At 48.0% G+C, this 144,179-nt stretch overlaps 2 protein-coding genes across 3 annotated transcripts; one reads left to right on the forward strand and one right to left on the reverse strand.

Annotated features, from left to right (window-relative positions):
- The first annotated feature begins 27,416 nt into the window (after window positions 1-27,416).
- Window positions 27,417-71,078, forward strand: LOC149360943 (myeloid leukemia factor-like). The gene is made up of 6 exons (XM_089572551.1): window positions 27,417-27,643; window positions 57,714-57,858; window positions 58,757-58,885; window positions 61,737-61,896; window positions 62,496-62,646; window positions 69,781-71,078. Exons 1-6 carry the CDS (start codon window positions 27,591-27,593, stop codon window positions 69,908-69,910), a joined length of 768 nt encoding a protein of 255 aa, XP_089428677.1. The 5' UTR covers window positions 27,417-27,590; the 3' UTR covers window positions 69,911-71,078.
- Window positions 71,079-88,987: 17,909 nt separating this feature from the next.
- LOC149360944 (uncharacterized) lies at window positions 88,988-96,567 on the reverse strand. 2 transcript variants are annotated; one of them, XM_089572552.1, is made up of 4 exons: window positions 96,318-96,567; window positions 91,482-91,593; window positions 90,893-90,986; window positions 88,988-90,232 (listed from the first exon to the last, which is right to left on the reverse strand). In XM_089572552.1, exon 4 carries the CDS (start codon window positions 89,843-89,845, stop codon window positions 89,081-89,083), a length of 765 nt encoding a protein of 254 aa, XP_089428678.1. In that variant the 5' UTR covers window positions 89,846-90,232; window positions 90,893-90,986; window positions 91,482-91,593; window positions 96,318-96,567; the 3' UTR covers window positions 88,988-89,080. The 2 variants fall into 2 exon arrangements, with proteins under 2 accessions (XP_089428678.1, XP_089428679.1); XM_089572553.1 differs by lacking the exon at window positions 96,318-96,567 and adding an exon at window positions 92,518-96,261.
- Window positions 96,568-144,179: the final 47,612 nt, after the last annotated feature.

Below are 144,179 nucleotides of genomic sequence, written 5' to 3' on the forward strand. Positions count from 1 at the left end.
AATTTGATATTCGCACACCCCTACTAATATCTTGAGTACATGAAAAAAAAAGACATACTATACAGAGCCTCTAATTTGTAATTTCCAAAGAGCGCTACGGTTTATCTTGTAACTTCATTTAGAAGTTCTTCATTTCACATCCTTCATTTCAAATTTACAGCTAATTTGCTTACCAACGTCAGGTAATAGGGTAACTCCATGATGAAACATGCTACTGAACTACGCATAAATATACAATTTTACAATATACAACTGAACACTATATTTCGTATCGAGGGAAATCTAGGGAATTTTTGTTGCAAATTGGGGGAGAAACGGTTCTGGAGGTTGGCAGCACTGGGCCATTCCCATTCGCGGTGGCAAGTTGGGTCCCATGCGTTCGTCGCGCAGCGCGCGTGGCGTGGTTCCTGCGCGGCTCCGCGGTGACTGCAGTAATGCGACTGGACTGGAAATAGAGAGTACATAGCTCTTTCACTCGCGGCAGTAATGTTCTGGTAGTTTTCAGCGTATTTTATGCATGATGTACTCGCTCCGACTGTACGGCAACCGAAAAGTTATGAAGAACTGCTGTGCTTTCTATCCACCGGCAACACTGAAAATGGACAGCGGTTGTTTGGTCTTCTCCGATAGTGATAACTTAAACTCTGTTAGGGTCGCCAAGATCCATAGACTTATGCTGCTTTTGTTGCTTTGATCGTAAGGACTGTTCACAGGGCCCCAAGTTTGTCGTGTGTGCAAGCAGCGCGGAGGATGACCTCCCAAATGTAATATTTTTTTTTTGTAGTCAACAACCACTTTTGCAAGATTCTTGGGGTGCTTTTGTCTTATTACTGCACCGTATGTGAAAAATTTCGCGTAGTAATGGCAAATTTCTCTTCCAAGTGGACCGTTACCGCACTGCTCTGGAGTGAAAAGCTTAGGACACGTATGGAACTAAAGGGTCATATTCTCTGAACTGCATTGCCTTAGTGGTGAGTACTGAGTAGTGATAGAGAATAAGTCAGATGGTTGCGTTTCCCTCTGGATGTGTTGACTACACGTAGATTGACTATGCGATGCGACGACCTCTTCCTAGTTTGTAGTGGCTTAGTAGCTTTATTCGAGGGGAAATTTAAGTACACAATGTATTTTTTCCTTTCAAAACATGAAAAAAAAAACATAAAAAGCAGCTGATTCACAGATGGACCTCACAAAATCAGCCCCTGGTAAAACTTATTTTGAATCCCATTGTCACCACCAGGCTAAACTAACAAAGAGGAGTCGGAGCAATACAGGCCGCCTTACTCGCTTCCGCGGGACCGTCTGCTCAGGTTGCCAGGAGACGCTGGCTTCCGGCCTCACTCGATGGTCGCCGTGCAGTGCAATAGACATCCCATTAAGGCTTGGCTTGGCTTATGGGCTTTAATGTCCCAAACTGACTCAGGCTATGTGGGACGTCGTAGGGGAGGGCTCCGGAAATTTCGACCACCTGGGGTTCTTCAACGTGCACTGACATCGCACAGTACACGAGCCTCTAGAATTTCGCCTCCATCGAATTTCTACCACCGCGGCAGGGATCGAACCCGCGTCTTTCGGGTCAGCAGCCGAGCACCATAACCACTGAGTCACCGCGGCGGCTAGATATCCCATTAAGGAATATGCCTGGGCTACTTGGAAAACCACGTTTCAGGTAAAGCTCGGAGGAAGACGCGGACTAGTGAACACGACCGACATGCTTTCATTTCTGCTGCTTCATCAAAAGAGAAAAAAAAAAGTAATCTATAGGACATGGTTCCCAAGAAACACACGGGGCGAATTTTCTCATGTGGCTGTGACGGCAGTGAAAAGAGCCTTTTTCCCCAGTTATAGTTTCTTTGAAAGCGATACGAAAAGGAAGTAAAATGCACCGTTACCGGGGACAAAAGCCACCTTTCGTTGGCCGTGCAGCCACGACTTCTTTGCTTACTGACGCACAGAGGATAGGTTTGGCGACAGGATATTCGTAGTGAGCTGGAGCAAACACGTGGAGAGAGCGGAACGGCCTTCGTGGCGTTAAGAAAGTGAAAAAAACTCCGCGACGAGAACTTCACATACTCGCTTACTCGCCAGAGCGCCTAAATAACACGGCCGTCTTACTGGAGAATGTCTTTGTCTTGAGGTTGTGAAGAAGGCGCTCGGCAAGTTTTGGTGCGGCCCTGCACGTTTTAACACTCGCCTTTCAGCTTTCCTGGCCTGCGTCATCGGCGCAAGTGCTTCCGGTCGGGTGGACAACACATGCGACTTCTGACAGCGTGGCGCAGAAGGTGCGATGTTTACCGGGGCGGCTGTAATGGGGAGAAGAAAGGCGGCGGAGAACTCACGGAACATGCAAAACCAAGGCAGAAACAGGCAGTTTCGCCCATCGGGCCACGGCCCTTTGCTTGAAGTCAGCTTTTGATGCATGTGTGATGCAGCAGTCAGAGATCAAGCTACGAGGGACTTTTGTGTTCCCGGGTGTTCTTGCCCACACTTTTAAGAGGCACCGACTATTTCGCTTTGCTCGTGACAGCGCGCGCAGAAAACAAGTGGCAATCGCAGGTCAAACAAGACGCCTGGATCAACAGTTAAGTCTAAAGTATGCGAGTTAAGGCTCGCGAAACGCTTCCTTTCCAGAACGATTTCTTCTGGTGACGGAGGTACATTGAACAACTTAACTTTGCATCCTCCTAATTATTGAAATTAGCAGCCATAAAAGGCGCCTTCTCGCATTTATTTCATGGCGAACGAGACGGTGTTTAATGGCTGTCTCTGGCGAATATGCAACTGCAGCTGGGCGCCGCCGCGGTGGCTCAGTGGTTACGGCGCTTGGCTGCTGGCCCGAAAGACGCGGGTTCGATCCCGGCCGCGGCGGTCGAATTTCGATGGAGGAGAAATTCTAGAGGCCCGTGTACTGTGCGATGTCAGTGCACGTTAAAGAACCCCAGGTGGTCGAAATTTCCGGAGCACTTCACTACAGCGTCCCTCATAGCCTGAGTCCCTTTGGGACGTTAGACCCCAATAAACCAAACCAAACCAAGCAACTGCAGCTGGAAATAAGTAATCCTGATTGTTGGAAAAGTAATCGAAAAGTAGAGTGTCCGGGTCAGACTACTGCACTGGAATGTGCTACGCACGTTATAAGAATACTATTATGAAGGAACACAGCGCAAAAGAAGCGGGACAGAAGACAACCAACACACATGAGCCCACCGACTGTTCACAAGGCACCGACTTTCTCGGAAGATTAGCTGCGAAAGGTGGTATACTTTAGAGTAACTAACTCCGATTCACTGTTTGAGCAATCTCTGGTTCCACCTTTTCTTGGTAGTACACCAAATTTCCTGAATTCCACGTTGGATATGTTTGCGTTAACGTGTTTAAGGCATCATCAAGGAAAGGTGTGAAAGAACTGTCAGCATTAGAGGGGCAATAGCAAATACCAATGAGGATGTGTGGGTGTGTAGAGATGCAGCGAAGCCAAATAATTTCCAGTTGTGACGAGATGTTGACAAGTGAACAATTCAGAACTCGGTTAGCGGCGATACCCCTACCGCGCCAATTATCAGGTCTATTGTTCTGGAATACGTCGAAATCTGAGACGGTGGATCTAAAAACTAATAGCCAGAAAACCAAAGTAATGTTCAACAGCCTCGGAGGGGAGCAGCGGTTCACTATCGTTAGCTATAGTTGCAGTGTTAAGGGAATACGTCTACTTAGGGCAGGTAGTAAACCGCAGGTCCGGATCACAAGATTGAAATAACTAGAAGAATAACAATGAGATAGAGCACACACTGGCAAGTTCTTTGATATCATGAAAGGTAGTTTACCAATATCCCTCAAAAGAAATCCCAGCGATGCCGCGCACGACTACAAGTTGTCCATGTCGTGTGTGTAAGGCCTTATTATGCGCGCTAAATGGCACTTCATGTTCCCAGTCTCAGTGTTTATTTGCTACTGTCCGGGTTTATTTTTTGAAACTCTCCTTTTTGTTTTAAAATATTAAGTGTAAGAGGGCCAGATGCTCGAAGGTCCGTATATAGTGTCTGCATAGTCTCAGAAGTCTCAGAAGGGAACAGCAGTTTACGATAGGTAGCTAGGCTCTGGAAGTAAAGATCTATACTTAGTGCAAAAAGTGATGGAGATCCGAACCACGAGTGTGAAATAATTAGAATAGTAATGGGGTGGAGCGCGTTTGGCAGGTGCTCTCATATAAGTCTCCAAGTATCCCTTCATAACAGTTGTATCGTATCGGTAGTCATCTATGGGACAGAAAAGTGGAGGCTAACAAAGAAGGCCCCACTTAAACTGAGGAAAGGGTAACAGACTGGATACCAAGAGAAGGGAAGCGTAGCAAGGAGCGGCAGAAAGTTAGGTGCGTGTTTCCGATTGCAAACTTTGTGGGCATAGGATGATCGCAGCTGGCCGAGGACCGGATTAATTGGGGAGATGTGGAAGAGGCCTTTGCCCGGCAGTGGGCGTAGTCCAGATTATTATTATTAATATTATTATTATTATTATTATTAAGTTCATAAGTGAGAGCCTTGTGCGTTTGAAGCATTCTTTGTCCCCTGCACCTCATGGCATTCCAGCCGCCATAATAAAAGCCTTCAGTAGCATCTTCGTCACCGTGTTAACAACAATATATAATAGCTGTTTGAAAAAATCTGCCTTTCCCCGCGTCTGGAAAACGGCACATGTTTTTCCTGTCTTCCAAAGAGGAAGCAAACCTGGTGTTTCGAACTATCGCCTGTTGGGTCACCCAGGCTTCGGATCCCACCGCTGGCAACCAGTTATCATGAGTCGGGTAGCGTGACCAGTTGTTACGTCTCCCTGGGGGCTCGTCCGAGATGATGAAACGGTCTGAAGCTTCGAAGGTTGGGGATACGAAAACAAGCAGGTTTAATGGCACTTTTTTAAGACACTTATTTACATAAAGAAAGGCAGAAATGCAAAGAAACAAAAATTAAGAGTTCAAAGCGTCGAGCGACTGCATGAGCCCCTGTTACCCAAGGCCCAGAGCGTTCGTTCTCCCTTAGGGCGCTGGTTAAATAGCCTAAGGCTCCACCCCTTCACCAGGTGGCATTTCAACACGACGCACAGGTAGGCACAACACAACACAGCAAATGAAGACACCTGTTGCAGAGTCCGCACGTGGGAACTGGCGAGGAGGAAACGTAAGTCTGCAGCTCTTCCGCACTGCGGTGCAACACTACCGCGAACAGCACGTGTCTATCGAACACAGGTGTGGCATGATGGCGCCGCGGCCGCAGCTGCGCTGGCTCCCTCGGAATCGTTCCGGGTCCTCTCAGACGAGGTGAATCCTTTCTTCCCTTGTCGTCCGTCCATCGTCGGTCGCTTCTAGAAGTGAAGGTCGTTCACGCCGAGCCGAGTGTGGGAAGAGCTTCATCGGCCACTTCCCAGAAAGTCACACTTTTCGGTGGGGTCATCGTGGGGTCAAAAGACCTTTCGAAATTTCCGCTGTTGAATCCGCCACCGTTATCATCGCGGGTCTCAAGTTGGGTCGTAACACGCCCCATTTCTGTCCTCTGTGCATTCTGTAAGCTTTTTGAATTAGCTTTGCAAAAAGTAGTTTCCTTCCACCTCATACTTGTCATCGTACTTAATCAGCGTAGTTTCATAACGGGTCGTTCTACTACAACTAACCTTGTCACGCTCATGACGTATACCTCAGCTGAAGTCCTTCAGAGGGGTCAGGTTGACGCTGTGTACTGTGATCTGAGCAAAGCTTTCGACGTTGTTACCCACACATTATTTCTCGAAAAGTTTCTGCTCTCTGGCATGGAAGTTTCACTTGTAGCCCTCCTACGCAGCTGTCTCCTTGATCGGCCCTGCTTTGTCAATATTAATGCACAGAACTCATTTGTTTACAATGCAACCAGAGGAGTTCCTCAGGGCTCCGTATTAGACCCGCTTCTCTTTTCTGTTTTTATTAATGACGTTCCCTCCGCGATAAAGAACTCCTTGTTTCTCCTTTATGCTTACGCTATAAAAACATTCGGGGCAACACATTCTTTTCTAGACTGCTCGTCCCTGCAATCGGACATATCGGCCTTCTCTAATTGGTGCTGGATTGGATTGGATTGGAAAACGTTTATTGTCAGCACTGAGCCATAGTGGGCATTATACTAGGTGGCTTCGAGCCCATGGCTCTTGGCGACCTCGTGAGCCCACTCAGTGGCCCGGACTTGCGTCAACGGGTCTGAGCTGGCCAGTATAGCCTCCCACCGCTCTAGAGAAGGGACTGGTAGTAGGTCCGCCGGTGGCGGCGCCTTTTTGCAGCTCCATAAAATGTGGTCATATCCGGCTATCTCGCCGCATTGTTTGCAAGTAGCGTTGTATTGTGTTGGATACATGTGTGCTAGTCTCGACGGGCTAAAGAAGGCTCGCGTCTGGAGCCGACGCCACGTTACCTCCTGGCTTTTGTCGAGCTTTTTGTCTGGTGGCGGATAGATCCTCCTTTCCAGTTTAAACTGATTGATGTATTCGTGAAATGATATGAATGCATCTCTCATGAAATTTGGGGACTCAACCCGGCTCACTGCTCGGCTGACATAACCTCGAGCTATACTGTGAGCCAACTCGTTTCCCCTGTTCCCCGAGTGTGCCGGCACCCATATTAGTTCCACCTCTCTTTGGTCCCAGTCTTTATGCCTTAATATTCGTTCTGCCTCCTGGGAGATCATACCCCGCGCAAAATTGTTGATAGCCACCTTGGAGTCGCTAATTATGGTGACTGCTTTGGTGCTGGCCATTGCCATGGCGATAGCCGCCTCCTCCACTGCCCCTGAGTTTTTTGTTTTGACCGAACCGGCCGTTAATGTTTCACCCGAGTCGTTCGCGGCCACGACCACAAAGGAGTCGCCTCGTATTCGGCCGCGTCTACATAGGTTGTGTATTCCGAGCCTTCGAGCTTGGCTTCAAGGGCCTTTGCTCTGGCTCTCCTCCTGCCTTCGTGAAAAGCAGGGTGCATGTTTTTTGGAAGTGGTTTAATAGTGAGTGATTTTCTAACTTTGGTCTGTAATTTTGCCTGCGCATTTCTTTCCGGAATTCTATCATGTAATCCTAGGTTGCTCAGGATCTTTCTCCCCGGGGGTGAGGTTGCAAGCCTCCTTAATTGCGCAAATATATGTGCCTCGCATAGTTCCGTGGTGGTGTTGTAGATCCCCAGTTTAAGAAGTCTTTCCGTAGGAGTGCAGTGGGGCAGCCCCAATGCTGCTTTATATGCCTGCCTTATGATCCCATCTATTTTGTTCTGTTCCGCCAGCCCCAGCTTGAGGTAGGGAACGGCGTAAACTATTCTGCTTATCACGAAAGCCTGAACCATTCGGCAGAGATCTTTCTCTTTGACTCCCCGTCTTTTGTTAGCTATTCGCCTTATGAGCCTGGTTGTCATGTTAATTGTGGACTTAAGCCTGTTTATTGTCTCTGTGTTCTTTCTATTGTCCTGTATTATAAGTCCTAGGACCCTGATTTTGTCAACTCTGGCTACCGGAGTCTCATTTACCAGTACGTGAATGTCTCCTGCGTTGGTATCGCGTTTGCTAGCCCCCCGGATCACCAGAAGTTCGGATTTGCTTGGCGAGCATTTTAGTCCTGCCCATTCCGCGTAATGCTGGAAGAATTTGCTCACTCTCGATTCTCAAAAAACCAAGGTTGTCTCATTTAAGCGTCAAACACACAGCCTTCTCCACTCTTATTCTGCGAATTGTATGAATGTTGTCCAGGGTTGATGAATTTAATTACCCCGGCGCACTTTTCGACCGCACCCCAAGCTTCTCCTCTCATACCAAACGCATTCCTCTACGGGCTATGCGCACACTCAGTTTCATATGCAGGCTTTCGAGAGAGCTCCGAGCCACGCTTCCTTTCTTAGAGTTCTGCTGGTCCATATGCTCGCCGCTTTTGATGTATGCGTTTGTTGTTTGGAGTGGCACTTGCAAGTCGAACTGTGACAAAATGGACAGAGTTCGGCTCAAGTTCTTACTCCTATTTCAATCTCAGTTTTCTTGCACAACTTCCAGCTCTCGTTCCAGACGCCTTCTCTTAACTGCCGTCGTGCGAGGGCAGATATAATTTTCTTGTATAAACTTCTTCACGGCCACATTCTATGCCCGATCACCACGAAAGATCCACGAAAGACGTACCACGAAAGATCTTGCTACGTTTCTGCAATTCTACACTCATACTGCCCTCTTGACAGAATGCAAAAGTTGTCTAATTCTTTTTGTCCTCACCTTGATATATTCGAAAACTGTCTCTTGTTTATATTTGATGTCCATGGAGTTCCATTTTGCGAAGTCCTTTTTTTTTTCGCATATAATTTCCCCTTTCAAGCACATTGTTTTTGCTTCGCCTGTGCATTTCCACCTGTTTCATTTCTTCTACTTAATAATTTTTCACTTCTGTTTGTGCCGCCGCGGTGGCTCAGCGGTTATGGTGCTCGGCTGCTGACCCGAAAGACGCGGGTTCGATCCCGGCCGCGGCGGCTGGAATTTCTTTGGAGGAGAAATTCTAGAGGCCCGTGTGCTGTGCGATGTCAGTGCACGTTAAAGAACCCCAGGTGGTCTAAATTTCCGGAGCCCTCCACTACGGCGTCTCTCATAGCCTTAGTCGCTTTGGGACGTTAAACCCCATAAACCAACCAACTTCTGTTTGTTTTCATCACTATTTTTACTTCAAAACCGTGTACTGGCGTCTGACTGTAACGTGTTCACTGATTGTATTTCTTTATTCTATTAATTGTATATCTAGCTTCTAGTTTAGGGTTTACATTCGTTCATATTTGGATTGGTTTATTCTTCATTGTATTTCGCTGTATATATTAGGCCACCATTCTCAAAGGTTGTTCTTTGTTTTCATTCCTTTTGTTTGTTTGTTTGTTTGTTTGTTTGTTTGTTTGTTTGTTTGTTTGTTTGTTTGTTTGTTTGTTTGTTTGTTTGTTTGTTTGTTTGTTTGTTTGTTTGTTTGTTTGTTTGTTTGTTTGTTTGTTTGTTTGTTTGTTTGTTTGTTTGTTTGTTTGTTTGTTTGTTTGAAATACCTTACAGGCCCATTGGGCATTGTGCAAGGGGGGCGAAAAATTCTATACGGTACATTAATAACCATAGGAAACAAAAGGGGAAACATAGGATCATGACAAAAAATAAATCAACAATACGATGCATTAATAACAATGAAACAAAAGGGAAACATACAGTCATGATAAACAATATGTCAAAAAAATAGAGAAGTAAAAACAAGGCGGAAACAACAACAGCAAAAAGAAATACGCGACACAAATTAAGCACAACAATAAAGGATTATGTACTCGCGGAACGTTGTAACAATGAGTAATATAACGTGATTAAGGCAAACACGGGAACGTAATAGGCAAACATAAGTAAGAAAATATCAAGAAGGCACGTCAGTAGCAGCAAAGTAAAGTACAGAAAATAAGAAATAAAGAAAGATTTCAACGGAGGCGTGCTAAATGACGGTTTCAGTGAAATGTGCGATGAGCTGAGTATGGAAAGAATCGAGATTAGATACGGAAGCGATGTTGTCTGGTAGATCATTCCATAATCTGATGGCTCGTGGTAGTGCAGCTGAATTGAAAGCGTATGTATCACCATATATCCTTGCGAAACTGAGCTGATTATGTAATCTTTTCGACGTGCGGGATGGGATATCGAGGCGAAATGAACTAGTTCTATTAGAGATGCACATATTTGTGAAATAGTGTTAGGAGAGCGATGTCGCGGCGTTTGCTTAATGATTGTAGAGCAAGATCGGTTTTAATCTGAGTGACGCTTGAACGGTAGTTATAGTTTCGTGAAATAATTGAGGCTGGTCTTGTAGGAGGCTGCTCACCCGCCCAACGGGTGGTGGGCAACCTGCCCAGGTGTGCGTGTGTATGTGTGTATATACCGGGTGTTTCAGCGAGCACTTTCGAGAATCTTCAAAAATAGACTTTTCGGGCTAAAAATATGGCTTTTGCGGCATAGTATAACCAGTGTTGTTTCATCAATGGCCGCTCCGGGTAGCATCAGAGGGCGCTGCGTGCAAGAGGAGCGCCGAGCAGACAGCTGGATGAACCGCCTCCGCAAGACATTGTCGCCACTGCCGTAACTGCACGCCCAGGTTCCGCCACACAATTGTCCTGCAAAAATTACCAACCAAGCTTAGCAGGGTTTTTGAAGCATACTGCATAAAAAAAAAGAAAACGACCGTTGCCTAAGCAGCACTTTACTATCCTTATCCAAGAAATAATTCAACTATCTAGATGCTAACTTGTGTCACGCGCGCCCACGTGCCTGTATAGTGTGATGGTGCCTGCTGTCTATCAGGTGTGATTACGAATCTTGTATAAATGTGGTTTTCCTTGTAGCAAACCTTAGTTGAAGTTCCGCGTCTTGTCCTGTGCTTTCCTCTCTTCGTCCCTCGTCGTTTTGCGCGGTTGCAATGTGCACTCCATTGCCAACCACCAACTAGCCCGCCTTCGCCTGTTACAGCCGCTAGTTCTTCGGACCCTGAAGGCGCGCAACAGTAAATTGTGTTGCTTTAGCTCCCACACGCTTCAGTGAACGTATTAAACGGATTCTGCGCATGAATAAAGGATCTGGTTCCCTATGAATGAGGCCGTCGTCGCGGAAAATATATACAGCTTTTGTCAAAAGTTTGGAGCCCAGGATGTTTGCTTCTGAGCCACACTGTGTTCATTTTGGGTGGAAAAAACAGCGCGAAAGGGACGGAAGACAAAGATGAAGGAAACTACACGGACGAGCGCTGACTCACAACTATTTTTTATTCAGAAAAAACAGACATTTATAGTTAAAAAGTCACATGACATGACGTCACTCGCGCACATGCCCAGAATACAACAGTCTAAGAACTACATCATGAGTCAAGATTAAAACCTTACAACGCGATTTCAGAACACTGTGATTAACCGAAAAAACACGAGACAGCCAGAAACAAAAAAACAAACGCACTAAAAAAAACACACAAATCACGTGTTGTCAAGAAATGCGACCTCTTTATCTACCATCAATAAGGAAGGCTGACTGACGCATTCATCCCGTCTTTTCCGAATATGATATGCCTCAATGAGCTCCCTTGTCATCTTATCTCTATGGCGGAATAAAATACGTGTGTGCGCGACTAAAGGTCTGCATACTTTCTTATTTTCATTCTTGCCAGCTTTGCAGTGCTCTTTTAGTTTGAATCTGATAGTGAACGAAGATGCTCCCTAAGTCGAATATTTATACATCGGCCGGTCTGTCCTATATATACTTTTTTACATGAAAGAGGAAGTTCATACACAACTGAACATGCGCATTCTACACACCTTGATCTATGGGAAACCAAACAACGAAATGGGCTAATTCTTGATATGTTGTCATGGCGGTTCCCTATCATGCGACAAAGCCCCCCCAACTTGTGTGGCGCAGAAAACACCACATTCACGTCAAATCTGCCCGCCACCAAATCCTGATAGGGAACCTCCATAACAACATATCAAGAATTAGCCCATTTCGTTGTTTGGTTTCTTATAGATCAAGGTGTGTAGAGTGCGCATGTTCAGTTGTGTATGAACTTCCTCTTTCATGTAAAAAAGTATATATAGGACAGACCGGCCGATGTATAAATATTCGACTTAGGGAGCATCTTCGTTCACTATCAGATTCAAATTATTCGCATCTAAAAGAGCCCTGCAAAGCTTGCAAGAATGAAAATAAGAAAGTATGCAGACCTTTAGTCGCGCACACACGTATTTTATTCCGCCATAGAGATAAGATGACAAGGGAGCTCATTGAGGCATATCATATTCGGAAAAGACGGGATGAATGCGTCAGTCAGCCTTCCTTATTGATGGTCGATAAAGAGGTCGCATTTCTTGACAACACGTGATTTGTGTGTTTTTTTTAGTGCGTTTGTTTTTTGTTTCTGGCTGTCTCGTGTTTTTTCGGTTAATCACAGTGTTCTGAAATCGCGTTGTAAGGTTTTAATCTTGACTCATGATATAGTTCTTAGACTGTTGTATTCTGGGCATGTGCGGGAGTGACGTCAGGTCGTGTGACTTTTTAACTATAAATGCCTGTTTTTTTTTCTGAATAAAAAATAGTTGTGCGTCAGCGCTCATCCGCGTAGTTTCCTTCATCTTTGTCTTCCGTCCCTTTCGCGCTGTTTTTTCCACCCAAAATGAACGTATACCAACTCGCCCAACTTTCCATTCTACCACACTGTGATTCGTAATGCATCTCCACCGCTCCCAATTTCCTGAAGGTAAAATGATTTCCGGTCCTGTCTTCTCCAATGGGTAGGACTACCACGAATGCTACAGGAGTCCCACTGCGAGGCTTAGAATCAAGCCCCCTGGGCTCTAAACTTTTGACAAAGACTGTACAAGCGGCAAGACACTTATACAGCCAATGTAAGATGCAGATCTCCGATGAACTGGCAAGCAACGGTAAGAACTTTTCCCAACGTTTTGGGTACTCTATTTCTTGCTCGTTAACGGGAGATTCAATGACAAATGTCTAGCGTATTTATATCATCACATACATAGATTTACATTGTCGGATAAGCCGGTTTATGCGGGCTGGACTGAAGTCCTCCATGGACGCTCGCGTGGACTTTTGCAGTGGAGGGTGTTTTAGGCTAGGCTAGCGTACTTTGTTTGCGCCACATGCAGACAGAGGTACGCGAAGATTGCTTGGAGACATAAACTATACCAGGGGCTGTTGAATAATCTCAACGAAAAAACGTAGCGTTGAAACAGAACACAGAAAGATGAGGACAGGACGGTGCTGCATACTTGTTGAATACTTGGCTTGAATACTTGTTGGCTGTCGAATATTTTATTTCAATGTGAGTGGATACATATGAACAGGCAGTTGCATACAAAACGAAACAGATCATCGAGAGCTCATACAAATGCACGAAACCACACAGCGCAAGACCTCAGTAAGCAGGAGAATAAACAATTCTTGACTTAAGTGAACATAATTAAATGGTTATAACATATTGTACCAACATATCAAAGACGACAGAATCATATAAAAATGTCACGGATGAACTACAAGACATGATGTTGGGCTAATCGGTTCATAGTGATTGCCAAAAAAACTGCGCGAAGACGAAGGGACAAGAATCCCATCTCTTTCCTGATAGAGATAAGGAAGGCGAGCTGACACAGTCGTCGCCCTTTTTGGAGATGAAGTAAGCCTCAGTAACCTCTCTTTTGTGTTTTGTTTTTGCCTTAGCAAGAATACCCGCCGCGGTGGCTCAGTGGTAAGGCGCTCGGCTGCCGAGCCGGACTACCCGGGTTCGAACTCGACCGCGGCGGCCGCGTTTCAATGGCGGCGAAACTCAAGAGGCGCCCGTGTGCTGTGCGATGTGGGTGCACGTTAAAGATCCCCAGGTGGTCGAAATCTCCACTACGGCACCTCTTTCTCTCTTTCTTCTTTCACTCCCGCGTTCCTCCCTTACGGCGCGGTTCAGGTGTCCGCCGACATATGTGAGACAGATACATGCGCCATTTCCTTTCCTCAAAAACCAATTTACCTTAGCAAGAAATTTTGTTTTCTCCAAATAAGGAAAACAATTTCTACTGTCGCAGCTCTGACAGTGCAGGGAGTACTGCCCGGGCCGGTGCGTAGGGATCGCCTGTGCTTCAGAGCACGCTCTTTAAAACAACAGCCAGATTGTTCTAAGTAGAACCGTGAGCATGAAAGAGGTATTTCGTAGATAACTTCAGAAAAGCATTTAGTGAACCTGCTCTAATGGTTCTTCTTGCAAGTGGTGGCTTCCTTTTTTTCTTCTAGCCAGCAAAGGACGCACTTTTTTCAGTTCGGAGAGCGGCGAAAAAACGACGCTGATCCAATACTTTTCAGCAACCTTCTCGATATTGTGGGAAAGACAATGAAAATACGGCATGACAAATGCTGGCTTGGATTCCGAGCGTGGTCCTTTTTTAGTTGAAGCTTTTAGCCTTAAGCAGGCTTTCGCAGGTGCTGAGAATTAGTTGATGTGGGTAGCCAGTAGAAAGAAGGCGCTCAACTTGACATTGAAAACTGGTTGACATGATGTGGGCACGGGACTTCTTTAGGGCGGAGAGACAGCTAAGCATGATGATGCCACGTTTCACTATCTTGGAATGAGCACTCGTGTGAGGCAGCAAACTTTTTCGACCTTGGGCTATACGACCAACAAACGTGGTCATCGGTAAAGTGCAAGTTTAGGTCTAAAAACTGGATGTGGTCGTCCCTTTTTCAGTTCATGAGTAAAAAGCAAACCTTGCCCCTCAGAGGAGAAGTTGTTAAGAATGTTGGTGACAGCACCGCCAAGGTCATAGTTAAAAGACTTGTCTAAAATCACTGGAAAGTCATCGTCATAACGAAACACACGTAATGCAGGGTGCTTTAAAAGCTCTTGGTCTAAGCGTCTGTCTAAAAAAAACCATAAAAATGTCGCACAGCACAGGAGCAACCGTGGAACCAATGCGAATTCCAGACTTTTGAACACAAAATCGTCCATCGTAAAAGGTGGCTGTGGAACGCCGGTAAAATTGCAAGAGCTCTAAAAAATGCTCTGTACTAACGCAAGCCGTATTATGGAAAGCTATCTCGTCATGCTCTTCAGTGCTTTCCCTGACAGCTTTATACAAACCTTCTTGCAGCATTGAACAAAAAAGGTCCTCTACATCAACAGAGAAGGCTGCAGAAGCGGAAGGCATTCCCTGTTCCAAAGCCAGCACCAGGCCTTTAGGAGCTGCAGATGAGGTTCCCGGCTCTTTCTTCGGCAGTGCCACTGGCCTCGTGCGAGCAACGCCGACTTCAGCGCATGGAACTCTGAGGCCCACATCGACAGTTATCGGCACGCCTGCGCACGAGCTGCGTCTGGATAAGCTGTGACGTCAACGCATTTGCATCTATAAAACGTGGCGGCTGACCGGACGACTTTTTAAAAGGCAGCTGTGGCGTGAGCAGCACGGACAGCACTCCCACTTACCTGGCTATCCCGGCTCTTTCTTGTGCAGGTTGGTGCTTTGAAAATTATGACATAACCGCTCGTTCTGTACTTTAAAGCTGTCACGCCACTGCTCCCATTTTTGCATGTAACTGTGTGCAATCATGCCAAATAAGGATTTGCTAAGTGCGTTTGAAGGTCTAAAGAATGAAATTAAAGGTGACTTGAAAGCTTTCAAAGAATCCCTTCAGCGTGGCATCCGCTCGGAACTCAGAGACATAAAAAGCAGCCTAAACTTCATAAGCGAGAAGTACGACGAAATGAAAGATGACCTTAAGAAATCGCTTGATCAAAATGAGCACCTGCGAAAGAAGAATGAAGCATTACAAGAGTGATGTGACTGGCTAACAACTCAGACTAAAATTTGCGAGGCACGCTTGGTGCAATGTGAACAATATTCAAGAAATGCTAACTTAGAAATCAAAGGTATACCCGTTGAACCGGAGGAGGATCTAGCCGAAATCATGGGAAAAATCGGTAACGTCATTGGCGAAGAAATCTCGGCCTGGGAGCTTGATGCAGGCCATCGCGTTCCTGTGTATGGAAACCCTTCTGCATTTAATTTTGTTGCCCAGTTCGTGCTCCGCAAAAAACGCGATGCTGTCCTTCTAAAAGCGAGAAGCTATAAGAACCTTTCTTGTAAAGAACTTGGGTTCAAGGAAAAGACAGAGGTGTATATTAATGAGCATTTTGTGCCCTGATCGCAAGCGTTTGCTAGCCCTGGCAATGACAAAGAAAAGTGAGGCAGGATGGAAATTTGTCTGGGCCCGTGGAGGTCAAATCAACGCACGGAAAATGGGAAAGAGCAAAGTGCTAAAGATTATGACCGCTGAGGACGTGAACAAAATGACCTAAGTCAGTGCACTAAATCGATGGCTCCTCTTGAAAATGGACAACTATCATTTGCTTGCTCCGGTAGCCTTAAACAAGGTTGCCGAGGAACCAAGTCTGAAGATTTTCCATTTGAATTGCCGTTCTGTGAACAACAAGAACGATGAAATACAGACACTTTTCGACTCTTCTAAATTTTCCTTTGAAGTCGTAATGTGCACAGAAACCTGGTATCACGAAGAATCGAACTATTTAATGTTAGAGGGCTACACGCATTTTAACCTGAATAGACCTGACCGCAAAGGTGGTGGCGTTTCAATCCAAGTTTTGAATACTCGCACAGTTACAGAGGTAAAGCAGTTCACTTTATCTACTGCCGACTATGTAATCCAAACTGTTGAGCATAATCGCGAAGTATACAGTGTATTATATCGCCCCCCAGACGGTAGTTTCGAGAAATGCCTTGATATGCTTGAAAGCCTTTTTGATTATGTGTCCACCAATCGACAATCACTGGTTTTAGCGGGCGACGTGAGCGTTGACATGCAAAGCATCTCGACCAGACAAACAGAAATTATGTCCCTTTTTGATGCTTACGGGCTTTCGAACCATATCAATACTCCCACTCGCATAACCTGCTCTACATCTTCCTCTCTAGATATCATCGCTACTAACTCGGAAATTTCCAATGCAAAGGCTGGCACACTTCTACCAGACATAAGTGACCACATTGCAACTTTGGCTTTCATCCCTGCTGCTAGGTCCAATTCTGCCCTACGAACAGTTTGCAATAGCTATCAGCGCATAGATATGATAACCGTGGAACGCTTCCGAGCGGATATGTGTGCAGCTAGATGGGATGATGTGATCCCCTCAAAAGATGCGAATGACGCATACAGCATCCTGGTTGACAAATAAAGGCTGTGTACGATAAATGCTTCTTGGTTCATCGTCCTCGCAAAGAAAAAGCTAAAAAGCCCTGGTTAACGCAATCACAAAAATGAACAAGGGAGGGGAAAACCTCAGGTTGCTTGAGCCAACGTTTCGACAAGGGGACTTGTCTTCGTCGGGGCAAAGCGTTCATCACGCAAGACCTACTGCACAAAATAAAGGTTAAAGAAAAGCTCTTTGCACAGTTTATTAAATCCCGTGACCCGTCAAAGCTAGAGAAATACAGAAAATACCGCAATTCTCTAACCGAGAGCTCAAATCCGCAAAGTTTAATTACTACAAAAGCACTTTCTCATCCATGTCTGGCAAAAATTTTAGTGCGAAATGGTGCCAACTTAATAAACAATTAAACCGAAATCCTAAATCTCCTGTCACCTCAGTAATGAAAGACGACATCGTCAATACCGAAGACAATCTCTCAAATGCATTTAATGGACATTTTTCGAGCATCACAAAAACACTGCTCTCTTCCACTGCACCGAATCCCGGTTACGCTTCGCGAACACCAACTGTTTCCAAGTCTATATTCCTTTTCCCCACAACTGAAGCTGAAGTCGTAACAGTTTTTAGTAACCTAAAATGTAGCAGTGCAGAGGACAAAGATGGATTCCGCATAAAACCTTTTAAGTTTATTCTTGACTTACTTGATACACCGTTAAATCAAATTTATAACATTGCTCTCGCTACAGGGATCTTTCCGACAGAAATGCAAGTCGAAAAAGTTATTGCCATTCATAAAGGAAGCGACACATCAGATTTATCAAATTACCGGCCCATCTCGATCGTGCCTGAGTTATCGAAGGGTTTAGAAAAAGTTACGTGTTCCAGAATAACCAAATTTTTAGATAAGCATGGTGTCCTATCTGACCAACAGTTTGGTTTTAGACTTAAAAAATCGACAGAGACAGCTTTCATTAAAAAAGAGAACTAATAATTAAAGGCTTTGAGAAATGCCTGGTCCTTGGCATTTATGTCGATTTTTCAAAAGCATTCGACTTGCTTAACCATAATCTGCTGCTGCAAAATCTGGAACACTACGGAATTAGGGGAGTCACTTTGTCTCTGCTCAAATCATACTTAGCTCATCGCAGACAAATGGGTTCTCACAATAACAAGTTATCGAGCCTTGAGCCACTTCTCTCTGGTGTTCCCCAGGGCAGCATAATGGGGCGCTTATTATTCCTTGTTTACATCAATGACATCTTTTTTACCCTTGGCGTTGACCTTGTGGGTTTTGCTGACGATATTACAGCACTGTTGTCGGGTAGCACAGAAGCCGAATTATTTTCGCGAGCCAATAAGTTTCTGGAGTATCTTCACGAGTGGTCAAGGAATAATCATCTGAAAGTTAATTCTGAAAAAGCGAAGGCCGTCTTATTCCGAACAAGAAACAGAACTGTTCACACCAATTTCACCCTATCACTAGGAGGCAAAACAATTGCAATCGTGCAAAACATAAAATGCTTAGGAGTTATCTTCACAGAGTGTCTCACCTGGGACGAACAGGTCAATGATGTTCGGAAACAACTGAATCGCTTCAACGGTCTTATTTGCCAACATAGGGACACACTTCCGTCTCGAGTAAAGGTCCTAATTTATCAAGCATTCTTTTTCCCATCACTGACTTACTGTCTCAAAGTTTGGGGTACGACGACCCAGCACAACATATCCCAACTAATAACAGTACAAAAGCGGGCAATTAGACTAATAGCAAACGTATCGTGGCAGACTCACACGCATCCATACTTCATTAAATTTGGAATCCTAAAGATCACTTCTTTGTTTCCTTTCAGATTGCTATCAATGTACTAAACTGCGGTTTTTACTAACAATGAAACCACTCTCAAGCTTCTAAAAATGTATCGTCATTAATGTATCGCCATTCAACCGTCTATGATACCCACTCTCATTTTCCTTGGTCACTGTCTTTTTGTCGGACCAAATACGGTATGCAATCATTATCTTTTATTCTGCCATAATACCTGAACATTTTAGAAAATAACAACATATCGCTAAGAAACATCACAGTGAAGAGCCTAAAAACCATTTTGTACCTTTTTGAAGACGTTTAACTGGAACTTCGTTCTGAACTGTGAGTAAAACTTTAACACGGGTGAATTCTGCTTATGTTGTACACTTGGATGATGTGATGTTTTTGGTTTTGAGTATTTATGACGCTTTTTGTTGTGATTGTGATGCTGATGTTCAAATGCCACTGTAAATATCCCATTCATGTTGATACTTCAGTTCTTTTTCGACTGCCTCACCTGTAGCTGTCTTGCAAACAAACAACTGCGTCAATGCATTGCCTCAGCAGTGTGGCCGTAGGGTGCCTCTCAAGATGCATTGAAGCAGCTTTTTTTCCCTGCGCCCTCTCTCTCCCAGTGATACCTGTACCACTAAGAGCGACAAATAAACTTCAACCTCAGGTACGGATCATGTTCCAAAACCTGGTCGAGGTGGCGTTTTAAGTACGAGCTTACAGCACACTGCGAGCTGCCTCTCTCGGAAACATTGCAGCTTGCGTGTCTTGCCAATGAAGAAAATTTCCAGGGAATCTCTGTCGGCTTTTGAGACACAGTTTGCGACAACGTCCTTATCATCTTCTTCAGCAGCCTGACAGCCAATGTTTGCTGGATCTTAGCGCGGAAATCAACAGGTTTGAAATTCTTGAGAACTGTTTCTCGGGCCTTCAAATATGCCTCGCGGCCTGACAACGAAGCACCCCTCATTGTCAGCTTCCACTATAGACAGTCCGTTCTCCCTCGGAGGCGTCCGAGCCGACGCGTCGCACCGTGGCAAGAAGCTCCGAACGGCCAGTCGCAGTTTCAAAGCAGAACTTCGGCCCTTTTTTTAGCGCTTCCTTTACAGCCCCCGGGAGGTTGACGTTTCCCAGGACTGCGACAGTACTTATTTATTTATTTATTTATTTATTTATTTATTTATTTATTTATTTATTTATTTATTTATTTATTTATTTATTTATTTCATATACCCTCAGGGCCATTGGCATTAGAGAGGGGAGTGGTTACAGGTGAAAAAGAATATAACAATACAATAAACGATATGGGGCTATTTCAAAGAAGTTACAGATGTGTCTAATCATACAATGTTAGCTAAGGCGTTCTTGAAAAGTTGGTAATCTTTGATGGTTGCTGTTGGTGCGGGAAGGTGATTCCACTCTGCTGCTGTTCGAGGTAAAAACGCCTGAAAGAAAGCGTTAGTTCTGCAAAATGGGACACCGACTTTGTAGGCATGACCTAATCTTGATGATAGGTGATGCGGGGAAGAGAGTAATTCACTGCGCAGGTGTGGATGATGAAAGATCTTATGGAATAGGCAGATACGAAACATTTTTGCGACGTGAAGCTAAGGATGGCAGATTAAGGCTTGATTTCATTGAAGATATGCTAGCGGTCCTATTATAGTTGGAGAGAATGAAGCGGGCTGCGTTATGTTGGACCATTTCTAGGGAATGAATAAGGTTTTCTTGATGAGAGTCCCAGATGGATGCGGCATATTCTAGTTTTGGACGTATTAATGTCTTGTACAATAGCAGTTTGAGGGATGAAGGAGCTCTGGCGAAGTTGCGGCGGGTGTAACCCAGCATACGATTGACGTTGTTAATTATGTATGTGATATGTAGAGACCAAGTGAGAGTGGAAGTGATGTGCACACCAAGGTACTTGTATGAGTGTACTGATTCTAAGGGAATATGATTCAGAAAATAAGTGGGCATACTTCTGTCAGTCCTGGATACGCGAAGAGATTTACACTTGTTGATGTTAAGTTCCATTAGCCATGTTTTACACCACGAAGAAACAGCGTTTAGGTCTGATTGAAGGGTGGTTATGTCGTCGCTGCATGTTATTTCCCGGAATATTACACAATCGTCAGCAAATAAATGGATATGTGAGGAAACAGAAGGAGGCAAGTCGTTAATGTAAATTAGAAAAAGAAGAGGACCAAGGACGGAGCCTTGCGGGACGCCGGAGTGAACGGGATTTGACTGAGAGTTCTGATTATTGACTGATACGTACTGCGAACGGTTAGTGAGAAAATATTCAATCCAAGTAAGAAGTTTGAGGTCCATGTTCATTAGCTGTAATTTGTAAAGTAACAGTTTATGACACACTTTGTCGAAAGCCTTAGAATAGTCAAGAAAAATACAATCTGCCATTGAGCATGTGTGTGAAAGAGGCGAGTTGAGTTTCGCAGGAATACGTTTTACGAAAGCCGTGCTGTGAGTTCGAGAAAAATGAGTTAGATTCGAGAAAGTTTGCAATATATGAATATAGGATATGTTCTAATATTTTGCACGGGATACTGGTTAGAGATATAGGTCGGTAATTGAGAGGACAATGCTTGTCGCCTGATTTATAGAGTGGAATCACCTTACCGACTTTCCAGTCAAGGGGCAGGCATCCCGTCTCAAGTGATTGCTGAAAAATGTTTGCTAATACAATGGATGAATAAGCAACAGTGCTGTGCAAAAATTTCACGGTAATTAGGTCAAGACCGGGAGCAGAGGAGAGACGCAAAGATTTAATCACAGTTTCGACGCCACACGGTTCAATTGTAAGCGGGAACATATCATGGTAGTCGTAACAAGGTGCAGTGGGTAGCGGAACATTGCGGGTTACAGAAAAGTTTTGGGCGAATGTGTCATTAAGAACGGACGCGATCTGCTTAGTAGGTATAACAATTCCAGAGTTGTCAACGAGGGTTATAGTGTCATCATCTTTTTGGTTTATAACGCGCCAGAATTTCTTAGTGTCGTTTGTTAACATTGACGGCAGCGTGTGGCATAGATAGTTATTCTTAGCGATCTTTAGCGCTGATAGGTATTCGCTGGAGAGAGAGAGAGAGAGAGACTCTTTAATGAAGAGCAGAGAATTTAGCCGGCGTTTAAAAATCGCTGGCATGCTAAAACTAATTTATAAGCACTCCAACGAGCTTCGCTCGAAGAAAGCTTGGCTGACCTGTACAATCGCTTCTTTTTGTTTGATAGTCGTCTTATGTGAGCATTATACCAAGGAGCGTCCGGTTTGTTAATTATTGTGCGTATAGGAATGTACTTGTCTGTCAGGTGCGCAACTTTTTCTACGAACATCGCCCAGTTAGCTTCTACTGTACGTTGGTTAAAGTCCTGAATAAAAATGTCAAGAAATGAACATAATTCGTTATTAATCGCGTCAAAGTCTGCTTTATTGTAATTACGGATAGTTACTGGTCTTTTGACATGTGTAGGATGTGCGAGGTACAACCCAAAAGAAAGTAAGGAGTGGTCGCTCATTCCTGGAACGTGCGTGATGTTGGAAACACGGTCGGGATGTGAAGTGAGAGCAAGGTCAAGTGTATTAGCAACAGAGTTCGTTGTTCTTGTCGGTTCAGTGACCAGCTGTTCGAGAGAAAAAACCGAGCACATATCTAAAAATTCTTTAGCTAGCGAGGAAGGTGGATGCATTGTAGGGGCAGTGTTAGACCAGGTTATGTTCGGCATATTAAAATCTCCGAGCAGAAGTAGAGGGCAGTTTAGATAACGAGAAGAAACGATACTAATGACATCATGTAATTCGTTAACGAAGTTATTTATGTAGGTAGGGGGCCGGTAACAGACCCCAATAATAACTTTCTTATGATTCAAAGTGACACATGCCCAAACAGTTTCTAAAGGGGTGTTAACGTGAATGCACTGCGAGGTGAAACGTTTTGTGATAGCGAGCAGAACGCCTCCTCCTTGGCGCTCAATGCGATCGCAGCGATAGATAGAAAAATTGTTTGGCATCAGAAAGAGTTCGTGGTCTCGAATTTCGGAACGCAACCAGGTCTCTGTTAGTACTAAAATATCAGCGCTGCAGGTGTCGATGGCGGAATTAAGACAGTCACGTTTGCTTATAATACTGCGGATGTTAGTAAAAAGAACGGATATCTCTGAAGAAGAACGCCCACATCCCCTCGCGCGTCCCTACGAACTGCCGTGTGGCGAACTTACAGAGTTATCATCGACTGAAGGCGGTTGTTGCGTGTGCTCTTTAGCTGAGTTAGTGGGATGGTTATCACTTGACGGCAGCTGCTGCGCATGCTCTTTAACAGAGTTAGATTCAGGATCATACAGGTAATATTTCTTATTCATTAGAAGTTTGTTGTGTCGCCGCTGAAAAGGAGCGCCACCGGATTTCCTTTTGGCATACTCGTTTAATTTCTTCCGAGCAAGACGTGTGACAAGTGAATAATCTTCATTTACTGTGACGCCGTTCTCCTTTAGGTCTTTGCGGGCGGAAAGGACCATTTCTTTGAATTTGAAATTTGAAAATTTTACAATGATTGGGTGCTGTTTTTCTGGCGAGTATTGACCTATACGATGAGCGCGTTCGAAAGCTAAATCTGGAAGAGTATCAAACACGTCAGCCAAAACTGCTTTTAACTTTTTTTCTGACTCTGCCCACGATTCCCGACAATCAGCTATTCCATAAAAAATAAGATTGCACCGTCTTGATTGATCCTCAAGTTCGGTCAGCCGTGATTGCAAAGAGGCGGAATCGATAGCTAAAGATTGTACTGAGGTTTGTACAGTAGCCAAATCGTCATCAATTTGGTCGAGCGAGTTATACCCGTGCCACACGCGGACAAGAAATGGCAGTAAATGCTTAAGGCCTTAAGTTTGTTAATGCCATTATTTTCGGAGTTTGTGCTACACGTCCACATTTAATACCATTATCGAAAGTGACGATGACGATAACGCTTGCAAGGTAGTCAAAAGTTACATCTGAATATAAACATTCCTAATGAGCACAATATATCGGGAATGTTGTTCAAATGCAATGTAAAAACGATTTTCCTGAAAATTCGACTGTTCCTGCTTTACAAGTCGGAAAAGTAGCTATAAACTCGCATGTCAGAACACAAGTCGAGAGTACCTGGCTGGTTAAAATGGCGCTCTTCGCATCGAAAATGCTGTATAGATGCCTCATCTGACTGAAACTTAAGAATTAACCATTTCTTACTGGTTAGGAAGTTGTTACTAACAAAGCTGCATGCTTTTCTGCGTGTGGAATGGGAACGAGAGTATACACAATGCACGGGCGAATGAGTTGTGGCGAACTCAGTAGGTCGCGAATGGCAGTAAGGCTAATGCCATTAAATTTATGCGTGTGGCACCGCACGAATGCCATTAAAACTTAAGGCAGTAAGCACTTAATGGCATTAAATCTGTCCGTGTGGCACGGGTATTAGTTTTATCTTCAAGGTCGTCTAGTCTCTTTTCGATAGCGCCAATTTTCATTTCGATGTTTTTTTGACTGGCTTTGATAGCCTTTATGTCGGCGACCATATCGGTTTGGCCTCTTGCTGCTTGCACGGATCGAGCCTGAAGATCTTTTAGGATATGAAATATGAAGTATTCTCCGTTGTAGATGACCGTCGTGTAGCCGGAAGAGTGGGGCGCGTTCTTCGCCAACGAAACTCAGTCGTTTGCGCTGAGAGTTGTAGGTATTCTTGAAATCTCCTTGCCGCGAGCCTATCGTCGGATCCTTCATAGACGACCTTTAGACAGTCCGAGTAGTGTCTAACTCTCCCCCAGGCTTCAGATTCCATAATCTTGCAAATTCAGCGGGCGCTCCCACCGGAAGAGCATGGGACGCCGAAGGGCCCTGTTGAAGACGAGGTTCGGGGTCGCGGCTCGACGGATCCACGGTCAGCACGACGCCCGTTCCCACCTCCAGGCCAAGGACAGGAATGCCGCTGAGCGACGGAGTTTAGAAGGTGGCGAAAGAAGACTTGAATTTATTTACATAATTACAACAGTTAGAAACAGAAAATGCGACTGTGACTACATATTGACAAGAGTCCGGAACAGGAAGTGTGTCTGCGACTGCTTTCGTCGCCGAGTTTTATGCGATCCGTCTTCCCTAGCTTCCCTAGGATGATGACGTCAACTCCAGGCTAGGAGAGGCCGGAAACTTTCACTCGCGCGCACAAACCTCCACCCCCGTACCTGTGGACACACGTCACGCACGTCACGTCACGCGTTGAGCCGGGGATACAAGGATGCCTTCGAGGTAAGGTTGATTCCAGGATGCAAGGTTCCCGGACGCGCCGAAGGTTCCCCGGGCTGCCAACACCTGTCCGTCAGAAGACATCACTCACGAAGGGTCGGAATGCGAGACCATGAAAAGGGCGGAAGTGGGCCTTTGTCCCTTGGGGACGTTCTTGAATGTTGTGGAAGTCCCCCGCCAGCCCGCCGCGATGCTCGATACTCAGAAGAGCCACCAAAGACGACGGCCCTTGACATCCGCCATAGTCGCTTGTGTCCTCTTGTTCCTGTGGGGTCCCGCACTGAGACGGTGCAACGTAAGTACATTGCCCATGACATTGCCCTTGCCTCCAAGGTCCATTCGGCACGCCTTGAGGCAAACACGTCGTTGGGTAGACAGGGGTTTCTCGGAACCATCCAGGAGAAACGTGGGTGCTGACAGCCCCTAGATTTCAGGCAGTACAAGTTTCCGCTTGAGGCAGTAGCCCAAGACTGGCACGTTGACAGGGAAATGAGGCTCACGTATACGTGGTTGCCGATTGTACCTCGTTTTTAGGAAGAAGAGAACTACAAGCAGGTGAATGAGTTAGCTGCTAAGTGCTTGAATCCTCACCACCTTTTTCATCGCTAGCCTGCGATCACGATCTCTTGCGTCTTCTTCGCACTCAGCGTACAGGAATAAATCTTTACAATTTCGCAACGAAATTGCTGACCATTTCTGTGGAATTTCAACGCTCGAGACGCGCACTTCGAGAGCCTCACTATTCGTACCTTCTCCATCCACGAGCACGTGCACCGTTTTGGTTACTTCCCTCTACTCTTCGTCGTTTCTGCGCAGGAAGAGGCTAATCGCAGGTGTTTGTTCTTTTCTCTTTTTCGGAAGCAACTTGGAAACATATTTCGGAGCACCGGGAAAGGTGGTAGGCCGCATTTTATAGAAATGACACCCCAACAGATTTTGAGGAATCTGTCTCTTTTAGCTAACAGGTGGCCTGGCGAGTGTGATATCATTGTCGTCGACGAAATCATTCGGTCGCATCCTCGAGAGCACGATTTCCATATGAGGAAAGTAGCAAGTTGGGCGAGTAGGTGTTGGCTCATGATTGAGAGAACGTTATGGCGCTACAACAGAGACAAGGTAGAAAAAAGTAGTAGAAGAGGGTAGAAAAAGGTAGTAGTACTTATTAACTTTGGGGTAGTAAATGGCTGTCACATATGCTGCTACCCTGTTAGTACCTGCAGTTAGTAACCGGAAGGTTAGTAACCGTTACTAACCCATTGAGTTAGTAACGGCTGCTACCCGCAGAAAAATGATGAGAAACTAGCATATGTTGCTAGATTCATCGTACGGTGCGCTGGCGTGTCTTGTCAAATTTATGCTTACTCGTAAAATAAAAAAAGCTTCGTAGTCACTTTGACTAATTCCCGAAACCAGACAGAGCTATCACAGCGCGCTGGCCGTAAATCACGCACTTATGTTTAGGCTTATCGCGCATTACATGTACAAATCATGCGAGGTGCAAAAATCGGATGACATGGGCTATTACCCGAAAGCAAAGGTGGCTGTTTTAACGTGCAACAAGGAGGCCTTACTTCGGGAATGTTTACTGAGAGCAATTTGCGTTTCCTAAGCATGCCTTCACATTACTCATTCTGAAGGCACCTGTCCTTCTTCAAAGTCTTGAAAGTAGACAACGATTCGATGCAAGCAACAAACGAACAACAAAACGCCAGCTCACCTCCGAACAGCTCGCTAACAAAACCTTTTTCTGCTACGTTTAGTCCAACGGAGTAGAATTCCGCGAGGGAAGACGGAAAGAAGGAACGACAGAGAGCGTTCTAAGCGCTGTCCTTGGTTTTGCTCTCTTTTTTTTTTCCTTCTTTGGTCCGTACACTTGCTGTGAAAGTTGACCTCACGTCTAAATGATGTAGGCAAGGAACTTTCCGGCGCCTAATGCCAGTGGTTCGTGGGCCTGAAGCCACGCTCACTACCACTGGAGAACCTTGACACGTTTCAATGCTCGAGTTTGGACGTGCGCAGAAGGCCAGGGTCGATGCGATTTCCGCGGCCAATGTCGGGCGCCGCTATCGAGACCGCAGACGAGCCGCTTTCGTGCTAAGAGTACCCGCGGGCTGGTACATGCTGGTACTGCGCCGCCGCAGCTCAAGACAGCACACGCCTCAGGCGACCGCCTGTGGGACAAGCGGACTTGGCTTGACTGCTAATTAGCAGTGTATTTCCTTCGCACTGCCGTAACTCCTCGGAGGAGAGAGCACGGTGCTTCTCCGTCCGCGGCGCCAGACGCAGCAGCCGTGGTCGTGATCGGCAAGTTGTTGCGCGCCGCTATCACACCTGTCGGCAGAGCGGGGCAGCCCGCACCTGGCCTGTTTGCAGGTTGCCACTGACCCGCCAGACAGCAGCGAGGAAGAAGTAAACAAGCACACACTCTCCAGCGAAACGGTGCGGAAAAAAAAAAGCGCTGCGCGCGAAAGAGAGAAGAGGAGAAGCGTGCCAGCTGTCGTCATCCGCTCCTCCCGGAGCAGCCGCGAGAGGGAGAGGCGAACCCCCCCACTCTTCGGATGTGGGTCAGCCGCAGCGGCAGCGTCGCCATCGCGTCGTCACTTTTCCACTCGGTGGCTGCTGTGCGTCAGGGTGCGTTAGGCCTACGCGCGTCGTCGTCTGTGTGCTCGTCGTTCTTTGGATTACGGGGCGTCGTCGCACGGTTCCCTGGTCGACCGAACGCCGAGGATGGCCCTCTTCGGATCGCTCATGAGGGACCTGGACAGCGACCCCTTCTTCGGGTAAGCGACGCCCTCCCTTTCGGACGCCTCCCACCCGTGGTGGCTCGAGCATTGTTGTTGTCCGAGCGCAGCGCGCGCCGTAGTCGTCACGGTCGGCGTTATTTCGAGTCCGCCTTCGCTCCCCGCGTGACGAGAGACGGGCGAAGCGCTGCGGCCGAGGTGCGAGCTCTTTGCCAGCAGCGAAGCTTCTCGAATCGCTCGCCGCCGCATCTGTTCGCGCTTCACGTTCCCAACCTTGGCGTCATCTTGGCACGAGCGCACGCGCGCGGGCTCCGACCCTGAAGCTTCGTGATCGCGTCCTCGGAGGCGTGTGCCGGCTCTTCGCTGTGTTTACGTTCTTCGAGGTGGCTACATTGTCACTCGCCGGCTGCCCGTGCGAACCACCCGCGCTGTTTTCCATTTAGTTACACGCTCAAGTTGGCATTTGTGTGAGCCATGCCGAAGTAGTCGATTGCCGGCCTCGCGGTCGCGCAAGTCATGATGAGGGTGTGCGTGCCTTCCAAGCGTCGCTTGCGCCCAGGAATGAGCCCCAGTAACAGGCGCTTCCTAAGTTCTCAGGTTATCTTCCTCCGTATGAGTTGCATTTGATCGATGGATTCCACGGATGATTTTGGCGCGGCTACAACGCTCGCCAAAAACGCGAGTGGCTGTGTGTGTGTGTGTGTGTGTGGATGGATTCTGTGGTTCTGTTCGTTTCCACACCTCGTATGCGATGCGCCGAGCGCGATCTGCTGGCGCCACGTCTGCAGAGCTCCCAGCTGAGCGATGCTCGTGGATCTCGACGTCGGCGGCTGCACCGCGCGCGTTCACCCGTCGGGCTGCCAACGCCTGAGGTGCAGCCTTGTTCACAGCGGATTAACGCCTTTGCTGTTACAGCGGAGCGAGCGCCCGCCAGTTGTTCCCAGCGGGGAGGGGTTCGTTACACTGAGCGTGCATTACCCGGCGCGCTTGCTTCGACAGTGATTAGCTGGCGCGTTGCATGAAATCAGGGCCCACCAAACGGTTATCTGCAATTTTATCGTCGCGTTCACTGACGCCGCCGCACTGCGTCGTCGAGGCTGCTGCGGCATCCTCTTCCCGGACGGCCGTGATGCCCCGAGGCTGGTCTTGAACTTGGGCGGCGGTGGTATCGGAGGGAATCTCCAATCGGGGCACGCGCTCGATGCGTGTCGTGGATGCTGCGCGTGACCTCCGGTGCTCGCTCAAGTTGCACAGCTGCCGGTGTCACCACGACTGCCCGTGCGTTGTCTACTCTGCTGTCTCTTTGAGCAGCTGTAGCCTTCAAGGGCATCTTTCCCGAGTGCCATGCTGCAGACAGCGTTGATAGTCACGTGATTGCTGTAATTGCCCGCGCAGTGCACGGCGGGAAGACACGGGTCAGGCGGGCTACCTTCCTTTGCAGTCCATCGGACGTAGTCTGACCCCCAGCTTTGCAAACGGGAATGTTTTGAGCACATTGGAGCTGGATGGGCAGGGCTTTTGAATCGGGCAACGGATCACGCCACCTAGCCGTGACTGGTAATATACCTAAACTGGGTACGCAGGATGCGCCTCTTCACCTTCCCATGTCCTGCAGGGTGCGGATGAAATTTCACTCTTGTCTTGATTTTAGCCACCAATCAGATAACCTTCGCTTGGTTACTTCTACCCGCTTGGAATCCATTTTTCGTTCACTCTCCTCACGCCCCATTGCTTTGAGTAAATCAGCCCCGTTGCTTTCAACAGTAGGGTTAGTATATTCTAGGCACTATAGTAGGGTGAAGCTCTGTACAGAACAGCAGTGTTCAGCCATTTCCTCCTCCTCTCCACATATGCTGCATAATGAGTATTTTGTGACACTTTACTCGGTATAGCTCAGACTGCAATACTCCCGTCCTGACCTCGGAACAGGGAGCTTCCCCTAGCTAGCTGTGGTTGCAAGTATGTGATGTCATGTTACACGCTGTAACTCGGCTTCTTTTGCAATGCTGTATTCAAGCCAGAAAGCTAATTCGCGTGCTGCGTTGGAAGGACAAGTTGGTGGAAGCCCGTTCCTGCTAGGGCGCTGGCACAGCCTTTTTAAAAACACCAGATAGAAAGGTGGACGGCACAAGCGCTGACTATTGAAAGCGGCCCGTGTGGTGCTCAAGGCAATGCCAATCAAGAAAGGCCACTGCTCGTAACACTCTCAGAGACCCTGCAGTCAGGCCGCATTGTCACTGGTCTTTTGCAACCAGGGGTCTCTTCTGCAGCAAATAAATGTGGCTGCAGTCGTGTTGCCATGGACCACACAACCTTTTTGTCTTGTACTCCAATACTGTGTGTCCATGGCTGTATTGATCAGTGGTGAGGCTTAACTCTCTCGTACAAAGGTCATTGCAAAGGGGCCATTGTGTTTTGTGATAAGATAAGCCTCACAGTAGCTCTTGCTATTTTATACCTGTGATATCAAACAGCAGCACATTTCCCCCGTTTTGTTATCACTTTCAAATGCAGGCATGCCACCTGCAGCGGTGATTTTTATTTGTTGAAGGACAGGCACATCAAACAAAGGCAATGGGCTGATAAACAAAAAGGCGGCTCAGTAGATATAGTAACTGGCGCACTCGCCACGTGACACGAGATACATCATCATCATCAGCCTGACTACACCCACTGCAGGGCAAAGGCCTCTCCCATGTCTCTCCGATTAACCCTATCCTTTGCCAGTTGCAGCAACTGTATCCCCGCAAACTTCTTAATCTCATCTGCCCACCGAATTTTCTGCCGTCCTGTGCTACGTTTGCCTTCTCTTGGATATCCACTCCGTTACCCTTAAGGACCAGCGGTTATCTTGCCTTCGCATTACATGCCCTGCCCAAGCCCACTTCTTCCTCTTGATTTCGACTAGAATGTCATTAGGATGTAGGATGTCGACTAGGTTGTTCTCTCACCCACTCCGCCCTCTTCCGATATCTTAACGTTACACCTATCATTTTTCTTTCCATAGCTCGCTGCGTTGTCCTTAACTTAAGCTGAACCCCCTTTGTTAACCTCCACGTTTCTGCCCCATAGGTGAGTACCGGTAAGATACAGCTGTTGTATACTTTTCTCTTGAAGGAGGGATATTTGCAAACTGCCATTCATGATCTGAGAGAACCTGCCATATGCGCTTCACCCCATTCTTATTCTTCTAGTTATTTCCCTCTCATGATCCGGATCAGCGGCCACTTCCTACCCTAAGTAGACATATTCTCTTACTACTTCCAGTTCCTCGCTATCGATTGCGAACTGCTGTTCCCTTGCTAGGCTGTTGAACATTACTTTGGTTTTCTGCATGTTAATTTTTAGCCCCACCGTTCTGCTCTGCCTGTCTAACTCATTGATCATGCTTTGCAGTTCATGTCCTGAGTGGCTTAGCAAGGCAATGTCATCAGCGAATCGCAAATTACTCAGGTATTCTCCATTAACTCTTATCCCCAACTCTTCACATTTCAGGCCCCGGAACACCTCCTGTAAGCAGGCGGTTAATAGCATCGGCGAGATTGTGTCTTCCTGCCTCACACCTTTCCGTATTGGAATTTTATTGCTGACTTTATGGAGAACTGTACTAGCTGTGCAATCGTTATAAATATTGTTATATTAGGCCCCGTAACTACCCTGTAACTACCCCGTAACAATATCTTCCAATATTTTCACACCCTGATTCCGTAATGCCTGCATGACAGCTGAGGCTTCTACTGAGTCAAATGCTTTCTCGTAATCAAAGAAGGCTATATATAGGGGTTGGTTATATTCTGCACATTTCTCTATCACCTGTTTGATAGTGTGAATGTGGTCTATTGTCAAGTATCCTTTACGAAAGCCTGCCTGATCGTTTGTTTGACTGAAGTCTAAGGTTGTCCTGACTCTATTAGCGATTACCTTAGTAAATACCTTGTAGGCAACAGACAGTAAGCTGATCGGTCCATAATTCTTCAAGTCCTTGACGTCTCCTTTCTTATGAATTAAGATAATGTTAGCATTCTTCCAAGCTCCAGGTACGCTCGAGGTCACAAGGCATTGCATATACAGGGTGGCTAGTTTTTCTAACACAATCTCTCCTCCGTCCTTCAACAAATCTGCTGTTACCTGATCCTGACCAGCTGCTTTCCCCCTTTGCATTGTTCCTAAGGCTTTCTTTACTTCATCTTTCTTTACTGGCGGGATGACCCATTGCTGTGCTCGACTGCATCTCTCAGTAACTTGATGATTACATTCGCTACCGTATAGATTTGTGTTCACGAGATACACACGGTACTATGTCACAGAAGCAGTTTCCAGGGAACAGTAACATTGGTCAAATCATGCTATGCCTGTTTCATTTATCTACAGTTTGCTTCCACTCTGCATATATTGCTACATCTGTGTTGTATAAAGCAATGTCACAGAAAATCGAATACTGCAGTGGAAACGGCCATTCTAGGCCAACTGCCAGTGCTTAAAGGACTGCGTGCAGCTAATTCTAGTTGCATGTTTTCTTTTGTATAATTATACATAAGGCATTGGAATACATGAATCACCACATGGTATTTGACAGTGACCGCTAAATAATTTATAATTGAATATTTTCTTTATGCTCTTTCTGCTTCAATGACCGAGCGATGGCTTTGGCATGTAAGAAGTGTTTAGGTCATGTGAGGCATGAAAAAAAAACTGCAATATAATTGCAGGTACATAGTTCTGATTTACGACAACACTTAAGCCAGCCTTTTTCAAAAGAGCTGGGATGACAGTAAACATCATACGTAGCAGTAATTATGCTGCAGTTGTTTTCATGCCTCACATGACATAAGCCCTTCTTGTGTGTGTCAAATCCACCGTTAGGTTGTTGGAGCAGAAATGGCATGAATAAAAAAATCTAATTATTTGGTGTCACTGTTCAATACCATGTGGTGATTTATTTATTCTCATTTGTTATGTCTCATAACAAGGAATAAAATATGCCAGCATAGTTTATAGTCTAATTGCAGTGGAGGCAAAATGCGATGTCAGTGCACGTTAAAAACCCCTGGTGGTCGAAATTTCCGGAGCCCTTCACTATGTCATCTCTCACAGCCTGAGTTGCTTAGGAACGCTAAATCCCATAAAACTTTAAACTGCAGTTCATCACTTGACACATAAAGATGGATCGCACATTAGTCTTTGAACTCTAGAGGCCTGTGTACTGTGCAATGTGAGTGCACATGAAAGAACTCCAGGTGGTTGACATTTCCGGAGTCCTTCACTACGGCGTCCCTCATAGCCTGAGTCACTTTAGGACGTTGAACCCCCATAAACTAAACTGAAATTACTATCTCACCAACCTCGTATGTCTGGTAGTTCTTTGTCAGCAGTTGCATGCAAATGTGGTTTGCTTGTATGAAGGTCAACCACAATTGTAACACTTGCACATCTAAGTTCCCAGAGGTGGACCGAGTGGCAGTTGTTTAAACGAAAGTGTGAAAGCCACATTCCTACGCAAAGTGCTTGAAATTGCTAGTTGAGGGGCCTCAGATCACATGGTTCAAAGCCTAGGGTGTGAGTGCATCTGCTGTCTTGTGAAGAGAGAATTGTCTTTTTGGGCATTCGTGGTTAATTATTGCTGCCACCAAAGCTACTTACCGCAGCTTAGCGGAACTAAATCATAGCAGTTTGGGGTAGATATCGCTTGGCTGACTGAATTTTACTGTTTATTTTGTTGGCATGTATGTGTAGTTAGTTGCCAGTGGTTGCAGTTGTCTCGTGTTTCACTTGTGTGAGCCAAGCATGTTGCACCAGCTGCAGTAGTCTTGCGGACTCGGCGCCTTGGTTGAGGAGACAGAACAATGGGTACCACGGAGAGGTGGCCAGGCGTAGCGCCCTGAAAGGATTTTGCGAATCGGCACTGCCTCCATTCACTTTTTGTCTGCGTTTATGGGAGAAGCCATCTGCGTTGGCCAGATAGCCATCGGCGAGGGACCTTCGCCCTAATGCTCGGCCCCGTTAGCATGGGGCGTTGATGGCCATCTTGGATGCCGCGCCGTCTTTTGTCGGGGCGTTGTTCCGAAGGCCGCGAGGTCCAGCGAGGCGAGCTCGGACAAGGACCCAGCTGATGAACTGTTCACGCGTGACGTGGGCTTTCACTGTACTCAAGGGCGTCCGCAGAAATTTTTCCAGGTGGGGGGGCACCCGATGGGCGGGGGTGGGGAGGTGGTAGGTTAGCACCAAAAAGGAACTATTTGTGGTCTAAACTGCGCGCAGGAAACAAAAATTAGAAGCAGCAGATTAGTGCTAGGCTTGGATAACATACATTGGAATTTATTAAAGAACAAAGAATTGAACTTAATAAGCAAAATCCGAAAAGTTAATATCACCTAAGCGTGCTATTCAAGCTGTGTAGCTATTTTCTAGTAGTGCATAAGAAATATCCGAAATTCCAGGGGGGGGGGAGCCGCGCCCCTTGCCCCTCCTCCCCCTTCCGGACGCTCATGACTGCTACACGGGTGGCTGGACAGTGTGAGGCTGATTGCGCGTGTCGTTTCCGGGGCTCCGCAGGGTCACGTGCGCGCCGCGGCGTGCCGACGGCTCCGTTGACTGTGACGTGCTGTCGAGAAACTTTACAAGCGGAAGCTTTTTTCCCGGCGAAGTACGCGGCGGCCGCGTTGAGCGAAGCTCTTCGGCGTAAACTCGGGAGAACGGCGAGCCGCCCTGCGCTCGCTGGGTCATGCCGGCGTGAGCCACCATTGAATGTGTGCCTTCCCGTATGTGTGGGCTGCACTGTTCGAATACCGATGTTGTACTAGAGATAATCACGTGTTCCGTCTGTGCCGCTTGGAAACGAGCGAAAGCGATCGCTCTCCCTCGGCGCGATGTCGATAGCTGGCCGCCGCGTGGGGGGCTGTCGGTGCCCAGCCGAGCGCATTTCGCTGGTGGTGAGGTATACTTGTCCGAAACGTGCGGCGCGACTGTAGGGCAGTGGTAAGCAGCGATGAGGAGGTATCCTTGTTACGCCTCCTTGACCACCTCTCCCGACTATAGAGGCGTCAATTTTTCGGAAATTCCTAACGCATGAAAAAAAAAAAAAACGGAGGAAGAAGCGGCTTTTTTTTTTTTTTGCAAGTATTAGAGGCACTGGAAAAATTCAGAAAACAAGAATGTTCCCTCGATTTTTACTTCATGTAGGCCCGGTGTATTGACTACGGAGTGGTATTCTGCACTGGAGAAGCTGTTTAAGTGCTGCTGTGTCGAGAGAGCGGCAGTAGTCCTTCGCTCCAGAAGAAATACTTCATCCATGAGAGCGTGATTGGAACCACCGCCGGCTCAAACTGCGGAGGAGCCCGAGACAGTTCGGCCACAGCCTCACAGCAGGGGCGCATGCTGCATGTGCGGGAATTATTCGTTTTAGACGTGACTCCTGCAGTCACCAGGTGCACTGGGGTAGCCGAAACTGCCTGCCCCCAACTGGGAGCGTGAGGGCCGAGAAGACCCAGCCATGCATGGAGCCAAGCGCGAACATGATGCTGAGCACCGGCACCAGCTTCTCGGTGAACCTTGCGCACAACCTTTATGGAACTGTTCACATACATGCAATATTGCCTGCTCCCTTGGCTTCCCAAAGACTGCCGTTTGCTGTTGTGTGGCACCATTTGCCAGCACTCGCAGCCGTAGTGAGGCAAGCAATATGTGAGAAGTGCCCACATCCACATGGTGTCTGTGCAAGAGAGCGTTTCAAGGTTTTCGTTATACCCGCATACAACTTGAGAAAAAGCAGCGGCAGATGCCATTCAGAGGGTGCCTCTAGCCAGTGGCGTCGGTTTGTCTTCGTGGCTAATCTCCTAGCATAGCTGGCAGGTGCCCCTGTGAAATGGGATTAACCTCAGCGTAATGGCAACCAGTTGATGCCATTAACTGGAGAGCTCATTTGAGGGGCAATTGTTTTCCCTCTTAATATGAGTTTTAGCAGGCCTATTGGAGATCTTCACGAGCTATGGCGGCACTACAGGGTCAGCATATGTTGAATCGCGCCTTTTTTCTTTTTAATTTCGCAATAAACTCGCGCCTGTTTGTCGATGGCGGCAACCTCATGCGATTCTCATCTTCCCACTTGTCTGACAAGTCCAGCGACAACCGGGGCATTGGGCAATTAAAGTTCAGAAAGGATCACAACGAAATGGAATTCAAATTAAGTCGTATCTACCCCTGTTCTCCCTGGGTAACATTTCACTGTATTACCACACACGCTTGCCACAATTAGGCCCACAAGTACAGAGAAAATCTTGCTCGAAGCTCTTTGGCCATCATACCTGAAGCAATTAGAGTCCAGTGCATAACTCAGGTATGCGCCTTGCAAGTGGGGCATACAGGACATCGCCCATAAACAGTCTCTGTGTAGAATGTAACAAACCCTCCTTTGTAGGGCCATGCTCACATGTGCATACATACTAAAAGCCCGCTCTTTACCAAAACATCTCTGCTACTCTGTAGTTACGAAGTGCCTGTCTGAGCAGCTTTTCAGTAGCGAGCCAGTGTAATGAGACCCCTCATCCTCCGTTTTGAACAAATTTGCCAGGAATTAGATATTCTGGATACCTGATATTGCCCACAGATGCGAACCACTGCCACCTTGGTACATCTTTCCCGCTGTAGGCAACTACACACTGACACAAATTCACTAAAAGCAAACAAAGAATACACAGCATTTTGTACAGGCAGTTCTAAAACAGCACTTTATGTCGGAAGTGCTATAGTGCAAGATAAATGAAAAAGGTAGTCAGGTTGCCTCAGTGTGCGTCAACTTTCTCACCCGAATGTTATGCCATTTCGGTGGCTGTATGTATCAAATCAAAAATACTCAAAAAGAACATCAAAAACAGCACTACCCACACGGACTCGCTGAGTGTGATCGCAACACTGAACGTCAGAAATGTAAAAGAACCAGTAATTGGAGGTATAATACATAATAACTACTGAAACACAAAAACATGAAATTAAGTTCTGCCGTGTACCAAGCCATCTTGGAATTAGTGGCAACGAGAGAGCTGACGTGTGCACTGCTCAAGCTCGCCGTTAGGAAGTCAGGACTGTAATATGCCCTATGTATATTGCATAAAAGTTAGTGCAAAATAAAATAGTCTTCACAGCTGTTTCGTTGTTCGCGGCTCTGCTGCACTGTTTTGTCCTCCTGTTAGTGAATGTCGCCAGTAGAGCTCCTCTGTTGGCTTCTCCAGCATTTTCTTTTGCCAGGGAATATTTTATGTGGTTCTTATTTTGTTTCGCAGTTATCTTGCTGTCGTTTTCTTCCCTTTGACATTGATTTTTTTATTAGCAAGCCGTCGAGTTCACCACGTTCTTATTTACCTTACCTTACCTTACTTACGTACTTAACCTCTTGTTCTTACCTTACTTTCTGGCTCAAGCACGGGCTTCGACCGTTGGCCACCCCATATCACCCTCTACTGCTTCATCAGTTGCGTCCCCATGTGCTCCCAAGACATGCCAGCTGACTGTCGTCTGCTTTATTTCAAGCGCAGAAATTGTGGCAGTGTTGAGCACACCGCAATGTTTTCAAACTTTATCCTGGTACCATGGTGCCTTTCCGAATCTCTTCACATTTGTTATATCTCCGTGACAGCTGCGTTTCTTATTGCTTTCTTTACTTCTTCCATCTGGTCTGGCAGCTATTCCCTCCCACCGTTTATCCGTATACCAAGTTGCAGCGCATTGTTGACCAGACTGATTGTATGTTGAGGTGCACTGGACAGTGCCCTGTTTCTTCTTTTTTTTTTTTGCAATCTCGAACGCTTCACGAGAAAAAAAAAACCAGAAAACAGTCTTTTTCTTTTCCAGAGTTCTCTTTTCTTCTTCCGTCACTACTCCCAGCGAACCTCGCCCATCCTCCGCCCGGTCAGAGTATTGTCGAATCTCCTCCTTTCGGACAGAGCACTCAGTGTTTTCCTTGTTTTAGTAGCATCACTAATTGTGTGTTGCATGTTTTACACAGTTTTGCAACATGCCCTCGTTTTCTTCACACTCCACATCTTAACTAACCAGTGCAACATGCAGTCTTGACTGATAACAGCCGTTGCTCCCTCCCAGTCATCACTTGGGGTTGGCACTTCGGGGCGGCCACTTTCAGATGGACTCCAGAGGGTAGCCGGCATCTCCTGCGGCCACTTTCCCTACTCGGGGTTGGCCAAGTACTGTCGCTTCTTCGTCTAATGCTCAGGCTCTGTGTGCTCTCGACAACTGGTTGGAGTAGCAGGCTCGTGTCGTGCGCCGCCCCCGTTGCATAGCGGCAGAGCACTCCTCACTGGGTCGGCGTCCGTTGCGAGGAAGACCTCCCGAGGCAAAAACGTCTACGCCGCCTGCGTCCTAACGAGGCCGCCTTTCCACGGGCCGTGCAACTCCGTCACGGCGCAAGGACGCTAGGGGGATGCGGGCGCGCTTTTCTTTCTTGGTCTGCACGAACACCTCGCCGTCGAGCGAGTGTGCATCCTCCGGTCGCCTTTTCGCGGTCGCCTTTTCGTCTTCTGCCGCCGTGCATACGCCGCCTCTGCCTCACGTGTGCTGCCCAAGATTCGGCGCCTGCTGTCGCGGTGTTCCCTACACTGCGTGCTATTCTAGATACAGTTGCGTCCATTGTAGCACGCGCCGTGGTTGGAAGTTCAGTTTATTTACCTTAAAGGCCCCCTTGTATCGGGGGTATTACATAAGGGGTGGGATTTTAATGAAATGAGCAAACAAAACAGTGCATATTATTTAGCACTGAAGGTGATCGGTTACATGTTCTTGAACAGTAGAGGATGAAGCGGTGTTGACAATGTCACGGGGTAGGCCGTTCCCAGTCCGTTGCTGCTCGAAATAAATATGAAGCAGAAAAGGTGGCAGTACGCGATGGTAGGAAGCGTGAACGCGGCGGCCTCAGCCCCTATGAACGGCCTGCGCGCAGCGTCCTCCTATTGCTCGTTCCGCAGCTTGGGCGTTGCGCGTGTGCGTCGGACGTGGCCGCGCCCTTTCCCGTGACATTCGGCCCCTGCTGTTCTGCCGAGACATCCTCGACCGACGCTATGCGGGTCGTCGTGCGCCTGGAAGCCCGCCGTCGGCGCGCATTGCACAATGGCCTCCCGTATCTGCGCTGTGGGCCATCACAGCGGGCGTTGTCTCCCGCTTACCACTGCGGAGTTCGTCGCTACCCGGACGTGCAGTGTCTCGTATCGAATGGAACCTGTCCTGGCGGTCTGGTTAAGCGGAACTCGGAACAGTATGCGTCACTGGTGTTAATAGGATACAACTTCAAAAAAAAAAAAAAACAGCAGTTGCTAACACTGGGCCGCGGTCTGCGGCGTCTTGTATTACTCCGCTGGCCAATTGCAACAATAAACGAAATCAGCTTTCTAATGTTTGACTGTATCAAACAATCCCCGTATCAAAATTCTAGAGCTCGAAATTTTTTTTTCTTGTGGTAAGCTTCTTGTTTAGGTAATGAGAAACATTTAAGCAGAGGACTACTTTTTCGTCGTGGAGGACTTCTGTGCGCGGAGGCTGAATGTTGGCGGAGCTTCCCCGCAGACTTAAGTTGTACCCGACTATAGTGGCGCCCTTGTTTGGCCATCGCGTCACACATGAAGGCGCAGTATGAGGATCAGAGTGGCAAACGAGAGCATTTGGCGTCCTCTTCGGACGCTGTCCTGTACCGCCAAAGCGCACCGACGGGGCTGGGTGCCACAAAGCCGGGACCACCGGGCCGTCTGTCTGCTTTGGCGGTCCTGTCCTTTTTCGCCCTGCTTGTTCTTTTGAAAGCTGCGCTGGCTGCTAGCACGGTCGCGGGTTCGACATCCTCCCTCGTCAACTTATTCTCGCGAGCCCGGGTAGCCCCCGGCGCAGCGGAATACTTGACGGCGCCAATTGGCTTCCTCCGGCGTTGCTTCGATTTCACCGTCGACCGCTCTGCCCGGTTTCTAGTCCTCAGGGAGCTTGCACGTACGACATGCGTCCACTGCTGGCTCCTCTGCCGGATACGCTGCTTTGGGTGATTACCCGTGACGGAGGTTGGCGGTCCGTCAGTCCGAAGTGCCCTTGCGCGGAGCTCTCGGACGTCGGCACTGCCCCCGTACAGGGGTGCCTGCACTTCGACCCTCTTCGTCATCCAAGTGTGCCATTTTGTGTGCTAACACGATATCGTTGAAAGCCCAGAAAATCCGGCGTCAGCGTTGTGAGCGAAAAATCACGAACGTGACTCTGGCGGGTGGTCTCCAGAGAGCAACCTGGGAGGCAGACGGGCCCCCTAGGTCACGTGACCTTGCGACGTCATCACAAGCTGCCCACCGTGGCTGGTCGCAGTTAGATTAGTGATTGGTCGCTCGGGAAGAGCAACCTGGGCCGCTACAAGGCCCACCGCTGAGAGCACCTGCCACGACCTGTTGGTAAGCAACTCTTCGCGTCACGCGGCCGTGCAACCTGCCACCGCAGGACAGTGGCGCATCGCTTAACCGCTGCGCCAGGAGGGGACTCCCAGGGATATCTGTGAATGTAAGGTATGGAGAACGATCTTCTCAATATATGGCAATGGATCCATTACGCTGTCGCGCCATACCCTTCTCCATTTTTTTTTTTTTTGGTTCCTCCGCGTTGGCTGAAATGGCTGTGCCACTCGGCTGTTGAGCCGGAGGACCCGGGTTCAGTCCCGGCCGTTGAAGTCGCGAAGCACGTGTGCGACGTAAGTGCACGTTAACGAACCTCAGGTGCACTTTATTAATCAGGCGCCCTCCTGGAACTACGGCGCCCCTCGTAGGCCGTGTGTCCCTCCGACGCGTGAAATGTCCACAATTTGCGGTATTAATTTCATTTGCCCCAGTTTCCGTTCATGCGTGTCTGTTCCTTGGCGGCTGTTATTTTTCGCCCAGCGTGTGCGTACGCGAGGTCGCCTGGATTCGTGCAGGACGCTTCCGGCGGATGTCTTGTTCGGTGCGGAAACGACGCAGAGAGCTTTCGCGCGCGCACGCAGACGCAGTGGAACTGCGCCAGGAATATTGACCTCGGTGTGTTTCGCTTGCAGGTTACTTTTATTGGCTTCTTTTTTTTTTTCCTTTGTTCTTTTTCCGCGTGTCGCAATGCGCGGCCGAGCCTCAACTGCTCTGATGGCGCCAGTCATGCTCCAACCGCGTAGGAACCCGCTGTTGTCGGCGACCCCCGAATGCGCGCGCGATCCATTGTTCCGCTACTCGGCGAGTCGCCCTTGCCTCGCTTCCGTCATTCGTTTTTTCATTGTCCACCGTCGATCATTGGGGCTTCCGCGTGTGGCAAAGTGCCATTGCCCAACGCCCGCTGGCATACCCCTGTCCGACGCCTTTGCATCGCCGTTCGCATTTTGAATGCGCCAGGAATTGGGCGCGCGTGTCTCCGTCGTTTCATTGTTTTCTTTTTCTTCCGTTCCGGGGGGATCGGCCATTTCTCTCGTGACGCGGCCGAGGCACGCGCCGGTGGCGTCACTCGTGTTGGGCGATTCAGGCCACCCGAAGCGGCGCTGCCGAACACGGGGGAGACGCGCGGATTGCTGTTACAAAACCAGGTTAGTGGTGGCCTGACACTGGCCCCCTCTCTACCCCACTGGGCCGACGACGCTTAATGTGCGCGTGAGCGTGTAGCGCTGTCGGCGGCGTGACCCGACCATGGTGCGCGCACCGCGCTCGTCTCTTGCCAGCGATGGCGTTGGTTGCGCGGCATTTTTTGAAGAGCCGTGGTATTCAATCCTTCGGACGAGACGCTGCTCTATAGGGTTATCGACCAGTCTCAGTTTTGTTTGCGCCCCGCCGCGATGGCTCAGTGGTTGTGGCGCTCGGCTACTGACCCGAAAGACGCGGGTTCGATCCCGGCCGCAGCGGCCGAATTTCGATGGAGGCGAAATTCTAGAGGCCCGTGTGCTGTGCGATGTCAGTGCACGTTAAAGAACCCCAGGTGGTCTAAATTTCCGGAGCCCTTCACTACGGCGTCCCTCATAGCCTGAGTTGCTTTGGTACGTTAAACCCAAATAAACCAAATCAGTTTTGTTCGCCTTGCGACCGAAGTGCGGGATCTCGGCGCCGAATCCGTCGCCCCTCTGCGGAGCAAAAAGGGTAAGCTGCATCGTAACATGTCTGTCGTCTTCTGAGGTAATCGCTGCCGCATTCGACACTGTCGAGGCCTCGTCAGCGCCGCAGGTGGTGGTAGTGGTTTAATTTTTTTAAGTAAAAAGAAAACAAAAAGTGAAGCAAAAGAGTGTTGCCGGCCGCGGCAATTGCTATGCAATATCTTAAGCACCCTACCTCAGCCGGCGGAAATGAAAGGGAAAGGGAGAGGATAGTGAGGATAGGGGAGAGCTTTGTACACTATTTACAAAATACAAAAGTAGTCAAGTTCGCGCGCAAAAGCGCAGTTTGTGCCGCCGTGTGCTGCTCTTGTCTTGTGTCCCGCATTTTTTCGAAGGCGAGCTCATACCCGTGCGTGGACCGCACTGGCCGTACGAGAAGGGTCCCTCCGTGGGAGCGCCCGAAGACGGCGGCTCCCGACCGCAGCGTCACCGTCTGCTTCGGTTGGCACTACGGGAGTCGGCTGCTCAGCGGCAGGCGGCGTCGTGAGGGGGCGAAGCTTCGTCTTTGCGCGCCCCTTTGTCTGACGCAACGACGCACGGCCCGTCCAGTCGGTGCCCGTCAGCCGGCCCGCGTCTTATCTCCGAGGCCGCCCTGTCCGGTGTCCCCCGCGACCGGCCTTGGGGACGCCTGACTCACTCTGGGTTGGGCAACCCACTCGGCTGGCAGGGAGCCCTGCCTCGGAGGAGGCTCGGCTGCCGGAACGCCACTCTCCACGGTGGTGTACCAAATAAAGTCACTCGTGGGCGATCGGAGGACGCGGCGGCTGACTGTCACCGACGAGCTGGGCCGCAGCTATCCCTCGCAAAAAAAGTTATAGACAGTCTATAGACTTCTGTCTATAAAGTCTATAGACTGTGTGTAGACCATTTTATATGGGATGGCGCGTGTGGCCATAGTGGTGGCCCACTTTGTTGCGACCGGCGTATACGCAGGACGACAGTGCATTGCGTCCATGCATTGCCACTAGCCGTCTGCACTGCAGCTGACCCGTCGCTCTCTCCTGTGAGCGGCAGTGGCCCCCTCTTGAATGATGGCGTGCACATGTATGCCGCAACCGGCCAGTGGGGAAGCAGCGGCCCCTGAGCTTGTCCCCCGAAGCGGGAAATCATCGCCGCCGCGGTTTCTCAGTGGTTATGGTGCTCGGCTGCTGTCCCGAAGGACGCGGGTTCGATCCCGGCCGCGGCGGTCGCGTTTCGATGGAGGCGAAATTCTAGAGGCCCGTGAGCTGTGCGATGTCAGTGCACGTTAGAGAACCACAGGTGGTCGAAATTTCCCCTCATAGCCTGAGTTGCTTTGGGACGTTAAACCCCAATAAACAAACCATACTAAACCACTCTAAGGCCACATTTCACGTCACGCGTGGTGCTTTCGTCGTGGCGATGCACGTGTCCTGTTTGCTGTTTCGCTTCCGGGCAAGACTTGCAGTTCTTTCTGAACGCACAGGAAACGCCCAGGGCCTCTTGAACCTACGCGAGCGGGCGCAAGCTATTACACAATAACTTTTTGTAATTACTGCTCGAAGAAGCGGTGTCCCATACGTGCAGGGCACGACGCACATGGATGCTGAGCGAACAAAAGTCCGGTAGAGACCCTTCAAGACTGCTCACGTGTGGCAAGAAGCAAGCCCGCCCGCCGCCGCTGCTGCTGCATGCGGCGTGGTGCAACCCGATGCCACGCAGCTGGCAGTTCTACCTCTGCATGGCTCTGCGTAGCCGCCGCACCCCGTCTGATCTGCTCGTTAACCTCCGCCGTACCGCGGCCCCTTTAAGGCATGACACGATGCCCATTTATGCGTATATGCACGGTGGAAAATTTCAGCGCACACAGGACAGGGACAAAGCAGAGAACACCACAAGCGATGAACGCGCAACTAAGCATTTATTCGCAAACGCAGAAAATATATGCTCACAGGAAAACATATAACATCAAAACTTGTGCAATGACGCAGGCGCGTCCAGATATGAAAATTCCCGTTCACGCAGGACAACAGACGGGCCACTAACACATGTAGGCTGGTTTTTGTAGATATGATAGGCTTCTGATACCTCTCGTGTCAATTGATTAGGATACCTAAACAGAACGGCTGTTTTATTGAGTGAAGGCTTACAGCCCCTGCATTCCATACCATTCCATGTTTTTGTTTTTCCTTTGAGCATGTATTTTCTGCGTTGGCGAATAAACGCTTAGTTGCGAGTCAGCGCTCGTGGTGTTCTCTTCTTTGTCCCTGTCCTGTGTGCGCTGGAAATTTTCCAACATGCTGTACCAACTCGCTCGAATGTCAGTTTTGCATGCGTGTGCACGTTGTGAAGAAGAAACACGAAATGAACCGTGTCCGTAATTGGTCTTTATCTACTTAACATTCATAGACCCCTGGGAGTCTTCATACCACTCCTGGTTCAGTGGTTTGGGATGGAAGGCGCTGCCGCCGGTGGAATTTGTGCGATCCAGGTTGCTCTTCCCGGGCAACCTCTCGCGACCAATCATTGATTTATCAGCCACGTGCCAGGGTGGGGCGCCCTCTTTTATGATTGCCGTCGAGTGTCAGCGCGCGCGCTCGGGTTTTCGCTTAGTGGGGGGCAAGTTAGGCGTACGCCTTAAAAACTCGTGTCCCGATTTCATTGGTACACTCCTTTTGTGTGCGCAGTTAGCTGTGTGACAAAGAACGACCGGCTCGTACAACAACGTGCTCTCTCTACTTCCTTCGCACAGACGCGCATGTGTTCCTCAACGGTGAGAGGCAGTATTGCGAACAAACCACGCGTGTGGCAAAAAAAAAAAAAGACATCCTGTGTCCAGATTGAGATTAAAAAACCTTGAACACCGGCAGCACCTCCGGCTCTTCGGCATTATTTTTTTTTTTTTAGCGTTCGCAGTTTGTCTCGCCGCACGTGTCCCGATCGAAGCCGACTTATAACAGGCCGCAAGCACCGCTTGGCCCCCACTCTCACTTCTGGTAGGTCGCGGTCTTTTCTCCTGGTATGTGCGCCTATGGTGGAATAATTAGGGACAGAATTGTGCTGGAAATTGTGCTAGTCAGCTCATTCTTGGAAGAGTGCAGTAGGTGAAGGGCGGATAAAGAGCCATGCAACGCGAACGCTGATTGAACACTTTTGAAAAAATTGGTGTGGTTTAGCTCTGGTTAAACCTGGTTGGTTGCGAAAGCAATAGGAGCAGTAAACTGGATTCAGATATAGACTCTTCGTCAGTGACTCCCGTGGCGAGACTCCTCGAGGAGCGCCGCACGACCGGCTCCTCCTGGCTGCGGTGGAGAGAGCAAGCTGACGTCACGCGTCGCCATAGCAACGGAGTGGCTGACGTCACACCATCTGTTGGCGCGGTGGCGGCTCAGCAGGGGGGTCCACGGACCACGCGACGAGCGGTTAGACCTGGCGTAGTATTGCTTTCGCATTAAAAAGAATCTGAATAGTAACGTTACTGCAGCCTGTGTGCACCTGTACTAAAACCGAAAAAAAAATTGACTGGACGTTCACGAAACGTGACGCGGCAGTTCTGGGAGAGCAGTGGGATTTGCCCTCGATGATTACTCCGATGTTTTTGGTCCAGTGAAGGCTTCACGCGCGCGTGATGGATTGGAGGTGGGTCGAGAGTGGCTGTGTGTGGGCAGCCCCCTACCCAGAGGTGCAGGGTGGGGAGGTCTCTGCATCTCTGGGTAGGGGGCTCCACGAGGACTCCCCTATGAATATATGCAAGAGAATGAGCGCTTGTGAGGGAGGGATCCCTAATACTCTGATGAAAGAAACAAAAAAAATTGCTGAGGTTTAGCTCTGGCTAAGCCGGGCAAGTTGCGTAAGCAGCGTAGAGCCTGTTGAAGCGCGACTGAAACGGTTGCTATGGCAACGGCGCTCCAGCTGTTTGACCTCGGCCACCGCCGGGAGCTACGCGGCGGCTGGAAACCTGGCGCAGTATTGCTTACGCAATAAAAAGAGTGTTCAAGTTGCGCAGACAGGCCACGTCAGAGGCCCTAATGTGACCCGCAGCGAAACGAATGTTGCAGTGCGTGGCACCGAGAAATGACGCGCATCCTCGCGGGTGGCCGGCTCATCGATCGCCCCGGAGTCGTGAGAAGAACGGGGAGTGCACCGCATATGGAAGAAGAGGCTTCTCGTTGGAAAGGCGGCAGCAGTTTGCAGACATTCCCTTCACCACACCACAATTTCGCCATTGTTCGCATCCTCATCCTCCGGAATAGACTGAGCCGCGGGCCCTGCTCTCTCCAAACCGATTGTTCCTCTTTCGGGGCGCCTTCTACCGACTTGCCCTGTCCAAACTGTCCCCACCCATGCGGCAGCATAGAACACTGCCTCTTACAATGGCCCGTCGGCCTGCATTACATGCTGTATATGCTACCGGCGGGAGTGTGTAACTGGGACACTTAATTACCCCTACCATCATGCTCCGCGTGGCGTGCGGTAGGCACAGCTGGCTGACCAATGGCGAAGAAGTGTTTGTGTGTGCAGACGAGCACGCGGCAAGACAGTGTTGAGCAGCTCTGCCGCATCTGTCTGCCTTAGCGCATGCAGGTGTCGCTGTGAAGCCCCTGTCGCCTCGCCAGTGAGGAGACCCCGGTGCAGTTTCGCCTCTGCCTCACCCGTAGATGGGCCCTGCCTGGGGTCAGGGGAGGGGTGCTGCATCACGCACTGTGCACGTCCGAGTTGGAAAGAGAGCATTTTGGCCAGCCTGCAGTACTGGGGAGGGCAAATCACGGGTGCACCGCCCTGCAACATGCGGGGTTCACCAGAGGTGGCGGGCACAATGCGGCTCGGCGTCGCCCTTCCGGCATTCCCGGCGCGGGCGTTGCCTGGGCGCCCTTTGTCTCCTCCCGGCAAAGTGGGGCGCGCGCAGTGAAATGCGGCGGCCGCAATCTGCGACAGCCGAGCGTCCGCTTGAGCGACGCACTTGCTCCGCCAGCATCCTTTGCCGCCGCCGCGGAAAGTATGCCGCTCGATGGGCGCGGAATGCGCGGCAGTGACAGTCTCCTCCCGAGCCAGCACAATGGGCGACGACCTTGGCTCGCCGTCTTTTCCGGTGCGCGCATTGTCTTACTGCTGGCACAGGCCTTCGGGGCGCCTCGGCTGCCCACACTGCCGCCGAAAACCAGCGCCGCAGTCCCGGAGCGGCCGCGAAAGGGCGTCGTTATTCTCAAGAGTGGCCAGTTCCGCCTGCTGATGTGTAGTAGTATAAAACTTTATTCCGCAAAATGGGACGGGGTTTAGGGATTGGGGTCTTGAGCATCAGGTGGTGTTCCTAGGTACAGGATCCCATTGGTTCTTGCTGCCTCCTCGGCCCGCTCAACCAGCGCAAGCTGATCTTGCGGGTCGGAGCTGGACAGAAGCTCCTCCCACTGCTCGACTGACGGGTTTGTAATCTTGGGCTCTATCGGGCTCGCCCGACAGCCCCATGTGGAGTGGGAGAGGGTGGCTATCTCTCCTGCTGATGTGGCGTTCCCTCTGCGGATCGAGCCTGAGAATCGTTTCGTGAGCCTTCGCTGCTCAGTGGAACGAGGAGGAGCTAATCAAGTTTCCCTTATTAGCTTTGTCGTGCGCCACTGAGGCTCAGCTGTGCGATGCCCGTTCTCCTGGCCAATGCGACGGCAGCAGACGGGAAACTAACGCATGTGCCGGGCAGCAAGCATGCTGACTTCACGACAAATAGGATTATTCGCACTGACTCTGACGCCTCACGCGACGTTCGCGTCCTGCCGCTTCGACCTATGGCTGCTCGCAGCGCTGTTCGCTGCAGATACGGTTCGCGGCCGATGTGCTTCAGCCCACGTTGCGAATGACTCCGGAGCCCTTTATCTGACGTCGGCGCGAAAAACGCTGCCGGATGGCATTGCAGGGACATCCTGACTGGAAGTTCTTGCAGCCAGAGCTGTAATTCTGTGTGCAAGCCGTTTAGTAGAAGGAATTTAGGGGGTACAACGGCAGCCTTGGGGAACGGGTTAGGTGGACACCACCGCCACGTAGTATGTACCTCAGGGCGCGATTGAGGTGTCCACTGACCCAGGGAGACAGTTTACAGCCTTTCCTTTCCTCAAAACCAAAGAAGTCTAAACACCTCCTGCGTTGCAAAACTGCATGGTAAAATGCAGCGCAGGAGGTTGCCAGTCACCGTACTTGACACTTGTCGAAGCGAGATATGCCTCTGTTCATCATCATCATCATTAGCCTGTCTACGCCCACTGCAGGGCAAAGGCCTCTCCCATGTCTCTCCAATTAACCCTGTCCTTCGCCAGTTGCTGCCACCTGCAAACTTCTTAATCTCATCCGCCCACCTAACTTTCTGCCACCCCTGCTACGCTTGCCCTGCCCTGCCCAAGCCCACTTCTTCCTCTTGATTTCAACTAGGATGTCATTAACCTGCGTTTGTCCTCTCACCCACTCCGCCCTCTTCCGATCTCTTAACGTTGCACCTATCATTTTTCTTTCCATAGTTAGCTGCGTTGTCCTTAAGCTGAACTCTCTTTGTTAGCCTCTTCCTTTTTTTAACCCAGAGGTGAGTACCGATAAGATACAGCTGTTGTATACTTTTCTCTTGAGGGATATTGGTAAACTGCCATTCATGACCCGAGAGAACCTGCCATATGCGTTCCACCCCATTTTTATTCTTCTGTTACGTCTCCCTCATGATCCGGATCAGTGGTCACTACCTGCGCTTAGTAGACGTATTCTCTTACTACTCCCAGCACCTGGCTACCAATTCCGAACTGCTGTTCCTTGCTCTTGTTTACGCTCCCTGCATCCGCGATAAAAAATAGTGCATGCTCGTGACGAGCGGAAATAATAATTGCTTTGTCTGCAAGCTTAATATATATTACGTTTGACATCAATCTGGTAAAGAACAGCTTTTTTTAGAGGGAAAAGGATCGGAATCAGTAGATTTATATGTTTCGTTTGTCGTTTTTGTTCGTGTGGCGTTTTCGCCGACCCGCAACCCTGCCAGCTGTGCTCTCTGTGCTGCGCATCTCGTTTTCAGAAAATGGCGTCCAACGCATTGACCTCGACCACCTCTCCGGAGCGGCTTTTTTCGAAGATTCGCACTTCGAAGATGTCCAGACACGCGAAGCAAGTCATTTTCAACGTGTATGCTCGGAATAGAGCCCGTTTCCCGCAGAAATCCGTCCGGGATATTGTGAATGTTGTTAGCGAGGATACGGGAGTGTCTCCGCGTACCGTCGCAAAATACAAGGCCTTTGCGGTATTGAAGATATTGTGAGCAAAAAATGATATCAGTTGGCGTCAACTACAAATTCCTAATTAAAAAAATGTCGCGAGGTGGATTGCAACCTACGTACGTGAAATGCTGCAAAAAAAAAAAAAAACAAGTATCGAGGTGGATTCGAACCGACGCCGCCGAAGTTCCTAGTCGTCCCAAAGCGCCGCCTTAGACAACTCGGCCACGAAACGAGCGCGAAGGGATACAATTTCATTATTTTTTCTTGCGGACTACTTCCGTAGCCTTGACAGCGTTGCACATGACGTATGAAACGGAGTATAGGCTGTTGAACATTACTTTGGTTTTCTGCATGTAAATTTATAGCCCCACCGTTCTTGTCTGCCTGTCTAACTCATTGACCATACATTGCAGTTCATGTCCTGAGTGGCATAAGAAGGCAATGTCACCAGCGAATCGCAAATTGCTCAGGTATTCTCCATTAACTCTAATCCCCATCTGTTGCCATTTGAGGCCCCTGAATGGCCCATTTCAGGCCATATCAGGCCTGTGTTCACTTTGGTTGTGTTTCGAAGTATGTTTTGGGCGGCGCGGACTTAGCCTGCGCAAACAGGTGCGCTGTCTATGGCAGCGTTTCCTGCTATGTATGAAACGGAGTATAGGTTGCGAATAGGACGACAACACTGGCAACTAGACTATTCGCTTTGTGCCATCGGGCACGGGAGTCCGTGAGGTGTGCTGCCGGGAACGCAGTCGAACCGAAGACCGGAAGAAGACCGAGTATGCACGTGAGCGCATAGACGCCAAAACGGGCGGGCCTCCAGACCTCTCGGCCGCTAATGCCAGTCACCTTTCGCTCATTGATGTGTTAAGCCGGTGATTTTTGGACCGCGCAGGGCGGTCCGGCGTGTTGCTGCATGGCAGTGTGGTGCGGTCGGGCGTCGGACAGTCGTGGCGGTGGTGCGCTTCCTCAGTTTCGGTTTCTCCGCGCGCCAGGACCCACTCCGTAGCGTTTTCCCCAGAAAAAGAACGCATTCACTGCCGTCTTCCGGGTGGCACTGTTGGATGTTCCTCTTCCGCGTGTAGTGTCATGGCACGGGTTTCGCCTGCGCCATCTGTCGCAGCAAGTGCGTGGTCGCACTTTGGTGAAGTGGCTCCCCACCCCACCAAAACGAAGCGAGGGGGGTGGCCGCCTACTATACTATACTATACTATACTATACTATACTATACTATACTATACTATACTATACTATTTCTAGAGGCCCGTGTGCTGTGCGATGTCAGTGCACGTTAGAGAACCCCAGGTGGTCGAAATTTCCGGAGCCCTCCACTACGGCGTCCCTCATAGCCTCAGTTGCTCTGGGACGTTGAACCCCACAAACCATACTATACTATACCATACATGCCATACTGCAAAGAGAATACTATACTGCAGACCACACCGAGTGCGGGTGTCCTGGTGTCCTTCTGTGCGCACTCGACGGGACGGCAGCCTTCGGGTGCCCAGGCGCGAGCAGCTGCGTGCCAGCCGAGGAGGCGTCGTCGCGTGGAATGGCGATCAAGCGGAGCGTGGTTCCGCCTTCCTCTCGCACGCGTCACCGAGCAGCGCTGCCCCCCGCCCCCCGCTGCCTCGGCTTGCGCGCCTTTCGACGGGAACACGCGGCAGTGCTGCACTGAGGAGACCTCGTGAAGTCGGCACGGTCTCTTCTCTGCGGCGCCGGTGTGGTTTCCGTGGGCGGCGTCGAGCAGCGTCCGCAGACCGCGTGCTTCTTCTTCCCCGGGCGGCACCACCTCGCGTGTTGATCCGGAGATGCCCGGGAAAGGCGTGCCTCCCGATCGATGAGCTTCCCGCCGCTCCACGGGGCGCGTGGTTATTGCGTCGCTATTGTGCAGCTCATTGGCTCGGTACTTATTCGCAGGACTAGGAAGGGGAGATTGCAAAGCACGCTGTCAGGGAAGTGTGGTCACCTTCTGGGGAAGCCGTGCCGGCGATGATCGGATCGAGTGGCAACTCGTGCGCTGGTCGCCGATTCTGCGAATGTAGAAATTTACGCGCTCGCTCTTCTCCACGACCACGGGCGCCGAGACGCTCTCGCGCACCGCTGCGCCCAGTCCGGCCGTGCCATGACGTCGCTGGTTTCGGTGGGGAACTTGGGGGCGCTGTTTCGCTCACGGTGTGCACCTGAACCCCTGCATGAGGGAGACGTCTCCGTGGTGGAAGGCTGACCGGTGTTCAGTAGCGGGCACTGACATCGCACTGGGCGCCTTTTGTTTTAATGATGCCGTAACTCAGTAGTTGTCGCGCCGAAATCCCGTCGATGTCGCAGACGAAATTTGCTGATTGGTCTGCCCTGATCTGTCCAGAGGGGTCACGTCACCTTGAGACGTCATCAGTCTGCCCCTGGGTTGTGAGCAGCCTGGTTTCTCGACACCTAGGATAGAGAACCGGAACAAAAAATATTAAGGCGAAAGCCTTTAATGTCTCATCGTTGTAAGCAGCAGTTGTCGACAGAAATGTCACGCTCTTCAATTGGTCGAAACGGTCGTGACGACGTCACAGTGCGCGAATTTCAAACGGGGTCAATTGTACTTTGGCTAGTAACCATGCAACCAATTGAAGGGATCGAATAGTGATGCTCCAAGTAAGTGGGACTGAGCTTAGTCAATTGCTTAATTACCCAATTAGCCTAATTAACTTTTCTAGTCAGGCCATATAAATAAATAAAACCGAATAGGAAATTTGTCGAGCTCGGGAATCGAACCCCGGTCTTCGGCGTGCGAGACGAGCATGCTATCCACTCCACCATGCCAGCTCGAAGGTTTGGAATGAACAAAGGCGCGTCTAGTGAATACGGTGTCTTCGCTCACTCCCATCCTCCTCCCTTCCCTTCCGGCGAGGTTTAGGTGTCCACCGAGATATGAGAGACAGATACATTTCCTTTCCTCAAAAACCAATTTACCGACGAGCGAGGCGTAGAACCGAATGGGCGATGGCGTTCTATGGACTCTCTGGCAGCGTTGCAAGACGCTGTCGCGTTCCACTCCTAAAGGCGAGGCTTTATTAGCAGTTAATTAGTATTCAGGCATTAATCAGTAATTAACCATTAATTAGTGATATCTCATCACTTAGGAATTAGTATTGAATTATATGTGACGCCACCAGTGCCACAGAAGCAGCGAAAGTGGTGCGAGAACGCTTTCGCCTCTACGCACTTTAGACAAAGTGCCCCCTGAATTTTCGCAAATGTCGCGGCTGTCATAGCATAGCGGATATCTGCTACAATCCGCCTTTTTCACAAGATGTGGCGCCGTCTGGTGAGTGGCGAAAATTCTTCTGGTACGCGAAACGCAAGAGGCGCCCGTGTGCTGTGCGATGTCAGCGCACGTTAAAGACTCCCAGGTGGTCAAAATTATTCCGGATACCTCCACTAGGCACCTCTTTCTCTCACTCCCACCTTGCTCCCTTCCCTTACGGCACGGTTCAGGTGTCCGCTGAGATATGTGAGACAGATACTGCGCCATTTCCGTTCCTCAAAAACCAATTTTACTGGAAAAACGCAGGTGGGAGACGCAGGCGCGATCTGTTTGCGCGAGGAGCCAGGTGCGCCTGTGAAATGGCGTATGTGCTTGACAGCTACCGCCATCTGTCGCATGCGCCTGTCACTAACATGAACTGCACTTGTGCAGCACGAACTGGCGGTTTTCAACCAGTGGTGCTTGAGAAGAGCGTATGCGCAGAGTGACCTTGTGAATAAGGCTTACTGCAGCCTGAATACGGTAGTTGATGGACCGACGTAGCTGACGCACACACACATAAAAGTTGCAACAGAAGCTGCGACATGCGAAATCTAAAATGCTGCCGCGTTCCCCTCGTAAGGTCACTTAGCATCTCCGTAGTTTTAGTGCCGCGGCGGTCGAATTTCGACGGAGGTGAAATTGTAGAGGCCCGTGCACTGTCCGATGTCAGTGCACGTTAAGAATCCCAGGTGGTCGAAATTTCCGGAGCCCTTCACTACGGCGGCCCTCATAGCCTGAGTCGCTTTGGGATGTTAAACCCCCATAAACCAAACCAAACTTCTAGCTGTACTCTCCTGGTTTCAGCGGTGTGTGTTTATGTGAAGCCTCTGAATAGCAAGTGTAACTGGCTCACTCGGTCGGTGGACACCTCAATCGCGCAGTGAGTAGGCGGTGCCGTTAATTAGTAAATTGGTTTTTGAGGAAAGGAAATGGCGCAGTATCTGTCCCACATATCTCGACGGACACCTGAACCGCGCCGTAAGGAAAGGGAGGAAGGTGGGAGTGAAAGAAGAATGATGGAAAGAGGTGCCGTAGTGGTGGAGGTCTCCGGAATAACTTCGATCACCTGGGGATCTTTAACGTGCACTGACATCGCACAGCACACGGGCGCCTCTTGCGTTTCGCCTCCATCGAAACGCGGCCGCCGCGGTCGGGTTCGAACCCGGCTATTCCGGCTCGGTGGTCCACCTACAAATTGAGGCAGTCACGCGCCTTTCCGTTTCTCCCCCATGGATCAGTGGACACCTCAATCTGGCTTTGAGGTACGCGGCGGCGGTGTCCGTCCGCAAAAAAAAAACAAGGAAAAAAACGTGCTTTTCCACAATATTTCGTGCTTAGCAGTGCTAAACCCGCCAGCCATTTTTTCTTGTGGCTCCTGGCGCGCGCTGCAGCGGGTCGTTTGCGCTCACGGCAGCCGCGGCGTCTCCTAACTTCCCTCCGCGGGGCAATCAGTGGGAGCCCATCTCGGCGGCGGCGAGTGAATGCGGCCGCGCCGTGCAAATGAAGCGTCGCGAGACGAGGCATCGCCTCGGGCGGCCAACCGTCAGCCGTTTCTGGGGCGCCCCTGGATGCGGCTGACGCGCGCCCCCGATGTCCCCGGAGCTTCCTGCCGTGCCGGCGCGACGCCGCAGCCGTTGAGGCCCCGCACCCGGTGAAAGCGGCCGGACACCGCTGACCTGAAAGAATCGTCGCCAGTGCTGGTAGTCGCGAAAAATTGCACCTTTGAAATTCTTCTTAGGTGGAGGTTTTCTACCTTAGTGGCGGACTGTTTCAGTGCTTGCTGGGAGTATATGTGTTAAGGTATGTCACCACCTTTGAAAAAGCGTTTTTTTTGGAAAAATGACATTTTTTCTTTTTTATATTTTGGGAATCCCAAAACATTCAAAAATGTTTTGCAGCAAGAATAATGTTCGTATCTTATTTTGTTAAAAAGTTATAGCCAACTTTCGAACAGGTGGTGAACAGTTCTGAAACCGAAACTAATGTTGTTTGGTAACAGAAAATGATAACTCGGCAATAATCAGCGGCGTATATTGAAACTTTTTCGTTTTGTTTTAGTCTGATATGTAAAAGATTACTCAAAGGCAATTTTTAAGGCTTCTTTTGTTTTTTAAACATTGCTTTAAATTTCGGCAAGGGGGATGTACCACGCTACAAGCGTCTCAGTTGTTTGCTTCGCGCTATCGCTTTGAATGCGACCGAATTCGTGCTTCAGTGATGGCAACGGAAGTACAGCAGATATTTTGAGGGAAGCAAGCATCGAATCTGGCCACCACACTCTCGTAGCATGTTGCACCAGTGACCATTACCATGTGATGAAGGCCCAACGTCACTCAACGGGTGAGGCAAAACATCTCCGCAAAAAAGGACGGGCAGCAACAAATGCCAAAAGAGAGCTCACATCAGCTAAGGAGGGCCCTAGCTATGAACCTGGAGGATTTTAACTTCCTAGGGCATGATGATCTTCTTTCTACAAGGATTGAAAAACTTTAATCTAGTTTTTCTCAAAATTTTATTTCTTGCACTTTCGTGTTGCGCAAACAGTCATAACTTCGAAATAAATAAATATTTTTCAATGAAACTTTGCACGCTCTTTCCTTTGTTATTAGCCTGTGCAATGAACTAGGATAAATTAAATCGAATGGTGAGTTTTGATATAATCATGTTTTATGTCAAGGAATGCAGGCAAAAATGACACATTTTTTTGTTTTCTTTGGCATTTTTGGTATAACTTTTTTCCCAATTATCGGATGGCAAAGATCCTAGTTGGTTGCACAGTATGGTTAGTTGGCTAAGTCTGTGCCAAAAAGTTTATAATTCCTGCTCTCCATTCGCTAGTTATGAATGTTTGCATAACAACCAAGTTTGGGCATTTTTTTGTGAATAATTAATACCAGCATGGCTTTTTTCACTCTTTCTTGCTTTTGAATATCATATAAAACGGTGCTTTATAACGTAAATGTGAAATGAAAATTTAATATTCAAAATTTAAAAAATTTTTGAAAAAGGTGGTGACATACCTTAAACCTTTCAGCAGTGTGCCCATCATGCCATTGAAGAGCTGTAAAGGGGTGAGGTGGTTGGTTTACATGCCTTTGACCACCGACCTGTGTGATGCGTTTGCCACAGTTGGAAAAAGAGTTCATTGATTGGCGCAGCCGGCTGTTGTTTTGCTGTGTGTACATTTTTCATACCTCTGCAAATAGAATTTGTCCATAGAAATCACCAGAAAGCTTGGTCTTTCACACTGTTTTCCTACAGTATATCAGCAGCTTGGCCATCTTGCCATCATGCTTTACAGACTGCACTGCAGCAGCAAAAGTAAACTGTGTGCATTTTGAATGTTCCAAAATTGTGGTGTGTGAATTTTGACATCGTGAAGCGTGAAGCGACACATGGGCTGCGTGTGAGGTAGGCCGTAGTGGAGCACTCCAAATTATACCCCTGTCACACGGGCAGTTTCAATGGCCATCGAGTCGAGGGCCTTCGAGGTTTTCGATCGCCATCGAACTCGAGGAAGTTGTGTTGCTGCTACACGGCAAATCTCAATGGCCATTGAAATCGTTCTCGCGTCTTACGCCAAGCTTGTGTGGCGCCACAATCGCTACGTTCGGTTTCGCGCAAATAACAAAAATATATTGACGAAACTTAACTAAATGTTGAAATACACTTTTTTGCAGTCATAAGGCGCGTTCACACTTGTTAAAAAACCCGGCAAGCGAAGCGGATTCGCTCGCCGCAAAACCTAGGACCTGTTCTCATCTGTTGACGCCCGGGCGAGTTGGAACGGCCGCGCCGCTGCTGCTTCTCGCTGTGCGCACCACGTCGCCGCTCGCGACGTACACAGATACAGTGAGCAAAGAGAATAAATTTATGCTCTCTACGTACCACGAGCATATGCACGCTTACGCACGCTAAACGCAGGCGCATTCCCACATTTAGTTCAGCGTATGCTAGCAAAGACGCAAAAATAAACTCAGCCTCTAGTGGCGCCATCTGGTTGTCGAAACGGGAACCATTACTGTCAACAAACCGACTCTCTTAGGCCTAACAGCGGCAGAGTCGTCACTCTAAATAAAAAATAAAGCAAATTTATCACTTATACGTTTTCTTGTAGGCAAGTTGAGACGAAGCGAAATACCGGTGCCCCATTTATGACCAGTGAACGGACAGAAAAAGGCAGCAACAACGAGAATTCAGTCCGAAGCGAGGGGTCCGACTTTGAAGGGCGCCGCCATGTTTGTTGTCGTTCGAAGCAATGCTAGCAACCTTGGGCACCGCTCGAAGGCCCTCGAAATCTCGATAGAGTTCCGGGCTGCTCCGTCGACTCGATAGACTATTGACTCGATGGCCATTCAAACTGGCCGTGTAGCAGTGCTCGATCGCCTTCGAGTCGATAGACTATCGATTCGAGGGCCTTCGAAATGCCCGTGTGACAGGGGTATTAGTTCAGACTACCTCAGGTTCTTTAACGTGCACTGACATCGCACAGCACATGGTCATTTCTTCACTCGACCCACTGCGAAATATAGCCACCACGGCCAGGATTGAAGCTGCATTGTGCATTCTATGTCCAGATAAACTACCAGTGACTAAGGCCACTGAGCTGCCATAGGGAGGGGGGGGGGTAACGGAGTGCATTCCAAGAGAAGGCAAGCGTAGCAGGGGGCGGCAGAAAGTTCGGTGGGCGGGTGAAATTAAGAAAATTGCGGGGATACGGTGGCCGCAACTGGCACAGGACAGGGTTAATGGGAGAGGCCTTTGCCGTGCAGTGATAGTAGTCACGCTGATGATGATGGTGATGATATGCTCTGATTTGAACACAGAAATTGAGTGAGACTTCAAAAATTGCTTTCACATCACCTTTCACATCAAGCTTTCATTCATTCGCAGTCATGAGGAAAATATACCAGCAAACACTGCATACACATGCTACTTGCTGCGAAATTTTTTGTGGGAAATAATTATCGTGGCTCTGCCGCCGCGGTGGCTCAGCGGTTATGGTGCTCGGCTGCTGACCCAAAAGACGCGGGTTCGAACCCGGCCGCGGCGGCTAGAATTTCTGTGGAGGAGAAATTCTAGAGGCCCGTGTACTGTGCGATGTCAGTGCTCGTTAAAGAACCCCAGGTGGTCGAAATTTCCAGAGCCCTCCACTACGGCGTCTCTCATAGCCTTAGTCGCTTTGGGACGTTAAACCCCATAAACTAAACTAAACTATTATCGTGGCTCTGAAGTCTCTTCAGCATCTCGTGCATGTTAGTCTGCCTGTCTGGATTCTGTGGCACAGGGCACGTGTTCTTCTTCACATTCAACTGGTCGGAGAAATAGCTCAGAGTACCGCATTGTGGCTTCAAAACTGCTGTACTCTTTAGCCCAGTGCAAGAATGGACTGGGAAGGAAAGTCTGCGATTGTGATGCCCATCCAGTGTGGGCTGCTTTCTGTTTTGTGTGGACTGGAATCCTCAAGAGTGCCCTTTGTGTGTTCTTGTACAGTGGGGGTCCCTTCGAGGGCATGAGGCAGATGGAAGCCATGATGGACAGCATGCTGGGACCCATGCTGGGCGCATTCCCGGGGCTCGGAGGCACACGGCGCTCGGCTAGCCTGGGCCTCTTCCCCACAGACATGTTCTCCACAATTGTGAGTATTGTTGGGGGGGGAGAGGCTTTCCGGAGGTTTTATGCAAGGAGTTGCTGGTGCTGCCTGCACCTGCAGTGTCCCCTGTGTGGGGCAGCTGTGGGAAAGTCCAGTTTAAAATGCCACTGCCACATTTCCTGGCACGGGGGGTAATTCATAGCTACAAGATCTGCGTGCAGCTGGCCGCTATGCCCTATATGTGCAAGGTGTGCCTCACTAGTGTAATTTTATGCTCTCGTTTTATGGCTGCAGTCTTCCAGAGCGCATTCGAGAGGTTTTGGACCACTTGGGGACACTGGTGTTTTGGAGGCGCTGCATTAGTGCTGTTAGGGTGCTTACCAGCCTCCAGGCAGATAGTCTCTCTTGTGGCACATTTCAGCTGATGCATTGGAGGAAAGGTGGCAGTTGTTGTTTTTTTTTTGTTGTTGTTTTTTTTGCAGTGATTTGTTTTCCTCAGGCAATGCTCTAGCATGCAGAGTGCACAAAGAAAGGGTTTCACACGCATATTTTAGTGCAAAAGACAGGAAGACAGAAAGACAAGACAAACATGGGCGCTACTGACAACTGCTTTATTGAAGCGAGAACAGGGCATATAATTACGCTCCTAGCCTGCACCAGCGCTACCTACCGGGGAACTTGGAATTACATAGGAAATCATATAAGACGCGATAGAAAATTTATCTCGGCATTATACAGAAAGATAGACGTGTCACTAACGCAGTCCTGTCTCCCTTTCCTGATAAAGAAAGCTTCCAAGGTTTCACGGGCTGTTTTTTGAGCACTTCTGCCAAGGATTGACATTCTATGGAAACGCGGCTCACTAAAATATGCCTGTGAAGTCTGAACACCAACTAGCCCAACTTTTAACTCTTTTAAAGAAAGGGTTGTTTGGTTGTTCCAGGGCCGGCTCACCCAGGACCCCAACTGCCACAGCTTCTCGTCATCCTCGGTGATGACGATGACCACTGATGAGCACGGGCAGCCACAGGTCTACCAGGCATCCCAGTCCACCCGCATGGCCCCAGGAGGGGTGAGTCACGTGACATCTGTGATCTTGTGTCCCTCGAATGCAAGCCATTGCCGGGGACAAATAATGCTGCGTGGCAGCTTAGGTTTGCCCTAGTCCTGTGTTCATGTCCGCCACTCACTTGCTGCTGTTAATGTGCTAACGTTCAAGGCATTCGCACTCACTGGTTCGTTCAGAGTAGACGACTGTGCATCGGTGCGGGACTAACCTCTTCGCGTGTGCCGATCTTGGACATATGCAAGTCAAGTGAACAAAAACGTTTTGCTGAACTTATTCCCCATTTGTATAGGACATGCACATCTTGTACATAACTTCATACTTATGAAACAAGGAGAGACCCGCCGCGATGGCTCAGTGGTTACGGCGCTCAGCTGCTAACACGAAAGACGCGAGTTCGATCCCGGCCGCGGCGGCTGAATTTCAATGGAGGCGAAATTCTAGAGGCCCATGTGCTGTGCGATGTCAGCACACGTTAAAGTACCCCAGGTGGTCGAAATTTCCGGAGCTCTTGACTACAGCGTACCTCATAGCCTGAGTTGCTTTGGGACGTTAAACCCCAATAAACCAAACCAAACAAGGAGAGCCTCTTTGTGACCGATGTGGTAAAGCATTCACGGTACACCACATTTCATTTTAATGCAGGAGACTTCAGAAACAAACGAAAAAGCATTTCACAGTGTTTCATAACACACACATTTCTCCACCCCAAATTACTGTTAGGATACATAGCAGAAGTAGACCTATCAAGAGCTTTATTAGGTGCCACAAAGAATGAAAAATCATAACAAGCTTTAAAAAATACTGGTCTGTCAGCATAAGGATAATTTCTTCGACCGAATGAATGTCTGGTGTGCGATAGCCTTCATAGCTTATGTGCCAAAAAAGCAGACACATGCACAGCTCTTCATGTGCATGTGTTGAACATGAACCAAATTGAGTTTGAGGACAGCACTTTATTGACCCACTTACCAATGGTAAACTTGTGCCTCCTCCATAAACTCTGCCAGAAAGTCTAATCGAGCACTGTTGCCATGAACTTTGTTACGTTCCTTGCGTTTGGGTGCCCACATGTGGTGCAGGCTTGCTGCTGTTCTCTTTTTGGTTTTCTTTTGCTCACTTTGTGCATTTCTGTTCACCCGTGTATCTTGCTTCATCGTTGTATTTGTGCATCGTTTTCTGAGCAAAGAGACTGCATGTATTTGTGGGCAGTGGTATACATTCACGGGAGAACTGCACGGACTGTCACCGAGACAGTGCGCTGCTCACCACTCTGGGCACCACCCCATTTGTAATGGTAGGAATAAAGCCACGTTAGCTGACTAGAGATGTCTTCAGCACATGCTGTCTGAAGGCACTGTTCGACAGGGGGAAGAGAGAGAGAATAAACTTTATTGATAGAGCTTTTGAAGAGGAAGGCTCTCTTCTGGCGCAGGCGGGCTACTGTCGCTTGGTGACCTTGATCTCTTGGATCTCGGCGACCTGGTCAGCTCTCTTTGTGAGCAACTTTTGTTGCCACAGGTCCAAGCTGTGCAGCGTGGTCTCCCACTGCTCCTCTGTGGTTATTCCGCTTAAAGGGTTCTTACTGCAGGCCCACATGATGTGGTTGAGGTTAGCATACTCTCCGCAGCTTTTGCATTCTACAAAATTCTGGATGAATTTTGGCTAGTATTGCGGGCATGGGAATGTGTGCATTTGGAGCTGCCTGAGAGTGGTTGCTTGGTCTTGCTGGAGCAAGCAAGTAAGGTTAAGCTAGTAAGGTTCTGTTGGGAGGGGGATATTCCAACCTGCTTCTTTGATAGAAAGTCGAGATTTCACTAAAAGTGAGTAGTTGGTCCCTCGTTGAGCTGGCCCCGTGATTTGGGAACACGTCTGGTCCTGCCCGGATAATTGGTTCTCGGGCTACGTTGTTGCCCTTTTCGTTTCCTGGGAGGCCTGAGTGTGTGGGGGTCCATATTATTTTGATTAGAGTTTCTGGGCGGTATTTGCTAGTTACTTTTGCGGCCGGGGGATGTCCGCTGTGTTTTATGAAGTTATTTATCGCATTTTTTGAGTCGCTTATTATGGTCTTTTCTTGTGAAAGTTTTATGCACATGCCGTATGCTATTGCTGCTTCTTCCCGACTTTTCGCTGGTATGGTCGCGGCTGCTATGCATTCTCCTTTGTGGTCAGCTATAGTAGCCCCAACATATGCCTCTTTGTGCCTGTACTCAGCAGCGTCGACAGGAGAGAAAGACAGCACAAGCGGGCGACGGCAAGCAAGTTGTGGGGTGGGAAGGGACATTTCAGAAGGAGGGATGGCATTGAGGGCACTAAGGAAACAGGGAGGAGGGTCACAAGGGCACGTAGATGAGTTGAAACAAAAATGAGGTGTGTGAGAACCGGGCCTAAGGCTGAAATTTTCACAGTAGGCGTCTGTGCCTGTCTCCGAAAATCCTCACATCCATTCTAAGTAATCAGGGTTTGTTTGGTATCGTGCATCTGACTGTCGGGATCCCATAAAAGTTGTCTTAAACATGGTGCTCAGTGATGGCTTCTGCAAACTTTTTGAATGCATCCCGTGAGCGTGTGTTTAGACAACAATGTGTGTAGGCCCCTCTGGGCTTAAGCTGGTTCGAAGCATGCCCATGGGTTAGTATGCAGACAGTCTGCCTTGACTCAGCTGCTGGGATTATGTAGGGCATTCTGCGGAGTGAAATTTTCATTCCTGCTCTATGTTTGAGGATATGGTAAAGAGGTGCACCTGGTGAGTGTGCCTGGTGATGAGGGAGAACAGCATGGATTCCTCATCTTGGGATGCACCTCACTGGGACGTGGCGTGTTGTGAGAGACTACATGCCACCCTTGTCTCACGCAGGTGAAGGAGACCCGGCGGTCGCTACAGGACAGCCGGTCGGGGCTCCAGGAGCTGACCATTGGCCACCACCTGGATGACCGGGCGCACATTGTGGGCCGCAAGCGCAACCGCCGCACGGGCGAGGAGGACGAGACCATAGAATATGTCAACCTTGACGAAGGTGATCTCCCCTGTTCTTCTGAAGGCACCCGCTTAACGCGTAACAGCATTTTTTTGTCTATGACGGTGTTTCATATATGCAGCTGTATCTTGCTGGTACTCGCCTATGGGCCAGAAACATGGAGGCTAACAAAGAGGGTTCAGCTTAAGTTAAGGAGAACGCAGCGAGCTATGGAAAGAAAAATGATAGGTGTAGCGTTAAGAGATCGGAAGCGGGTGGAGTGGGTGAGGGACCAAACGCGGGTTAGTGACGTCCTAGTCGAAATCAAGAGGAACAAGTGGGCCTGGGCAGGGCATGTAATGCGAAGGCAAGATAACCGCTGGTCCTTAAGGGTAACGGAGTGGATTCCGAGAGAAGGCAAACGTAGCAGGGGACAGCAGAAAGTTAGGTGGGCGGATGAGATTAAGAAGTTTGCGGGGAAAGGGTGGCCGCAAGTTGGCGAGGGACAGGGTTAATTGGAGAGACATGGGAGAGGCCTTTGCCCTGCAGTGGGTGTAGTTTGGCTGATGATGATGATGATGAAGGGTAGTAGTATGGTGAGAGAGGATGTGTGATGCACAACAAGCGCTGACGGTCTGGTGGTCTTCTTCCCCGTGCAGAGGAGGCGGAGGGCTTCAGCCGAGAGTGGCACCAGCGGGCCCAGTGCATGACGCGGCCCCGCTCCATGTACGCTGCCCTGCCCCCCAGCCGAGGAGGAGGAGGGGGGGACCCCCTGCCAGCAATCATGGCTCCACCCACCACCACCACCAGGTGAGGAATGCAGAGACATGCCTTCCGTGTGCAAAGAACGGGCCCAGAAAGAGAGGAAGAAACAACAAGCACTGGTGCATTGCAATCACCACAGTGTGATCTCACGGCAGCGGCTTCGTCAGTGTGGCTTCCTACGCACCTGTTCTTTTTGTTCCTCTTCACATAGTACTGCAGTGTGTGGCCGTGGTGACCTGCTGCTCGGTGCCTCAGTTCCTTGTCCACATTGATGCTGCTTAGGGGTAGGGCAACAGCAAAGGGAAATGATTTACGAGTCGGTATTACAGTCGCGCCCAATTTTTCGGACTCGGCGGAGCCCTAAAAATGGTCTGAATAATCAAACAGTCCAAAAAATTCGTGAACTTAAAAAAAAAAAGTTTCCTGAGAAAAACCGGCTTTCAAAATCGCCACTCCCCATGTTCTGCCTAGAGGCGATAATATTAGCCTCTATCTGAGTCATAGCCATGCTTTCGTCATCTCTGCACGCTATAGGCCAGTTCACATGCAAGCAACTGAGCGATTGAGCGAGGTGTCGCCGCGAAAATTTCCAACTTGTTGAAACCTCGCCGCTCATCGCAGCGACGACTCAAAACAGGTTTTTCCGTCGCGGCGGCAGGTTTCATTAGCATATTCGCTTGCATGTGAAACAGGCTTATCACATCATGATAAGACAGTGCGATGCAGCTGCAGTCGTGCCGTGAATGAATGCACTCGCTGCGCGAAGCAAGAACAGTCAGTTCACATAGGACAATAACGCTCGCGAAGACCAAGAGGTAACCCATCGGTAACCCACAGGAAGACTCAAGCGGTAGTGAGCGCCTCCGAATGCAGTCCCCCCTCCCCACCTCTGCCATGTATGCTGCCCCGCACTGCAGGGGGGCGTCGTCCAAGCCACAGCGGACGCTGCAGCTGCCACACTACTGTCCCGTTTTCATTGCAATTGCGCACCCTTTGTAGGCCATCTCGATGGCAACGGAGAGCATCTCATTATTTCGAATGGCAATGATGGAGAACAAATAGCCAAGTCTGTCCAAGCCAGTCCGATTGCACCTGCCGAGCCGATTCCAAGATGGAGCCTTTCACGGTGGCGGTCAGCGGGTTGGTTGCGACAGCGATGCCCGCTCGCGTCTATATTAGGCCGAAATAACACACTTTCGGTTGAAAAACAGCCTCCACAATATTGTTGGCGTCTATTTTAGTCCGAAAATCCGAACTTTTAGACTCCACAAAGTCCAAAATATCAATAGTGAAAATGTACACATTCCTGTGAGGTGCTCGATGGTACCTCAGCTAAGTCCGAATTATTGGAGTCCGAAAAATCGGTCGGCCACCGTATCATAGAGACAGCACCACTCTTGACGGCTGCGCTGTAGTGTACAGAGGCAAATGAAGTGCGGGACAGGTAACATCCTTAACCTTCCCGATCATGAGTGAAACACTGCGTGTTGCCCTTGTTAAAGAACATGCAGTGGTGCAAGTGTGAATGCCGCACTCATAAACATGCGCAACACAAGGCCACCGTTGCAGCTTCAGATGAAAGCTTTCGAGGAAAATCCACCTAGCAGGCGTTGTCACAGTGGCAGACAGCTAAGGCTGAACGCTCGCAGCAATGCAGTGTGTTGTTCTAGTGCCATACACCGGCATGAAACGAACTTTTATTGCGTCGTAAACCGACCAGCTGGAAGAAAGGAAAAGGAACACGAGAGGGGCACAAAGAAAACTGACACAACACCGTTGCATGCAGGAGTGTCTCTATGCTCATTGGCTGTGCTTCAAAAGCAACAGTGGTCGTTATTCAACGCAGTCTTGCTCGAGAATCTACCGCTCCTCTCTTGATCATTCATACATTACAAGTGACAACAAGCAACACGGAAACAAACATGAAATGTTCACAAATTCAAGAGGATCCAGAGCATCGATAGTCCTTGCCATGATGTCATGTCAGCTGGCCGTGAGAGGGCACCACTCAAGCTTCTCGGGGCTAGTGCAGTAAAAGTTCACTCGGGCCTGAATGGAGGTCAGGAAATTGGGGAATTATCCGAAGGTTGAATATCGAATAAACAACATAAAACATGGAGTCCGTCCTAGCATTGCATGCCTTTGTTCACCCAAGAATTGTGTAGCGATCATCTGCGGTCTTGCGTGAATTCGAGCAGCAACAAGAACCCTAATCATCGCCAGATGCTCGGCTACCTACATGCCATGAGGACTTAACTGGCAAAAGTCCTTCAGCACTGACAGGGCTTTCGCGGCTTCTTTCGCCTTGCGCCACAGCGATCGTGGCAGCTTTTGACGATCGTCGTCCTCCAAAGAATCTCCATTGCTTGCTGACACCCAGGACTTCCTCAGTTCTTCCTGCTGTTGCCTGGCCGGTGACCACAACACCGTCATCAGTGCGCACGTAATCTGTGATCCACACAGTAGAAGGCTAGACAGTGTCAGAACACCAGTCATCTTCTGTGGTTACGTCAGTGGTTTCAATTGGCTGTTCTGCCATACAGCTGGCACACAAATGCTGTGTCGGAAGCAGTTTGTGGTGACCAGTGCAGGCGGTTTTGTGCGCTGGAATTGTTCTCAGAGCTCAGCGTCATAACGAACAGAAGTATGCACTGTGAAACATGCTTCCACTGGATTAACCCACCCATGTATCCCTAGCGTCCTACATGCAGGACACCGTTTTTTTGCGCACTAACTCTAAAAGTTCCTTCTGTAAGAGCTTGAGCCCGCTAGCATAAGTTCAAGCGGTCTTAAACTTTTTTGTACAAAGGTTGTGTTGTGTGCGTTATTTTGTGCATTGTGTGCATTCAAAAAGCTCGACCAGTGTTCTCTGGAGACCATTCTTGAAGTTTGACCCAATCGACTACAGTCGACGACCGAAAATTCGGACGCATGATTTTTCGGACATGCTTGATTATTCGGACTTTTTCGCGGCACCGCGACATGGCCCATAGAGCCAATGTGCAAGAGCGCTTGAAATTTCGGACGCACCGCAACTGACCACCCCATTTTTCGGACATCATTCGTCCTCGCCGCCATATACTGTGTGCAGTGGAACCTCATTAGATCAAACTACAGTAGAGATCAAAAACTTGATTAAACAAAACGAAATTCAAGCAAACGAAAGGGAGCCTCTTGCGATGCTGAAATTCTGCGTGAGTTGGCACATTGCGCTCGTGTGGTTTCGAATTTGTACTGGTCTTGAATGTCTTCCGCCGCACCGCAACTGACCACCCCCATTTTTCGGACATCATTCGTCCTCGCCGCCATATACTGTGTGCAGTGGAACCTCATTAGATCAAACTACAGTAGAGATCAAAAACTTGATTAAACAAAACGAAATTCAAGCAAACGAAAGGGAGCCTCTTGCGATGCTGAAATTCTGCGTGAGTTGGCACATTGCGCTCGTGTGGTTTCGAATTTGTACTGGTCTTGAATGTCTTCCGCCGCACGAACTTGAACCGCTGTCTCAGTTCACGGAACTCATCTGTGCCGACTATTTCGTCCCGATTACGGAATGCAAATACGATCGCAGAGCGCTTGATCGCGGAGGCTACGCGCTCGCTGCGGCCTCCGCAATTGAAGCGCGCTTTTGCCACTGGAGCAGATCGCGGCGGCCACGGCGCGCGCACAGCAGCTTCCAAGTGCCGTTCATGGATGGCGCCCGACGCCGTGATCATCAACTTTTTTCTCCACCACGATTTTCCGCTATCCACATCGGCATCAGCATCACCAGCTCCAGCCGTTTGTGGCTTGTTAGCATGCTTGTTAGCACATTTGCCAGAATAGTTGTGGTTGTGGCTTTCGCGTGCTGCCATCGAGCATTGCAGTTTCAGACCGGCGGGCAAGCACCTTAATAGCTACACGGCTGGGAGTTAGCTCTCGAACACGGCAAGCTTGCGGCGGGCGGGAAATTCGACGTGGCTAAGAAGTGCGTCCAATGATGGTGCAACCAAAAGAGAAACACAAGCGGCAAAAGGCGCGCTTTCCGAGGCAAGCCGTGCGAGTTTCCTGAACTGGAAGAAGAGCTGCTATGTGATGGAAGTGCAAAACAACGGCTACCCGTTCACAGCGGACATGCTGCGCGGCTTCTTTTGGGATGAGCATGCGCGAGTGACGGTTGAACGTAGAATAAATGTCACTCATTCCCTGGTTGGTGTGTGTTCACTTCAAAAAAATTTTTTTTTTTGCACATCGCATGTATGGGCAGGCCGCACCCTGAAAATTGGCCCTCGAATCTGGAAAAAAAAATGCGGCCCTTATGCGCGTTCATACAGTATGTCATGCGGCGAAATATAGTAATGAGGAGCTCTAGAATGTGTGCAATACAACTGGCCACTTCCTCCGGCATATTGGTAATAAGTTCATAATTTTTTCGGTGAAATTTGATTTTCCAGACTGCCCGATTTTTCGGTTGTTTTCATGCTCCCTAGGGAGTCCGAAAAATCGGTCGTCGACTGTACTTTGTATTTCTGCTAGGGAAACAAATACACTTTGTGCATTGTCATGTGGAGAACACTGTGCATGATGAGAAATGTGGTTTTGGTTAAATCGCGCAAAAAAATGTGTGTGCTTTTGAGAAGCTTGCAGGCAAAGCAACCTCTGCAGTGCACATAACTCGTTGAAGTAGCCAAAATTTGTTGGGCCTCAGTGCTGAGGGTAACCACATAATTGAAATTCTAAAATCTAATATGGATATTAATTACGATGGGCTACACTCCTCTCAGTAATTAAGGGACCTAATGTTAAGTTCCATGAGCCATGGGTTGCACCAGTCCTGTGCATAATTTAAGTCATTTTGCAGAGCTAGTTGATCGGGAGCGGTTGTGAACTGTGTGGTAGGTGACTATTCGTGTCTGTTGCATTGCAGCAGAGCAGGACTGCCATGCAAAAATGAGACTTCGTCCCTCCTTGGGACTGCTGTCCTTTGAAGTGCATCGTCCAATCTGGCAGCAGCTGATAAAAACATGCAGTTCCATCCGCGTTGAGAACACTGTCTTCAGGGTGCGATGCAGCCACCTCTTGGAAACGATCATTTCGCCAGGAATCTGTGCCATCTCTGTCGGCAGCCTTCTCCTCGCCCAGACCGTCTGGCAAATGATTCCGTTCTTTTGACGGAAACGGAAAAGCCAACCCGCACTTGCATCGAACCCAGCTATTTCAAGTGCATCGGCAAATTGGCGCACTTTTTCTTGGAGCGTTGGGCCAGACACGGGAATGTTTTGCAGCCTGGCATCTTTAAACCGCACGAGAACAGCTTGGTCTACATATTTTGACACTTTCCCAGTTGCAGCCGTTTCCTCGCAGGAGCACATTGAGACTCCCAATGAAGTTCAACAGTGTTGTCTCGGTCTTTCGAAATGATTGCAATGGTCAACGGGGCAATGCCACGCTCTGTGCAGGGGTTGGTTTGCCTTTTCCCTGCGTTGACTTCTTGCAGCATGTCCATGTTTTCCTGCAGTGAAAACTGCTTTTGCTTCTTCTTGGTGCTGTCGCTAGCTGCATTCATCATCGGTTCTCGCATGAACTTCGCAACAAGATCGCCACAATAAAAAATGCCTGCCTGCACACATGATTGGTGTGGACGACGACCGATTGGCCAAAGCTTTTCGCTTATCCTGGCTTAACCTTAGCTAAGCCACCGCCAATTCTTTTTTTTAAATGTTCGACCTATATTCCGGTTTTTACGGTAGTAAGTTTATGTGGTCAGCAATGGCTGTAGGCTTTTAAATGCAGCACCGCAAGTGTAGAGGTTACAAATAAAGGACATTGAACCCTCGGTTAACATTTCCATACCTGCTGGAACTTCCTATGCCTCATGCCTCAAAGGAGGCAGTCAGGTTTGAAGTTCTTTGCAGAGCTTCATAGCAGCTAACTTTGCCTTGCTAACAGCTGGTGTTTTGTGCTCGTCAAAAACATAGCTGGTGGTTTCTAACACCTTAGCTTTGTACAGGTCCTTGGAAATCACGGAAAAGCCCCCCCTGTTTGTCAGAGATCAGCAACACAAGGAAATTCTTTCAAATACCTTACAGTACGTCCCACTGGCAGATTTCTTTCGCAGAGCTTGTAGAGGCCAACGACATCTACTCCGTCGGAAATACACCTTGCACTTTCTGATTCAGGGCCTACCTTGGCAACGCGTCGCACCATGGCTAGAAGCTCCGGTGTTGTTTTCATAGGTTGGATGGCAAATTTCGGCCCGAGTCTAAGCACCTCGCAGACCGGTTGTGGGAGAGCATCGCACACCAAGCGTGTGGACATTGTTTCAGGGCTCTGCGTGGTCCTGCCTCTTCTTCTTTCATTGAAGGTGGTGAGCGGCCTTGACAAAGCGGAGTGCCACATGAACTCGCTTGCCCTGTCTATAGCGTGGGACCGATCCCGCCACTGATGCCAGTCGGTGAATAGACTCAGGCAGTCCCTGTACAGTTGGGCTTGATGGTTCCACTCTGATTTAAGAATCTTCAAGCGTCTTCGGCCATGGTTCTCGGAAAACTAATTTCGCATAAAACTAATTTCGAGCAAGCTTGCAGGAACCTCGGAATTCATTGCAGAGACTGCCCCTTCAAGAACTTGTGCACCTGATTTCGGAAAATGCAGAGCACTGGCTAATCACAAAGAGCAGTTAGTCCGTGAAATAATCGAGGCAGCTTCGATAGCGAGGCTGCGCAACGATTGTGTCAACATGCCGTCTGTTGCATTAACAAAGAAACAGTTGGACATGTTCAAAATATGATTACAAATCTCTCTGATTACAAATCTTAGGTTGTCATTTTAGAACGCTTGAAAGCCGTGGTTGTGATGCAGGTTTTTTGAGAATGTGAAGAAGTTATAAGAAGCATTGCAGATTGGGCTAGTTGGTGTAGAATCATATTGGTGCAAACACACGCAGACCAAGGAGGAGACAAGACACACACACCAGCACTGGTTTGTGTGTCTTGTCTCCTCCTTGGTCTGTGTGTTTGCTCTGTTGAACCACCATTATAAGAAGCCGTGTTTCTTCGATGTAAAAATGAGTTGTAAGTCAGCGCTTGTCTCTGGTCCTGGTGTTTTGCACTGTTCCGTCACACATGGATAGCCAGCATGCCCAAGCTGCTGTCCTGGTCTCGTTATAACTGTCAGTTCCCACCACCTTCCCTGCAGGGGTGGCGAGACGTCATTTTCCCCCTCCTACCAGCAGCAGCATCCACAGCCACAGCCGCAGCGCGTTGAGCACCGGTCCAAGCGGAGGGCCAAGTCCAAGCAGAGGACGCGCCACGAGACCAGCATGTAGGGAGGCCATGCCCCCCCCCCCCTCCCCCTACCCTCTTCCCCCCCAGGTTCAGCAGCCATGCACGTTGGAGGCAGCGGTTCCTGTTTTCCGTTATTACTGACATGGGCGACCACACAGGTGTCGTCGGTGGCTATGCTCGACATGAGGCACCCTGCAACCCGACTGCAATGCAGTCCGCAGTGAAAATGTTTTGCACTAAAGCATTTAAGATTTCAATTTAAGGGCTGCCACATACTTAGCATAGTGATGCCAGGCTTCACAGGCACTGGTTGTCTTGTGTGCCAGTGATCTGTGCTCGTGCACACCAAACAGTCACGACTTGTATAATGCATCAGGCACTGGTTGTAGTAGCAGCCCCAAATGCATCTTGGAAGTCACTGCTAAGGACTGGAGCCACCTCTGTCGTGCTCATGCGCAGAGTGCTGCTGTTAGGTGCTTGTGTGGTTGCAGTTATGCATGTGTCGCTCTCTAGACTTCTCTCTTTAAAAACCTCGTGCGATCTTAACTGGAGGCACACTGTTCCTAAGCTATCCAGCCTGCTGCACACAATTCAGCACGGACGTCCCGACAAACTAAGGCATTTCTGAGGAGCTGTGAATGAAGGAGGCAGTCGGGGCAATAGCTGCCTCTCCGTGCAAGGCTGCTGTCCTGTGCGTGTTTTTTTCTTTTTTTTTTCCTTTGTGAGGAGAATGTACGGATGTTGACTGATGCTTGGTTTGGAGTTGTTTGACTCCCATGTGGCAAGTTACCACATCCCTTGCCCACCGTTATTATGGCATGCAGTTCATGCGAACACTTTAACATGGGCATTCATGATTTTGAAGGAAGTCCACTGCTTCCGACCTCCTTTATTTTTTTGTTTTCTTTTTTTTTTTTTTTCGGGTGGCATTGCTCCACATATGGTGGGCCGAATGAAAGCAAGTCGAAATGCTTGCTAGTTTTGGCTCGGTGTTCCTCTAAAACAACAGTGAACGACACCACTGATTTTTTTTTTTCTTCTGTGTTTTATTACACAGCCGTCTGTAGAAGTACTACTCTCTCTAACTTACGAGTGGGGAGTTGTCTTGCATAGCCAGATGGTTGGCAGTTGGCTGACTGCGAAGTTTGCACTGGTTTGTAAAGAGGCATGGGAGCTAATAAACTTGTGGTCTTTTATTTTAACTTGGCATTTTTGGTGTTTGTCTCAAAGATGGAGGCTGAAAGCCGTGCATGCTTTTGGCACATTGTAAATGAAACCAAAGCATATAGACAGTGGTTTACGTTCTGTGTGTGTGTGTTCTATAGTTCTAAGGTGCAGTAAAACCTCGTTACCACGAAACTGGGAAGCAATGGAAAACTGTGCCACTGATACTTTTGTCTTGGCCTCACATTGATGCCACTGTTCTCAGTGCTGCCACAAGCCAGGATGAGTTTGGTGTAATGTCTGTGCCGGGTGATCAGCATGAACAGGACAACCGCAATGCAAAAACGGGAACACCAAAATGTTAGCTGCTGGGGAGGGATTGATGGTGGGGTCCGTTGACACTTCCCTGCATTGGTCTTCAAATCATCGAAGTGAAAATAATACCCGTGCCACACACACCCAAGGAATGGCAGTAAAGGCTTAAGGCCTTAAGTTTGTTAATGCCATTATTTTCGGAGTTGGTGCTACACGTCCACATTGAATGCCATTATCGAAAGAGGATGACGATAACGCTTGTCAAAAGTTTCACCTGAATGTAAACAGTGCTAATGAGCACAATATATCGGGAATGTTGTTCAAATGTAATGTAAAAACAAGCAGAAAAAGTGGCCATAAAGCCACATGTCAGCACTTAAGTCGAGAGTACCTGTCAATAAGGCTGGTTAAAATGGTGCTCTTCGCATCGAAAATGCAGTATAGATGCCTCATCTGACTGAAAGTTAAGAACTAACCATTTCCTACTGGTTAGGAAGTTGTTACTAACAAAGCTGCATGCTTTTCTGCACGTGGAATGGGAACGAGAGTACACATTGCATGGGCGAATGAGTTGTGGCGAACTCAGTCGGTCGTGAATGGCAGTAAGGCTAATGCCATTAAATTTATTCATGTGGCACTGTACGAATGCCATTAAAACTTAATGGCATTAAATCTGTCCATGTGGCACGGGTATTAAATGCGCTAGTATCTCCCTTAGCTAATCCCTTAACCTTCTCAATTTGCTGTTCAATTGTGATGCTTGCATTTCATTTGACGCTCGTAGTACATAAGCATCAACCTTATATATTGCTGCTTAACATGTTCAAGGCTCAACATCTAGGAACGGTTCTTTCTCCTCATGGCATTGCAGGAACTGGACCGTTAAATAAGACCCGTACCAACACGAAAATTGTACACATTAGCTGCAGGCATGAAGGTCTTGTCCAAGCAGGCACTACAAGCACGTGCACCATCCCTACTTGGGAACCCCACCAACCTCTCGTAAACTGTCCCTGACAACTTTCAGCTTTATTCTGGTGCAGCAGCTCTCTGCCAACTGGGCCCACTGGTACTAGCCTAGCATTTGCAGCACGTAGGAGCTCTTTCATGGACAGATCACATACGTGGAACATGGGAGGTGCCAAGTGTATGTTTCGACGAGGTTTTACTGTGCTAAGAATGGAGTGAATCATGAATCATTCAACTCAGCTATTTATGTCGGTAATAGTTCAGTGTTGTACACTGCCTGTGTTCAGGGAACAAGTCACTTGTCATCCTCCTCTTAACAAGCCCTTGATATTTAATAGCTGCATGGCATACGTAGTAGTACCCCCGAATGGACATAGTGTTGAATCGCGTGCTGTTGGCATCTATAGGGCTCCCCGAAAAGGAAAATGAAGAAAGGCAGAGCACGTCTTGGCTTGCATGTCTGTGTGCCTCCTGCAGCTTGAATGTGAGCTGTGGGCTGCAGTTGGCCTTGCTAGCAGCAGGCTTTTTGCGAGCGCTAAGCAACAATAAAATATGTGCTGCCGGAAACAGTTCTTGTTAACATGTTCCCGGCTGATTGTTCTTGTTTTGTCATGCGTGTCTGGAACACTGCCCCGTATGTGAGCAATGAGTCTGCGTATGGCTACGATGGCCACTGCCGTATGGTAAGTGTGTTGGAGCCCCTCCTATAATGTTGTTGCATTTCACAAACCTGCTCAGCAAGACTGGACGCCTTTACATCATTGGTTGGCTTGCTGGCCAGAGTGGGGTGATATGTAGCTAAAGCTTTCTGGTACGCTTTCCAAAGAGCAAAACATGTGACTGAGTGAGCGATGTCTCCGCATTGCCGGCTTTGTGTTTGCATTTTGAAGCTTCATCCTTAAATTCGCTGTATTTCAGGGCAGCAAATGGTGTGTAACTTTGTTTGGGTAACCCTCAAGACTAATAGAGGCTGGAGTGCACTTTAAGAGTTTAAAGTATGAGCTTTTTTGAAAAGCCTTGGGATGCACCCAATTACAGTCAAGGGAACCATGTGAGGTGTAATTGATTCCGTTCCCAATTCATGCTGCATCCCTAATGATGTAGTTCTTGACGAGTAGAATTTACAATAGCCACTAGCAGTGGGAGTTACATTCTTTTACCTAAAGCCATGAAGTTCTCAAACCTATGCAGGCCTAGGCTTGCAAACAAAAATGCTTTCTTTCCTGTGGAATTGTTGTTTCCACGACTTTAACTAGTCCTTACAAGTAAACCTGCCAGCGAGTTAGTGTCTTCAGTCTAAGAACCCATTTCCTTTGGACAATTTATGATATGTTCTGGCAAAAGGGCACATATAAAAGATGGGTATGTTCTGATCGTTTAAGACCTTAAAAGTTCCTCATTGAGGCTACACACAATTGTCAAACGGTGCGTGTGGTGCTTTTAACATAGTATATGTTTTGGAGAGTTTGGTTATGATGCATAATGTTGAACAGCTTGACTACGACATTGAGACAAGAAACGGACAGGACAGGCATTTATCTCAGTCCCATACTCACACTGTTGATCAATGTTTCCCATGGGGTGTCTATTGCAGTGACATATTTACCCCAAGCACTGTCCTGGAAGGAATCCACAGACATTTGAGTGCTGCCTACGAAAACTTTTGGGGTGCACAGAAAAATATTAGGAAGTAGACAATCAAGTCAGGACTTTGAAATGAAACTGAGCAAATAGAAACACGAGCAATGTTTCAAACAGCATAGAGTGAACATATAGTTTCAAAGAAGGTTAAGCATTACAGTAGCACCCTGAAGTTCCTTCACTTGTTAGGTCAAGTCTGCAAGGTCAGTCGATGCTGCTTTAGTCTCTGCTTTTCCAACATTTTCTGTATGCCGTGTTTCACTGTATATAATCACATGTAATGTCTGTTGGCCCTCGAAAGTACGAAAATAAATCGGATGTGTTTGGGGAGCAGAATGGTGTGTAAAAATGAGAAGAGCAGTGACACTTTCTCGCCTGCAGCGTGCCTCTCTTCTACACCACCACGCTGACCATCTGTGTGCCCATTGCACTCGCCACTGAGGCACCAGGAAACGACTACCCTAGCCATATCCTCAAATGACCCTTTCGGAACTGCATGCCATATGTGTTAACTTTCGTTCTCTGGTTTTGCTGCGTGGGGTTTCTTAGAGGTGAGAACAAAGCATAGCCAACATTTTGTGGATTTTGGAAACTGGCCCCTCTTGCATTCTGGTGTGTACAGCTGACGGCAAAATAAGTGGGGGGCATGCCACAGGCGGCCAAAATCAGATAAAACTGCATCGCCGCACCGTCTGATGCACTTCTGGGGTCGAGACATCGCAGTGCGTGCGCATACTTTCACGCTCTCAATCCTATCTTTTTTCTCGCTTACATTTGAGTAGCTGCTTATCTGCAGCGTCTGGCGATTGGGGTCACTTTCTTCATTCACTACGTCACGCTCGCACTTGGGCGGCAAGGGTTTAATGAACTGCGATCGTCACGCTGTGAATAAAGAAAGCGATGCCTATACTCCGTTTCATACAGAGCAGGCAACGCTGCCAAAGCTAGCGCGCCTGTTCGCACAGGCTAAGTCCGCACGCAAAAAAGTAGTTCGCATTACAACCATAGCAAACACATATTTTGTAGCGACAAATCTTAAATGCCATGACTGGCACCTCCTGGACTTCATTTTACCTCTTGCCACATTTTCGTCCTGCGACTCGTCGAGATTTCAAGAAGCAAAAAGTACACGTGACGGTATGATACGCGGTTGGTAGGATGAATCGCTTCTACTGAATCCGCGTCCAAAAAGTAGTTCACTCTGCGTGAGAATTATGGAACAGAGCCCAAACACTGAGCGCCTCACAACTTCGACCGTGATTTTCAGTGCTACCATATAATTTTATTCCGCTCTTTGTATTTGTCCAAACAATGACCGGAGTTTCGAAAAGAACAAATGATACGTGGCAGAGTAATATAGTTTCCCGGACGCACTACTTCAGCAACCTCCACAGTGTCGCCTGCTATGTATGAAACGGAGTGCAACGCCAAAAGGTGGATGTAATCGGATAGTCCACTGCAGGTGAGAAAAAGACGTGGCTGCGAGCATGATAGGACGCTGACGCTCACTGCGATATCTCGACACCATAAGTGCAGCGTCAGATGGCACGCCGATGCAGTTTTACTTTATTTTGGCGGCCTGTCGTGTGCCCCGACTTATTTTGCCGCTGGTTGTACATTCAGCCAATATCTCCTAGCAAAGACTGCACGCTTCTCCCATGTATTTTGCAACTTAATTGAGAGCCATTTTCTTTGAATCTACACCAAAATGGCGTATTGGGGCTTCTTTGATATTATTCGCCATTCACTCTACGACTGTGGGCTAAACTGACTTTCGCCATTCGCTCTTGTAATTTAACTTAAAACTTTAACTTAATTTAAATTTAACTTTAAACATCCTGAAGCAACTATGGGCTAAACTGAACTAGAACTGTTGTTCCATGGCGAATATTTACCTTTGCAATTTTTTTCCGAAGCCATAAATTGGGAGTTTTTTTTAGCATAGTAGTTTACCTTTATAGCTCAGTTGCTTTGAGTCTGCAGTTAAACCTTCGATAAAGGTGGGTTAATTTTTTTAATAATGGGTTGAATGTAACATTGGCGTTTGTTTATGGGGTTTAATGTCTCAAAGTGACTCGGGCTGTGAGGGATGCCGTAGTGGAAGGCTCCAGAAATTTCAACCACCTGGGGTTCTTAAATGTGCACCGACATCACACATCGCACGGGCCTCTAGCATTTTGCCTCCATCGAAATGAGACTGCCACAGCTGGGACCGAACCACGCTTTTCTGGTCGGCAGCTAAGCACCATAACCGCTGAGCCACCACAGTGGCTTCTGTAACAGTAACGTGTTGAGATACTTAAATCAAAAATGGAAGACGTTCTTTTTACTGAAACTTCCATGTGAAAGTTATATTTAATAGCCATGTAGTTAGCAGCAGTGTCTGTTTCGTGCTTCCTTGCTAGTCAGTTTCCTTCCGTAGCCTCCTTTGGGATCTGCTCTGCATGTCTCCCAGTGAAGTACTTTCAGAACTGGTTCACCCTGCACAGCTATTTCGTGTTGTAACACACTGGTGATGTCAGGAATGCCTTTGGATGTCACTGTCAAAAATTGTAATTCAAATGAAGGCGTATGCTTTGGTACACACTCCAAGGCAACATGGTTAAATGACTCGGGATTTAGGATTCGCCCTTGGAGACTCGTCTTGAGAAGCTCTTGTCATCTAATGTCTGGAAAACTGCACGAAGGACCGATATGAAGGAGTATTCATGCTAAAAAGGCTTCTTTGTGATTTGGCTGTTGTTCGCACAGCAAGCGTCAGTTTTTGGAACATGGCACGTGACAGATGTCACTGTTAATAGCAAACGTCTCGAAAATGGTGGCCCAAACAGCCTTATGGGTGTTTTACTCTGTTAGGAGCACAAGTGCCATTAGAAGCAAATGCCGGTGTGTGTCTCTGCATGGCCGCCGAGTGAAGCCTTCGGCACCTGCAGCGAGCTGAGCACGAGAACTGCCCCACAGCGAGAAGCAAGAGGGAAAAATCTGCATTGTTGGATGGATGGATGGATGGATAGGAGCGCCCCCTTTGAAACGGGGTGGTGGCAATTGCTACACCCACCAGAGGTGGGTGTAGCAATGCCCCCAAGTGGACAGTTAGTGCAAGGCACCGAAAAAGCACACCATTTGCTAAACCAACGCATTGCACCGAGTAAAGTGAAATGTGAAAACATAAAAAAATAATTAGTGAGCCATGAAGCCAGCCAGAGTAAAGTGAAATTAATTGGCACAACTTTTAGGCAGTCAGATGTGGCAAAACGGAAGAGCATTGAATGGAAAACCATCATACTAAAAGCGCATTCTGCTTATGCAGTTCATCACATCAGACCACTGAGTGTCTGTCAATTTTAATTAAAAAAGACTCGTACTCAAAACAAAATTTTTTTGGAAGTATTTATCCGGCTAACAGTGAAGAAATTGGACACCTTACACGAGAGTCATGATGTAAAGCATGTCATTCAAAAATGTGCAACCTTTCTTGCTTTGCCTGATGGCTGTTGAAGATCAGCTGAGCCCAAGAAAATTCGTAAGTTTACTTTTGACAATTTTCTGAACAGGAATGCGAGATGTTAAGCTCTAAAGGCATTGGTCTTCACAGCTTGCCACATGGGCTCAAAAGCTTTTGTCATTGAATGATGATCATGATGGTTTTGTTTAACATTGGTAGAAAAACAAATATCAAATTTTTTATGCATTTTAGTCTTCCCTCTGTCCTTAATTTACCCTAAAAAGATGGTGCCACAGTGTGATTGCTAGGGTTGAGCACTTGTTTTTCATGAACCACTCGCACTTGTATTGGCCAATCATGACCACGTGGCTCCAAAGTATCTGTAATAGGATACAACTTAAAAAAACAAGCGACTCAGCGCTATGAGGGACGCCTTAGTGAAGGGCTCCGGAAATTTCGACTACCTGGTGTCCTGTATTACTCCGCTGGCCAATTGCAACAGTAAACGAAATAATGTTTTTAATGACTGACTATACCGAACAAACCACGTACCAAAATTCTAGAGCTGATAATTTTTTTCTTGTGATAAGCTCCTTGTTTAGGTAACAAGAAACATTTAAGCAGCGGACTACTTTTTCGTTGTGGAGGAATTCTGTGCGCAGAGGCTGAATGTGGGCGGAGCTTCACTGCAGACTTAAGTTGTGTCCGACTATATGCATTTTTGAGAGGCCCCCACATCCACGCCATCTGGAACACGACTGCTGACAGAAGACCATGGTTGATCGTCTCCTCTCGTGCTTTGCCAGAAGAAAGCATGTTGTTTTTTGTGCAAGTGCACACTGTTTTTTGCATCTAAGCATGCAGATTTATTAGTAGAGTTCTCAGATTGAAATACTTTACGGATCATGAATACCTTCTTGCGCAAACGAGAAAACGGGAAGTGCACGTTGAAGAGTCCCGATGATGAGACTAAATGAAATAGCCTTCATTCTTTGTGCTCACCCTGGCATCGTAGAGGATGTGGAGGTCCTCGGTAAGGTCCGTTGTAACGACCACAGAATGGTAAGGTCTCGTATTAGCTTAGATTTGAAAAGGGAACGGAGGAAATTAGTGAAGCGGAAATCTATTATCAAGCTAGCATTAAGAGGGAAAGTAGAGAAATTCAGGATTTTGCTGCAGAAAAGATTTTCCGCTATAAATGGGGAACACGACCATGATGTTGAAACAATGAACAATAATCTCACAGCTATTTTTTCGGAGTGTACCGTAGAAGTAGGCAGTAGGATGGTTTGACAGGATACCTGCAAGCTATCTCAGGAGACTAAGGATCTGAGGACGTCTAACTCTGCAGACAGAATAGAACTAGCAGAGCTATCAAAGTTTATAAATAAACACTATGTAGCCGACATAAAGAAGTTTAAGAGAATCGAGCATGTTCTAAAGAACGCAGGCAGCCTAAAAGCGGTGAAGAGGAAATTAGGCATAGGTAAAAACCAGATGTATGTGAGAGGACAATGTCATTGACGATATGGATAAGATAGTTCAGGTAGCCGAAGAGTTCTATACAAACCTATACAGTAACGAATGTAATCATCAAGTTACTGAGAGAGGCAGACGAGCACAGAAAATGGGACATCCCGTCAGTAACGAAAGAGAAAGAAACTCTTAGGAGCAATGCAGAGGGGAAAAGCAGCTGGAGAGGATCAGGTAACAGCAGATTTGTTGAAGGATGGAGGGGATATTGTGCTTATGCAAAGGCAAGATAACCACTGCCCTAAGGGTAACGGAGTGGACTCCAAGTGAAGGCAAGCGTAGCAGGGGGCGGCAGAAAGTTAGGTGGGTGGATGAAATTAAGAAGTTTGCGGGGATAGGGTGGCCTCAAGTGGCAAAGGACAGGATTAATTGCAGAGACTTGGGGGAGGCTTTTGCCCTGCAGTGGGTGTAGCCAGGCTGATGACGATGATTATGCAGATTTTACAGTAAGCTTTTCTTAATGGTGAAAAGAAAGAATTGGTGGTGTTTGCATCGAGCTATGGAAAGAAGAATGACAGGTGTAACTTTAAGAGACCGGAAGTGGGCATAGTGGGCGAGGGAACAAATGGGCATTATGACATGGCTTGGGCAGGGCATGTAATGTGGGTTCGATACTGCTGCTGGTCCTTGAGGGTAATGGAGTGGATTCCAAGAGAAGGCAAGCATAGCAAGGGGTGGCAGAAAGTTAGGTGGGCGGATGATATTAAGAAGTTTGCGGGGATACGGTGGCCGCAACTGACAAAGGACAGAGTTAATTGGAGGGACATGGAAAAGGCCTTTGCCCTGCAGTGGGCATAGTCAGGCTGATGATGATGATGCTACAGATGGTAAGTATTCAATTAAAGAATAGTTGAGCTAGGTATTAGCATGGCCAGCACACCACTAACAAGCTGTCTTGAACAGCTTATTTTGCCTAAAATAAGGTGAATTTGACAGCCAGAAATGAGGAGACTGAGTGAGCACCCGCTCTTGCTGTGCCAAGCACAACTCCTGCCTGAAAGTGTCGGCTTTCCCTCACAACTTGTATGTCTTGCAAAGCAAGATGCTGGATCCTTGCACGACTCTGCTTCCAAAGGAGCATGCACATCAACTGTAGTCACACACAGGGCATATGATTTGTCGGTGCAGGGTAGTGAAGCCCCTAAATATATTTCAGGAAGGTTATGAGGCATATGGGCTGCATGCAAAGCATTTTGCACCAGAGCCCCAATCCTGAGAAGTGTGTCCATCTGGTGATGAAATTACTGAAAGGGTAATGCATCAGGCAGAAAATTGTTCTGCGTTAATGAATAGTCCGTTGATGAAATGATGTAATTTCTGAGCATCAGTTGTGAAGGAAATTCTCCAGTTGGCTGGAACGTTGTGCATGTCAAAGACCAACAAAAAAATTATAGAAGACACCTGACGTTCAAGTGCGCTATAAAATTTCTTCACTAATTTGCCCAACAATTTTTATTTATTTATTTATTTATTGAAAGTACCTACAGTGCCCATGAGGCATTATTGTAGGGGGGTTATTACTATATGCAATAATACATGCAAAGAAGATATTGGAAAACATGTCAGCAAGGATAACACAACATATTAAAAGAAGACTAAATGAGTTTACAACTAGTATGAGTGATGGCACAGTGCTGGTAAACACACGAGACCTGGAAAAAAAAATACGTCAGACTATCGCTTCAACAGCACTTTCGAAATCAGGTGCACAAACCACATCATTCGGAAGCTTATTCCAGCCCAGGATTGTGTTAGGGAAAAACGAATACTTAAATACATTAATGCGACATTGATAACTATTAATCTTTTTCGTGTTATCGAGTCTCTCCGAAATGTAGTATGGCTTCTTTAGATAAGTGTTTTTATTAATACCGCTACAATCATTGTAAATACTGTGCAAGAACTTCAGCCTGAAGATTTTTCTTCGGGTTGCTAAAGTCTTCCAACCAATACTGTCGCGAAGTTCGGAGCTCTTTATATGAAAATTATAATTCCCAGTCACAAACCTTGCAGCGCGTTTCTGTACCCTTTCTAACTTGTCATTGAGTGTACCCGTGAAAGGGTCCCATGCTACACATGCATATTCTAATACTGGCCTGACATTTGTTAAATATAATGTTTCTTTTAGTACCTGGGGAGAGCTTTTGAAATTTCGTTGGAAAAAAAACAAAAGACGAGAAGCTTTGGCAGTTATCATGTCAACATGGGCTGTCCAGTCGAGGGATGCTGTGAGTATAACGCCAAGATATTTAACCTTATCAGTAGTTTGGATAGTGTCATGGTTTAAAAGGTACGATCCAAGAATTTTCTTTTTTTGTTTGTAAATTGCACATGGAAACACTTAGATACATTCAATTGCATGCCCCACTTCAAGCACCACTCGCAAACTCTGTCAAGGTCAGCCTGTAATACACAAAGATCATCAAGGCACGTGACAGGGGAATACAAAACGCAATCGTCAGCATACAGTCTGACAGTGGATCTGAGGCCGACAGGTATGTCATTGATGAATATGAGGAACAGTAATGGTCCGAGCACCGAACCCTGTGGCACTCCAGATAGAACATCGACAGGCGAGGATGATGCACCATTGATTACCACCTGCTGCTGGCGCGCCCTTAAATAATCTTGTAGCCAACCGAACAGATAGTCAGGGAGACCAAGGCATGACATTTTCTTTAAAAGAAGGTGGTGCGGCACAACCTCCAAGGCCTTCTTAAAATCTAGAAAAATAGCATCTATCTGAAAACAGTCGTTCATCCCGGATGCAATGTCATGAATGAACTCAGTTAGCTGTGTTGCACATGACAGCCCTGATCGAAAGCCATGCTGCACTGATGTGAAAAAAACTGTTGTCTTGAAGGTGCGCAAACGGCTGCATTAACACAATTCGTACGCCTACAAGAGTTACTATGCATACAGAATCACTCATTGACCTCTTTATTACTAATTTTGATGAAAAGAGCATTGTGTCCGCTGTCTTTCATTGTGACCTTAGTGATCATTTCCCAATATTGCTAGGGGTGAAACCAGGTATGAAGTACAAACCAGCGCGTGCTTGCTTTCATCAAGCGATTACTGAGAAAAACCTTGCTTCTTTTCAGACAGGCTGTTTCAGATGTAGCTTGGTCTGACGTGCTGTCTATCACAGACGTGGAAGCCACTTATGAAAGCTTTCTTGATAAATTTAAAGCACTTTACACCGCACATTTTCCGTACAAGGCGCACGTAAGACCTCGGAAAGGGCGCAAGGAGTGGATGACGTCACAATTGCTCAAGGAGATACAATCTAAAGAAAAAATGTACCAAGATTTCATAAATACACGCGACCCCGATCTATTAGCAAGATACAAAGTCCTCAGAAATAAGCTAAACAAAAAGTTAAGGCATGCTAGGGATTCGTATTACTACGCAAATTCGAATCATGCCACGGTGATTCTCAAAAGTTATGGAACCAGATTAACAACGTTGTTTTACGCACACCCCAGACTAGCCCTCCTCAAGAAGTACTTATTCAAGGACGAAGTGTAAATGGGCAGGAGCTAGCAGAGGTGTTTAATCAATATTTCGTCACGCGAGAATACCTAAGTTCGTCAAACATGCCATATGATGCCCACATAACTCAAAGTAGCGATTCTATGTATCTAAGTCCAACTACATCTTCCGAAGTAGTCACTGCATTCATGAACATGAAGAACAGCAGATGCCACGATGCGGATGATTTGCAGATACGGCCTGTGAAGCATGTGTTAGATATTCTAGCACCAATTTTAGCACATATATTTAATTTAAGTTTGGAATACGGAGTGTTCCCACAGCGCATGCAAATTGCTAAGGTGACAGCTTTGTATAAGAAAGGTGATAAGCTTTGCATTTAAAATTATAGGCCAGTTTTCGTGCTGCCAATCTTTTCTAAAGGACTGGAAAAAATTATCCACACGCAAATATCATGCTTTTGTGACAAACACCAAATAATAACAGATTCGCAGTTTGGTTTTATCAAACATAAATCTACAGAGACAGCATTACTAAGCCAAAAAGTGTACCTCTTACAGTGTTTCGAGGAAAAGAAACTTGCCCTTGGCGTTTTTATAGATTTTTCGCAGGCTTTCGACTACATCAGCCACAACATACTTGTGACAAAACTGTTTGACTACGGTTTCAGGGGTCGTGTTCACGCGCTTCTTACGTCATATCTTGCACATCGCTTTCAGTTTGTTGATATTAATAGCTGTCGATCCTCAGTAAAAAAAGTACCTGCTGGCGTACCTCAGGGAAGTATCCTTGGACCGCTTGTTTTTAACTTATATATCAATGATATCGTTAATCAATGCCTGCATGTGAAGTGCGTTATGTATGCAGATGACGTCTCACTGTTTTTCTCATCAAGCGCATGTGAAGATGTGATAAACGAGGCCAATGGGACACTGAGTACACTCCATCAGTGGTCCCTTAATAATCTGTTGAAAATTAATGTAACTAAAACTAAGGCAATTATGTTCAAACCAAAAAATAAAAATGTTATTCTACCATGCGATCTAAAGCTAGGTTTGGAAACGATAGAGGTTGTAGATAATATTAAGATATTAGGGGTTCATTTCAACAGCCAGCTAAGCTGGGACAATCATGTTAATGCTGTCATCAGTAAGCTTTCTCGTGTCACAGGTATCATTAACCGGCATCGTCACTTACTTCCATGCAAAGTTAAACTTCTCCTATATAATTCGCTCTTTATGTCCCAAGTGAACTATGCGCATTTAGTTTGGGGAACAACTACAGGTACCAATAAAAATAAGATTTATGTTTTACAGAAGAAGGCTCTGCGTGCAGTACTTAATGTCGATTCTCATATAAACACATGCGATTTATTCCACCAGTTCAATGCCATAAAAGTATCTGAAATGTATAATATTAGGCTAGCTGAAAGATACAAGAAGGACATAAAACAAAATATGAATTACTTGCGTGACACGGCACACCTTTCACTAAATGTACAAGTTTATCCTAGCAGACACAGCGAACTGTGGCATATTCCAACCTGCCGCACAATATATGGTACACATAGTCTAGCAAACACGTTGCCCCGTCTTCTAAATAAGTTTCAAACTGCACAAGTTGATCTTTCACGTGCATGCCGCCAAGTTATACACGATGTATGTGCCACTTTATAGATTCATTGCTTCTTTATCCCTTCACTGCTTCTTTATCTCTTTCGTTTTCGTATAGTGTTGACCTAATTTGAGTAACCGAATTCCTGTTGTTCGATGATGTGTATTTTTCTGTTTCCTTTTTTTGTTACCATTTTTTGTTGTACACTTCATTCCTTGTCATTTTTCTAATAATACGCAAAACCATGTTTGATAACTATTGTTTGCATTTTGAGATGCTATTTGTTTAAAACATTTATGTTACCTGCTGCCCTGCAATGTAGGGGCCAAGGGGCACGTCAAGCCAAAATTTCTGGCTTTTTCCCCTCGGCCCTCACCATGTGTAGATGGGAAAATAAATTGAAATTGAAATTGAAAATTTTACAAGTCCAGAATAGATTATGTGCTCCAGGGTTTTGCAACAAACAGATGTCAAAGATATGGGGCGGTAATTGGAAACCTGGCTGCGATCACCCTTTTTGTGAACTGGTGTAACATTGGCTATTTTCCAGTCTATAGGTAGTTTCGCGGTCTGTAGTGACTTGTTGAATAAAGTAACCAAAAAGGGACTGATATGTTCTGCACAGTGTTTTAGAATATAGTTAGGAATGCCGTCAGGACCTGGTGAGGAATGCGCATTTAGGTTTTGTAGCAATGATTTGACACCTTGATCGGTTACAACCATATCTGGCATTGCATTAAGCTGTTCCTGCTGTTCCGTAATTGCGTCTGAGCACCAAGCTGAGAAGACGGAGTGAAAATATGCAAACACTCTGCTCGGGCTATGTCGTCTTTCAACATATTGTCGCCATCCCTGATGGCCGGAATACCAACAACATCCTTTTTGTTGCATTTGATAAAGCGCCACACTTCTTTTGGGTTCGTTTTTAGTTTGTCTGCCAATGAGGACAGGTACAAGCTCTTTGCTGCCTTTAATTCGCTCTTAAGGTTTGCAGTCAGGATTCTGAGTCGCGCGTACACAGATGGGTTTTTTGTTTTACAATACCTTTTATAAAATTGAGCTTTCTTTCTAATTGATGCGCGCATTATTTTATTGATCCACGGTTTATCCGCTCATTTATTAGGTGACATCAGCCTTCCGGGAATAAACTGATCAACGAGAGACAACAGCTTATTCTTGAATGTTGCGTCTACATCACAGGAAATGGAACTATCTATGAAAACCATAAAAAATGAATCAAGTTCTCTAATTATGGCGTCATAGTTACCTTTTTCATACATATAAACTTTTCTGTGACATTGCTTCAGCACTTCTACTCGTTTGCATACGACTGTGGCCGTTACCACTTCATGATGGCCAGTTTCATAATGATACAGAAGGGATGCTCTAACTTGGTAATGCATGAGAGATCCATTTACAATATTTAGGCATGAGTCTTTTAGTAGATGCTTGCATAGCGTGAAGTGTCACTGCAATAAACATCGCATTAAAAAAAAAAACTATGGCTGCATTAAGACGCAAGAAGCTGAGGTAGGTTTCAAAAGAAGCCTCGTGTACGGTCTCAAGAAATGGTCTAAACACATAATCATTCTAATGTATGCATCTTGTGGCCACCAGAAAATGCAGCAACATTCACAAAGTCTTTGTTCTCAGGCGTTCTCAGTACCCGAGGTTGCTTAAAGCTAGAATAATGATACACAGATGTGCAAGCTGCAGAAATGTTAGATACTGAACTGAAATGCTACCAAACTTCAGTGATCGGACTAAGCATATAATAGCAAAGCTGTAATGTAAATAAAATGTCCAAATCATGTATTGAAAGTGCTGTTTCTCTAAGCATTGTTCATACGGTAGTGATGTTAACAGAATTTTGCTCTCAAGTATCCTGACTGTGCCTGCCAAAAATTGGGGCATACATAGCAATAAAATTTCTTTAGATAACTTCACGGACACCCTTCAGGGCTCAGGATAAGTGATGGTTGGAGGTATAGCTTCAAAGATGCAAATCCCATTGGTTGGTTGTGCTTGCTGTATTGCAGTGCTAGGTTGTTGCCCTCAGTGCCCATTGCAAATTGGAGACAGAAGTGCTGAAACAGTTGGTAGGCCTGTCACTAGGGGGGTTTACTTTACCATTTCAGAGAAAGTTGCATGTAAAATCTGTTGCATGAATGCTTATTAAGGTCGACAGGTTGCCTTTGCACTTATCTTTAACGTTGGAAGAAAAACAAATAATGATATATTAATGTTTGACCAAAAGAAGTAATAACACTAACTCTTCGGTGTTGCCGTGAAGGGTGGACGCCCATGCATCATGAATGCCGATAACTGAGGGGGATGCTCTCTACAGACAGAGGTGCAGCAACTCTCCTCAGTGCCACCCAGTAAGGAGTGAGCAAGAGAAATGGAAAAGCTCGCCCGCCAGTCACGGCAAAGTAATACCCCTGTCACACGGGCACTGTAAAGGTGCCTTGAAGTAATGCTCCATTGCTCTAAGGAAGAACACGCGCTGCCACATGGACATGCCTAAGGACACCTAGTTCAAAGGAACTTGGAATCAAGGCAGCTCGAGTTTGTCCTTTAAGGCTAACAGCAAAAATAAACGGGGATAAGAAACGATCAGTATTCTTTTCTTAAATTTTCTCCGTAAAATTATTGGTCTTTTAAAATATAAGATTATTTGTTTCATGGCGGTCTCACCACGCCATGCTCTTGCCCCGGATTTACAATCGCCACGGTAACTACGACGCCATGTCAGCCATGTTGTTTGTTGTTTGCAGCGAGTGGGGACAGTGACGGACAGCAGCTAGTGATACATCTGTGGTGCTGTTGCCACTACTCACTTACGCTACCCGCACTCCGAGACTGCACTGCTTTTTTTTTTCTGACAAAATGAGTGGCGGTGAACCTGCAGCAGATCCTATTACAAAACCGCCAAAACCACGGACCACGTGGAGTTGAAATTGCGTTGCTTCAGCATAATATTGGTATAAAACAAGATTTTCACGAAAAATCTGTGACGCTGTTGTATTTTCATGTGCACTGAAGTTTGCAATTTTAATCCAGTTTTTCGCCGATGAGGGCATTAAACACTTTTCCAAAGCTCGTTCCACAACCTTGTAGCACGGACAAACTCCCTTGAAGTAGCGCTCCTTTGGTAGCATAAAGAAGCTTTAGTTCAAAGTACCTTTACAGTGCCCGTGTGACAGGGGTATAACATGGAAATAAGCGACAGCTTGCTGGCGCACAAGTGAAATGTAGTGTGGTCGGTAGTCATGCCTCTTTCAGAATGGAGCAGATGATGTCTGGTGGTCGTGGAACCACAGACAACCGCACAGAGCAGTTGCAGACAAGCAAAACACAAAGAAGAGAGATTGGTAGCAAAACACCTCCGTGGCTTGCTTCCAACATCTCTTTACTTCGCATGACCTGCCATGGTGGCTTAGTGGCTTTGGCTGCCAACCCAAGGGTTGCACAATCAAATCTCTGCCACGGCAGCCACATTTTGATGGCGGTGAAATGCATTCCATGACTACAGCGCAACGAACGGGACAACAGGGACACAGGCAGGGACACAACACAGCGCTGTGTAGTGTCCCTGCCTGTGTCCTTGTTGTCCCGTTCGTTGCGCTGTAGTCATGGAATATTGGAACCAACTCGCCCAGCAACTTACCTTGGTGAAATGCAAAAGCAGCTTTCTATGGCACAATGTGTGCACATGTTGAAGAAATCCAGGTGGCCGAAAGTTATCCTGGGCCCTCCACTGTGGCACCCATCACAGTCTGTGTGCAGCCTTCGGACATTACTCCACACACCATTGCAACTTCTCTCACTAGTTTGTTACCGGGTGCAAGCCGCGACAATGATGTCTTCTCGAGTACCAAAGGACATCCGCAAGCCTCCTGCAAGATCACTTTGTGGCAGTGCCTACATGCAGTGAAGGGCTTGAGCAGGTTTAACAAGAGAGCACTAGTGTGGATGTTCAGGGGAAAAACCATGTGCGTTGTCACATTAATCAGGATCAGTTGTCGGGTTGCGACATTGCACATTGAGGTGTGGTATATAAATGATTAAAATGAGTCGGTGTCATTATGACCTCGTAGCATGACTAAAATGTCATTATGACAATTCGGGAATCCAATCAATGATCCTTGAATTTCAAGTCGGTCATGTTACCCACAAGCCACCGAGGCATGTTCATTCGACTGGATAAAGGGAAAACTAGTGTGCCTGGTGGCATGGCATGCCTACTGATGCATGCTAATTAGTGGGTGTAACTAAAAGAGGTACTAATTAAGAAAGAAAGCAAACAATGCTGTCACTTCATACCCATAAGGCAGAGCTTAAGTGTCCCCCCCCCAATTTTGGCCTAAGTACTAGAAATGTACCTGCCCATAAACTCCAAGTTCCTTGGATCCTGGCCTGTGGTAGCAGTCTGGCACCTGCCTAAACTACAGGGCTGTCTTGTAGGCTACAAAAGAGAGACGTACAGCCATAGCACTCGCACAGTTGTTAGTGGTGTGGGATCGAGAAATTCCGCACACTCCTGGACCGGTCTGCAGCTGTAATAGACCGATATTTCATCTGTCGACCAGTACAGTGGCAGCTCACATGCACAACAGAAGAGCTGGGCTGACGAATAAGCGATCACAGGTCTCGGTCAGTGAAGTACAGCTGGCCGATCAGAACAAAACTTTTTTTTTCTGATGTCACAATCAGTCATTCTTTACAAATAAAATGAGCGATAATACAGGCAGATTTGAAGGAGCCAGATACAATTTAATATTATCATTCTTTTTTTCAAATATGAACAACTGCAGACAGAGCACCTTTACATTCATTCCAACTGCACGCAGCCTTGCTGCACGACTGATATCTGCAGGAGTTCCTGTTGTGCGATGCCTAGCGCTGAAGTTTCGAAATAAAGACCCCGAAGCAGCGTGCGCATGGTGTGGCATAGCCAAGAAGGGCATTTATTTCGGTTTGGTAAGCCCCAGAGAGAAGAAAGGGGGCAGAAGAAGAGCAGATGCAATGGTGTCTAGCCTTCGAAGGGATCCACTTTGCGGTTGAGGTCCAGAAGCTGGTTGATGAAATCGACGTCTTCGTAGAGGTCGGCGACGCCGCTCAGGAGTTGCAGCAGCTCTCCGGGGGCCATGCCGACCTCTTCAGCGCACTCTGCGACCTCCGCAGGCGGCACCGCGTTGGTAGCGTTGCGGCCGAACGAGGCAAAGGGCAGCTTGGCCTCGGTCCTCTGACCACCCTTGGTGTAGAAGAGCGTGAACACAGGGTTGCGGTTCATCTCGTCCAGCTTGCAGTAGACGCCCGCCGTGGGGCCACGGCCGTCACGGCGAGCCACGAGCGTGCGGAAGTCGTACAGCAGGTTCCGTTTCTCGGAGTAGGCGAGCGCGCTCTGGAAGGCGCCGCCCACGTAGAGGACGTTGTCCCAGGTCTTGCTGCTCCCCATCCGGGTCTCGGTGACGCGCCAGAGCACGTAGCCTTCGCCCACGGCTTCGTAGCAGTACTCCTTGGTGGACTTGGACGAGTGCGACTGGACGAAGTGGCCACTGTGCGGTGCGTGGCCGTCGTCCATGACGACGACCGGGAAGCCCACGTGGTAGCCCGGGTCCAGCAGAACCAGGCCCCGGCGGCTCCCGCGACGCACCAGCACACGCAGCGCCACCAGCACGTGCTCCTTGACGCTGGACGCGTCCGGAGGGTCGTGGCTGCAGTAAGATGCCACGTCGGGGATCCACTCCTCGCACGAGACCAGGAAGGGCCGCGCCCGGGGAAACCGCCGCTCCATGGCGCCGCACAGGTGGAGGCTGAGGCCGACGCACGAGAGGCCCTCCTCGACCACCGTGGCTGGGTAGTCGCGGAGGAAGCTCGCCAGGCTGCTGCCGCCGTGGCGCTTGTAGTCGCCGTAGAAACGCAGCAGGTTGCCCAGGGTGTTGTACCGCCTGGCGCGCAGTTCCTCGCCCAGGAGCTGCTCCAGCTGTGCCAGGAAGACCTCCAGGTCGGCCGTGGTGTCAAAGGTGAGCGGGGCACCCCGGATGGGCGCCCAGCGAGGCCGGGGCAGGAGGCGTGGCTGCTGGGTTTCGGCTCGCCGGTTGGCCGCCGCGGGGGTTCCACCCCCTACAGGTGTCCGTTTCACATTCTGGTCCAAGGGCTGCTCTGGCGGGTCGTCGTTCACCTGCAACGCAGTACAGAACACTGCTTAATCCTGCACGCCTGACCAACAGCTGTCCAGGGCCGCACTGCTGCATAGTGCAGCGTTCTTTGAATGTTCAACTATCCAAATACTGCGGCTGCCGTATGTTAGGTGCACAGCTGATAAAGTACAGTCTTTGTCAAAAGTAACCAGGCTGCATGGTTTGCCTCTCAGTCTTTTAGTAAAGCTATTACACCAGCCCTCAAGCTCTAAATCTCTGTATGGTAAGGAGAACCCCTGCCCTCACTTTCAAAGAAGTTTTTGATCTTTAGCGAAGCCATGAGGGCTCTACTATACAAATGAGAAGCAAACCATGCTGCCTGGTTACTTTTGACAAAGACTTTACAACTCAGGTGTGTGAAAAAGCATTCTTTGCATACACATTCGCTGCACTGGGCTAATTTTTTATGAGGAATAACAAGCTTTCACCAAAGGTTGCTGTCATAGTCCACAAGCTCAAATTTTAGTGAAAATATATACCCTCGTGCATTATTCTTATTGTTCACTAGAATTACTTCAAAAGAGCTGCAATGTTTGCTTTTGCCAAATTGCAATGCATTTTACACACAAATTATTTAAGCACTGAATTATGCTGCAAAAACTGCATGCATTGCGGCCAGGTTAAAGCAGGAGGAGACTCACCGTTTGGGCCGCTTCATGGTCGACAGCAGAGTAGTCATCCCAGGGAAGGAAGAGCAGAGTCCCACACCGAAAAATGCCCACAAGGCCAACCAACCTGGAAGAGAGCACCGACACGAATTAGCGACACCATCCAGGCAGGGTCCTGCCATCAGCAGTCACAAGCACATCTGTTATTCAGGGTTCTGCCAAATGCAGAACCAAATCTGGCACAAACTCTACAAGCAGCCAGAATTGTACAAGAAACAAAGGCTTAAACATCAGAAATGGGGAAATTTTTCTAAATGTTACTTAGCACCCATTTGTGCACGTAAAGTAACTTTCTGCAATGAAATGGTCCGCAGATATCATCGAATGCAAATTCCAAATGACTGGTCAAAGTACAAATAAGCTCAAAACTAGCCCTTCAGAATAGCACTGCACGAACACAATGAGTGCTGTATTATGTAGAAGAATGAAAGTCTTGCCACCTCCAACTGTTCTGCTTTGATGAACCACTGCAGACCAGAACAAAGATCAAAAGTAGCAGAAAGCCTGTGCTGTTCTCTCGCGTGGGTACCAAAGCAGAGAACAATGCCACAAGTGCACTCACCATGATGAGAACTGGAGCCATACTCCGAGTCAAGATGGCCATTCCGACACGAAGAGGGAAACCAGGGACACCAACGGAGCCAGGTAGTTGCCTTTTAGTTTTAGCTCCTGATCTGCGAAAGGGGCAGCGAGCACTTCATAAGCACCGGCAAGAACACACAACCTTCCAGCCCACAAGCAGCGGACTACTTAATCTGCTTTTATGCCTTCCCTTTCACTAAGTCCTGGCACAAGCAGAGACAAATGCAAGGCTGGAATTAGCACATGCTACTAACATGCACACACACACACACACACCTGTGAAAAAAAGAAGACCTGCCAGACACTTCATGGTGCCATTACATGCCCTATGCAAGGGAGCACCTCTACTCACGAGAGTGTAGCACGGGGCTACAGTGGAGTTTCCCCAACATTGGAACAAAACAGTTTGAGTACACCTTCATGCCAAGTGTGTCTTGGATAACAGTTTCATCGCAGACAAGAAAAAGCTGCACTTTCAGCAAACTGTATGAAGATTACAGTGCACTGCACATGAGAAAGTCAAGGCACTCATGCCACTGCAAACTTTCCATATACTTAAATGGTGGACTGGCACAAGTTTAAGCGCAAAATTCTAACTATGCGGATGACTGCTGCTAGACAAAAACATAGTTTTATGCCACTATTCATTTATTTATACAGTACTGCTAGCCTCAAGATGAGGCTGTAAGCTGGAGTGGGAGGTATGAAAAACTGAACTAGGTAGGCAACACGTGCGTAAAATGAACCAAGACACAACCAGCGTGCTTCCGCAAACCAAGACAACTGACAAAAGGCACTCACGTGCATGGGAAGACAGCGAAAGTACACAATTATATAGATTGAGTACTACATTAGAAAATAAAAAAAAAAAACATCGCCAAACCGACCAAATAAGTGTCTAGAGGCTCAAAGAACCTATAAAAAAAAAATGCGCTGAAATATGAAAACATAAAGAAAGAAAAAAGCCGCGTGTAGAAAAATACAATGCCACGGATAAGCAAGCACTGAGAACTTACAGCCCCTTCCAGCCAGCCTCATGCCTTGCCTCAAAAGAAACAGCATGCAAACCTGTGCTTGCGAGAAAACTACACCGGCGACAGAGCACGATGTGGGACACAGCTTGCACCTGTGGTTTATAAGTACCCATCATGTGCTTCCCGTATTCTGCTGATGTCATCCACTTCACTATCTCACACCACCACTCAAAGATAGCCATGAACCTGCCCCCATCTCCTGCCCCAGAAATAGGCCCTCAGTGCAGACTCCACTCACGATAAGGGGCAACCTTATGATAAGTCGTCACATGCAAGAGCTCCTGGAGACACGTGAACAGTCTTCACTGCCAAGCTGACAGGAAGTGTAAAAGGCACACGCCATGGGTGTATCTGCAGGTGAACCTTATCAGAAGTGTCTAATCTCTACGCAAAGGGCCTAAGTGCTGCCCACATGCTGAAGAGCTCAAATTCACAGGAGATAAAAAGTCAGAAAATGAAGACACCAGTGTGTTAACAACTAAAAAAAAAAAAAAAAAATTAGAGGGGACACTTAAGCTGCAATCAAGGGTATGAGGCGATAGTGCAATAAGTTAATTCCCATACATAGAGAAGGTCATTCTACACTTTACATGCATAGATCTAAGCGATATGTGCATGCCACAGCCCCGAGATGGCAGGAGCTGTCAGCGGTGGGCCTTGTGTGGCCCAGGTTGCTCTTCCCGAGTGACCAATCATTAATTTAACTGCCACGCTGGGCAGGTTGTGATAACACTGCAAGGTCACCTGACCTACGTTGCCCACCTGCCACGTAGGCTGCTTGATAGGGATCACCTGCCAGAGCTATGTCTTTGGAGTTTTGCCTTGAATGGTGGCGTGTTAAAAATCTTGTTCCAGAGCGCAGAGCTATTGTAAAAAGTGCCAAGCATTATATCTGAACAACTACTGAACCGGAGCACATATTTCCGCCAAATTCATAGGGGACTTAAGACTACCAGTACAACTGTTATGCAGGAAAGAAACATTTTATTGTTTAAAAGCAACTTTTTTTTTTGTTCCTAACATTTGGACATGCCTAATCACTGAAATAAATTGCAGAAATTGCAGCAGCAGTAGATGGTTCATAGTTTCAGGATGTAGTACGGCAAATAGCAATGTAAATAAAATACCAGCTCTGAAGAAAAAAAAAAAACATCGATATCCTCCTTTAACAGCTGTCTAAATCAAATGGCACATTACTAAAAAAAATGAATTTCAGTTTCAATGGGTAAAAACGCAGCCAGAGTAACTATCTTCAGGAAAAGGTGCACTGAACTAACTGCATGTGAAACTGAAGTATGCCTTAAATTTAAATGTGTCAACAAAGATCGCCAGATTTGTTCCAAGTTCACGATAATATGCCTTCCCTTCTTTCACTTTCTCTCACGGCACGGTTGGGCTGTCCACCGAGAAGGGAGCGGGCAGCGCAAAGTAAAATCTGCCACATTAGCTAATGGGAGAGCTGCGGCAACTGGGAGGCCTGCAGTGAGCTGGCACAAAGCCAGTTTCTGCTCGCCAGGAACTGGTTCTCTCCGGATTTCCCCCGCACGCCGGTTGGTTGCCATCCGGGGCTTGGCGCGCGAAAAGCAACCACCACGTGGCAAGTGACAGCTGGCACGGGTCAGGCTCCGCAAATACGGTAGCTGCTGAACACAGCTCGATTTCAAATCGGATAGAGGTGGCCAGAGAGGACTCCAAAACATGGGGGGATCAGCAACTACAAACAAACTGCCAAGTAATTATAGAGGCATGCCGCCAAATGGTATGCGCTGAAGCTGTCGGACACAGTCGACCAAGTGGACAAGAAAGGATAGTTTAAGTAGTCTCAAAAGAAATGCGCATAACGGTGCTCAAAAAGCAAAGCCCTCGGAAGAGATTCAGCAAAACAATTCAGAGAGAACAGGCTAAACAGAATAAAGTCCAAGATATGCATAGCCAACGATGCGTGCCGCATGATTTCGATGGCATAAATGAAGCTTGGCCCTAGCGATGACGTAACGGTTTGGTCCGCACTAGGTTGGGTCGAAGACCCATCTTAGCAACCATAGGTCCCCATAGAAGGGGTCACGCCCGGCGACATTGGCGTGACTTATGCAAATTTCTCTGCAAACACTAGTGCGCCCACGGCTGCGCGTGCCAAAAAAAAAAAAACAGCAATGCTTATTTATGCAACGCTGGCAGATCTGGGAATGAAATGAAAGGAGCCAGGGTATTGTGATGCTGGCTATCGGCTCGCGACGGGCCGTGTAAACAGCAGACGCTTCAAAAGCACGCCGCCACAGGAGAGCATCGCCCGCCGGACGGAAGAGGGGCCGCATTTCATGTGAACAAAGGAACCAAACAGTCCCTTTCGCTCGTACGCTGGCAGCAGAGTCTCGCAGAAAGCAGTATATACATGCCGTTGCTGCTCCTTGTTTTTGCGAGCCGACAACATCGCACGTGCACACCACGCTTCCAGGAAAGGAAATCCGCCTAAGCAAGAAGCGGAGCGCGGAAGCCATTCCGCCGATTCCACGATGTGACACAAGACAGCGAACGACTCCGCACATTGAAACAGTGCTGTGACAGCTTGTGCATCAGTCGTGCAGTCGTCTTGAAAGGAAGGGCGTTAAGGTTCATGCTGGATGAGAAATTAAGCTCTAGGAATTAGGCTCGGGCCATATACGCTCTTCGGTTTTGATCTCGTAACCAACTGGTCGGAACTGTGCCGAATAAATTCGCCCTCCCATCATCATATCAGCCTGACTGCGCTCACTGCAAGGCAAAGGCCCATATAGCTACCAATTAGAGCCCGGGTTCATGATAGCCTGCAGCGTACCGCGACAAAATTGCAGCAATAAAAGACCTACGAGCTATTGGTTCCTTGAACCTATCGAACTACACCGCATTTTGAGCCACAAAACAGGCGAAATTGTGGCACACACTTAAGTGCCAGCGGTGGAGTTACTCGACGTTGCAGTGTGAGCAACTGCAGGCCGGCTCCGGTAGGTCTGCAACGTAGAAAGCCCCTTTCCAAGCAAGCTGCGCAGCATAAGGCTCGCGTGTGTTGTCATCGGCTTACGTCACTCCGGATAGAGAGCTGAATATGGAGGCGCGTCCACTGGCTGCGAGATAACTGGCGGGCGTCGCCGCGCGATGCTATCGCTGCAGCAAGGCCAGATACCAATTTGGCACGGGCCTACCCATTCATATGAACAAGGCCTCAGCGAGGCCGCGGAGTGATGCCGGACGGGTTACGGCAGCTTGGACACGCAGGCGCTTGCCAGCTTTGTGAGTGATAAATTACTCATTGACATCCACCCAAGCGCACCCATACGGCTACAAAGGAAAGCTATACAGCTTTCACAGAAACTTCGAAGTTAAAAGAAAAATTCGTCCTCATTGTCAGCACAAAGCGGAAGACCCGCTATCGCTGGCGCTGATAAATCACAGTGGCTTTGAGGCCCGCCGCCGCGTCACTGCGCCACGCGTTCACGACGTCAGGACGGCTGCTGTGCAGGGCACGTGCCGTCCGACAAAAACGCACCGCGTGATACAAAAACAAAACAAAACAAGAGAGGCGCCGCTCGCTGCAGTGCCAGTAGCCGCTGCGCACGAAACCGGCAGCCGCACATTTCGTGGCCGCCCCTGCGGGGTCTTTCCCCGAACCGTAAAAATCCGGAAGACAGTTGGTTCAATGTCAGTGACCCCCCAAGAAGCCGCCCCCGCTGCGCTCGGCACGAGCTTCTTTCGGCGCCTCTAGCAAGCAGCGAGGCCATAAGTGCAAGAAAGCGCCACACACTTACCCATACAACGGTGTGCTTCAGCAAGAGAACCAAACAAAGAAAGGAGGGTTGCTGCAGATATGGGCACCACCCCAACACCCCACACTTGGACGTATCGTTCTAGTCCGCACGGATAGAGCAGTCTTTTATACAAAGCGGGTCAGCACACGTGACCCGCGGCCAACCTCTGCGGCTTCTGGCCGATAACGCGCCGCCGCCGCCGCTGCTGCTCCTCGCCCCGCTGGCCTGCCGATGACATCACACACATGACGTCAGAAAGACACAACTGCGCTTGCGCGTGCGAATGGGCATGCGCGAAGCGCATGAACACGTTGCATGCGAGGGCGCCGACAACGAAGTGAGACCGAGGGAGAAAAGCCTGACGTAGCACCATTCTGCAAGCGTGCGTTGTGGTGCGCAAAGTTGCTCCAATGGCAGGTCACTTGGCAAGCCGACTTGAGGGTTAAAGTTGTCCGTGCTCTCTCCGTACAGCGGGGAAATACGCAGCGAGTGCAAAACTAGCAGGCGCCAGGAAAAGCGCGCAGCGCCGGCCGTCGGACTGCAGGGCTGCGGCAGGGTAGCGGCGCTGGCGGTTCCAGCTGCTAACCGAGATGGCCTTGAAACAGTGCCCACTCGATCGGCGCCGCCCGTTGCTTAGCAGAGAACGGCGCAGCCCTTAAAGAGGAAGCGTTAAACAACAGTGTTTCCGGACCAGAAAGCAGGATGCGGCGGACGGCATAATCACTCTCTGCAACGCGTGCCAGATAGCGTGAATAACATGGGTAACCATGTCACCCTGACCAGAAAATCGTGAAGCCAGCAAACACAGTCTAGTGTCAACAACTTCAAACATTCCACGTGAAACGCATCAAAAATTTGACCTTGATCGAAGTTATGCCGTATATGTTGCAAGCGGACGGCATGTATTACGAATATTGTAGCCAATAATTGGCTGCAATCGAAGCGTGTTGCTTATATTGGAATTCGACACGCACAAGCAAATGCTCCTGTATGCCGACGACACCAAAGCTTGCTTTTCTGGTAGTAACCTATAAAAAGTAGAACTCGATGCGTGAACTCTCGATGGCTTGGTACAAATGAATTAGAGCTGAATACAAATGAAGCAAAGTACGTAATTTTTCTAGCTCGTATTACCATCATTGATAACAATCTTCCCTTCATTTCATGATGTCATGATAGAGCGTATGGCTTGTATAAATTCCTAGGTGTATTTTTTCGTGAGGATCTGTCAAAGAATATACATACACATAATAATTACATGAAACTGAAACTACCCAGAGCAAGTTCAGAACATTTTTTTACATTTGGATGGTTCACTCTCATATTTATTATTGTCTTCTGATGTGGGGCGCTGTTACTGCTTCCGATATGAAAAACATATTTATCGCAAAAAGGTCAATCGGAGCCGTGGAAAGGTTTAAAACAGTGAAAGCACGGAGAATATTGGTACGGAATATTGACGACAGACAAGCTTTGCAAGGGCAGCTTGCTACCTATATACATATACGCGGAAATAAAATAGCGACTAAAATGTGAACTAGCGTACATGGCAAACTATGAGAATTTTGTTCTTGCGGCGATAAATTACAGGATGCCAAAGCTGAGAACAAATAGAGGTGAACAAAATAAAAAAGAAATGTAATCTTTTGAGTGAGAATCAGGATCTTATTAAAATAATTGAATGGCACTACTCCCTGCCAACGCATACGTAGTTCTCCTTGTCAAGGATGCTGGAGAGTGTTTGCAGAAAGGCGTCGAATCGCATAGGTCGGCACACTCACTCATGAGTGCACTCATATCGCCTCACTCACACTCACGTCTGTGAGTGTGAGTGAGTGGTCGTGAGTGCGAGTGGACGTGAGTGTGAGTGCGAGTGAGTGGATATGAGTGTCGGTAATCATGAGTGTGAGTGCGAGTGAGTGGATGTGAGTGTGGGTGGTCTGAGTGTGAGTGCGAGTGAGTGGTCGTGAGAGCGAGTGGACGTGAGTGTGAGTGCGAGTGAGTGGATATGAGTGTGGGTTGTCATGAATGTGAGTGTGAGTGAATGGTCGTGAGTGTGAGTGCGAGTGAGTGGATGTGAGTGGGGGTGGTCATAAGTGTGAGTGTGAGTGGACGTGAGTGTGAGTGGACATGAGTGCGAATGCAATTGAGTGGATGTGAGCGTGAGTAGAGGTGACTGGGTATGATTGATGAGTGGAGTGAGTAGGCGTGAGTGGCAATGAGTGGTTGTGAGTGACAATGAGTGGTTGTGAGTGGCAATGAGTGGATGTGAGTGGTGGGTGGAAGCGACAGCGAAGTCGGTCGCCCATGTTTCGTGACGCTGATACCCGCTTAGCTATTTTCATGTTGACAGCTGCGGGAAGCAAATATTCACTACTGAAGGCGCTCGAGGCAGCATAAGGCATCATGCCGGTGTCTTTGGACAACCGAAGGAAAGGATTCCGCTGGCACGGGAACGGCAATCTTTCGTTGCTTTTGTAGTTCACCGTTGGCAAGGGCGCAGGCCCTTCGCGGATGCATTGAGCCGCTACAAGTATTTTGAGACCCTTTATCGAATTTCGCATTGCCAGTACTGAAAATATAGATATATGTCTCTTGCCACGCTCCCCGCATGGCTCGATCTCGTATACATATGAGTCACAATGCTTACTGCTGAAACAACGACTGTCCGCTGCTCGGCAATAACTACCGTAAGTTGGGACCTCGGGTGCTGCAGTGGACTTAGGTTTTTTTTTTTCTTTGCCCAGGTGTGCGCATTGCAGAGCTCTCCTCTGGCCGTAATTTGTTCATAGGCTCTGACTCATGCGGTAACCCGACCTCCTTTACCCAGGTCTTGAACTGCACAAACCCGGCTCAAGCCCGGAAACGACGCGAAAACCAAGTGCGCTTTTCGGTAACGCCAGAGGATTCTTGTTTCTATCATGTACTTTAAAGAGCCCAGCGTTGGAAATCAAGCATGTGGCTTTTATAATTTTTTTTTTGTATGCATAGCATCAGGCATGGTAATGTCTTTGACGCCTAAGGAGATATCCAAAACGGCAATATTTTATGTTTTAATTTGCGCCAGAAATTATTGTTTCGTGCTGATGGTGGTAGTGAAGTTCGCGGTCCTGTGCATTGTTTGTCGCGTCCGGGTTCGCGATAAAGGAATGTCGATTGAGTTTTTTTTTTCTGCCCTCCGCACAACTGCAGGGAGGGGGATGAGTCACACTGGCTGCCCAGCGGTATAAGGGGAGCGGGATAGCGACGGATTCCGAGAATAAGGGAAAGGTCAAACACCCTCCGGGAACATATGTCAGGCCGCATCCCACTGTGCACGTTCTTGCGGAAAGGCGGATCCTTGTAGCTTTTGTCCCATGTCCATGGCAGCACGCGTTGACAACTTGAGGCGCGGTCAACAGGACATTGCCACTCTAGCTACAGGCTTGAAGACAGTTTGTAAGTGACGGTACTGAACAGATGGGCCTTGAGGTGACTTTCCCCGAACCTGAGTTTTTACCAGAGGTTGAAACAACCTGCAACGTGGGAAATTGAGAATGTTTGCGAAGCTCGCGGGACGAAGGGAGAAACCTCCGAAATCTTGATGGTGGAAAATGTACATATTTGTGCAGTGTTTGTGGAGGTGAGTTATCTTCTTTCCAAAATCACTGATTGGCTGTGTTGTCCTTTTACAGTTGTTGATTGGCGACGTTTCCCTTTCCCCAATGATTTATTAGGGTTGATGTTTGTGGAGTTACCTGATTGGTTACTGTCTCCACCGACGGCAGGGTCATAGGGTTTAAAATCAAGTGTTTGGGCGGGACCGAGGGCTGGTTTCGTCCCGTAAAGCTACTGGTCAGTCAAATGTAAACAAGTTTTCTCCTTGCTTGCATCTTTCTTTGTTTTATTAATTGGTAATAAAAAGTTAACCTCTCCAGAAGTGTCCTCTGGCAACGTGATCGAGCAATATCGAATCTGCAAGACGTCAAGCACCCTTCAATAATCATCATCAACGTAATTTACCTCTACAAGATTGAGAGGGAAACCCAACTGTGATGAAACGTTGCGGCGATTTTCGGTAGTGGATATGAGGTGGCAACCAAATTGCCGGGCCTTTTTTGATTGGTTGGACGTACAGTTCGAAATTAATTTTTATGTACTCGGGAAAGGGATATAAAATAGAATGTGTCTGAGTATTGTCACCGTTTCACTCGAGAAAAAAAAAACTACAGAAGAAAAGCAGTACACGCGACTGAATGTTAATAAGAATCAAGCTAGGGCGACAGTTTTCGTTTCGCTTAAAAGTATCGTGCAAGCGAGTGCTGCTAAGGCACTGAAGAAAAAAACATACGACGCCACAGCCAAAAATGTGACCAGAAGAGAACAGAAAACTGAGGGCGGCGGGCGGAAGGGGGGCCAGGAGCTTTTCACAAACAGTTCGAAGGGTGCCGACATATTCGACTCTGGAATGTGCTCGCAGAACAGGAAAGAGTTGAAAATTAAGCTCCCCCACGCTCTCCCCGGAGTCCAAAAAAAAAGTTTTTTCTTTGGTCATGAATAGGCTCCCGTCAGCGTCATGTAAGCAGAACTACGCCGTTGGCAATATGAGCAGGTGGGGGCTGCCCTGGCAAGTCAACAACTCAAAAGAAAACATTCGACAGAAGTCTGTCTGGTTGGGGGGCTGGCAGAAGGGGTGCTGGCAACGCACAAACTGACCAGCTCTATCGGTCGCCTTCTCCCCCGCGCAAAAAACCGGCAGCCCAGAGAAAAGGCCCAGGGCATCGTGAACAAAATTCCGTGTTCCGTCTGCCCGGCGTCGTACATAGGGGAAACGAAGAACTTCGCGGAAAGGATGAGCCAACACAAAGCGGACGTCCGTCACATGAATCGTCAACGCATCGCCGTGGCCGAACACTGCGAAGGGCGAGACCATCCAATTGACTTCGACAGCACCATTGTATTGGAAACGGAAGCTAACCCACGCAGGAGGCTTCTACTCGAGTCGTGGCACATTCAGCAAACACGAGAGAATGTTAATCGTTCCCTGGGGACACTCCCCTCATCCTACGTCCATGGGCTGCGGCCATTGACCCGGAGGTCCTCCACGCAGGGGCTTAAAAAGCCAAGCTGCGCTCGCCCGTAGCCACACCGTAAAGAAGGGGCCGAGCCGGTCCCGAAACGTCGTGTTTTTTTTTCTGTTTTTTTTTCTGTATTTTACTTGGTTGGCATCACTTACTTTCTCCTAACAAGTCAACAACGCATAAAAGCTTCCGCTGCATGTATGCGAGGCTTGGTTCTCATTTGTGCCGCCTAATCTTCGGCATTTGGCGAGTGAAACAGAAATGAGCTCGTGAAATGCGATTTTGTTCATTTTTCGTGTACAGCAAGGGGATTAACTTCTGTTGGCACGCACCGATTTCAGCAATCTTACCCTAACTGATATCTGGACAGCATGAGACATCATTTGAAGCAGATACTATGATTTCCACCAAGAACTTCTGGATAGCGCTTTTTCCCAGTAAAGTCATATCGTTTCAGATTGGCTCAAATTGGCTAACAAGTTAGCTGCATATGCATTCTTCTGAGAACGACGTTGGAGAATAATCGGGTGCAAAGTAAGCACCCCCTATTACCACGTGGATGCGCATGTGGTCTCCGCATGCACTGGCCTCAAAAACACCGCGTTGGTTTGTAAAACTTCCTTCAGACAGGGATTATGGGCAATACAGAAAACGTACTGCCTGCAGACATGCACAGTACCCAGATCGGTCACACATAGTAAGCTTAGTAGGTTTTGTAAATGTATTGATAATGGCAACCTCCCCTAGCATCGTTATTACGCGGGGAAATTCTCTACTTGCGACCCATTCCAGCCATTTTCCTTTGCGTGAGGAAATCACTCGATCTTTTGAAAAACACGCTCCATTTTCCATGCCGCGAAAAGTATTCATAATCGTCACTTGACTCCAATGAGTTGATGCAGAGTCACGGACACGTATTTGTCAAGGAAGACCAAATCTTGGTAATTAGACACCATCCAAGAATATTGTCAAGGCAAACTCATTATTATTACTTGCACACCGTCATAGGCACACGCACAAGGGAAGGAGGTGCGCCCCCCCCCCCTCTCCTTCCCCCCTAATGTCCAAGTCTGCCCCATACATTTAATCTGTCGTACCTTTTCGGTCATTGTTTACAGTGCAGTGCTACCGCCAAGCAGGTTTTTTAACGGCCAAAGACCTCTGACGTTGCGTTCCAAGAACTGTTTACTTGCCAGGTCATTTTGGAGGCAATCTTTTCAGTTTCTTTTTTGCTGTGACAGTAACCAAAAAACAAATCTGTCATAGTTTCTGTGGTCTAGAGAGAACGGACATCACTCCGGAAGCGCGATGCTACACCAATGCTTCAGCGACGCAGTGACTGCCTTCCTCTTTCAACATGTCTTCGTCTGGGTGGAGACAAGACCTCTTGTGGAGACGCTGGCAATACTGTGAATCTTTCCCCTCACTTGTTCACATTTTGAGCGTCAAAAAAACCAGCCGCTTATCCTCTCTATACCCTATATTCCTCTGCCGATGTTACAGATTAAAATAAAAAACTACACCTCTATAATATGCTGTATATTTAGCAATTCCATCACATGGAAATAAATGTTTTATAATCAGTCCTCATATTTGCTCTCCGTTTTGGCGGCAGGGGCCTAGGTGAGAGGTGGTTGGGGGGCGGAGAGGAGGGGGGGGGGGCCACTGCGCTGAAACTTGACTCATTCTCATGGAGAACCCTGCGCACGCCTATGGACACTGTTCAAAAACTTGTCTAAGCATCTCAGTTGCTGACGCTGTACAGGCAATCATCGTCTCAGCAGCAAGCGCAGGAGCACAGGTGCGTAGCATTCGGAGCATGGAATATGCGTGATGAGTGACTACTCTCTTCGAGCATCGAAACTGTGCAAATTGGCTAAATAGCCCGACAAAGCCGGCCTGGGCAGCTCACCACATCTTTGCGACTCAGGATAATGTTAGGGGAGCTACGAGGGCAGTCGTCGCGACAGTAAATCTCTCATCCCCTCCGTTGTCAGCAAACAAGGAAACAGTACACTGAACGTAAATGCGAGTGAGCGGACATAAGTATGAGTGTGAGTGAGTGGTTGTGAGTGCGAGTGGTCGTGAGTGCGAGTGAGTGGTTGTTAGTGTGAGTGGACATGAGTGCGAGTGAGTGGTTGTGAGTGTGAGTTGTCATGAGTGCGAGTGTGAGTGAGTGGCTGTGAGTGTGAGTGGACATGAGTGTGAGTGCGTGTGAGTGGTTGTGAGTGCGAGTGGTCATGAGTGTGAGTGTGAGTGAGGGGTTGTGAGTGTGAGTGATGATGAGTGTGAGTGAGTGGTTGTGAGTGCGAGTGGTCATGAGTGCGAGTGTGAGTGAGTGGTTGTGAGTGTGAATGAACATGAGTGTGAGTGTGTGTGAGTAGTAGTGAGTGCGAGTGGTCATGAGTGTGAGTGTGAGCCACCGCTCATGGTGCCGAGGTATGCGAATCAGACGGATGACTCCCAAACACCCTCCAGTATCTAAAACATTACGATCCTAACACGGATGGGCGATGCCCACACTGTGGGAAGACCTGTGATATCTTCCACATGGTGTGGGCATGTACTCAAAATCCCCACCTCCCCCCTTCCCCTACCCCTTCCAGAGAGGCATGGGAGACTGCCCTCCTCAACTGCTCCTCGCTTGAGTCCCAAAGGACTCTGGTGAAACGGGCGAGAGACGGGGCCTCGTCATGCGGTGTCCAGGACTAGGGACGCCGACCATGTAGCGGGGCCACTCTGTGGCTCCCAAACTCTTTTTCACAAAATAAAAGTTTTCACCACCACCACCACCAGCATTTAAGATTCACAAACAACTGTGCACTTAATTAAATTCTTAACCACACATCAGTGACACAAGCAGCAACACGCCGTTAAACGCTTTCGCCTCACCGCACTTTAGGTCAACAAAGTGCCCCCCTGAATTTTTTCAACTGCGAGTAGAAATTGAATTATGCGTCTCGAATTTTATGTACCACTGTTTCCTCCGCGAACCGTTTGTGTGGGGTCCCGGACGCAGTGGTGCAAGGCAGCAGCTGTTGTCCGATACCCTTTAGTTGGTTGTACAATTAAACAAAGAGCAAATAAATAAAAATGGATTCTGTTTTAAGCTCGCCATTTCTCTTATTGCTTCCACCCGGTTTATATTTCGACGTCTTCAGGTTTGGGACACAGCGCACGTACCACACTGGTTCACAACCAGCTTGTCAATGGACAACCGCGGCATGTATGGTCGCGAACGGAGGAACTTCATCAGAACAAGGCCTCCCTCTGGCCGAGCGAAGTTGAAACTCAGCTGTGCTCTTCTGGGGCAATCGTTCTAATCGCCTGTGTGTCTTTTTGTTGTTTGTTCCGCCAAAATCAGCTGTTTAGAAATAAACTTCGACAGGCTCAAGGAGATACGCTTGGACAGAACGCTGGCTGAGACAAACTGTCGGCAAACATGCGTCTGCCGAGATAAAATTGTCAGTGCCCTTCCTTTTACTATTTGCGGCCAAAATTACACCAAATGATAACGTTAGTTTCGAGATATGAGAGCTAATCAGCGAAAAACATGGGGTTAATAAGAAGAGAAGTCATCGGTTGCTAATCTGCTGGTGTTTTTCATTAGAAAAGCGCGTAGCTATATGCGAGGCATGCGACAAGACATTTCAGTCAGTTTTTTACAGGGGATTTCGCGCTGCTTCGGGTCAAGCTTTGCGAAGAGTCCAGCCAACGGTCATCAAGAGTGCACGGTTTACCGTGCGAGGAAATTTAACGGCCGTTTGTGCTCGCTAAGAAGAAAGGAGGGTGGAAGCGAAAGCATGCCCGCACCTTTCTTCTAAAGGAAACGTGAGCCTACAGGCATCAATCAATCAATACAATAATACAAGCCTATTGTCTTGGGGGACGTGACAAAAGGCGGAAAAGTGTCTGACGAGGTCACGCCACCCTGTGGCAAGCAGCGGTTTGACACTCATGCAGAGACTACGACAGAGTTAATCTTTGCAGAGAAATAGCTAAGATAAAACTGTATATATCTCTCTCTCATCCCTCTTATTATTTTTTTTGTGCAAGAATCTGTACAGGAACGGAATAGAAGAATAAGTGCACATCTTCTACTAGCAATGCAAACAAGAAGAAACACATGAAACACTAGTCTTCCTTCAAGAACAATCCCTTCAGTCTTTTCTTAAACCTGTTTAGTTAAATATTTTTCGTTAATAGGTCTTGAATGACTGGATAGCTGTTTATTAAATCCGCTATCTGACAGCTTAACCTCTGATGGCCATAGTTGGTCCGAGCTCGGGGATTGACTGTGATGTTCTTCCTTAAATCGTACACACTTCTTTTTTCCTCGTATTTTGTTGCAAAGATAGATTTATCCAACCGGTATTGGCGATAAACTTCCAGGCTTATTCGTAGTACTTAGGCATTTGGAGTGTTTGGCAGCGATTAAGCGCAAGTAGGCATCTGGTTTTCATTTTCTGTGCCCATAAATTGCATGGGACGCGGCGTGGAAAAGCAGAAGGGAGCAGCCGGATGTGCAGGTGCAGACACGACAGGGTACTTCGTTCAAGTACAATCATGCCTTTCCTATCTGAAGTGAAGAAGCATTGTTTGCCCATGAGGCAGCGCCTTAGGTCCGCTAACAGCACGCACATACCATAGCGGCGATTTGAATTAGGCAACGCGTGAAAAATTGTTTCAGGCCAATAGCGTGCTCTGTTTGCATTTGTTTGCACCTGCATCCACCAACCCGATCAGACATACTAGCAATGACAATCACATGTGATCTCTTTGCTGGTACAAAAAAAAATACAAATTACAAATAAATAAACAGTTTCTTTACCGCATGCAAGGACAAAAGTGTACAGTGAAACAGGCTTCACTAACTAATGCGCAGTTGCGTATAATCTCGTGTAAGCCCTCCGTGTTTCACGTAAGTTTTAAAAATTTTTTGCGCAAAAGAATGCCCTTACTTGCAACCAGCTTTACCACAAGCGTGCCGAAACAGATGATTCATACAAACGCATACTTTGCACGCAAACGAAAGAGGAATCACTTCCAGGATTTTTTTTTCTGATTCCTCGATCTTCTCATGACCGGTCTATATTTTGTGCATAATGTTTGTTAATGGAAGGCGCGGAGATCCGTTCGGTATGCTTTATAAAAAACAGGCAAATACAGAACATCACCTTATAATGATATTGGAGTATTAAAAGAGTATAGACAATAGGCGTTCGCTTGGGCGTTTACTTCTTTGAAGTGATGCATCATCATCGTCATCGGCCTGACTACGCCCACTGCAGGGCAAAGGCCTCTCCCATGTCTCCACAATTAACCCTGTCCTTTGCCAGCTGCGGACACCGCAGCATCGTTTTTTATTCATGCACACGACACAAGTATTTTGCTCTCAACGAATGACTGCGATGCCCTGATAGACAAAGGAAAGAATATTTTATACCAACTAAATACCTGGACAGAACTAATTGGGTTACAGATAAATGTGAATAAAGCAAGACTCTCATCTTGTGACCAAGGAATAAGCTTCTGCATACTAATAAAAACTACTATTTAATTCAGAAGAGATTGAGGTAGTAGAAAAATTTAAAACACTTGGAGTCGTCTTTCACAAAACAATGTCATGGGATCATCATGTAGATACTATCTTGCCTAAACTCGCTCGAGTCGTTGGACACCTATATCGCCTGAAAACAATGCTTCCAGCGAGGATTAAGGAGCTCATATACAAATCTTTGTTTTTATCCCATTTGAATTATTGTCACCTTGTCTGGGGCACGGCCACTCTAAATAATCTTGATAAAATTTATGTACTTCAAAAGAGGGCGGTAAGATGTATATTCCTGCTTAGTTTCAACCAGAATACAAACCAGTACTTTTAAGATGCACGTATTATGAAATTTTTTTGGCATCTATAGTTTAGTTTTCAACTGCTTTCGAGGTATAAGAAAGAGCTACTTCGTCATTATGAGCATTTAGGGACACTGGCCTGACTAACGCCGAGCGAAAAGCTGTATAACATTAACACTACCCGTGGCAGACTAAAACTCCAAGAACCAACTACGGGTTACAAATGACTGCCTCCCAGCTACCCAAACATCTGAACACGCTACATCATAAAAATATTGATTAGTACACCGATCCGTGATCTTTGCAAGCATTTGTTAGGCTTCAAAAACTAGTCTGGTTCCATATTATTTTCATTTTTCCATTTGATTCAATGTTTGCATCACAAGTGTTTAGTGCTATTTTTGTTATTGGGATATTGTTGCGTAATACGTATGTATTCTTTGTTCCCCTGATGCCTTTGCATATGTAGGGGCCGAGGGCTCGCCAAGCCTTGCTGCCTTCTTTTCTCGGCCCTTTTCATCGTTGTGATGAATAAATCTGTAACATTACTATTATTATTATAAGCAAATAAATACTGATTCTGATTCTCATTCGTCCGCCCACCTAACTTTCTGCCGCCCCCTGCCACGCTTGCCTTCCCTTGGAATCCGCTCCTTTACCCTCATAGACCAACGGTTATCTTGCCTTCGCATTACATTCCCTCCACAAGCTCATTTCTTCCTCTTGATTTCAACTAGGATGTCATTAACCCACATTTGTTCCCTCACCCACTCGGCCCGCTGCCGACCTCTTAAAGTTACACCTATCATTTTTGTTTTGCACAGCTCGCTGCGTTGTTCTTAACTTAAGCTGAACCCTCTTCGTTAGCCTCCACGTTTCTGCCCCATAGGTGAGTACCGGTAGGATACAGCTGTTGTATACTTTTCTCTTCAGGGATATTGGTAAACTGCCATTCATGATCTGAGAGAACCTGCCATATGCGCTCGACCCCATTCTTATTCTTCTAGTTATTGTCCTCTCATGATCCGGATCAGCTGTCACTACCTGCCCTAAGTAGACCTATTCCCTTACCACTTCCAGCACCTCGCTACCAATTGCGAACTGCGGTTTTCTTGCCAGACTCTCGAATATTACTTCGGTTTTCTGCATGTTAATTTCAATACCTGCCGTTCTTATGTCCCGAATGACTTAGCAAGGCAATGTCATCAGCGATAGGTATTCTCCATTAGCTCTTGTCCCCAACTGTCCCCAATCCAAGAACCGGAATACCTCCCGTAAACAGGCGGTGAGTAGCATTGCCGAGATCATGTCTCTCTTCCTCAGGGCCTTCCTTATTGTAATTTTATTGCTGACTTTATGGAGGACTCCTGTAGCTGGGCAGTCGTCATACATATCTTCCAGTATTTACACATAGCACTCTTCCCTACCCTGACTGCGCAATGTCTGCATGGCTGCCGAGGTTTCCACTGAGTCAAATGCTTTCTCGTAATAAATGAAGGCTATATATAGGGGCTGGTTATATTCTGCTCATTTCTCTGTCACCTGATTGATAGCGTGAATATGGTCTATTTTCGAGTATCCTTTACGAAAGCCTGCCTGATCATTTGGTTGATTGAAGTCTAAGGTTGTCCTTACCGTATTTGCGATTACCTTATTAAATACCTTGTAGGCAACGAACAATAACCTGATCGGTCTGTGATTCTTCAAGTCCTTGACGTCTCCTTTCTTATGAATTAAGATAATTTTTGCATTCTTCCAAAATTCTGATACGTTCGACGTCATAAGGCATTGCTGGTTTATCTTGAGACGCGGGGGTGTCCAGGGTGGAAAGGTTGGAGGCAGGAGTTTATTTGGCTCATTAATATTGTGGAGGTTGAGCAGTTTCACAACTTGGTCAAAGCCAAAGTTACTGTGGGCTACGTGAACCCGTTGCGAGAGAGAGAGCTCTTTAATGAAAAGCAGATTTTAGCTGGCGTGAATACTCGCGGACATGCTACTCTGCGTACGGGAGGGAATAGGGGAGTAAAGATGGAAGAATTAAGGGTGGCAGAAATTAGTGTGGTCATTGAAGACGGTTACATCGCAATAGTTCAATGTATGATGGCTTCCTTGGAGGAGACCAAGTCAAGTTCTGTGCATGAACAGTGGTGTGATCAAGTGTTCGGAGATTTAGAATTTGTCTAAAACTCCAATAGTGTCTATATAGGCAAATAAGAGTAGCATTGCAGGTCGTTGCCGTCTGCAGTAGCCTGAAGAACCTAATACAGAGTCCACTGTGAGCGGCACTTGGATGACGGACTGCATGCATTGTTCATAGTGCGCACGTTCTTTGGCGTACGCTGGACATGCGAAGAGAATATCAAACACAGTCTCAATTGAGCCGCAGTTGTCACAGTGCGGACTGTCTGCTGGCGGGAAACGGTGTCGTAGACTGTTCGTAAATGCGACATTAAGACGAAGGTGATGGTAAATTGCTTTTCGATGACGCGGAAGCCCGGGTGGTAGTCTTTATTTGAGCTGTGGGGCGATAGAATGGAGAAAGGGGTAATGATGACTTGGCAAGTTCCAGAGGCGGTTCTTTTCATCCTCGGTATATCGTTTGGCGAGGTGGTACGCATCTGATCTTGTGAAGATGCGCTTATAGTTATGAGGCTGGAGACCTTTTCGGGACGGTTCATTTGCTCTCGTTGGCCAGGATGCCGCAGTGTGAGGTGGAATCCATTGAAAAAAATATACAGTGGCCTTTAGCAACAGCCAAGTGGTGCAAGTATCCAATGTCATGAGAAACTGGCTGGCCATTTGTTCCCTTCAGTAGGTTGGACAATGTTTGCAGCGCTTCTTGCGAGTCCGTGAAAATCACCCAGTGCCCTGGGCCATGGCGCAAGATATAGGAGACAGCTTCTTGTATTCCGTATAGCTCTGCTGTGGTGGAGGATGTCCTACGCTGTGGGCGCCATGAAAGCATCTGGCCTGATGAAGGCATATAAAGGCCGCATGATAAGGAGTCGTGGGAAATTGAACCATCAGTGAAGATGAGTGTGTCTTGCGAATACTGTTCAGCTAAGAAGTTAAGTGCAGCTTGTAGCACCGGTATGAATTGCGTGATATCAAGAGGTGAGATTGTCCAAGGAGGAAAAGCTGGAGCCGGTAGTTTACGTGGCTGACTGATGGAAGGAAGCTGCCATAGCTGCACAGCTTGACCAAAGCCAGAATTGCTGTGGGTTATATGGACTCGGCGCAGGAATTGTTTATTCCCTTGAAGTAGATGACGTAAATGGGTTAGAATCGTTACTTCTGTGGCGATGACTTCGAACGGTAGACATCCGCAACTGTTCCCAAGGTGGAGGAGCTCTTCGCGAGGCCGAGACAGAGAGAGGTGTTCCGTGCTGTCTCCAGCGTCCTCTTATTCGTCGGAGACATTTTCTGCAAGGTCGGTAAACTATATCGCAAAAGACCATCAACGCATGCCTTATGAAGGAGAACCATAGAGCGACAATTGCAGGGCCATTGTGTTCCTGCCGCAAATTTGAAGATTTATGATGCTGCTGCTATTCTCGCACGGAGTTTTTTTAACATGGGTTGTCCAGTAGAGGTTCCGGTCGATGACAATGCCGAGGAATAGCGAGAATAGTTGGGTCCGTACGCAGGGTAGCAGCTTCCCACCAAGAAGGAGCGGATATTTGGTCATTTTTTAGCTATTTAATACCATGAACACTTTTTTTCTAAGGAAAGGTGAAGTCTTCGGGGAGCGAAGTACGTGGAGATGTTTAGCAATGCTTTCTGAAGACGTCGCAGCGTGACGTGTCTCGATCTGGATTCGCTCCAGATGCAAATATCATCTGCATATCGCCGGGACGAAATTCAGCTGACGCAAGTATCAATGGCTTTTGCCTGTGAGGACAGTGCTCAGCAGCTACAGTTTCTCGAGTGTTGGAATTTAGAGCAGGAAGATACAGCCGGACAATCGGTGCGCTATGCACTAGGACTTGGGGAGTTTGCAGTGTATGCGTTATAAAAGGAGGTCTCTGTAAACGAGACGAGCAGCAGGGAAGAAAAGACGGTTTATTCCACTACGCAGCTGTATGGACGCGTGCGATAAGCGGTCTGCGCAGGATACATGCGCAGTTGTCCGCTTTACAGGCATGACATTTTGCTCTGTCACAGTCTCGAATGTACGATATCCTGGAGGAGGAGAAACAGCGTGCAGTGCTTTTGAACATACGTGCGAAGCGTGTGACCCGGTTGATAATAAATAATTGTTAACTGAATTTCGTTTGGACACTGTTTCGGTTTGTACAACTAAATGATGCCTCTCTCTCTCTCTCTCTCTCTCTCTCTCTCACACACACACACACACACACACACACACACACACACACTTCACTTAAAGCCAGCCCACTTCAAGTGATGCAATGCCAACAAACGACGCATGTCTCGCGTGACTTTAACACAGTTGCGCTCGTCCCGTAACCTGTCTTGTGTGTGTGTGTGTTTCGCGCAACTGCCATGTCTGAAACACAGTCACAGGTATACATCGTTCGGTTGACAAAACCGAAACCGAGACAGCATGAGGGAAGAAATTAAATAGCGGTCGTAGGCGAAAGCTCGTGATGATTTGTGTATTCTATTTTTTCAAGCACCATCCGGAGAAACAAATGTGCGGCACCTAAGATGTTCTGTAATTTTTAAAGGGGGCTTCTTGAGTTAAAATAGTTATTTTTTCTGCATAGTAGTGCCACAGGAGTAGAGCATCAGAATGCATCTAAGTTAAGTAATATTCAATAGCAAACTTTTTAACTATTAACGTTTGTCGCCTTATTTACTGATAGGCGCGTTGCTCACAGTAAGCAATATCCGTATCGATTTTATGACTTCTAAAACGCAGTTACCCTCGCCTCTGCGGCCCAACAAATTTTGGCTATTTGGCGAGTTAAATGGTCTGTTCTGAAAGTAGTAGGACTCATTTTTTTTAAATAAAATTTATTCATCAGAATAGTATAAACGATTAGAATTTTTCAAAGTGGCACCCTTCCGCACCTGCACGCTGCTGCTAATCAGTTTTCCAGTTTTCGTACGCATCCAGGAACGCCCGGACCGAAATGATGTTTGGCTCCCTCGTCACGGCCTGTTGAACCGCCTCTACCGATCCGTGATGTTTCCACTTGAGCGTCGATTTTATTCTCGGGAATACAAAAAATCTGGCGGGGCCAAGTCGGGGCTGTAGGGTGGCTGAGGGAACGTTGCCGCCTTGTGCTGGGCAAAATATCGGGGTCCTCATTCACATGATAAAGAAGATGCTGACAGATCGCTTTCCGGTTGGCCTTTTGCTCCTCTGAGAACACTCCCGGCACCAACTTCGAGCACACTTTCTTCATGGCTAAGTTTTCTGTCACGATCTCAAAAACTTGGGTTTGACGAATGCTCAAGTCATCTGCAATTATTCTGATACTCATCCTACGATCACCTTTCAGTTCATGTTTGACTCGCTACTCATTTTCGTTGGTCTGGCTGGTCGAAGGCGTCCGGAGCGGTCGTCGTCTTTCACTCTTTCCTTACCTTCTGGGAACAGCTTGTGCCAGTCAAGAAACACCTGATCGACTCATGGCAGCGTCACCGTAGGCCTCCTTAATCCTGTTGTTAGTCTCTTCGCCCGTTTTACCAAGATTCACACAACATTTTATCGCGTATCGCTGATCCAGTAAACGCTCTATGATTCTGCGTGACGAAACGTTTCGACAGGGGTTCACAGTACAAGCGACCTGCTCTCTTCAACGGTCGGGAGCCGACTGCCGATTTCCCCAGCATTCCCAATATCCCCCTTCAACGATCCTGCACGCGCAGACAGACCCTGTACGTGCACTGGAGGGTTGCTTTGCCTGCAAGCTTCTGAAAAGCGCATGCATTTTGGCTTGATGTATACGCAGAATTTGTTGGGCCACAGTGTCGAGGGTAGCTGCGTTTTCAAAGTTCTAAAAACTTTTATGGATATTGCTTATAGTGGGCCACACGCCTCCCAGTAACCACGGAGGCTAGCAATAGTTCAAAAGTTAACTATTCAATGTTAGTTAACCAGCCTACCACTTGTTAGCACGTCTTAGCTGTACCTATTTTCATGTACCACACTGCTGACGGTGCTATTGTGGAAAACGTGCTCTTCTAATTCAAAAAGCCTATTTTTAAACACTGCAGAACCTTTTAGGTGAAACACCCTGTATAGTCCTTTGCGCGCTGAGCAAGTCGGTGTCTTGTCTTAACGCCTGCTGATCGTCTAGTTCTGCAAACGCCAGCCAGGCACAACAGAATGATGGAGATGGGTACAATTCATCCTAAGTTGGAACGTTCCAGTCCTGAGGCTTCGGTGGCGAGCGGCCATCGTCGGATCCACATCGAGTGACTGTGAAGATGTTCCTTCGCAGACTCAAAAGTAAAAAAATATCAGCAGAACGCTTTGCATTATCAAATCGCTGCATCCTGTCAAGGAAATAGGTCGTTTCCTGCCTTGTGCCGGAACGGATTAAACCGATAAGTGACTCAGCCGCACATGCCTTCCAGGGACAACGAGATGCGACATTCGAGGATCGTGGCGACAAAACTTCCCCGACGCTGATAGCGGTGGCGGGTTTCTGCCACTTCTGTTCGTTCGGCGGGAGAAGATGTTTCCTGAAAGTACGACTTCGTCGTGGGGCAGCTTCAGCTGTCAAGAGGCAGATTAAGCTAGTGCCTCTCGAAATGGATGCAGTGCACTTGCCTTCCAGAGACATCGGACGGATGCATGTATGTCGTTGTTGTTTATAGGGTTTAACGTACCAAAGCGACTCAGGCTATGAGGGACGCCGTAGTGAAGGGCCCTCCGGAAATTTCCACCACCTGGGGTTCTTTAAACTGCACTGACATCGCACAGTAAAGTGGCCTCTAGAATTTCGCCTCCATCGAAGTGCGAGCGCCGTGGCCGGGATCGAACCCGCGTCTACCGGGTCAGCAGCCAAGCGCCATAACCACCGAGCCACCGTGGCGGGTGAACACGGCGCTCCTTTATAAAAAAAAATGACGCCCTTGTTCTGTTCTAGTTATGAAAACAAACATACAGATATGTTTACTAAATAGGAATTTCACATCGTGCAGCCAGATCCAAAGGGGCCCGCGTGTTGAGGGAAGATGGTGGCGCGCCAGATATCACATCAGCGGGTGCCACTGGCCATGTCAGGGACCATGAATTCTGGAAAGACACCACATGAATTCTGAAGACACCACATGAAAAGACACCTCATGAATTCTGAAAAGACACCTCACCCGCCTCTTCAATACACTCTCTCACAGCAATGAACAGTTCAGCAATGAACAGTTCAGCAATGAACAGTTCAGCAATGAACAGGTGTTAGTATTGAATCATTTCTGGAACTCTTGGCCCTGTACCTCAATTCTACAATCATAAGCTACAAAGAACATTTCTATGTCCAGAAACGTGGGATATGCATTGGCTCAAGTGTCGCCCCTGTGCTATGTGAAATTTTTCTTGCCAAGTTTGGACGTTTGCTTCAGTCTCAGTTGAACGATGAGCGCGTTGTACGTGTCTTTAGATATGTAGATGATTTACTTGTTCTTCTCAACCTTTCGTCTAGAGATGACTTGAGTGTAGTTGCAGACTCGATTTTAACCCGATTCAAAGGTATCATGAAGTCAGTGAATTTTTCCATAGAACTTCCGGCTCACGATTCCATTCAGTTTTTAGATATTCACCTGTATTTTAATTCTGTTGGTCATTTTTGCTGGGCTTACGAGCCACGGTCCAAGAAAGCGCTTCTACCTTACGACTCTTCTCATTCGAAGCTCATTAAGCGAGGCATAGCAGCCACATGTCTAGGGTCGGCGCTCCTCAAGTCATGTCCGCACAAATTAGTTTTGACAACCAGGTTCGAAGACTTAAAGAAGCAGGCTTTCCTGGCGATGTTCTTGTGGCTGTCGCAGAAACTCTAAAGAAAAAGTTGCACAAAGCAAGAGAACACACACAGTTATCTAAGATAAATGTACCCGGACAACAGAAAAGGAAGTTTGAAGTTATGCCCTATGTACACAGGCTCTCGCACAACTTGAAGAGAGTGGCAGCAAAATTTGGTATTGATGTAGTATTTTCAGCTCCCCTCAAGCTTGCAAAGCTTTGCGCTCTGGCAGATCATGACAGCGCCAAGAATTCAGGGTGTAGCACAAAACACAAGAAGCCACACGTCTCATGTGCCACAGATATTGTTTATAAGATCCCTCTACGCTGCGAAAGTGTGTACATTGGGCAGACGGGCAGATGTCTAAACGTGAGGCTGAGTGAACACGCATCTTCGCTTCGTCAGCAAACTGATGAGCACTTGCCAAAGCATTGCAAGAGCTGCCCAGGTTGCTTTCCCTCTTTGAACCGCACCAAGATTTTAGGAAGGGGTAAAGATCAATTGGCGAGGGAAATCCTGGAAGCTCATGAAATATCACAACGCGGTAATGACACGTGCAATTAGCACACCATCTATTTATCTAATGGAAAAAGAAAGAGACTTTCTAAGACGCACTTAATGTTTGTAAACAGTTTCATGACCGGTGGCTATTCCACGCCTTTTCATCTCTTTTTCTTTTTCTTTTATCGGTTTTTTCTAGTTTATCACAGTTTTGTCATTCTTTCAAGTTTGCGCATGCGTGTCTTTGCTCGAGAAGGGATGTGTCTTTCGTTTATCGATTTCATTCAGTTGTAAGTTGTAGCCCCGTCCTGTCCTCATCTTTCTGTGTCCTGTTTTAAACGCTACGTTTGTTCGTTCAGATTATGTATGACCAACTGGCCCCACAGTGTACTCTGTTAACCTCTTCAAACAATCATTCGAACAACTATAGAGTACAATAATTAACAAAACAATCGCTGTTAATGAGAATTTCAGGTGATCGGCGTTCTGCCTCAATTCTCCCTGAACATCAGAAAACATAGCGGAATTTACATGTCAGTCGTACTCTAATACAAAGTTAGCATGATTATTGTACACAGGTTCTTTAGTGGGTTACAAAATATTGTCGTAGTTGTTTTTTACTGTAGGTCTCGAAATATACATCCTTCTTTTCATAATCGTTCAGAAGAAATGGAAGTAGGTACTGTACGGACTGACAGAGATAATCAGTACGCCGGTGTGGTACAAACCATTTGTCACAACTGCGAGTGCGACCATCGCTTTTTTGTTTACGTAAACTTGCGGTGTGCTTTAAAAACGTTTGAAGGGCATTATTTGCGTAAAAGAAAGTGTGCAGTAAGCGAAATTCTAGATAATGTTTTGCTTTTATTATTTTATACTTCACAAACAATTCTTCTGTCGGATGGTAGTACGATACATTAACAATATTACGAAGAGTTTTTTTCTGTAGAAGAAAAATTGCGTTAATGTTACTGATCGTTGTTGTTCCCCAAACAAGCGAGCATTAGTTTAAATGTGACGTGAATAATGCGTGGTAAATGTGTACCTTTATTTTTTCCGGCAGATAATGTCGGCATCTGGCAAGTGCCCCCGCAGCCGATGATAGTGATTTGCGCAAGAAATCGATGTGGTGTGTCCATTTCATATCAGACGAGAATGTCACTCCTAAAATCCTATGTTGGTTGACAACTTCAATAGTAGCAGTAGTGTTAAATTACAATGCATTGTAGCCTGTTTGCCACTTGGTTTAAAAATTATGGCTTTCGATTTTTTTGCGTTAATCTTAAGACCATTGGCATTGGACCAGTTGGTTATATTTGTCATCTCAGTTTCTGCTTTAGCAATGACCTCTTGTATGTCACGACCAGAAACAAACACGCTGGTATCGTCAGCGTAAAGAACATAACAAGCATCTGAATTGGGTTGAACAATATCATTGACATATACATTGAAAATAAATGGCCCCAAAAGACTGCCTTGTGGCACACCAGATGAAATGCTCTTAAAGGATGAGGTGTGGCCCCCAATACTGACACATTGCATTCGATCACTCGAGTAAGAGTTAAACACCACCAGTGATACACCGCGGATGCCGTAAGCACTAAGTTTTTTCAACAGAATTCTGTGGTTTAGAAAGTCAAAGGCCTTGCTGTAATCTATAAAAATACCGAGCGTAAGCGTCTTGCATTCAATATTTTTGATGATGAGCTCTTTCATTGTTAGTAGCGCTGTTTCGGTTGATTTTCCTCGACGGAAACCATGTTGGTGTTCTCGTAATATGTTATGTCTGGAGAAAAATTTTTCTTTGTGCACCAATATTATTTTTTCCAGGCCCTTTGAAAACACGGGTAATATAGATACCGGCCTGTAGTTAGCCGAGTCGTTTTCTTTGCCGCCTTTAAAGATGACCGATACCTTTGCTTTTTTTCATGCGACTTGGGAAACAGCCAGTTGTGAGGACGAGGTTAAAAAAAATATATGTAAAGTGAGGCGCAATTACGTCAATTACGAACTTGAGAGGCTTTATCTGAAGATCGTCGACATCGACTGAGTTGGTGTTTCTCTGGTTAAGGAATGCGTTACAAATTTCGATTTCATCTGTTGGCTCCAAGAATACGGTGGCATTTTGTTTGCCAGTGGGCGTTGACCCTGTTTCGTCGCAGGTTTGTTTTGTCATGTCTACAAAATGCGCATTGAAATGCTCAGCTAAAGCTACACCCGAAATTCATTTGCCATCTATTGACATTTCAGGGGGGCTGCACTTCCGACGTTTCCTTTGAAGAATTTCATTAATCACCTTCCACACTTCCCGAGGACCGGTTCTTGAGGCATCAGATATGAGGTTATTATAGTAAGCGATCTTTGCTCTTCTTAACTCTGCGGTCAACTTATTTCGGTACTACTTGAAGTCTGTTAGTGCTGTCATTTCTCTCGTACGCAAGAAATCTTGGAAGAGTTTTTGTTTCTCCTTAATCGCCTTCAAATGATCGGGTGTTATCCATGGCTTCTTTATTTTGTTCTTTTTTCTTGTTTTCTTGTATGGAAAGAATTCCTTATAGAGACAGCAGAACATGATCAGGAATTTGTTGTAAGCTTCAGAGGCATTATTCTAGTTATAAACTGGACACCAGTCGTTGTTTGATAGGCGGGCCCGAAAGGATTCCATATTACCATTCGATATATTCCTATACAGAGGTACGCCGCCGCGGTGGCTGAGTGGTTATGGTGCTCGGCTGCTAACCCAAAAGACGCGGGTTCGATCCCGGCCGCGGCGGCTGGAATTTCTTTGGAGGAGAAATTCTAGAGGCCCGTGTACTGTGCGATGTCAGTGCACGTTAAAGAACCCCAGGTGGTCGAAATTTCCGGAGCCCTCCACTACGGCGTCTCTCATAGCCTTAGTCGCTTTGGGACGTAAAACCCCCATAAACCAAACCTATACAGAGGTACGTCCTTGCTTGTTTTTTCTCGTGGTCTATAGCTGGAGTACGCAATAAATATTGGACAGTGGTCGCCTATGTCATAGCATATGGTGCCAGCTGTATGTACGGCATTGTCTTAGTTGACAATGAAAAGATCAAGGACAGACTCGCCTGTCTCGGTTACCCGCGTTGTTGTATTGATAACAGAATAAAAGCCAGAAGCCCGAATGTTATTGAACTGAACTGAATGCGCGTCATTTCCAGCTAAGTTATACAGAAATCGCCTCCCAGAAGAAAACAGTATTGATGAAAGGAAGCGTACTCCAACATTTCTTCGATGAAAGTCAAGAAATGGTTTTTGTTTCCGGAAGGAGGGCGATATACTACAGAAAACATATCTTTCCCACTACAAACACATAACGCCTCCAGAACAGCAGTAGTGCACGTGAAACGGTGCTCCACTTCGCAGCACACATCATCCCTGATATGCATCGCTACGCCGCCGCCACGTCCCTCAGTTCTGTTTTGGTAGTAGAGTTTATAGCCTGCTAATGTTAGCGTCTGGCTTTCATCGTGATACCATGTTTCCGTGATCATGATGACATGCATTCGGAACCGGAATTCGTCGAGAAACATAGTGAATTGTTTTAGCTATTGATAGCTATTGATATAGCTATTGATATAGCTATTGATATTGATATTTATATGGACAGCCGATGTTAATGCCTGGGTTGGTGCCTGCAGTGTTATATCAGAAGGTGAGCAGAACTCTCGATATAATATGCAGAAGGGTTGAAATGCGGGCCAGTTGGTACATTGTAAACGGAAAAAAAACCAGTCACACAAGACGACGGACGATGGCGGTGCAAACTTGCCTCACCATTGCAATGAATGTGGTTGTTATCCTTTGTTCAGCAATGTCACCATTCTTGGTAGAGGCAAGGGAAAGCAGGAGCGGGAAATCTTGGAAGCATATCATATCGGTTTGTTAGGCTCTGATAGTATAAGCACAACCTCGGTGCGCTTACTTGAAAAAGAATTTGCTTTTTTAGGTCGTCCATGATAGATGAGATTTCTTGTCTTTGTCTCTTATGCTCAGTGATTAGTGATGATGCTGTTGGGCATGCTCTGCTGGCCTTGCTCGGACCATGTTTTTTCCAATAAACTTCAGTTGTTAGTCCAGTCGTTGTGGTGTGTACACTCTTCTTTTCCGTCATCTTGTGTGACTGGTTTTTTTCCGTTCTCGACATAACATGATGAGGATGAAAGCAAGGAACTAGCAACACACCATCTTAGTCAATCTTTGACAAGTCTTCATCGTGTTCGATTCGCACCACGTCGATTCCCTCAGCTTTCCGCGCAAGAACTTTTCCGTTCCTGGCCCATACAAACTTCCAGTCAAACTCACGTTTCTTTTTTATCGCCAAGGAAAGAAGTCGCTTCAGCGTAGGGCAAAGATGTTCGTTAACGAACACACTTTCTTTATCTACGAAGCCGACTTGTTCATTCGTTATGTATTTGCTTCGAGCCTTTTCCAGAAGAGCATCACTTTTTTCGCGGCATTTGAATTGCACAACTGTGTTGCTTTTGCCTTCCTCACGAGTTGGCACGCGATGACAAACTGCTATGTCATCAGCAGTGATAGTCTCGCCTATAGCACTGCCTACCTTTGTTACCAGTTCAGCAACATTTTCGTTTTCTTTCTGCACCAGGCCTTTTATTTCGACATTACATCTTCGAGAGTACTGCTCTGTTTGAACCATTCTTCGCTGAAGCTGTTCAATGGCATGTTCATTAGCCTTGACACTTTTCCGCAGACTTTGATTCTCTTTCGTAAGATCTTTGTTGTCATCTTGTTGTTCAGCTAGTTTCTTTTTGATTTCCTCAAATTCTGCATTGATAAAAGTCATGAAATGTTTCAAACTTTTCATTTCAGCACGAAGCTCACGTAGTTCGCTTCTGGCATCCCTGTCATCATTCGCCGAGCCTTTAGGCATCACTACAGGATTCACTTGGTACACACAAAGAACAAAAACTTCGGCAGCAGCAGCAGCAAAAGCTACACAGTTCCCGCGTTCGACAAAGTCAAATTGATACACCAACCTGCAGCGTAAAACACGCAAGAATCAGCTAAACAGTCGGTTTGCCGTCGCTGCTGCCGAGTGCCAGATCCGGGGTGGGAGCCTTCTTTTCTAGGTTTGCGCTGGTGACGTCGGTAGTGACGTCAGATGCGTCAGATATGTCCTCGATGGTCGATGAAACGTCCAGGTGATAGCGGCTATTGGTACAGCTGTCTTCTTTCTGCAGCGTAAAACACGCAAGAATCAGCGAAACAGTCGGTTTGCCATCGCTGCTGCCGAGTCAATTGTAATCGGATACTAGTTTTTTTGTGGCGTGCACAAGACAGCAATCTAGAGACTGCTTTTCCCATTGTATTAGTCCAGTTCTTAGCCTTTGCGCTTTTCACTTGTCGTTTAAAGGTCTTCACTTCTCCGTCATGGTTTCCTCCACGCTTACTGGTTAGTTTTCTGGTCCTTTTCCGCCACTGTGGACGCACTCCCTTTCCTTGCAACTACTGAAATGCGAGACATAACTGCGCAAACGCAAACTGGCGCGTAGACACGAGGACGAACACACGAAGAAAGGACTGGCGCCAACTACCGAGTTTATTTTTTCGGAAAACACCATTAATAAACAACACAGGAATGCACAAAGGTAGCAGAAAAAGTGTATCTTTTTCTGCTCCCATGAACAGAGGTTAAAACGTCAGAAATGATACGTTCAAAAAAACAATTTCTGGATTTGAAAGTGACAGGCATGGCTTGTTCACGCAGGAAGGGCCTCTTTGCTTGATAAAACATTGCCACGTATCACTGTAGTGTCCGTTCGTACGCGCTCAAGGCCGCAGGAAAGGGGTGTTATCATTTTTGTTCCTGTCGCGAGAAGCGACCGAACTGATCTCGATTGATCACAGTCGTGAAGAGCTGCATCTACGTTTTTCCAGATTACTGTAGTTGATCTTGACCTGTTATCTCGAAGTTTCCTTGCCGGCTTTAAACTGAGCGATGCCGCGAGCGGCGAGCATTCGTAGTTCGACGACTGACGAGCTCATTTGCTGCATGACATGTTTACGCAAAAGGCGTACTGGCGCTAAAAAACGAAGACAACACACACAACAGGACAGGACTGGCGCCAACTTCCAACTGAGTTTATTCACAGAAAAACCACTTAAAAACCACACTGCATGCAAAAAGATACAGACAAACCAGATACAAGGGGTGATTTAACAAAGATACACGCGCTAAACGGACCAAAGCAATGATTATAACGCTGACAAGGCATAACGCTGACAAAGATTATAACGCCTGGAACACTGTCTGCTTTTTCGATTGATGTTACCGACCTGTACTATTCCATACCGCATACCGAAATGTTGATTTCTATCAAAGAGAAGATTGCATGCTAGGCGAATTGTCATTTCAGGACGAGACAGGTATTAGCTGTGATGATTTCGTAACTCTATAAGAATTTTACCTTTCATCGACTGCAGTTTTTTTCAGCGATCAGTTTTATATTCAGCGTGATGGTGTTTGTATTGGGTCGTCCCTTGCGCCTATTTTAAGTGACATTTATTTATCGTGTGTTGACAAACGTGTTAGTGACCGGCTTTTATTGACCTCTAACTTTGTTAGGGTATTTAGATACGTGGATGACTACCTAATTGTGCTAACCGATCTTGTAGGTTCAAAACCAAGCGCCATCCTTGAAGACATAGTCACCATTTTCACCACTGAATCAAAAGGGCTCCGTTTCACGCATGAAGTTCCCCACAACAATAGCCTGCAGTTTCTTGATTTGAGACTTCAATTTAAGCAGGACCGCCATGTTTGTTGGTCCTACAACCCGAGATCGTGCAAAGAGCTACTGCCTTTTAGTAGTGCACATTCCAAGCTAATTAAGCGCGGAATCGTTGCGACATGCTTGAATGCAGCCTTGGATAAATCGTGTGAGCATGAGATGGCACAGAGCTTCTACGCGCAAATTGAACGCATTCATCAAGCCGGGTATCCAGAACACCTCATCACTAGTATTAGTGAGGACCTGGTTAAGAAGCGCAAGCGAACGTTGATGGGAGAACAGGGTAAAAAAAAAACAAGGATAAAGAAAAACAACCGACGGTGGTGATTCCCTATATTCACCGGCTTTCGCACAACTTGAAGTGGCCAGCAGGTATAAGATCAACGTGGTGCTTTCTGCTCCCTGCAAGCTGTCGCGCGTTTGCACCTTGAGCAAAACAAGAATGGGTAGGCAGTGCAAAAAGAAGCACCAAATTCGCGCCACTGAATGCACGGCTGATGTTGTGGACGTTGTTCCTCTAAGCTGCGGTAAGGAATATACCGGCCAGACAGGTCAGTGCTTCAATGAAAGAGTGAGGCAGCACAAGATTACTGTAAAGAATGGCTATGGCAGCCACATGGCCATTCACTGCAAAAGCTGCAAATGCCGTCCTGGTTTTGAGAACACCAAATTCATTGCAAGGTCAAAAGACAGATTAGAGCGTGAAATAATAGAAGCCTATTACATCAAGCAGAGGGGCGATATCTGCATAAGCAAGCCATCTGTGTCATTGTCAGATGAAGAGATTAGGTTTCTTAGTGGGTCTTTGTCAGCGTTATAATCATTGCTTTGGTCCGTTTGGCACGTGTATCTTTGTTAAATCACCCCTTGTATCTGGTTTGTCTGTATCTTTTTGCATGCAGTGTGGCTTTTAAGTGGTTTTTCTGTGAATAAACTCAGTTGGAAGTTGGCGCCAGTCCTGTCCTGTTGTGTGTGTTGTCTTCGTTTTTTAGCGCCAGTACGCCTTTTGTGTAAACATGTCATGCTACAAACAACTAGCTCAAATCAAAGTATTGCTGGAACGTATCATTTGTTGCTTACGCCGCTGCCGTGCTGTTTAGTTCTTTTGCGGGCGCAAGTCAGCCCAAATAAAGAGCTTCGTTTGTAAGTCTTATTGCCGTCTTCCTGACCGCTGGACTGCCGTCACTATCGTAGCTTCAGTTGTTTCCCTTCCTAGCCTGTTTTTTGATCTGCCTATAATTTTTGTTTTTTCGAATCGGAAAGTGACACTTTCAACTTTTACACTGAGTGGCCGCCTGGCTGCCATAGCCAATTTCATCCTTCTCTTATGCTGTCTTGCTCTGTATTAAAGCACTGCTTCTATGACCAATGTATTCACGGCCGCAACTTAAGGACACTGCGTACATGACATTGGCGGTGCACGCAGCAAAGATATTCTCGTGATTCTTGCCGCATTGCCTGACTGGCCTTTCTTAGTTGATGGTGCACACGCGCGATAGCTTGCAGGGGGTAGATAGCAACACGTTGACTTTGTATCTGTTTGCCACCTTCTTGAGATTATACTAGATGCGGTGAATATATTGTTGCGTGACGGCAAGGCGATGAGCCGAGTACGACATGTGAGATGGCGATAGCATGATTTAATGGCCGCTGGCCTAACGCGAGCGATCCGTCCCGCGCCACTTCCAGCTTTGTCTTCTTCGTGACACAACCCGGGGCCACCGTGTGATTGTCCCGATCGTGAATGAAAGATACTGATGTAGAAGCGCGAAATGGTGATGGGCTTGAGAGGACGGCGCAACATGGATGGCACTGTGGGGTAGTGCTGATCGCCACGATGAAAGAGATGAGCGAATGACTCCTAGTTCACGAAACTTCCGGGCCGCAGGTCGCCAGGAGCTGACGGCCTGGGCCCTTGGAAGAACCGATCGGCATGGGCAAGGGGACGTTCGACCGAACTGCAGTTCGGTCAACCAAGTAACGCTGACATTCGCAGCATCATTTAGGTGAGCACTATAGGCGGTCGCGAACACAGCCAGGGTGGGAGCGTCGTGCTCGGCACTCTGCACCGACAAAGTTTAGCGCTCGGAACACTGGCCGCAGACCTTTGTGAGAACTGTGGCGAAATTGAGTCTATAGTACATTTTTTCCTCTCCTGCCGGCGGCTCGCTGCTCTCCGTAGAATTTACTTGGAGATCCCCCTCGCTCGGCTTGGGCTTCCTCTATCTACTCCGATTCTCCTATCCTTCGGGGCAAGCGCCAAGGTATATGCCCTGAAACCAGTGTTCACGATTAATATTCACGATTATATAAGTTCATCTGGTAGATTCTTCTGCTAGAATGTGCATTCACAAGTTTTCCTTCTCCGTATTTTTTGTTTTCTACAAATTCTAGCTCTGCACCCCAAAATTGTCAAAATACTCCATTCCCTGTACATGAGTGCGTCTGTATCCGCTATGCACCCTGGCCAAACCCCCGCCGTGGGTATGTGCCATTAAGCCTGAGGACATCATCATCATCCCGCGACGCGGTACGGGCACCTGCCGCCGACATCTCTGAGGCGCGCCGCTGAGGTTGTGTTGCGGGCGGTAAACGACATGCGGGCCAGGGCCGGGTTATCCAGTGTTCAACTGAACCGGACCCTCTGTTCTCAGGGGCCCCCGAGTGCTTAGAAAAAAAAAATGGTGGATCTCGAGGTTTGATCATAAAAATAGCCAAATCATGTTCTTCCTGGTATCCCATGATTAAAATTAGGGTGTATGTATTGCAATGGCGAATGCTTGAAAAGCTGTTCGTGGCATCGTGCACTTAATCCCAAAGCCATCCTCATATATTCCTCGAATTATTCAAGAAAATAACTACTGGAGAAATGTGTTTGTCACGAATGCGCGTTCTGATTTTTGAGGGAGTATGTTGCGTGTCGTGTGATTGCCCAGAATAGCGCAGTTAGATGTACTATGAGGGGAAAGAAAATGCTCAGGCGATATTCACAAACTTTCTGCAGATTCATCAAGTAAATATGGCACGTGTTCTCTGCACGAAATTGTGAAGCGCATCAATCAAACATGACAACAGACGTGTGGGGAAGAGAGCGGGGGGAGTGGGTTATGGGGCCCTGTAGATGTTTTTGAAGCGGGCCCTCGTCACTCTTAATCCGGCCCTGCTGCGGGTTCGTCGGCGTGGAGTAGTCTCGTTTATATGAACCCGACAGGAACGGAGGGAATCGGGTATTGGGCTCAGCTCCAACTCGATGACTGGATATTTTCACGAGCTATAGTCGGGTACAACTTGAGAACGCAGCGACTCTCCCCATCGAAGGACCCGCTTCCAGCCAATGGCGTCGGCAGATTCTCATCACTCTGCTAGTGTGAAAATCAGGGAGTGTTAGATGAAACGGGATAATTCCTGCCCTCTGTGATCGGGTATAGACCCCTCTCTTCGTGGGGGCGCCGCTCCCTACATTGTCACCCTAGCAGGGTCATGAGAATCGGCCGACGGCATTGGCTGGAGAGGGAGTCCTTTGACGGGGAAAAGCCGCTCCCTTCTTGAGCTGTATCCGACTATATCGAGTGAGTCAAGCAAGCCGGGGCACGCCCTTGTAGGCACGACGGCTCCTATAGTACGCTGCCTCCTGCCCTGCCTTGCAGGTGACACTAGCCTCGTTTACATGACCTCGATACCAGCTGTAGTAGGATACAACTTAAATAAACAGCAGTTGCTATCACTGGGCCGCGGTCCGCGGCATCCTGTATTACTCCGCTGGCCAATCGCAACAGTAAATGAAATCGTCTTTTTATAATGTTTGACTATCTCAAACAATCCATGTATCAAAATTCTAGAGCTCATAGTTTTTTTTCTTGCGATAAGCTTCTTGTTTACGTAACAAGAAACGTCAAACCAGCGGACTACTTTTTCGTCGCGGAGGAATTATGTGCGCGGAGGCTAATTGTGGGCGGAGCTTCACTGCAGACTTAAGTTGTATACGGCTATAGTCAACAGTCGCGGCGCGCCGTGGGGAGGCTTTAACGCCTGTGTAGTGAGACGACTCCTGCTCCTTTCCCTTGCCGAAAGTTATTTTATTCAGGCGTCAAAGCGGGTTAACTGCAATATGTGCGGAGGGGCTCTGCGATTCAACCCGCCCCTTGCCTTCGGGTTGTTTGTATTCGAACTTTCGACTCCCAGACCTGACTCGACGGCGTTTACATGAACCCGCTAAGCAGTTTTCTGCCCGACAGACGGACTCGACTCGACCATGTCGAGTTAAATGTAAGCACCGCTGTTGTTGCCAAAGGTTCCATTGCACGCCGTCTGCGGTGGGGGGCCTGTGAACCCATTCACCTACTGTCGTGTTGTTTGGACCCGACGGCTCGTCTCCCCGAACCAACTCAAACCTATTTGCATCAAAGCAGCAACCGGTTTTCTACTCGACAGACGACCTAGCTCGACTGTACCGGGTTCATGTGGCTGATTGGGTGTGTTTTTAAGTGAGCTATTACATCCGCGTGAGAGCAGCCACAGAAAAACAAATTTTCATGATCTGACATGTCCATTTTCAATTTTTCTCTCCTTTTTTTTGTCGACGTCCGTATGATATCCCCCACCCTCCCGAATTCCTCCGTCGGAAACATGGTAAACCTAGCAGCCGGCCGTGCCAGCGTTCCTCGGTCAACAACAGCTTGCTCGGCGAGTCTTCTGTCTGATGCAACCCGCACCGCTTGTATAAGTCCAGGTGCGCGAACATTTACATTCTCTTTCTTGTTTTTTTTTTTAGCAACGGCACGCGGATAATACACGCGTGCCTTTTTTTTTCTCTCGCTTCTTCGTTGTAAAAGGTGAAAAGAACTGCAAGCGACTGTCGTTCGGCTGCTGACGGTGCAGACCGCATGCGTTACGCAGAGCGAGACTGCGCGAGCACGCGTCTCGGATTTCCGTGCCGGCTGACGTCACAGCTCCGCTGCGGCCTGCGCAGCTGGCCGCCTCCCCTCTGGTCACGTTACTGCCCGTGCAGCGAGATATTGATCGATCACGTTCGTCTGCCCGTACCTGGCAAACAGCTCTTCGTCGCCCTCTGCTTCTTTCTCTTCGCTTTCGAAACGGGGCTCGCCTTCGGTGCCAGCTAAAAACATTGCGCGTGCCCTTGAAAAAACGATTTCACGGTTGACTGCGCGACTGTATGCAGTACTGTGTGAAGTCTGGTTATTGCGTCCGACGTCATTTCAGCCTCTTACCCGACTGGAGAACCGGGCCGAAGGTGGGGTTGTGGCTTCCCAGAGGCGGGGTGCAGGAATAAGACCAATCACCCAGCATGAAACGCACCCATTAGCCCCCGCGCTTCGTGAAAGAGATGGAAGTCATACTTATGAAAAAACCTGCCAAAAAGACGGTGACAAAGTAGAGACGAGGCACACACATCGACTTAGTATGTAGGTACTATCAGCAATGAATGAAACGCGAACAAGAAAACTTGAGGTGGCAACACAAAAACACCAACGTATTAGCTCCTGTATTGGGAACACAAGCACGGTTGAATAACACTTCTAAAGAAGAGTCTTCATGCCTTCGAAACTGAAATAGCAGGAACTAGTATACAGCTTCCCCTGGCTACGAGCTGCGCATTTTCCAGTGCGTGGTTCAATTGTCTTGTTTGCGTTTCATTTCTTCCTGATAGTACCAACTAACCCAGATTTCAACTCTCAAGTCGTCAAGTGTTTCAACACCACCACCAGCTTCTTCCAAGTTATGAATTTTCTTGCTTCTTTGTTTTTTAGTAAGTGCTTCAATAATAGCGTTCTTATTTACTTTTGCTGTGCATACTGCGAATAAACATTTTTTTGTTCTTCTCTCCTTATTTCTTCATATCTTTTATGCATATTGTATTGTGTACTGTTCCGTTAACATTCACAGCGTTTATGTTTGCTCATTATTATTGCTTCTCCTGACGCTTGTATACTTTGTTTTGTATGCTCTGCACTGTTTGTATTACATTATGTTTAACTATACATCGTCAGACCAAGTGGTTTCTATGAATTGGTGAAAAGGAGTAGCCGGAGCCGCTATGCGGCACCAATCTCCCCTTTTTTGTTCATGTAAATAAAACAAAAAATATAGGACTATTCACTACGGCTAAAAATCACGGTTAGCCTCATTGCTCACACGAGCACATGCGTTCACTTTGGAAAGCGCCCCCGCTGCGCTAGCCGCGACAGCACCGTGCCGATCGATGTCTACCGGTAGATGTCCATAATCACAGCTCCGCTTTTAATGCCCAGTCCGCCAAAAGAGCCGGGTGGCCGGGCAACCTTTACGTAAACGGAGCCGCGAAAGGCACACTTATCGTGCTTACTCGCTGGATGGACGGAGACAGCTGTCGTAGGGTATGGAATGCAGAACAAGGGGGATTTCGGAACAAAGGGGCACGTGAGCTGTCCGGGAGGTCTGCGTGTCGACAAAGCTCCCCATTGGCGCCGTTGTCGGGCGCCAGCGTCTTTATTCCGCGTCGATTCTAACTGTCGTCGTCATTAAGCGAAAATTCCCTGTCGTCCTCGAATCACCATCGCTCATCAGAAAGGGGTCACGTGGATGAAGTGTGCGTGAGATAACGCAACACTATGGCACGACTACATGCCGACCAACGGCAGGCGTTGTGCCATAGCCGTTCAGCGTGCCTGCGGCGATCGGTGGTGGAACAACAAATGGCGGAATGCTGCGTTCGAATGTCAGCAACCATCGCGGGCGCTACGAGTGATGACGGCAACCCAGCTATCGCTGTGGGCTCCTCGCTCGGTCGAGCGGAAATGTCGTGGTGTTTTAATCGCGATCAAACTCGACTAGACGAGACTTCACTGAACGCTGCACTTAACTGCTTATAGCCAACCACGTCTTCACATCGTGCTTTCGACCTATATACTACTGCGAAAAGGACGCAGTGGTGTTCTGCCTCGAAGCTTCCAGAGGCTACCTCTTCATCAAGCTCAGTTTCAAACCCGCAATGCCATTTTCGGCGGTGGAACCGTGCGGTCATTGCATGAGTGACGTCGTTCCGTGGGCCCAGTCTCGTCAATGCAATTGCGCCGATCAGTGTCTCAATACAAGCGTGAAAGCCGCCGCGGTGGCACTGTGGTTATGGCGCTTGGCTGCTGACCCGAAAGACGCGGGTTTGATCCCGGCTGCTTTTAGGATGCTGTATAACCAATGGCGGTTGAAGCATTCAGGGCAGCTGATGCTAGGTCGGCCTCCTCCTCCTCATGATTTTCATAATATTCTTAGCCGCCGCGGTGGCTCAGTGGTTACGGCGCTGGACTGCTGACCCGAAAGACGCGGGTTCGATCCCGTCCGTGGCGGTCGAATTTCGATGGAGGCGAAATTCTAGAGGCCCGTGTACTGTGCGGTGTCAGTGCACGTTAAAGAACTCGAGGTGGTCGAAAATTTCGGAGCCCTTCACTACGGCGTCCCTTATAGTCTGAGTCGCTTTGGGACGTTAAACCCCACTAAACCATTAAACCAATAGAAACGTGAGTTTGCGCCAGTCATTCCAGCGACGCAGCATGAAAATACGGCTCGGTCGGCCTCCGCTAGAGCAGCGGCGTGATCGCGCAGCTCTTTCTCAGCTCATGGAAAGAGAGAAGGGAGCAAGAAAGTGCAAATGGAGCCGCGTCGGCCAGCTGCGTATGCACGCCTAGCACACGTGTGCATCTCTGGCTGGAACATACGCGACCCTTCGCAGCAGCAGCGTCTGCCTGCGTGCGAGCGCGATGCGCTCGTCACATGCGAAAGCACTGCGGCACTTTCGTTCCTTTCAGGCCGACATTGTCTGGCAGGCCTCGCATTCTTGACGCCAGCAGTGATGGGCAACATAGCGGTTAGAAGCACGTTATTCGAAAGCAAGAGACAATTAGGCACCGATGGTAAAAACGATGGCAAAAAAAAACGCTCCAGCTCGACGTAAAATCTGGGCGCAAAACGCCAAACGTAATGCAAGTACACCTTCGTACCCAGTGGAAATGGTGTGGCCCACAAAAGCGCTGAGGGAACGGGTCGGTGGCCCTTTGACTCTGTTTGTGGGGGGCTATACCCACAAAACTCCATGCACCCGTTGCCCTTGCGCTCATCACACGATAACACTTTAAACGCGGTCTCCGGTGCGCGCTGATTTTTTGCCCGGCTCTCTCTACATCATTTATCAAATGCTAAATCAAGCAATAAGTCAATTAATTTTGACCGCATCAAGCAAGGCAGTCACGCAATGAAAAAGTCGGCGAAGCTGTTGGCTTGACAGGAACCACGCCGCCCGTCGCCCTTCTGCCTGCGGCTGCAAAAGGAAACATGTATTTGCGTAAGCATTCGCATAAATTCCTGCATGTAAAAAAAAAAAAACAGACGAAAGCTTACACTTATTGCCAGCACGAGAACAGCTTTATCTACACATGCAAATTAAGTTGTAGCGTGACAACTGCACCAAAGTGTTTGCGAAAATGGAAGCTAAGCTGTGCATGCAATTTGTGCGCGGATGGTCAACATTAGTTGCCTATCGGAACTAGAATGGCACAACAAAGCTGTAAGGAAATATCCCCTGAAGCCATAGTGCCCAGAATAGCCGCATGACGAATGCTTTCGCGGGCTTTTCGCTACCACTTTTCGCTACGAACGACGTGGCTGTAAGGCGAGCATCGTGTGTCATCGTTGACAAAGCGGTCGAGGCCACCATCGCCTTCGAATCCCGATCGGAATCCGGTATGGGAAGGTACGGGAATATTCCGGCATGAAATATTTCCGACGATGTTCGTACCACCATTAACGTTATGCATGTCGTTGTTCTCCGAGCCCGCCTGGATCAGCATGGATGAACTATCCTCAAATTTCCGCTGCCACGCATGCTGCTGTGTGCACACGTACAGTCCGCGTCAAAAATATTGCCGCGAATGTTTGTAGTGTTTGTTTGATCATTCTTCAAAGCTACCGGCGCACCGCTTTATCGCTTTGTTTGTGATGCAAGACGCGCTGTTGAGATTGACGTCAGCGGGTCTCGTTTGGAACCAGCCAGCACACCTGTTTCTACTGTATATGGCTGCGAGCAACTTGAGTGTGATTACTTTCGGGCCTGCCGTCATGGGCTGCACGGAAAGGACCCAGGTGACAGCTAATTTCAATTACGGAGTTTGCCCGGTTGGAGTGCAGGACCAAAACGAAGGGGCTGAAGTTTAAGCAAAACCAGACCCCCTTTCCGAAGTGCCTGCACGTGTCGAACGCCGCCGCTGCCGCCGCCGCGGGGAGAAGGACGTTATCTTCCCCAATTGCCGTGACCGTGCCGGGGAACAAAGGGCTTCGTTTCCTGTGGCTCTTTGGCGTGCCACGCACCGCGACGAGCTGGTGGGCATCATTCGAACATCTCCAAGGACGAGGGACCACATTCCGGCCTCGAGCGGCGGGTGTCGTTTGATGAACAACAGATGTCGGTGACCCGCGGGAACCTCTGGCTGGCCGGAAACCACCACCTATCGCAGTCGATGCCTCGACAGCAACCTTCTTTCCCTCGGACTCAACACGTGACAGGGGCGTGACCATAAGTGCGGTGTTGTGTTTGTGCGCACAAGTGAAAGCTCTAGGCCCCTCCCACTACGGCGTTCGCGTCCTCAACTTAGGGACTTTAGGGAACGAGAAGGATATAAAAGTCGACAACGAATGCTGCAGAATAGCCTCACATCGGTCTCCCTTCTAACCATGATGTAAAAATGTAAATCCACTCGTAATCTTCCTCCCATCACCCAACTCATTGACTCGACGGCACTCCTGTCCTAGTGGTGGTGGGAACGGGCGTCGGCTTGACCGCGGTTCCGTCAAGCAGATAGCAGCGAGCTAGCAACGACTCCGAACCACCATTCTATCCAACAGCGCCTAGATTTATCTCGATTGATCGCATCCAGGCGGAGCCAATTCTACCTTGTGCCAGAATGTTCTAGTAACTTTCCAAGCTTTATCTCGAAAGTTCGCTAACAGCTTCAAAAAGAGCATGGTAGAGAGCGGCCGGCATTCTGTTGGACGACCGCCGAGCACGCTTGTTGCTACTCCGCCGCCGAGTGAGTCAGTTCTTTGCGGGCGCAAGTCAGCCCAAACAAAGAGTTTCGTTTCGAAGACACCCTCGTTGTTTTCCTGTTCGCCGGACTGCAGTCACCACTACGTGACAATATACAACCACGGGGGCTTCCTTCTAAGCTGTTTAGCAGGGCTCCCTGGCACATCTAGCAGTCCAAAACTTCGAAAATTACGGACGTGAAGCCATTGCTCTTTTGAGAGATCGCATCGCTGAGGATGCATAACGAAACAGGCTAATAAGGGTCGATATGAAGCTGATGGCTTTTGTGCTGGCCGATCAAAAAAATTTATTTGGTCGCCGTCCCTTGTTTTTCTAACAAAAAGCGGCAGTGAAAGCAAGGAGCCGGCTGCTCTTTTTTTTTTTTTTCCGTCCCCTTGCAAAGTGCAGCGATGTCTTTGTAGGCCACGTATAGCGTACGGGCGTAATCAGTGCGGTGGTAGTCACCCTAGGGCTTGAACGAAGTTCACCCCACTTTGTTCAAGCCCTAGGGTGCTGTCGAGTTGGTGCTTATCCAAGTGACGTGTCCGTGGGTGGACGGACAACAAAGTACGGACAAGGGTAAGGTAATAATGCAGATAAATTAATTCATGGACACCTTTCAAACCCATGCATACTTTCACTGATCACTGTCGCCAAGTGCTTTAGAAATCAGAGGCAAAAAAGTATTAGCGGTACTTTGCAGGAATACGTTACATTAGGAGGAAAGTATAGGGTGTTTAAACTAAGACCTTCACACAATTTTTAAAAATAGGGTTTTTGAGTTGGAAGAGCACTTTTCTGGGCATAGCATTGCAGGGGTGTAGTACATAAGGAAACATCCAAGACGTTCTAACGAGCAGGATGGTTAACTAATGTTAAATAGTTAGCTTTTTACTTAATACTGTTGGGCTCCTTAATTACTGAGGTGCGTAGTATGTAATCAGTTTTTAGAATTTCGAAAACGCGGTTTCCCTCGGCGCTGCGGTCCAACAAACTTCGGCTACACGGCGCCAAAATACATGGGCTTTCGAGAAGCTCGCAGGCAAAGCAATCCCTCCAGTGCACGTAACTCGTCGAAATAGCCAAAATTTGTTGGGTCACAGCAACGAAGGTAACCGCGTTTTCGAAATTCTAAACACTGATTGGATATTACTTACAGTGGGCTACACGCCTTTTAATAATTAAGGAGCCCAACAGTAATATTGTTGCGGTTGTAGTGGGTTTATTTACAAATGAAGGCTGGACTGACTAGATGGTTTGTTGTGGTTTATTGTGGTTTATCTTCCCAAAGCAACTCAGGCTTTGAGGGACGCCGTAATGAAGGGCTCCGGAAATTTCGACCACCTGAGGTTCTTTAACGTGCACTGACATCACACAGCCCATGGGGCCTCTAGAATGTCGCCTCCATCGAAATTCGGCCGCCGCGGCCGGGATGGAACCCGCATCTTTCGGGTCAGCAGCCGAGCGCCATAACCACTGAGTCACCGCTGCGGGGTGTACTGACTGGAGGAAATGTAGCAAGCCGCCAAGCGAACGTCCTTCCCGCGTGATCATTCGACCGCCATTCACACGGTGCCCGCGTGCTTCGTTCTCATCCAAAGCGGCGGCTACGTGGCGCGTGGCAATTTCCCCGCGGCTGACGAAGCCAGTCAGGGTGGCCGATGGAGGCAGCGCTTGAGTCGAGTCACGTGGGCCGCTACTTGGGTATTGTGAGAGCGGCGATTCTCTGCGGTAAATTTGACGAGGACGTACTTAACAACGCTCAATCGACCCAGGATGACGAAAGGGCCAGGATACTTCAACAAAAGCTTCTGGCACAAACCGCGCTGGCCCTATGGCGCCCAAAGCAACACGAAATCTCCCAGAGCGTGTGTAGTCGCAACGCGAGGCGCGTCATGACGGTCCTTCGAGCGGAGTTGGGAAGAAAAACAGCGCGGGCGAATCGTACAGCTTCTCATCACAACTGATGAGTGGAAAGGCCTTCGCGAAGGCAAAAGGGGAAGACAGCGTCCAGAAAACAGCGCGGCATCCTGACGTCACCTCATGTCTCGCTGTGTTGTATGCGTAGGTCACGAATGGTGGTAGCACGGCGTCCCAGTTCCGGTGATCAGATGCCGCATACATGGACAGCATGTTGGTGACGGTGCGGTTTGTGGCTGTACCACCCCCAGGGAAGTACGGCGTGGAGTGGCGGTACCTTGAGCCGCACAGTCGAAGTAGTTCTACGAAACTGCCTGCCACGGTCGCTGATGATAGCACGAAGAATAATAGAGGGCAGCAGAAAAAACAACACTTCACTTCCCTTCGCTGATACAAGCGCTGCAGCTCACACGTATCGCGTCAAATAACCAACACGGAGTATAACCCAGCGGCGTCCTTCTGATGACATTTGGAAAGTAGACAAGATGGTCGTCGTGAACTTTATCAAACGGATTGGCTTGACCGCCTTCGACGACCTGCAGAAGGAGCTGTGCGAGCTTTTAGACGTTGACATTGGTCGCAGCTTGCGACGTATTGTTTAGCTGTCCTATACATGTTGGGCCAGTAGAAACGTTGGCGAAGTCTGTGCAGCGTACGGGAGAGCCCAAGATGACTCGACGTGATGTCGTCGAGCATGGCGTTCAGCGCATCATTGCGTAGATTTTTTGAGACAACCAGAAGCATGAAGGCACCATCGATCGACACAGTAGTTCTCCTTGTACAGGATTCCGTCTTGAGCAATGAATGGTGTAGACCGTGTTACCTTATGGGCCGCAGCAAAAAACGGTCGCAATGCGAGGTCGTTTTGTTTCTCGCGCCGAAAGGCCTCCCTGTTTCTCGGAACGGTGCGGAGAGCGAAGCTAAACAGCCATCGAAGTGCACCTTCCCGCTAGATGTATAGGTGGCAACGGATGGCGCGAAAAGCCATCGGCATCGCTGTAGCGGAGACCACTTTTGCATGCAAGAGAAAGGTCGTGTTCCTGCAGGCGCAGAGCCCAACGCGCGAAACGACCAGCCGAATCGCGCAAGCCTATGAGCCAGCATAGGGAATTATGATCGGTCACGATCGTAAACGGACGTTCTTACAGGTACGAGCGGAACTTGTGGACAGCAAAGACAACAGCAAAGCATTCCAATTCAGTTACAGTGCAGTTGCTCTAGCCTCTTAGAAAAACGTAGCGCGAAAAACGATAAAACGGTGAAGACAGGACACGAGCGCTCGTGCCCTGTCTTCACCTTTTTTCTGTGTATCGTTTTTCGCGCTACGTTTTTCTAAGATGCAATTGCTCCGACTAGCCCAGTTTAGCTTACTTGTGCAGTTGCTATAGATAGTTGTTAATTTGCGACTGGCATATACGTGTTTGGCGCCACTGTGCATCTGGAAAAGCACCGCCCTAAGGCTTACACCACTGGCATCGGTGTGGACCTCTGCGGCAGCAGTAGGAAAGTGGCGCAAAAGAAGTGTCGAAGCCAGAGAAAATTTCAGCTGGCGGAAAGATGAATCGCATTCAGGTGTCCGCACAAACTGCGTGTGTGTCCTTGTGAAGAAGAGAAGTGAGTGGGTGTGCGAGGTATATGACGACAGGCCGAGGGAATTCCGAAGGCTTTTCAGAGATAAATAATAATAATTGGTTTTTGAGGAAAGGAAAGGGCGCAGCACTTGTCTCACATATCTCGATGGACACCTGAACCGCGCCGTGATGGAAGGGATAAAGAAAGGAGTGAAAGGAAGGAAGAAATAAGTGCCGTAGTGGAGGGCGCCGGAACAATTTCGGCCACCTGGGGATCTTTAACCTTTGCTGACATCGCACAGCACGGAGGCGGTGGTGGTGAAAAACTTTCATTTATTTGAACGCAAAACGAAAATTATGCAGCAACATTGCAGGCGGCCTTCAAGCCGCCGGTTGTGGTGTCCAGGCCGTGCTTGGTCGCGACGTCCTCTGCCCCGGTCACCAGCCGAAGTTGGAGATTCAGCGCGGTGCTGGACAAAGCAGCCTCCCACTGCTGCGGAGTGTTTAGGCGCCAAGAGGCAGGGGGCAAGTGTGCTTGCACGGTCGGTTGAGTGGCGAGCGATATAATTAGCCGCCTCGTTGCCAGGATGGGCCGCGTGAGCGGGCACCCAGATGATTTGGACGGGGCCAGAGGGGACGGTGTGTGAACGTGAGATGTCGTTGGCGGGGGTGCCACCCGTCAAACCGCGTAGTTGTAGAGCGCAGGCTTGCAGTCACTGAAAATGTATTCCGCGGAATCCGCACTATGGCGAGGGCAATACCTGCCTCGTCGGCGTCTACAGAGGTCGAAGTGTAGACTGAGGCAGTAAGAGTGGGTTGTAGAGAGTTGTCAGTGACTGCAAGGGTGTGGGCTGGGTAGCGGCTGCACGGGGCGGCATCCACATAAAAAACGGCACGTTTCCGACCGTACTCACGCCAGAGCGCGGAGGCTCGCTATGCTCTGCGGGTGGGGTGGAGAGAAGTGCGCGACCCGGCCGGGTGCGGGAGAGACGGAGGAGCTGGGCCGTACGATGGGCCTCCGTCAGCTCCGTAAGGGAGTTGTGGACGCCCATGGATGACAGCCGGGTCGACTTATACGCCTGGCGAATGAGGGTGTTGACTTTGTCTTCCTTAGTGCGAGAAAGGAAGAGAATAGATGAAGCGGCTTAGAATAAGGGCCTGGACCAAGCGGCGGAGGTCGTGTTCGCGCATGTCGTGGCGGCGGTTGTCAATGCGGCGTATGAGGCGGATGGTCTGGTGTGCAGTGTTTGTGAGTCGAGGGTGGTGTGCTTGCCATTAGACTGAAGAAAGAGTCCAAGGATGCGGAGGGCAGAAACAAGTTGAGTGGGTGTGCCGTCCAGGTAGACGGTGAGAGGAGAAGGCGACATGGGGGCCACCCCCCGAGGCAGAAGAAGTAAAAGCTCCGATTTAGGCGGGGAGCAGCTCAACCCGATAGCCCGGGCGTGAGTCATGTTGTGCTTGAGCACGCATTCCGCTGGCCTCTGGAAACCAGCGCCGTGCGCCCGCCATTGCACAAAGCACCCGGACTGGTATTGCACCCGGACTCGCCGACATATCGCGGCTTGCAACATGAGTCATCCTGGCTCTCCGGCGCAGACCCTTCCTCCTCCCCCTCCTCACCGTCGGTTTCGAACTCTTACGACGCTTCGCCGGCAGCCCTTTCCAGGCTGCAAACCTTCAACGGCCGAGTTCCTGTCGATCATAGGTCCAATTCGAACGATGGCTGGTGGCGTGTCCTGATTGGAGGGTTCGAACGGCTGGCTGCCGCAACAATCACCGGCGGCTATAAAAACAGAGCCGCTGTGAGCCGCAGCAGCCGCCCTCCCACAACTCTCTCGTTACCTTGTTCCTTGATGCTAGGAGAACCGATGTGCTGCGAGGTAGCCGTACAAAACCTTCCCACTACTCTCTCGTGACCTTTTGTATGGCTTCAGGAAAAAGCGAAGGTATAGGTACGCAAGCGACCCGTCTGTGGCTTTGACCAAAAAAGAAAAACTGTTCTTGGAGCTTAAAGGTGCACTGAAGAGGAATCTGAACTTGTCTTTTTGCCGCGGGAACTCGATCCACACGTTCTGGGCATTCTTAGAAACTGCGACTTATTGCCCGGTGTGTCCGACTACCCTAATTAAACCGAATTAACGTCCGGCTCCCGCCTTTATTTTTTGAATTCTGCCTCGTACGGCGGGCGGAGTCGACCGACGCGGGGAGTGCCTTTCACCCAGTCCCGTGGCGGCTTGCCGCTCTGCCATCGGCGGAGTAATACGTAGTAGTCCGTAGAAGCAAATAGTCCGCGCGTATTTTTATTTCTGCGGGCTTATTTTGCGGTTATATTATCTGCAAATTAAACTATTTATTCACGGAAACCTAAAAAACAAAATGAAGCGAAAGCAAAGCCTCCACGGAGCTGGCTGAAAGGCAATCCCCGCGTCGGTCGACTCCGCCCACCGTACGAGGCAGAATTCAAAAAGAAGGCGGGAGCCGGGCGTTAATTCGATTTAATTAGGGAAATCGGCCACACAGGGCAATAAATCGGAGTTTCTAAGAATGCTCGGAACATGTAGATTGAGTTCCCGCGGCAAAAAGACGAGTTCAGATTCCTCTTCAGTGCACCTTTAAGATGGTTACGCATGACATGTGCGAAAAGGTCGAGGCATGTCCGGATGGTGTCATGATTGCTTTGTTTTTCCTGGTTTTTGCTTTTTGTCTGTGTTTTCGTGTTTCCCACGATTACGTTTATATAAATATGAGCCCCTTCAAAGATAAACTGAATTTATAGCCAGCGCTCGGTGTCTCGTGTTGTTTCGTCTTTTTTCTCCGTTCTGAAGTCAAACGCTCCCAAAGAATAATGAAAGACCAACTAGCCCTTTTTAAAGCATTGCTGAAGCGAAACACCCTGTATAGTTCGCGTGCTGCCAGTCAGCGAAGTGCTGTTCACGCCGCGTTGAAGCACCTGTGTGCCTCAAGAAGCCGCAGACGGGCCGTCGCTTGGCAACTTCTAACACCCTGCAGACAATTGCTATGCCTTACGTATTGCGGTCCAAACTATCAACTAACGTCGAGTATAACCGCTTGACAACGACATACCTTGGCGGAGTTGAGGAGGATTGATATTTTCAACGGCATGTGGGGTTTAACACCCCAAACTTGCAACTGGGCTATGGGGGACGAAATATGTTGGAGGGCTTCGGGTTGATTTCGACCATTTCGCTTCTTTAACCTGCACTAACATTGCACAGCAGAGCGGTATTTTTGCAATGCAGCGGCAGGGATTAGCTCCTATGACCTTGGACTCAGAAGCCGAATGATAAATGCACGGCCACTGAGCCACCGGCGCGTGTAAAGGTCAGCTGTCAGATGAGCGTTTTGCCGCCGCATGATGCCGGTATGCTGCTTTGTGAGACGGAATGACAGCAAAATAAAGTGTCGCACAGCGCACTGTTTTATTTAAGCCACACACCTGCAATAAAGGCATATATCCCGCAGACTTCGTCATGTGGAGCACCCAGCACTTAGTCCAAGTGCTCGCGGTTAACAGCGCGATTGAGTGAGGTTCAGCACACCAGCCGCTTCAAACAAACGGTGCAATCAGGCCGGAAACTTCACAGGTGTGGTTTCTACAAAAAAAAAAAAAATAAGCTATGGCAGTATGACGCAGACGTCGCAAGGTGACCAGATTGGCGAACATCAGGGCAATGACCGGGTACGGGGTCCAGGTTGTGCTCCAGCGAGGAGCAGGGGCTCGGCAAAGCGGGAGCGTCGTCATATCGGACGCCCCAGTTGTTCAAGGGCCGCCGGTCATGGTGCAGCTTTATCTGCGAAACTGAGTGCTCTCTATCTCGTCCGGCCGGAAACAGATAACGCTCGTGTGCGCTAGCACCTGTGAGAGATAACGCCCGTTCATGTAGTACGCATGCGTGGGTGATAAACGACAGCGGGCACTTGTTGGATGCAGCCGCAAGCCCGTAAAGTTAAGCAGCGATAACAGAGTCTAGGAGGTGTTTGTGGCGTCAGTTAACGGTTACCCTTTATCGCCAACCACCGTATACCACTTTCAGTTCCTTTTTTCGTTGAACAGTGCAATTAGGATGAATGCTGCCGAGGAAAAGAAAAAATAACAATCCAATTTCTCACGCGCAAGTCATGCAATTAAGGGGCAACTGCAGCTCTTTTTTGAGAATTTAGCGATATTCAAGGATTCAAATCAATATAGGCTGTAGGTAAAGCATACCAAGTGTTTTTGCACTAGCATTTAAAATAGTCACGTAATCGACGATTGAATTTTGCGCTTCTCCTCAATGCACCAGAGGAGTGCACAGAAATTCAGCGTGTCGTCACGGAAGGTATGATTTCAAATTACCGCTCTCGTCAGCCGCACCCTTCCCTGACTCGTTAGACGCTGCCAAACAACTCTCGGCAGGGTTTGCCCTCCGTACGTGGCGTTGTTTTTCTCCTTCAAAGCAGGCGTTTGTGCGTTGGAAATGCACCGATACCTTCGATGACGTCATTTATGCGCCCCCCACTTGGCGTTGTGCGCTGCGGAGAAGCTTGAAGGGCGTCCGGAGTTTAATCGGCGATTACTCCACTGTTTCAAGTGCAAGCCCAAAAAGAATTCGCATGCTTTAGTTGCAAGTTTCACGCATTCGACCCTCTTAAGCTCGTTGATTTCTAAAACCCATGCAATTTCTCTTTAAGCAACTGAGTAGAGATGCGCGATTTCGCTATGCCCGAGCATCTAGCCCTGATGCTCGACCATTGAACCCGAAGGGTAATTTTTGCAACCGAGTTTCAGTTGTGCCTGCACGACACTCCGAACCCGTCTCAGTTGATGTCCTTCGAGCACAGGCATAGGCCCCGGCAGTAGACAGTCGTTCTTGCACACGACGTCGCCTAACTACAGGCATGCTTTCGAGCCTCGCCTTGTTTTCCTGGTTTCTTGCGCGGGGGTGTCGTTGTCTGGTGGCCTCACTAATCTGTCGAAGGTGCATCGTCCGGTTCACAGCGTACCGGCGACGGTCGGCGGCTGCACGTTTTCTTTCGTGGAGCTGCTCTTCTGTGGGTGCTGGCCGGTTTCGAGGCCCAGTCTTATTATGCGAAGCATATTAACGTAGGTTTCGGGCCTTCGCGCGACGCCCGGCGGTGGCCACCATTGACCTTGAAGTGAGATCACATGATGTGACGTCATGTGATGACGTCACACCGGCTGCAGATGGGGCCTCATATCGCGCCGTCGGACGTCGCCCGGCGGAGCCCTCCACGCTTCGGTTCGCGCTATAGTGAACTATTGTAGGATACAACTTAAAGAAACAGCAGTTGCTAACACTGGGCCGCGGTCCGCGGCGTCTTGTATTACTCCGCTGGCCAACCGCAACTCTAAACAAAATCAGCTTTTTAATGCTTGACTATATCAAACAATCCACGGGTCAGAATTCTAGAGCCTATAATTTTTTTCTTGTGATAAGCTTGTTTACGTAACAAGAAACGTTTAAGCTGCGTACTACTTTTTTGTCGCGTAGGAATTCTGTGCGAGGAGGCTGAATGTGGGCGGAGCTTCACTGCAGACATAAGTTGTATCCGACTATAGAATACTAATACTATAGTTCGCGCCGTCGCGCGCGACGCGGCTGCGGCGCCACCATCGCTGCATCACGTGATATGTGACGTCACGCTAGGGATGAGGCGGCGCGCGCCCGACGTCGCGTCAGTCTCTGTGCCCGCAACCGCGCCAGCGTCTTTGCGCCGGGCGTGTATGCGGTCAAGATGCCTCCAAACGCTAAGGACATGCTTCGCATCCACTGGGCTTAACCTTGATAAGCCTCCAATTTTTTTTCTTCTTTTGGCTGGGACGAGGAAATTGACTGGTTGATTGACTGATTGGTGAAGACTGAGTTATTAGCAGTTAAAGCAAGGAGGATGGTGAATCAGACAGGCGACGGCCCTTGAGCCCCGCTGTGGACTCCGCGGCCCTGGCCAGCACCGGCGCTGGGCTACAGCTGTGCACCAAAAGTCCCTCCCATGGTGTGGATAGTATAGCCTGCGGTTGATATCTGCGGACATGCACACAGAGTGTGGGTTAAGTTTGCGGGTTCGTTAGAAAGCTTGCACGAACTATAGAGCAGCGGTCGAGATATACGCAGAGTGGGGTGTTCTGGCTCTACCTCTTCGATTTCTTTGGCGCTGAGGGCTTCCTCTGGCCGCCCGCTCGGGCACTGGAGACGAATAACTTGGTCGAGGTACCTATAGGATGCTTCGCATTAAGATAAAGTTGCAGCGTATCATGTTCTCCACGTGACGAAGTGTGCCTTTATTGCAGGTGTGTGGTTTAAATAAAACAGTGCGCTGTGCGACACTTTCTTTTGCTGTCATTCCGTCTGTTTTTGCTGTCATTCCTGTCATTCCCCTCTGGAAGGGGAGGCACGGGGGTGTGCAAGGAGAATTTTTTAAATTGAAAAGCCACACTGTCCCCTTTTCGCTGCGAATAAAATTTAGAAATGCATGGTGCTGCCGGGCTGTAGGAATCGGAGGCTAAGGAGACGCCTAAGAGCACTTGCTGCTGGGCTAGTTGGTTTTGGTTCATAATTAAATAGTTTTAAGGCGCAAAAAACAGACAAGACACATAGGTAAGTGATAGGACGAAGCGCTTCGTCCTGTCACCTACATATGTGGCTTGTCTATTTTTTGCGCTTTTAAACTATTTAATTATAAGGAGACGCCATTGTGATGCACACAAAGCTGTCAGGGGATGCTTCACTGCCTGAAATGCGACCGCTTGCCAGAATTCACACGCGGCACAATCCTTACCAGGCACAGGGAAAGTTTGCTGCGGGAGATAATAGCAGCTGTTGAAACTTTAAAGAACCATAACCATTACGTTAGCACCCCTTCTGTCACAAAGAAGTATCTCGTGCATTTAAACAGTTCATAACTTTTGTTTTTGTCCTTTGCTTTCACATATCTTCGCCGTGGCTATGACAAGACGCCTTTTTTTTTGTTTTTTAGGCTGCCCCTGTATATGCATATAGCTAACGTGCTTTTCAATAAACATTGTTGAAAGTCGGAGCTTGTGTCATCGTGGTCCCTGCCTCGTCTTTGTATTTTCTGCGCTGTCTTGTCGACCATGAACCGCCGACAAGCCTAGACGTCCATCTTGCTTCAACACACAACGCTATCTATATACGCTCTGCCGCCGTCAACCTGAGCTTCGCCTCGATTGCAGAGCCTTCCGAGGCCCACACAGCGCGTTTCCTTTCACAGCTTGCCAGTTCCTTCAGCCTGTGTTATGCCATTATGATGGAAAGTTGTAGGAAGTTGTTTTCGTGTGAGCCCTCCGGTTCGGCGCCATGTTCGCTCTCAGGTTCGCCGAACGATGTTTGCCTGAGTTTGCCGAGACCGGGAGCTAGAACCGTTTCATGCTTGTTGATGTCGAGACGTCATGCCTCAGGGCTTAATTAAGGAAGGTTGCGTAAGCACCCCATCTATCTCACTACCTGAAAAAGATATCACCTTTCTCTCTGGTTTTATCTGATTTTACCTGGTTTCTAGAGGCACACTTAACATGTTGCATTTTCTTTCTAGCCGTGTTATTTGTTGGCGCTCATCCTTCGTATCGCTAACCTTTCCACCGTCTTCTCGCCTCCTCATGCTTTCAGCAAAATTCGAGCCTTCACCCCTGTTTTTCCATTTCTTCCATCTTTTTTTCTCATTCGCGCACACTCAACACTGTTTTTTCCCATTTCTTTTTTTTTTCGCATGTCATTCGTGCTTCATTTCATGGAACTCATTGTATATTATGATTCTTGTTATCTCTTGATGCTCTGGACATCGTGTTGCTCCTAGTTCGATCGCGCGCCTTTATGACTCCCCCTAGTCGGCTTTTACCCTGTGCGTGTTTATAAGTGCGGATTCAGTTTTTGTTCAAATAAGAGTTGGAAGTTCAGCGCTCTGTACTGTCATCTCCTCCTTCCTGTTTTGTGTTCGCGCTGCTGATACAATATATACGTCATGCCTGCTTGAAGTCAGTTACAGAACAGATTATGTTTTAATATACTGCGGAGTTGATGATTCGATTTTTATTGGCGCAAGCAGAGCAGCTTTACCAAACAATGCCATGACTAATGTGCTTGTTCTTTTTGGCAGGTGTTCAAAGACCGACTTTCCAATCATTTCACCCCAAAGAAG

The sequence above is a fragment of the Amblyomma mixtum genome, chromosome 2 (assembly GCF_055824585.1).
Source record: "Amblyomma mixtum isolate Tamu chromosome 2, ASM5582458v1, whole genome shotgun sequence".
NCBI classification, from domain to species: domain Eukaryota; kingdom Metazoa; phylum Arthropoda; class Arachnida; order Ixodida; family Ixodidae; genus Amblyomma; species Amblyomma mixtum.

What these genes read in the sequence shown, in the direction of transcription:
- LOC149360944 (XM_089572552.1), bottom strand. Translation starts at nt 89,845, where the DNA reads ATGGAGCGGCGGTTTCCCCGGGCGCGGCCCTTCCTGGTCTCGTGCGAG.
- LOC149360943 (XM_089572551.1), top strand. Translation starts at nt 27,591, where the DNA reads ATGGCCCTCTTCGGATCGCTCATGAGGGACCTGGACAGCGACCCCTTC. An exon ending in GACAGCGACCCCTTCTTCGG is followed by an intron (nt 27,644 to 57,713) that starts GTAAGCGACGCC and finishes GTTCTTGTACAG; the next exon opens with TGGGGGTCCCTTCGAGGGCA. An exon ending in ATATGTCAACCTTGACGAAG is followed by an intron (nt 61,897 to 62,495) that starts GTGATCTCCCCT and finishes TTCCCCGTGCAG; the next exon opens with AGGAGGCGGAGGGCTTCAGC.